General features: G+C 36.9%; 1 protein-coding gene across 1 annotated transcript; it reads left to right on the top strand.

Annotated features, from left to right (window-relative positions):
- Positions 1–68794: 68794 nt before the first annotated feature.
- On the top strand, positions 68795–143031 carry LOC145679485 (uncharacterized). The gene is made up of 7 exons (XM_081750064.1): positions 68795–68905; positions 81162–81216; positions 87461–87618; positions 97428–97565; positions 119866–119950; positions 127516–127703; positions 141813–143031. The coding sequence occupies exons 1-6, from the start codon at positions 68795–68797 to the stop codon at positions 127701–127703; spliced, it is 735 nt and encodes a 244-aa protein (XP_081606190.1). The 3' UTR covers positions 141813–143031.
- Positions 143032–144179: the final 1148 nt, after the last annotated feature.

Genomic DNA, 144179 nt, shown 5'->3' with positions numbered 1-144179 from the left:
ATACGAAGACAGTATCTTTCTAACCCGTAAGCATGTCACTCCCTTGAATGCAGGCAACCATGCTTACTTCACTGTAAGGTTGGTTGTCCAACTACATGAATTGATGGTACAGTCAGCGACTGTAATAAGTGGAGGTTGGATACATAAGAAATGATAGCTTTTTGCAGTAGCAGAATATTTTCACTGTATGTCTGATAGTTGGACAACCAACATGACAGCAAATACATGCCCGAAAACATAACATGCCAGGATATTCCTCCATTTGGAGGAAAAAGTATTACTATCTGAGAGCATCACTTAGAGAAACAACCACGAGATAAATCTGCAGAAATTCCACTCACTTTAAGATCAAAGAGATAGGAATTAATGCAAAGGAAACGAAAAGAATAATACGCATCATGCAGAGACCGAAAAAGTATGGAAAGCTAAACAAAATGAGAAAAGAAGGTAAGAGGGAAAGGAAAGAGCAAAAGACATGAGAATAAATTAAATTTTAACACTTAAGGATAAACAATCTCCGTCTTTCCCCCTGCCCCCTGTATTGTCTTGTTTTTTCTCCCTTCATAGGATAAATCTCTTTCAGTATCAAACGCGAACAGCATTTATATTGTTTAATTCCTTGAAAAAGAATGCAACTCAGTCTAGGCTGAGACTCGAACACAGAATCCTGAGAACGACAGTCACACACGGTACCCACTTATCTACATAGCCTCTATCAAGTGTGTTTATAATTCAACTATTACACGCGCTGTCATCAAACGTGTTAAATCAGCCATTGACGGTGAGTTACCCCAGGTACACTTGAAGGTTTAATTTTGTTTACGGCCTTTAGCCATCTACTGCAACAGGTCCCATGTTTTCATTAAAAGCATTTGTTCTGTCGATTAAAATCAAGAATAAATTAATTTATTATGAATTAATAATGTCTTGGGTGCACCAACACACACACAAACAACACACAGACACACATACATCGTATATATATATATATATATATATATATATATATGTGTGTGTGTGTGTGTGTGTGTGTGTGTGTGTGTTGTGTATAATCATATATATATACATCGATTATATATATATATATATATATATATATATATATATATATATATATATATATATATAATCATATAATCGGATTGATTAAGGATTAAATGAGTTATCTCGTAAATTTACGAAACGGGTCTTGAAGGAAGTCGTCGCAAATAATGACATCTCGCACGGTTGTTACGTAACACACGCACTATAAATAAAGCTTCAAAACCGTACGTTACAAGTTGTGGTGTGGGCAAGTCGGTAAGGTGTATGCTTCTTGAGTGGGCAGTGCGGGTTCGAGTTTCGAGTACACCGATTACTTTTTCTCTCAAAATACATTTCTATATTTTTATATATGTTATTAATACTTGTTTTTTTGCATATCTTAAATTAGTTGAGGTTAAGTAAAGTCAGTAAGGTTAAAACACATATATATGATTGCTTTCTCGTATGTGCAGTCCAGAGATGGAGGGGGTCGCTGCGACTCACCACCCACCGGGACGCACTGTGACCCACCGATCCAGTATGACTTAACAACGTATTACGACCCACCGACCCATTCTGCTCAGTGGATTATAGACAGCTTCCAAACACTAGTGAATTTGTCTACGTCTTACTTTCAAGCCATGCTTTTTGTTCTTTTTTCATTTGTTTCTATTGAAAAAGGTACTTCAGGCAATTTTAGATATTGATATTTGCAATTGTAATAATAGCAATAGGACTTATTAGTTAGCTTTGAGACGCAGCCTGTGACTTTTTAGAGAAGCTAAATACTGGGAAAAAATGTTTGAATCATGTGTAATATATGAATTATTATATAAAAAATTGAATGTAACTATGTGTGCGTGATCATCACATCCAAATTGCAAAGTCAAATGAAATGATTTGTGTATATAGTTAGGCTCCAATCCCAACTGGGAAGTTATCATACACGTATCGGTTTCATTATATTACATATTCTAAGGGGGTCCGAATTTTTGCGAAAAATTTGCTATCTCACAAGCCGTTCAACTTAGAGAGCTGAAATTCAGTATATTAATTCTTTATTATAAATAAACAGAACACGTCCTAGCATTTTTTTTAAATTCTCTTTTATTGGGGGGGGGGGGCATTTTCTGTATAGTGCCGTACAGAAGTTTTGATCAGGTAATAGCGACTGCTCTGAAACAAATGCGGAGTATGAGAATTTAGTCTGTAGTTTGGTGTGCAGAAGAAACAAACTTGTGAATCAAAGGTTTAAGAACAACTCATGTTATTTTTTAAGAACAACTCATGTTATTCTATCAGACAGACAATCGCGATATTACTTTGACATATTCACCACGTATTTGGAACTTGCCTCCTCTCCCCTTCAAAGCTGATATTTGAAGGCGATGGAGGATGAGCTCACATTTTAAACCAATATATTTATATAGCCTACCTAGTTTCACCTTCCTCTTACAGCACACATGTTAACGAATGTAACATTATAAAAATCCGACTGGAGCCAAATGCTACATACAGTATAGTAAAAAACAAATCATTTCAAGCAGATCATCTGTTTTAATGTGAACACAAGACATACAAGCTCGATGTCATCATTCGTAAGTGAACAAAAGTTATAGAAATTGACCCTCTTCCTCACTTCATACCGAAATTTATCAAAATGCTTGCATACGTGCTTACTCGTTTTTAATAAGGATTTTATATATCGTAAGACGAGGTTACTTTGCACATCAGGGGTTACTTTGCACGAAATATGAAAAGAGTTTCAGTCCTCTGTCGGCAAAACCATGAACAGAAAAGAGGAAGTTTCAACTGACACCGTAAGATAGAATATCTAACTGTATTTTGGATATAATGTTGGCGGTTAACATCAGTTCTAATTACCGAGAGGGTTCATTATTGTAGAGGTATGAAATGCAGTCATTGTAAAGGCCGCCAAAATTTGAAAGATATCACGTACGAGATTTTCCGTCAAAGTTAAGTCAGTTTCGTAGAATACTACTGTGTATAATGGAACTTCTATGCAATAGTTGAAATTGAAATGTGAAACGTTCTAAAGTCATAAAAAAGTAAACCTGGAAGAAGGCAGTTTCAGTCTCTACTCGGGGATACTTTGACCGGTCCAAAATATCGCTTAGATAGGAAATTATTACTACTAGAAGCTTCTGTATTCTAAAGTTAGGTAAATTTCCTATTTAGGAAGACGTTGGAATGAATTTCTTGTTGGAAAATAAATTATGAACAGTGGCGGATCCAGAAAAGTAGTTTGAGAGTGGCTTCACTCACAAAGACTTCGCTTTTCTTTTTAGAAATAACTAGACTTCATTTTGCGGGGGGGGCTTCAACTTATACGCATAGGAATGACTAACATTAATTTTTTAAAAAAAGAATTCATGCAATTTGGGTGGGCTTCAGCCTGAAAGTACTAAAACCCGTGAATCTTCCACTCATTACGTTTGGGATGATATTCTTGGACATAAGGAACAACCAAGGAAAATCAGTTCAGGGGATTTTATTCTGTTCCTGAGTGGACATTTTTGTGGGACATATGCTAAACTATTAGAATGCGGTTCCTGTGCCGGTAGCAGAAAACACATAATTTTCTTTACAAATATCGATAATTCAAACTAAGTACTAACACTATTTTCACGACTGGTAGTATCGTAGTATCCAGAAGTTGAATCAAGGAACTAGAAAGTGCATCAAAATATTGCATTTATTGGTTTAAACCTAGGTTGTAAATTGTCTGCCAAATATGAATTAGCTTCTGTAACCAAGATGTTGTACGGAAATATAGAAACAAAGAGGAAAACTGTTGTCTTAAGTTTGGAAGTGACATGCTCTATAGCCATGAGCATTTATTTGTTAAGAAAAAGACAAGCAACGAAACGTAGTCTCTGTGATCAAGTGGATAGAGTGGCGGACTGGTAGTTCTTATACTGTTTAGATACCAGGTCGAATCCCATACCATCCATTTTACTTTTTTTTACAAAACATTACAGAAATTGTATATTTTTTATGTTAATAGGAACCGAAACAATATAATAAGGAAATACCTTTTTGTTTCCTCTAATGACGTATTTATTCAGAATTAGTGTATTATTAGTAACACTTGGGTGAAATTCCCACTACCGTCTACAGCATCATTTTTCCAAAATGAGATGAATCTTAGACGTTTAGTTCTTATGCCAAACATACTACTTGATATTTGTCCTATTCGTGAAGATAAAGTGCAACAACAAATGAAAGCCCAATCCTGTTGCTGTTGGAATGAACTCTCTTTAAGTCGTTTGATCTGAAATGACTTTGCAGAACCTAAATAAATATTCTGTCACTTCAGGAGGGGGGAGGGGTAGGAAGAGCGAATGCTCCCCTCCTACAGTATAAAAACATATACTTTTAATCAAATGCTTAGCGAGAATGAGCCCATTGGTATATCGCTTTTATGATTTGAAATCTTGCTCCCAAGCCATCTTTTCTCATAACTGACAACATAGGAGAACGGGAGATGCAAATATGATGAAGGAGAAATACACTCACATGTGCAAATTCAGAATTGGTGCAAAATGTTCGGATAGCATCCATATTTTGTCGAAAATTTTGATTTTGTAAGTAGACATGTAAAAGCTCACCCGAACTTGAGAGCATCCCATTACCAGTGGTTGAATTCAAGTGGAGAACTCAGTTGAGAGCATCAGATGATTAGGGAGGAAGAGAAACACCTTAAGATATGGGGAACGAACAATGGAAAAAAATACCAACTGGCCTAAACCGGACTCGAACCCTAAACCACATGATTACCATGCCACGCCTTTGCTCACTCATCCAGGGAGCCACACAGAGTGAGAGACGGTCATACGTCAGGAAAAGCGTTCGTTACGACCAGTGATTTATTTGTAGGGGGAAGCTAGGGAAATTCTCCGTCTCTAGTTTTTCTTTCCTTGGCACTAACTTAATTACTGTTGTCCCAGCCTGAGAAGAATATTTTCCACCTCTCTAGAAAATTTCCTAACAATTTGCATACATTTTAAGCAACACAAAACATTTATTCATCGCTGTTCTGCATAATTATACTTACACAAAGGAATTATTTCCAATTCTATGAATTCCCGTACCAAGTAAACAGAAGTACTGAGTATGAAATTCTATATCTCGCGAATAGTTTTGCAGAAAATACCTAAACTAAATTTTCTATTGGGAACAGGGAGAAGCACACACGCGGGGCTTAGGAAGCAGATTGCGCCCATAAGATTTGTTTTGGTCAGTAAGGGACATAAATTTACATTCAAATGGCAAAATCACACGTTTAATTATGCTATAATTTTACTTTTGGTTTTACTTAAACTTTTTCCCGGGGTGAACCCCCGGACACATCCCAAATGAACATTTAGCCAGCGGTCCTCCTGAATTCAAATCCTCTCTACGCCCCTGCTACCAAGTGATATATTCTCTGTCACATAAGAAAATTCATGTTTTCTGTGGGATACTATCTTTTTCCCATTACTATTAGAATGAAATCGCTACACATTCCTTGCTACCGTATCGCGATTTAATTAAATGTTTTAAAAGTTTTTAATGCTCAATCCCTAACCAAATTGATAACTGCATGATCTATCTGTTTGCAGTTCACTTAAAACACTATAAAAATATCGTAAAACTTAATTAAAGGAAAAACAGTTCTTTCACAGCGTGAAGCTTACGATTATTGCCATATACTTATAGCGTAGATGTTTCGTGTAGCTTATTCCGTAGCTCATTGGATCCGAGCAGAATTCCCATTCTCGCGACCCTGGTTCGAATCTTCGCCTAGTTGCTTTTAATTTTTATTTTATTATTGATCAGGTAGGACTCCAATAGAAAGAAACATATGGTTACAGTTCAAGGTGTGATTCGATATTCTGCAAGTATTTATTTATTTTTTTCTTGTCAAGCGAAAAAATGAAGTAGAATTTTAGATGCGTAAAACTTCTAGATTTGATAGTTAATAAGAACTATGAATAAGATTACAGCTCAAAATAAATTGAATTCTCTTCAATTGTAGTCCATAATTAGCTATGGTCAAGGAAATGGGTTTAAGCTGTTTTGTGTGTGATCAGCACAATGACATCGATCATCCCTATATCTGGAACTAAATATCACTAATTTTGTTGTTTTTTTTTCGTTTATATATAAAATTCTCATCCTTTAGTCCTTAACAAAACAGAGATTATTGTTCAAACTGTCACTATGCGATTACGTTTCATTATATAAAGAAATGAAATTAACTATATATATATATATATATATATATATATATATATATATATATATATATATATATATATATATATATATATATATACTTAAAAATATCGAAAATAATATGACAAATATTATGAAGAATTTTATAATAGAACTAAGCAATGTTTTATAATACACTAAATTGAATGAAATACAGGGTATTTGAAGTTAGCAATAATATTGCCAGTAGATTCTGAAATACAAGTTTCTTGAACAGATAGGGACACTTCACCTTGAAATATACACCTTGAATTTGATTCTCGATAGAATCTGAAATATGTTAAGAACTTTAAACCTTGAATAACGCAACACAAGTTTGAATCCCGTGTTGTAATTGTGTCGTTACGAACTCACTCTTTTTATATAAATCAACCAATCTAAAGCCGGATCTTTGTTCAAAAAGTATTTTATCCTTTGCGTATATTTCAGGGAGAACATTTAACGTCAACTTTTTATTAGCAAATGTAGCAACTGATCAAATTGAATAATGCTAAAAATAGCCTACTTCGCTTGCTAGAACTTATGTTTGGTAGAAGTTTATACATCAAATCTTTTTTTTTTTTTTTGTTGTTGTTTCTTGGTTTTTTTTTTTTGTTTCTTAGGTTTCTGAATACTTCGGAAGATTTTAACAGAATCCTTGTAATTATACATTTATGTTTGCTCTGTTTGATATGAAAAAAAAATATTTCTTATGAAGAAAATGGTCTGCAGAGCTCTTTGTAGAATGTATGTTATTAGTTGTAGTAGTTGCTTTTACTTTATCGTCCCATTCAGCAGCGAGGCTATATGAGACATGGACTTATAGCTTAACGTGGGATTCGAAACCATAGGCTTCTACTAAGAATCGAGCTCCGTTTTTAGAAAAAAAATCTAACCACAGTCAGTTCCTACCCGTTGGAGTTAGAACATACTTTATTATTATACTGGTATTTGGAAGCAGTGATAATTGGTTACGGATTTCGCAATCATACTCGTGTCCCGGCATGACCGGAACAGACCTGAAGACGACGACACGTCGTCATACGCACGATGAATGTGTATGATACTGTTAAATATTAAAGTTAATACATCATTTTTATATCAATAAATAACTTTAAAAAAAAGACAGTAACAATACTATTAACGTATATCTACATAGTATACAAAATTAAAAATACGTTGTCTATCATATTAGTTGTCAATTAAAAGTGTAGCAAGTGATAGTTCTAAACTCAAGTAGAATATTCACTCTGCTTCATTTAAATAATAGACATTTTACAAAAATAATGATCTTTTGGCTGTATCGTAAATATTTTAGTAAATAAATAAATAAAATACATATTTATAATTTAATCATCGCAACTGGATAGCTCATTCTGTGGGTGAAGATAATGAATATTACTACAAACTGTTACAAAGGTGGGGGCCGCAGTGGCCCAGTGGAAGCCGGTGGGTGTAGCTAAGCAGCCTGTAGTGTTGTCAACGGCTCGAGCGGCTCGGCTCACGACTCAGTCACCTCAACATACCGAGCCGGTTCGAAATCCATAAAAGTGATTAGATGCTAATACAATATGAAGTATATGTTCTATAAGCCTTTCCCACAGTTCTACTGCTTGGGGCTGAAATCAGTCAATACTGAGGAAGTTAATTATTCGTCCCTGACTGAAAACTGTTCCGCGAAGACATCTTTAACAAATCCCATTTTTATGGAACATAGTGAAATTGATCAAAGACAAGTGCTACAATTCGACTCAACTTACAATTGTGTGTATGTGCGGCCGTTTGCCTGTTCCACAACTATCTTTTATTGTTTTGGATTCATTTTAATGAAAATTGGCTTATGGTTTCAACTAATAATCCTATTGTTTGGGATTTAACTCTATCAAGAATAAGGGGTGAAAGCTAAAACACTCACCCTTTGCACATACACATATAAAACAATTTTGTGTTATAGGCAAAACAACTTGAAGATCATTTGATTAGACAAAACATAGGCTATTTTTACTTTAGGCCATTAGCATCATTCGAACTGGTTGCGGGTGAAATTGGCAATGGATAAGCGCGTAAAAGGGACCAAGTTCCTCTGAACTTCGAAACTTGGTTATTTAAATATTATAATAAAATATGTTTAAAAATAACTTCCACCATATTGAGTCAATTTGATTCAATATGGCGTATATTTTCTTTGGGGCTTCTCGATCATCCCTATTAAACGAAGTCAATTGGGGTCAAGAGAAAAATGAAATTAACTTTTTCAGTTTTACCTCCAAAGATTATGCCCTGTAGACAAAGGGGGGCGATGATTGAGGGATGTGAATTATGATGGTAGACTTGGTGGAATGATAATGTGGGAGGAGACGGAAATAAGCCGGCTATCAAGAATTAGAGGTTGAATTACTTTACCCTGTAAAAATTATTTAATTTTTAAAGAATATGGTGCGAGTGTAATTTGGAGTTTATGAACAAGTCACACTTTCAGGGGTAAAATCAGTCAAGAATGACCAATCGCCCCCTCCCAATCATGTTCGTTTAGAAAATTCCAAATATTTTGTAGGTTTTCAATTAACTCCGCTGTTTGAAATTATAATTGACCAATAATAAAGGAGTAAATTTCATTCCTCTTGTCATGTAAGAAGAAATATTTCGTGCAAATTAGAGTTTTGTGAAACGTAATGTGTTTTGTTTGAAAATAGAGGCATAAAGTTATTGTTTTGAGTTGAAGTTGGAGGGAAAAAAGGTGAATTAATTTCATTTCGTGAAACTGTTAACAACATTTTTTCTCCAAAGTTCCCAATTTTCATGAAATAGTAGGTATTTTTTCTTTCAGGTTGTAGTTAGGTCTATTGTTTATGCTGTTATGCATGAGAGTTGGGGAAATTAAGCCAATTTCAAGATTACATTTTACGATAACTTCTGTGTTTTTGTTAAACCTGATTTCAGGAAGCAACATTTTTTTTTGAAAGTGTAAGAACTACTATTGTTGGTAGGGACTGAAACTGATGAAGAGAAAGATAATGTAAATGTAAAAGTTGAAAAGAAATCCGCTCGCTTCTTTAACACACAGCACAAGTAGTGGTGATAAAACGTTATTTTGTAAAGAAGAAATAAAATATGTAATTCTAGCCCCAAATGTCTTTTCGGCATTAATTAGGAAAAAATAAAATTAAAACTAATTTTTCTAAAAACGAAATAAAATATTTAACTTTAGCTCCAAAGGTCTCTTGAACATTAATTGGGATGAAAATAAAATCAAAGTTGAATTTGATGAAGAAAACGTAAGACATTTAATCCAGCTTCAAATGTCTTTTAGGTTAATTGAGAACTAAAATGAAATGTATAAGTTCTTTACCATTCAACAAAAGAAGAAAAGATCAATAAAAGGCAAATATTTGGAAATGAAAGAATTCTAGTATTTTATGTAGTCACCTTCTGCTTCTATAACGTCACCCAAACTATTAGGTATACTAGCTACAAGATTCGAGAATATAGTTGGATGTTGTTGGATATTATTCCAGAGTTCTATTCATGTGCCTCAAGAATTCCTTTGTTACGGTCTTGTCGACGTTCTTCCCATTCTTGAACCATTAACGCCCAAAGATGTTCTATGGGGTTAAGGTTTGGCGATCGAGGAGGCCATTCTATACATATTAGCTCTGGATGATCTTCCAACCATGCTTGAGTTTGCCTCGAGGTATGAACACCGCTGTTGTCTTCCATAAACACGAATTCCTCTTGTTCTGGAAATTTTGCGTGTAGAGAAGGAAGCAGTGTATCCTCCAGTACTTGGATATAAGTCGCACTAGTCATTCGTCCAGGAACAGGAACGATCTCGCCCGGACCTTCAGCTGTCATATAGCCCCAAAAATGAGCTGAAACTCGTCTCGAATGTTCGGTGCGAATGACATGTGGAAGAATCGTGTCCCGCGTGGCCTGTATAATATCATTCTCCCTTGCAGATCAGAGAGGAACACCTTCTCGTCAGACCAGATGACGAGATACCATTAGGCTTGTGGAAGACTCACGTTCTTCTTAGCCCATTCTGAACGCCTTTCCTTGAGGTAATCTGTCAAAATAGTTCTCATAGCTGGTTGTGCGTGATGGAGTCCAGCCGCAGTAAACCGTTGCCTTACTGTCTTGTGTGAACATCCTGATCAACAGCTTTGTCTCTCAACACAGACCGATGACGCAAAGGATGGTTCTGTACTTCTTCAACGAGAGCTTCATCTTGGGTCTTTGATATTGCCCGCGGTCTTCCACTTCTGGGTCTTGACTTAGTCCATTCTCTGTTTCCCTGCTCCCCATGACGATCCAGCCACTTCCTCACGGTTCTAGGATCACACCCAAAATCTTTAGCAATGAGAGACAATTTCTCACCATTAGCAGCACGGCCAATAATTTCGCCTTTTTGAGCGGCAGTTAACTCCAAAGCGTCTTTAGTTCTAGGCACTTTTGCTGACACTAGAATCACAAACGAAATACTCCACAGGATGTATGAATGTGAAGGCGTGTGTTAAGGATCAGAGTAATATTATGTGTTGATTTATTTATTGATGCATGTTCATTGTGAGTATTATTAATTTTATTTTTGTAAAGAAGCAAGTTACTACCCGCAAATATAAATATAACTCTAACTAAACTCTTTTTCTATTTTTGACAAAATAATATGAAGAGTGTGGATCTTTTTATTTGTTTTTGGGTGTGAGACTCTTGACCAGGGTGAAAAAATCATGTTTTTTTAAATATCATTTTTGTTGATGTTTTAAATTTAAATCGATTGTTTTATTGGAATCGAAACTTTCTCCTCGTATAATACAAGTCGCGAACTACAGAAAAGACATTAGAAATTAGTATTAAATGTTAATTATGTCATTTAGGTGGAAGTATTGGGATTTAATTTTGAATTAATCCCCAATCGTTTACCTATTTCAATCCCAAACAATGTGTCTCAAGCACTAAGGAAAAAACTTACAGCAACGTTTATCAATATGACACTATTCTTTTTGCGAAAGTTACTGATGTTTGGCAGGACCATATTTAAAAAAAAATCGAAACTAGCTAGCCGCACGAAATACATATAAAGTCCATAAATTTCGCCTAAAATTAACTAACTCAATGGCGTATGGAACCCATAGGATCAATTCCACGTTCACAACAACTTTCCCTGACTTCTATCCTTAGGCAACTGGATCCAGTTTCTAATTTGTATTCCTATATCTGCGAAATCCATCTAAAAGTTGTCCTCCCATCTGCCCGTAGGTCTTCCTAATGGTCGTTTTCCGATTGGTCTTCCAGTTAAGACTTTGAAAGCGTTCCTACTTTTTTCCATCCTGGCTACATGACCTGCCCACCTGAGTCTCCTAGACTTGATGACCCTAACAATGTTTGGTAAACCGTACAAATTATGTAGTTCCTCGTTATGAAGTTTCCGCCATTCCCGTTCCTCTTAGGTCCGAATATTCGTCTGAGGATCTTGTTCTCAAATACTTTCAGTCTATGCTCTTCCCTCATAGATAGCGACCATGTTTCGCAACCATATAGAGCAACAGGCATGATTATCGTTTTATATATTTTAAGCTTCAAATTTCTCGACAGAATTTGCGACGACAAGAGATTTTGAACTAAATAATAACACGAATTCCCTGCTTTTAGTCGACATTTAATTTCTTCGTGAATATCGTTTTCGTCTGTTAATATTAATCTTAGATATTTGAAAGTATTCACTTTATCAAAAGAATTATTATTTTTTTAACGCATCCAAAATTTGCCGTATTACGATCCCGAATAACTTCTATGTATTTAATACATAAATTTCGCCTGAAGTTTTAAAATCTATTATTTTTTTTCGCAGAGGGGATCGAGCTTTCCTAAATACGACCCTATTACGTGAAAACAAACAAATAGACGTGGGCACAAAAGAACTTTCGTCTTAAATTTTCATGATGATTTCTCCGTTGGAACAGTTTTAACGATTTGAAAACCTTATGGTACTAAGAGAAGAAAGCAGGATTCCCGTTCAAAACGGGATTTTCTCTAATCATCCTCTGTATGATACTCGTTTTCATATTGTGCTCACATAATTTGAGTCTCATTGTATTTTCTTATTATCTTCCATAATCGAAATAACAGAACAGAAACGGGATTTTACTTATTTTCACTTTAAATTAATTTATTTCGGATTTTGATTTAAACCAACGACTTTTATTCAAAACATCAAGTGATTTAAATCTTGGTTAAATTCGTGATTTAAATCACATTGATTTAAATCAATTCACCCTGCTGTTCACCCAATGAAATTTCCTTCAGTAGTAAGCAACTACTTATTCAATGAGTCATCACTAAACGCTAGAGGCAAAGAAAGGCAAAGCAATATCGCCTGAAGGTCGTTTGAAATGCGTGTCTTGTCTTTGGTTTACCTGTGAAGTGAAGCATTTTGCTTCTTCTACTAAGCTCTGATACATTATGTCAATGAAATATTGGTCTGTTTGTGAAAAGAAAGAGAGGAAAGAAAAAAATATGAGCTATCCGCGTCAGTCTATTAGATCTTTAAGCATGTTGGAAAAATAAACCATGTCCTGTATTTAACCAAAATATGGTTAATAAACTAGTGTATTATCATTAAAGGCCGTATGTGTCCTGGAACCTTGTATTATACCTGGAAAAGTTCGTGTCAGATTCAGAGGAAATGTAACATTTTATGATTATGCAACGATAAATGAAAAAATGGAAGTACACTCTATCTTAGTGTTCGGTGCGGAATACCTGGGTTCGATTTCCAGTGTGAGTTTATCTGGTTTGGGATAACACGTTAGGCTGTAGGCCCATGTCTCATATAGTCTTGGTGCTGCAAGTTAAGTTAAAGTTCTAACCATTCAATCCATCAGTCTTAGAGCTCACAGGATTATGAGAAAGTGATTGGTGTGATCCGTGATGCGTTGCAATTAAAAAAGCCACAATGAGAATCACAATGCTGGATATAAAAGTTCATTTCTCGCTGAAGCATCGTGACATATATTTAAATTTCAGATTTTTAGCTTCTAAAAATTGGGCCTATGGGTCCCTAATATAAGCTTGGCAAAGTAGTTAATAGGGATGCGCACGAGTCGAGTCGAGACAGAATTTTCCTGAGAAAATTCGAGTCGAGACAGCTCTTCCAATAGAAAAATATACGTTTTTCGAGTCGAGACATCACTTTTACAGCACATTTTCGAGACGAGATAGCCTCAAATCTTGTCTCGTGCGCATCTCTAGTAGTTAAATATATTCTAAAACTCATGAAATAGAATCAACAATTAATTTAAAATTATTGACTGTGTATAACTGTAAACCCAGGGTTTAAAAAGAAATATGTAAAAATAATTAGACACATAGTTGCATTTGTCTGGATTTTCAAAGCAATAGAATCAACAATTAATTTAAAATTATTGACTGAGTATAACTGTAAACCCAGGGTATAAAAAGAAATATGTAAAAATAATCAGACACATAGTTGCATTCGTCTGGATTTTCAACTGTTCACATCAGTTTAAAAATTATCAACCAACTAATTACAATTTCCATTCTCCACACGAGAAGAATAAGTGTACGAAAATGTTATTTGGGAAATATTTAAGCCCCTTTCCTCTCCCAGAAAAACAGCGAATGATAAAAGCTATCCCAGTCAATTCACGTGTTAACTACGTATGTTCAAAATTCATTGTAAACAGTTAAATTACTTCCTTGCTTTGACCATTTCAATAGGATCGTGTAGCAATAACTCCCGTTCCTCACCCTGTACATTCTACAAGACAAATCTTACTGGCTCGCTTGATTGAATTTTGACAATCGCTTAACATCAAATAACTTATCTTTTCTGTTATTCTCAAGCGTTTATACTCTTACAGACCTTGCAGTTATCTTTCAATGCAATGTTTTGACACACACAGACGCACTCATCAAACAAGAAAGGCAAATATAAATTTAGTAAGAAGAGAAAGCAGAAGCGTGTTGTTATAATTTCATTTAAAACTTAAATGAATATTAATGAAAAATTAGTTTAACGTTCCACGATAAAGTCCTTTAGGCTAAAGGAGACGGATCATCAACGAAACTAATGTTTCTTGAAGTAAAGTTTTAATGATCTCCTAACGAAAATCTAATCCCAGACTAAATGAACCACAGGCGCACACGCTACCCACTAGATCAACAGAAACGGTTAGGGCTTCTTTAACTCTGTCGTAGGCACATTCATTTCCATCGCCTCCAGGTTTGTTAGGTCATACCGGATCCAGGTAATGAAATTCTTATCTAGTTTCATTACTGTTTCCCAATAACAAATTAATTTCATTTTTCTCTTGACCCCAATTGACTTCGTTTAATAGGGATGATCGAGAAGCCCCAAAGAAAATATACGCCATATTGAATCAAATTGACTCAATATGGTGGAAGTTATTTTTAAACATATTTTATTATAATATTTAAATAACCAAGTTTCGAAGTTCAGAGGAACTTGGTCCCTTTTACGCGCTTATCCATTGCCAATTTCACCCGCAACCAATTCGAATGATGCGGATGGCCTAAAGTAGAAATAGCCTATGTTTTGTCTAATCAAATGATCTTCAAGTTGTTTTGCCTATAACACAAAATTGTTTTATATTTGTATGTGCAAAGGGTGAGTGTTTTAGCTTTCACCCCTTATTCTTGATAGAGTTAAATCCCAAACAATAGGATTATTAGTTGAAACCATAAGCCAATTTTCATTAAAATGAATCCAAAACAATAAAAGATAGTTGTGGAACAGGCAAACGGCCGCACATACACACAAATGTAACTTGAGTCGAATTGTAGCGTTTCACTATGTTCCATAAAAATGGGATTTGTTTAAAGATGTCTTCGTGGAACAGTTTTCAGCCAGGGACGACCTCAGTATTTCTCTTCTGTCAACATCCTATAAAATCCTTTCAAATATTCTGTTAGCAAGATTGACCCCATACGCAGATGAAATTATTGGAGATTATCAGTGCGGATTTAGACGAAATCGATCAACTATCGACCAAATATTTACCATTCGCCAAATACTCGAAAAGAAGTGGGAATACAATACCCCGGTACATCAACTATTTATTGATTTTAGAAAGGCTTACGACTCGGTTAGGAGAGAAACATTATACAACGTTCTTACAGAACTTGGAATACCGAGAAAGCTAATTAGATTAATTAACCTATGTTTAAGTGAATCCCAAAGTAAAGTCCGGGTAGGAAAATTTTTGTCCACGAGCTTCCACGTCGAAAATGGCCTGAAACAAGGAGATGCGTTGTCGCCATTATTATTTAACTTTGTGCTGGAATACGCCATAAGGAAAATCAAAGATAGCAACCAGGGCCTAGAGTTGAACGGTATTCACCACGTTATGGCATATGCTGATGATGTAAATTTAATAGGGGATGATAGGAGAACAGTAGAAATAAATGCAGAGATCTTATTAAACGCTTGCAGGGACATGGGTTTAGAAGTAAATGCAGAGAAAACTAAATATATGGAAGTGCGTCGGGACCGTAATACGGCAAATTGTGGGGGCGTTAAAATATTAAATAATGCTTTTGATAAAGTGGATACTTTCAAATATTTAGGATCAATATTAACAGACGAAAATCATATTCACAAAGAAATTAAATGTCGACTAAAAGCAGGCAATTCGTGTTACTATTCGGTTCAAAATCTCTTGTCGTCGCGAATTCTGTCGAGGAATTTGAAGCTTAAAATATATAAAACAATAATCATGCCTGTTGTTCTGTATGGTTGCGAAACATGGTCGCTTACTCTGAGGGAAGAACATAGACTGAAAGTATTTGAGAACAGAATCCTGAGAAGAATATTCGGACCCAAGAGGAACGAGAATGGGGAATGGCGGAAGCTTCATAACGAGGAACTACATAGTTTATACGGTTTACCCAACATTGTTAGGGTTGTCAAGTCTAGGAGGCTTAGGTGGGCAGGTCATGTAGCTAGAATGGAAGAAAGTAGAAACGCTTTCAAAGTCTTGACTGGTAGACCCATAGGAAAACGACCATTAGGAAGACCTAGGCGCAGATGGGAGGATAATATTAAGATGGATCTCGCAGAGATAGGAATACAAAGTAAAAACTGGATGCAATTAGCTAAGGATAGAAGTCAGTGGAGAGCTTTTGTGAACGCGGCACTGAACCTCCGGGTTCCATAGGCCATAGAGTTAGTTAGTTGGTTCAGTATTGACTGATTTCAGCCCCAAGCAGTAGAATTGTGGGAAAGGCTTATAGAACATATACTTCATATTGTATTAGCATCTAATCACTTTTATGGATTTCGAACCGGCTCGGTATGTTGAGGTGACTGAGTCGTGAGCCGAGCCGCTCGAGCCGTTGACAACACTACAGGCTGCTTAGCTACACCCACCGGCTTCCACTGGGCCACTGCGGCCCCCACCTTTGTAACAGTTTGTAGTAATATTCATTATCTTCACCCACAGAATCAGCTATCCAGTTGCGATGATTAAATTATAAATATGTATTTTATTTATTTATTTACTAAAATATTTACGATACAGCCAAAAGATCATTATTTTTGTAAAATGTCTGTTATTTAAATGAAGCAGAGTGAATATTCTACTTGAGTTTAGAACTATCACTTGCTACACTTTTAATTGACAACTAATATAGTTTATGCATTATTTCTGACAATTTTCTACAAATTACTTGCAGAGACTATTCAGAGTAAACGTTTTACTTAGTTTAGTCATATTTTATTTTAATATATTTTATTTTATTCTTTTTGTTTAATAAATATAAATATATTTTTCTTTCTTCTTCTATGGGAATTAACAATTCTCATTTTTTCTTTTTATTATGGGAATAAGGAAAAATATTCTGAACAATTTTAAAGCACTTAATGCCAAGGCATAGATAAATATGCTATTTTATTTCGTTATCTGTGTGATATATGAGATACTATATTTTTCTTTCATATATAGGAGAATTAACGTTTCTCTTTAGTCTCCTAAGGAAATTAGAAAAATGGATATTCATAACAGCATTGGTTTCAAACACTTAATGTCAAGGAGCCGATAGACTATTACATTTTGTTCTCCCCATGAAATAAGCATACCTTTTTCTTTCTTTCTTTCTGCATGGTGGCCCTTAAGACTTACCTAGTCGATAGCCAGAAGTTTGCCTGAAGACATAACGTCGCATAGCAAACAACTCGGTTCGACACGTGCCAATATACCTACCTTCTGAATAGAGTTGGAAGTCATTTTTTTTATTTTCATGATTTCATGGAAAGTTATATATATATCTTCGCTTCTGTACTACTACTACTTCTACTACTACCACTACTACTTATCTCCCCAAAAGTAAGCAAATCTCCTTTTTGAGTACTTTTTTCATCATATTTTATTGAAAAAAAGTGTTATGAACGATTTAAAAAAATAGATAAATTTCCTTCGGCCGGATTTGAACTCACGCCAAAAGCAATTCTTGTTACTAGCCTACAATGCTAGCGCACACGACCACGAGGACCGATAGCAACAAGCATATGATTTCTGTTATATACATAGATACAGGCTACGTAGCAAGATACGGATAACGCCAACCAATCAGAATCGTGTATTTAGTTACTATTACCGGGAGTACTCTCCCGAGCAAGATCTCAATAACCTAGTCCAAGCTAGAGGTTAACTATATCAATAAAATTCATTTCAAACGGTTCAGCCATTTTTCGCTATGATAGACAACGTATTTTTAATTTATATACTATGTAGATATACGTTAATAGCATTGTTGCTGTCTTTTTTTTAAGTTATTTATTGATATAAAAATGATGCATTAACTTTAATATTTAACAGTTTCATACAAATTCATCGTGCGTATGACGACGTGTCGTCGTCTTCAGGTCTGTTCCGGTCATGCCGGGACACGAGTGTGATTGCGAAATCCGTAACCAATTATCACTGCTTCCAAATACCAGTATAATAATAGGGTATGTTCTAACCCCAACGGGTAGGAACTGACTGTGGTTAGATTTTTTTTCTAAAAACGGAGCTCGATTCTCAGTAGAAGCCTATGGTTTCGGATCCCACGTTTAGCTATAAGTCCATGTCTCATATAGCCTCGCTGCTGAATGGGACGCTAAAGTAAAAGCAACTACTACAACTAATAACAGACATTCTACAAAGAGCTCTGCAGACCATTTTCTTCATAAGAAGTATTTTTTTTCATATCAAACAGAGCAAACATAAATGTATAATTACAAGAATTCTGTTAAAATCTTCCGAAGTATTAAGAGAAACCTAAGACACCAAAAAAAAAAAAAAAAAAAAAAAACAAGAAACAAAAAAAAAGATTTGATGTATAAACTTCTACCAAACATAAGTTCTAGCAAGCGAAGTAGCTATTTTTAGCATTATTCAATTTGATCAGTTGCTACATTTGCTAATAAAAAGTTGACGTTAAATGTTCTCCCTGAAATATACGCAAAGGATAAAATACTTTTTGAACAAAGATCCGGCTTTAGATTGGTTGATTTATATAAAAAGAGTGAGTTTGTAACGACACAATTACAACACGGGATTCAAACTTGTGTTGCGTTATTCAAGGTTTAAAGTTCTTAACATATTTCAGATTCTATCGAGAATCAAATTCAAGGTGTATATTTCAAGGTGAAGTGTCCCTATCTGTTCAAGAAACTTGTATTTCAGAATCTACTGGCAATATTATCACTAACTTCAAATACCCTGTATTTCATTCAATTTAGTGTATTATAAAACATTGCTTAGTTCTATTATAAAATTCTTCATAATATTTGTCATATTATTTTCGATATTTTTAAGTATATATATATATATATATATATATATATAGATAGATAGATAGATAGATAGATAGATAGATAGATAGATAGATAGATAGATAGATAAATAGATAGATACATAGATAATTTCATTTCTTTATATAATGAAATGTAATCCCATAGTGACAGTTTGAACAATAATCTCTGTTTTGTTAAGGACTAAAGGATGAGAATTTTATATATAAACGAAAAAAAAAATAGTGATATTTAGTTCCAGAAATAGGGATGATCGAAGTCAATGTGCTGATCACACACAAAACAGCTTAAATCCATTTCCTTGACCATAGCTAATTATGGACTACAATTGAAGAGAATTCAATTTATTTTGAGCTGTAATCTTATTCATAGTTCTTATTAACTTTCAAATCTAGAAGTTTTACGCATCTAAAATTCTACTTCATTTTTTCGCTTGACAAGAAAAAAATAAATAAATACTTGCAGAATATCGAATCACACCTTGAACTGTAACCATATGTTTCTTTCTACTGGAGTCCTACCTGATCAATAATAAAATAAAAATTAAAAGCAACTAGGCGAAGATTCAAACCAGGGTCGCGAGAATGGGAATTCTGCTCGGATCCAATGAGCTACGGAATAAGCTACACGAAACATCTACGCTATAAGTATATGGCAATAATCGTAAGCTTCACGCTGTGAAAGAACTGTTTTTCCTTTAATTAAGTTTTACGATATTTCTATAGTGTTTTAAGTGAACTGCAAACAGATAGATCATGCAGTTATCAATTTGGTTAGGGATTGAGCATTAAAAACTTTTAAAACATTTAATTAAATCGCGATACGGTAGCAAGGAATGTGTAGCGATTTCATTCTAATAGTAATGGGAAAAAGATAGTATCCCACGGAAAACATGAATTTTCTTATGTGACAGAGAATATATCACTTGGTAGCAGGGGCGTAGAGAGGATTTGAATTCAGGAGGACCGCTGGCTAAATGTTCATTTGGGATGTGTCCGGGGGTTCACCCCGGGAAAAAGTTTAAGTAAAACCAAAAGTAAAATTATAGCATAATTAAACGTGTGATTTTGCCATTTGAATGTAAATTTATGTCCCTTACTGACCAAAACAAATCTTATGGGCGCAATCTGCTTCCTAAGCCCCGCGTGTGTGCTTCTCCCTGTTCCCAATAGAAAATTTAGTTTAGGTATTTTCTGCAAAACTATTCGCGAGATATAGAATTTCATACTCAGTACTTCTGTTTACTTGGTACGGGAATTCATAGAATTGGAAATAATTCCTTTGTGTAAGTATAATTATGCAGAACAGCGATGAATAAATGTTTTGTGTTGCTTAAAATGTATGCAAATTGTTAGGAAATTTTCTAGAGAGGTGGAAAATATTCTTCTCAGGCTGGGACAACAGTAATTAAGTTAGTGCCAAGGAAAGAAAAACTAGAGACGGAGAATTTCCCTAGCTTCCCCCTACAAATAAATCACTGGTCGTAACGAACGCTTTTCCTGACGTATGACCGTCTCTCACTCTGTGTGGCTCCCTGGATGAGTGAGCAAAGGCGTGGCATGGTAATCATGTGGTTTAGGGTTCGAGTCCGGTTTAGGCCAGTTGGTATTTTTTTTCCATTGTTCGTTCCCCATATCTTAAGATGTTTCTTTTCCTCCCTAATCATCTGATGCTCTCAACTGAGTTCTCCACTTGAATTCAACCACTGGTAATGGGATGCTCTCAAGTTCGGGTGAGCTTTTACATGTCTACTTACAAAATCAAAATTTTCGACAAAATATGGACGCTATCCGAACATTTTGCACCAATTCTGAATTTGCACATGTGAGTGTATTTCTCCTTCATCATATTTGCATCTCCCGTTCTCCTATGTTGTCAGTTATGAGAAAAGATGGCTTGGGAGCAAGATTTCAAATCATAAAAGCGATATACCAATGGGCTCATTCTCGCTAAGCATTTGATTAAAAGTATATGTTTTTATACTGTAGGAGGGGATCATTCGCTCTTCCTACCCCCCCCCCCCCTCCTGAAGTGACAGAATATTTATTTAGGTTCTGCAAAGTCATTTCAGATCAAACGACTTAAAGAGAGTTCATTCCAACAGCAACAGGATTGGGCTTTCATTTGTTGTTGCACTTTATCTTCACGAATAGGACAAATATCAAGTAGTATGTTTGGCATAAGAACTAAACGTCTAAGATTCACCTCATTTTAGAAAAATGATGCTGTAGACGGTAGTGGGAATTTCACCCAAGTGTACGGGAATTTTCAGTGCCTGGCGATTATGCCAACCGCCTTCTTTTTAAGTTAATTCGGTTGCAATACTTCCCGGCAAATACTTTGGACTCAACTGGTGGAGCACTCTTGCCGTAAATCTCCATATGGCTGTACCATCCAGAAGTGTCCCCCGCTGTACAGCACACGTTTAATTATGCTATAATTTTACTTTTGGTTTTACTTAAACTTTTTCCCGGGGTGAACCCCCGTACACATCCCAAATGAACATTTAGCCAGCGGTCCTCCTGAATTCAAATCCTGTCTACGCCCCTGCTACCAAGTGATATATTCTCTGTCACATAAGAAAATTCATGTTTTCCGTGGGATACTATCTTTTTCCCATTACTATTAGAATGAAATCGCTACACATTCCTTGCTACCGTATCGCGATTTAATTAAATGTTTTAAAAGTTTTTAATGCTCAATCCCTAACCAAATTGATAACTGCATGATCTATCTGTTTGCAGTTCACTTAAAACACTATAGAAATATCGTAAAACTTAATTAAAGGAAAAACAGTTCTTTCACAGCGTGAAGCTTACGATTATTGCCATATACTTATAGCGTAGATGTTTCGTGTAGCTTATTCCGTAGCTCATTGGATCCGAGCAGAATTCCCATTCTCGCGACCCTGGTTCGAATCTTCGCCTAGTTGCTTTTAATTTTTATTTTATTATTGATCAGGTAGGACTCCAGTAGAAAGAAACATATGGTTACAGTTCAAGGTGTGATTCGATATTCTGCAAGTATTTATTTATTTTTTTCTTGTCAAGCGAAAAAATGAAGTAGAATTTTAGATGCGTAAAACTTCTAGATTTGAAAGTTAATAAGAACTATGAATAAGATTACAGCTCAAAATAAATTGAATTCTCTTCAATTGTAGTCCATAATTAGCTATGGTCAAGGAAATGGATTTAAGCTGTTTTGTGTGTGATCAGCACATTGACTTCGATCATCCCTATTTCTGGAACTAAATATCACTAATTTTGTTTTTTTTTTTTCGTTTATATATAAAATTCTCATCCTTTAGTCCTTAACAAAACAGAGATTATTGTTCAAACTGTCACTATGGGATTACATTTCATTATATAAAGAAATGAAATTATCTATGTATCTATCTATTTATCTATCTATCTATCTATCTATCTATCTATATATATATATATATATATATATATATATATATATATATATGTATATGTATATATATATATACTTAAAAATATCGAAAATAATATGACAAATATTATGAACAATTTTATAATAGAACTAAGCAATGTTTTATAATACACTAAATTGAATGAAATACAGGGTATTTGAAGTTAGCGATAATATTGCCAGTAGATTCTGAAATACAAGTTTCTTGAACAGATAGGGACACTTCACCTTGAAATATACACCTTGAATTTGATTCTCGATAGAATCTGAAATATGTTAAGAACTTTAAACCTTGAATAACGCAACACAAGTTTGAATCCCGTGTTGTAATTGTGTCGTTACAAACTCACTCTTTTTATATAAATCAACCAATCTAAAGCCGGATCTTTGTTCAAAAAGTATTTTATCCTTTGCGTATATTTCAGGGAGGACATTTAACGTCAACTTTTTATTAGCAAATGTAGCAACTGATCAAATTGAATAATGCTAAAAATAGCCTACTTCGCTTGCTAGAACTTATGTTTGATAGAAGTTCATACATCAAATCATTTTTTTTTTTGTTTCCTGTTTTTTTTTTTTTTTTGTTTGTTTGTTTGTTTCTTAGGTTTCTCAATACTTCGGAAGATTTTAACAGAATCCTTGTAATTATACATTTATGTTTGCTCTGTTCGATATGAAAAAAATATTTCTTATGAAGAAAATGGTCTGCAGAGCTCTTTGTAGAATGTATGTTATTAGTTGTAGTAGTTGCTTTTACTTTATCGTCCCATTCAGCAGCGAGGCTATATGAGACATGGACTTATAGCTTAACGTGGGATTCGAAACCATAGGCTTCTACTGAGAATCGAGCTCCGTTTTTAGAAAAAAAAATCTAACCACAGTCAGTTCCTACCCGTTGGGGTTAGAACATACCCTATTATTATACTGGTATTTGGAAGCAGTGATAATTGGTTACGGATTTCGCAATCACACTCGTGCCCCGGCATGACCGGAACAGACCTGAAGACGACGACACGTCGTCATACGCACGATGAATTTGTATGATACTGTTAAATATTAAAGTTAATACATCATTTTTATATCAATAAATAACTTTAAAAAAAAAAGACAGTAACAATACTATTAACGTATATCTACATAGTATATAAATTAAAAATACGTTGTCTATCATATTAGTTGCCAATTAAAAGTCTGACAAGTGATAGTTCTAAACTCAAGTAGAATATTCACTCTGCTTCATTTAAATAATAGACATTTTACAAAAATAATGATCTTTTGGCTGTATCGTAAATATTTTAGTAAATAAATAAATAAAATACATATTTATAATTTAAACATCGCAACTGGGTAGCTCATTCTGTGGGTGAAGATAATGAATATTACTACAAACTGTTACAAAGGTGGGGGCCGCAGTGGCCCAGTGGAAGCCGGTGGGTGTAGCTAAGCAGCCTGTAGTGTTGTCAACGGCTCGAGCGGCTCGGCTCACGACTCAGTCACCTCAACATACCGAGCCGGTTCGAAATCCATAAAAGTGATTAGATGCTAATACAATATGAAGTATATGTTCTATAAGCCTTTCCCACAATTCTACTGCTTGGGGCTGAAATCAGTCAATACTGAGGAAGTTAATTATTCGTCCCTGACTGAAAACTGTTCCGCGAAGACATCTTTAACAAATCCCATTTTTATGGAACATAGTGAAATTGATCAAAGACAAGTGCTACAATTCGACTCAACTTACAATTGTGTGTATGTGCGGCCGTTTGCCTGTTCCACAACTATCTTTTATTGTTTTGGATTCATTTTAATGAAAATTGGCTTATGGTTTCAACTAATAATCCTATTGTTTGGGATTTAACTCTATCAAGAATAAGGGGTGAAAGCTAAAACACTCACCCTTTGCACATACACATATAAAACAATTTTGTGTTATAGGCAAAACAACTTGAAGATCATTTGATTAGACAAAACATAGGCTATTTTTACTTTAGGCCATTAGCATCATTCGAACTGGTTGCGGGTGAAATTGGCAATGGATAAGCGCGTAAAAGGGACCAAGTTCCTCTGAACTTCGAAACTTGGTTATTTAAATATTATAATAAAATATGTTTAAAAATAACTTCCACCATATTGAGTCAATTTGATTCAATATGGCGTATATTTTCTTTGGGGCTTCTCGATCATCCCTATTAAACGAAGTCAATTGGGGTCAAGAGAAAAATGAAATTAACTTTTTCAGTTTTACCTCCAAAGATTATGCCCTGTAGACAAAGGGGGGCGATGATTGAGGGATGTGAATTATGATGGTAGACTTGGTGGAATGATAATGTGGGAGGAGACGGAAATAAGCCGGCTATCAAGAATTAGAGGTTGAATTACTTTACCCTGCCGTTTTTAAAAGATCCAGTATAACTTCTGTAAAAATTATTTAATTTTTAAAGAATATGGTGCGAGTGTAATTTGGAGTTTATGAACAAGTCACACTTTCAGGGGTAAAATCAGTCAAGAATGACCAATCGCCCCCTCCCAATCATGTTCGTTTAGAAAATTCCAAATATTTTGTAGGTTTTCAATTAACTCCGCAGTTTGGAATTATAATTGGCCAATAATAAAGGAGTAAATTTCATTCCTCTTGTCATGTAAGAAGAAATATTTCGTGCAAATTAGAGTTTTGTGAAACATAATGTGTTTTGTTTGAAATTAGAGGCATAAAGTTATTGTTTTGAGTTGAAGGTGGAGGAAAAAAAGGTGAATTAATTTCATTTCGTGAAACTGTTAACAACATTTTTTCTCCAAAGTTCCCAATTTTCATGAAATAGTAGGTATTTTTTCTTTCAGGCTGTAGTTAGGTTTATTGTTTATGCTGTTATGCATGAGAGTTGGGGAAATTAAGCCAATTTCAAGATTACATTTTACGATAACTTCTGTGCTTTTGTTAATCCTGATTTCATGAAGCATCACTTTTTTTTGAAAGTGTAAGAACTACTATTGTTGGTAGGGACTGAAACTGATGAAGAGAAAGATAATGTAAATGTAAAAGTTGAAAAGAAATCCGCTCGCTTCTTTAACACACAGCACAAGTAGTGGTGATAAAACGTTATTTTGTAAAGAAGAAATAAAATATGTAATTCTAGCCCCAAATGTCTTTTCGGCATTAATTAGGAAAAAATAAAATTAAAACTAATTTTTCTAAAAACGAAATAAAATATTTAACTTTAGCTCCAAAGGTCTCTTGAACATTAATTGGGATGAAAATAAAATCAAAGTTGAATTTGATGAAGAAAACGTAAGACATTTAATCCAGCTTCAAATGTCTTTTAGGTTAATTGAGAACTAAAATGAAATGTATAAGTTCTTTACCATTCAACAAAAGAAGAAAAGATCAATAAAAGGCAAATATTTGGAAATGAAAGAATTCTAGTATTTTATGTAGTCACCTTCTGCTTCTATAACGTCACCCAAACTATTAGGTATACTAGCTACAAGATTCGAGAATATAGTTGGATGTTGTTGGATATTATTCCAGAGTTCTATTCATGTGCCTCAAGAATTCCTTTGTTACGGTCTTGTCGACGTTCTTCCCATTCTTGAACCATTAACGCCCAAAGATGTTCTATGTGGTTAAGGTTTGGCGATCGAGGAAGCCATTCTATACATATTAGCTCTGGATGATCTTCCAACCATGCTTGAGTTTGCCTCGAGGTATGAACACCGCTGTTGTCTTCCATAAACACGAATTCCTCTTGTTCTGGAAATTTTGCGTGTAGAGAAGGAAGCAGTGTATCCTCCAGTACTTGGATATAAGTCGCACTAGTCATTCGTCCAGGAACAGGAACGATCTCGCCCGGACCTTCAGCTGTCATATAGCCCCAAAAATGAGCTGAAACTCGTCTCGAATGTTCGGTGCGAATGACATGTTGTGGAAGTATCGTGTCCCGCGTGGCCTGTATAATATTATCATCCCTTGCAGATCAGAGAGGAACACCTTCTCGTCAGACCAGATGACGAGATACCATTAGGCTTGTGGAAGACTCACGTTCTTCTTAGCCCATTCTGAACGCCTTTCCTTGTGGTAATCTGTCAAAATAGTTCTCATAGCTGGTTGTGCGTGATGGAGTCCAGCCGCAGTAAATCGTTGCCTTACTGTCTTGTGTGAACATCCTAGTTCAACAGCTTTGTCTCTCAACACAGACCGATGGCGCAAAGGATGGTTCTGTACTTCTTCAACGAGAGCTTCATCTTGGGTCTTTGATATTGCCCGCGGTCTTCCACTTCTGGGTCTTGACTTAGTCCATTCTCTGTTTCCCTGCTCCCCATGACGATCCAGCCACTTCCTCACGGTTCTAGGATCACACCCAAAATCTTTAGCAATGAGAGACAATTTCTCACCATTAGCAGCACGGCCAATAATTTCGCCTTTTTGAGCGGCAGTTAACTCCAAAGCGTCTTTAGTTCTAGGCACTTTTGCTGACACTAGAATCACAAACGAAATACTCCACAGGATGTATGAATGTGAAGGCGTGAGTTAAGGATCAGAGTAATATTATGTGTTGATTTATTTATTGATGCATGTTCATTGTGAGTATTATTAATTTTATTTTTGTAAAGAAGCAAGTTACTACCCGCAAATATAAATATAACTCTAACTAAACTCTTTTTCTATTTTTGACAAAATAATATGAAGAGTGTGGATCTTTTTATTTGTTTTTGGGTGTGAGACTCTTGACCAGGGTGAAAAAATCATGTTTTTTTAAATATCATTTTTGTTGATGTTTTAAATTTAAATCGATTGTTTTATTGGAATCAAAACTTTCTCCTCGTATAATACAAGTCGCGAACTACAGAAAAGACATTAGAAATTAGTATTAAATGTTAATTATGTCATTTAGGTGGAAGTATTGGGATTTAATTTTGAATTAATCCCCAATCGTTTACCTATTTCAATCCCAAACAATGTGTCTCAAGCACTAAGGAAAAAACTTACAGCAACGTTTATCAATATGACACTATTCTTTTTGCGAAAGTTACTGATGTTTGGCAGGACCATATTTAAAAAAAAATCGAAACTAGCTAGCCGCACGAAATACATATAAAGTCCATAAATTTCGCCTAAAATTAACTAACTCAATGGCGTATGGAACCCATAGGATCAATTTCACGTTCACAACAGCTTTCCCTGATTTCTATCCTTAGGCAACTGGATCCAGTTTCTAATTTGTATTCCTATATCTGCGAAATCCATCTAAAAGTTGTCCTCTCATCTGCGCGTAGGTCTTCCTAATGGTCGTTTTCCGATTGGTCTTCCAGTTAAGACTTTGAAAGCGTTCCTACTTTTTTCCATCCTGGCTACATGACCTGCTCACCTGAGTCTCCTAGACTTGATGACCCTAACAATGTTTGGTAAACCGTACAAATTATGTAGTTCCTCGTTATGAAGTTTCCGCCATTCCCGTTCCTCTTAGGTCCGAATATTCGTCTGAGGATCTTGTTCTCAAATACTTTCAGTCTATGCTCTTCCCTCATAGATAGCGACCATGTTTCGCAACCATATAGAGCAACAGGCATGATTATCGTTTTATATATTTTAAGCTTCAAATTTCTCGACAGAATTTGCGACGACAAGAGATTTTGAACTAAATAATAACACGAATTCCCTGCTTTTAGTCGACATTTAATTTCTTCGTGAATATCGTTTTCGTCTGTTAATATTAATCTTAGATATTTGAAAGTATTCACTTTATCAAAAGAATTATTATTTTTTTAACGCATCCAAAATTTGCCGTATTACGATCCCGAATAACTTCTATGTATTTAATACATAAATTTCGCCTGAAGTTTTAAAATCTATTATTTTTTTTCGCAGAGGGGATCGAGCTTTCCTAAATACGACCCTATTACGTGAAAACAAACAAATAGACGTGGGCACAAAAGAACTTTCGTCTTAAATTTTCATGATGATTTCTCCGTTGGAACAGTTTTAACGATTTGAAAACCTTATGGTACTAAGAGAAGAAAGCAGGATTCCCGTTCAAAACGGGATTTTCTCTAATCATCCTCTGCATGATACTCGTTTTCATTTTGTGCTTACATAATTTGAGTCTCATTGTATTTTCTTATTATCTTCCATAATCGAAATAACAGAACAGAAACGGGATTTTACTTATTTTCACTTTAAATTAATTTATTTCGGATTTTGATTTAAACCAACGACTTTTATTCAAAACATCAAGTGATTTAAATCTTGGTTAAATTCGTGATTTAAATCACATTGATTTAAATCAATTCACCCTGCTGTTCACCCAATGAAATTTCCTTCAGTAGTAAGCAACTACTTATTCAATGAGTCATCACTAAACGCTAGAGGCAAAGAAAGGCAAAGCAATATCGCCTGAAGGTCGTTTGAAATGCGTGTCTTGTCTTTGGTTTACCTGTGAAGTGAAGCATTTTGCTTCTTCTACTAAGCTCTGATACATTATGTCAATGAAATATTGGTCTGTTTGTGAAAAGAAAGAGAGGAAAGAAAAAAATATGAGCTATCCGCGTCAGTCTATTAGATCTTTAAGCATGTTGGAAAAATAAACCATGTCCTGTATTTAACCAAAATATGGTTAATAAACTAGTGTTATTATCATTAAAGGCCGTATGTGTCCTGGAACCTTGTATTATACCTGGAAAAGTTCGTGTCAGATTCAGAGGAAATGTAACATTTTATGATTATGTAACGATAAATGAAAAAATGGAAGTACACTCTATCTTAGTGTTCGGTGCGGAAGACCTGGGTTCGATTTCCAGTGTGAGTTTATCTAGTTTGGGATAACACGTTAGGCTGTAGGCCCATGTCTCATATAGTCTTGGTGCTGCAAGTTAAGTTAAAGTTCTAACCATTCAATCCATCAGTCTTAGAGCTCATAGGATTATGAGAAAGTGATTGGTGTGATCCGTGATGCGTTGCAATTAAAAAAGCCACAATGAGAATCACAATGTTGGATATAAAAGTTCATTTCTCGCTGAAGCATCGTGACATATAATTAAATTTCAGATTTTTAGCTTCTAAAAATTGGGCCTATGGGTCCCTAATATAAGCTTGGCAAAGTAGTTAATAGGGATGCGCACGAGTCGAGTCGAGACAGAATTTTCCTGAGAAAATTCGAGTCGAGACAGCTCTTCCAATAGAAAAATATACGTTTTTCGAGTCGAGACATCACTTTTACAGCACATTTTCGAGACGAGATAGCCTCAAATCTTGTCTCGTGCGCATCTCTAGTAGTTAAATATATTCTAAAACTCATGAAATAGAATCAACAATTAATTTAAAATTATTGACTGTGTATAACTGTAAACCCAGGGTTTAAAAAGAAATATGTAAAAATAATTAGACACATAGTTGCATTTGTCTGGATTTTCAAAGCAATAGAATCAACAATTAATTTAAAATTATTGACTGAGTATAACTGTAAACCCAGGGTTTAAAAAGAAATATGTAAAAATAATCAGACACATAGTTGCATTCGTCTGGATTTTCAACTGTTCACATCAGTTTAAAAATTATCAACCAACTAATTACAATTTCCATTCTCCACACGAGAAGAATAAGTGTACGAAAATGTTATTTGGGAAATATTTAAGCCCCTTTCCTCTCCCAGAAAAACAGCGAATGATAAAAGCTATCCCAGTCAATTCACGTGTTAACTACGTATGTTCAAAATTCATTGTAAACAGTTAAATTACTTCCTTGCATTGACCATTTCAATAGGATCGTGTAGCAATAACTCCCGTTCCTCACCCTGTACATTCTACAAGACAAATCTTACTGGCTCGCTTGATTGAATTTTGACAATCGCTTAACATCAAATAACTTATCTTTTCTGTTATTCTCAAGCGTTTATACTCTTACAGACCTTGCAGTTATCTTTCAATGCAATGTTTTGACACACACAGACGCACTCATCAAACAAGAAAGGCAAATATAAATTTAGTAAGAAGAGAAAGCAGAATCGTGTTGTTATAATTCCACTTAAAACTTAAATGAATATTAATGAAAAATTAGTTTAACGTTCCACGATAAAGTCCTTTAGGCTAAAGGAGACGGATCATCAACGAAACTAATGTTTCTTGAAGTAAAGTTTTAATGATCTCCTAACGAAAATCGAATCCCAGACTAAACGAACCACAGGCGCACACGCTACCCACTAGATCAACAGAAACGGTTAGGGCTTCTTTAACTCTGTCGTAGGCACATTCATTTCCATCGTCACCAGGTTTGTTAGGTCATACCGGATCCAGGTAATGAAATTCTTATCTAGTTTCATTACTGTTTCCCAATAACAAATTAATTTCATTTTTCTCTTGACCCCAATTGACTTCGTTTAATAGGGATGATCGAGAAGCCCCAAAGAAAATATACGCCATATTGAATCAAATTGACTCAATATGGTGGAAGTTATTTTTAAACATATTTTATTATAATATTTAAATAACCAAGTTTCGAAGTTCAGAGGAACTTGGTCCCTTTTACGCGCTTATCCATTGCCAATTTCACCCGCAACCAATTCGAATGATGCGGATGGCCTAAAGTAGAAATAAAGAATGAGTCAGAAAAAACTTGGCCAGTAACTTTGACCAAAAAAGTAGGTAAAGAAATGAAAAGAAGAAAGGTCGTTTTAATACTTTAGTTGACTATAAAGTAAAAAATATTAAACACGCAAAAGATATCATAAAGAACTAATTATGGAAAAATGCTCGTACATTACTTTTAATCCGCTTCATAAGAGTTCGCACATCTTCTTCTGTTATTTGATTGGCAGCTGCAGTCCACTTGCGAAGAAAAGTTTTCAAGTCAGCCGCCTTCCCTTTTGATGTTTCCAATGTTCTTTTAATGTGGGCCCAATATTTTTCAATATTGGCTTAAGTTCAGGGCAATTTGGTGGATTTGCCTCTCTTCGAACTTCGACGATACTCTTTTCTTTATAACAATCAGTGGCTGCTTTAGAGTAGTGAGAGGTAGCAAGATCTGGCCAAAAGAAAACAGAGTTACTGTGTGACATCACAAATGGATACAAGCGTTTTTGTAAACACTCCTTCGTATAAATTTCGCCGTTAATTGTCCCTGTTGTGATGAACGCCTTGCTTTTTTTACAGCATGAACAAATAGCTTGCCAAATCAAATATTTTTTGGGATATTTGGGTGCCTTCCGTTGCTTAAATTTATCCTGCACATCTCCCCTCTTCAGTGCCACGTAGTATTCCTTTCCGGGAATTTGACTGAAATCAGCGAAACAATAGGTTTGGTCGTCCATAATGCAACATTCATATTGAGTAAGGTACTGATCATAGAGTTTTCTTACTGTGGATTTTGCCGTCAGTTGTTGCTTTTCGTCTCGGTTAGCTACCTTTTGTACTTTGAAAGATCGTAAATCTTTCCTTGCTTTAATTCTGTGAACTGTAGATTGGGACGCTTCTACCACACCAGTAACTGCTCTTTCCGATAAATTCGGATTCTGACGCAGCAATGCAGAACCCTTTTCTCTAGCTTCGGTTGGCTTCCCCGGTTTTCTACCTGAGCCAGGTTTTCTTCCAACAGTTAAATCGTGTGTGTACTTTTTAATTACATTTTGCACAGTAGACCGAGGGTACTTTACGAGTTTGCTTAATTTATTTAAGGACATACCTGGATTTTTGAGGTATTTGTTCACAAATAGTTTTCGTTTTTCTAACTGACTCATCGTTCTTTACCACACCACGCGCACTTCACAACTGACAATCTATTCGTGAGTAAGATCGGCAGTCTGTCCTTGCTTATGCACAGTGCTGCCAATGTTCATCTTATATACTAGAAAATATGGCGGGAGGAAAGCGGCCAAGTTTTTTCTGACTCATTCTTTAGCCTATGTTTTGTCTAATCAAATGATCTTCAAGTTGTTTTGCCTATAACACAAAATTGTTTTATATGTGTATGTGCAAAGGGTGAGTGTTTTAGCTTTCACCCCTTATTCTTGATAGAGTTAAATCCCAAACAATAGGATTATTAGTTGAAACCATAAGCCAATTTTCATTAAAATGAATCCAAAACAATAAAAGATAGTTGTGGAACAGGCAAACGGCCGCACATACACACAAATGTAACTTGAGTCGAATTGTAGCGCTTGTCTTTGATCAATTTCACTATGTTCCATAAAAATGGGATTTGTTTAAAGATGTCTTCGTGGAACAGTTTTCAGCCAGGGACGACCTCAGTATTTCTCTTCTGTCAACATTCTATAAAATCCTTTCAAATATTCTGTTAGCAAGATTGACCCCATACGCAGATGGAATTATTGGAGATTATCAGTGCGGATTTAGACGAAATCGATCAACTATCGACCAAATATTTACCATTCGCCAAACACTCGAAAAGAAGTGGGAATACAATACCCCGGTACATCAACTATTTATTGATTTTAGAAAGGCTTACGACTCGGTTAGGAGAGAAACATTATACAACGTTCTTACAGAACTTGGAATACCGAGAAAGCTAATTAGATTAATTAACCTATGTTTAAGTAAATCCCAAAGTAAAGTCCGGGTAGGAAAATTTTTGTCCACGAGCTTCCACGTCGAAAATGGCCTGAAACAAGGAGATGCTTGTCGCCATTATTATTTAACTTTGTGCTGGAATACGCCATAAGGAAAATCAAAGATAGCAACCAGGGCCTAGAGTTGAACGGTATTCACCAGGTTATGGCATATGCTGATGATGTAAATTTAATAGGGGATGATAGGAGAACAGTAGAAATAAATGCAGAGATCTTATTAAACGCTTGCAGGGACATGGGTTTAGAAGTTAAAGCAGAGAAAACTAAATACATGAAAGTGCGTCGGGACCGTAATACGGCAAATTGTGGAGGCGTTAAAATATTAAATAATGCTTTTGATAAAGTGGATACTTTCAAATATTTAGGATCAATATTAACAGACGAAAATCATATTCACGAAGAAATTAAATGTCGACTAAAAGCAGGCAATTCGTGTTACTATTCGGTTCAAAATCTCTTGTCGTCGCGAATTCTGTCGAGGAATTTGAAGCTTAAAATATATAAAACAATAATCATGCCTGTTGTTCTGTATGGTTGCGAAACATGGTCGCTTACTCTGAGGGAAGAACATAGACTGAAAGTATTTGAGAACAGGATCCTGAGAAGAATATTCGGACCCAAGAGGAACGAGAATGGGGAATGGCGGAAGCTTCATAACGAGGAACTACATAGTTTATACGGTTTACCCAACATTGTTAGGGTTGTCAAGTCTAGGAGGCTTAGGTGGGCAGGTCATGTAGCTAGAATGGAAGAAAGAAGAAACGCTTTCAAAGTCTTGACTGGTAGACCCATAGGAAAACGACCATTAGGAAGACCTAGGCGCAGATGGGAGGATAATATTAAGATGGATCTCGCAGAGATAGGAATACAAAGTAGAAACTGGATGCAATTAGCTAAGGATAGAAGTCAGTGGAGAGCTTTTGTGAACGCGGCACTGAACCTCCGGGTTCCATAGGCCATAGAGTTAGTTAGTTAGTTCAGTATTGACTGATTTCAGCCCCAAGCAGTAGAATTGTGGGAAAGGCTTATAGAACATATACTTCATATTGTATTAGCATCTAATCACTTTTATGGATTTCGAACCGGCTCGGTATGTTGAGGTGACTGAGTCGTGAGCCGAGCCGCTCGAGCCGTTGACAACACTACAGGCTGCTTAGCTACACCCACCGGCTTCCACTGGGCCACTGCGGCCCCCACCTTTGTAACAGTTTGTAGTAATATTCATTATCTTCACCCACAGAATCAGCTATCCAGTTGCGATGATTAAATTATAAATATGTATTTTATTTATTTATTTACTAAAATATTTACGATACAGCCAAAAGATCATTATTTTTGTAAAATGTCTGTTATTTAAATGAAGCAGAGTGAATATTCTACTTGAGTTTAGAACTATCACTTGCTACACTTTTAATTGACAACTAATATAGTTTATGCATTATTTCTGACAATTTTCTACAAATTACTTGCAGAGACTATTCAGAGTAAACGTTTTACTTAGTTTAGTCATATTTTATTTTAATATATTTTATTTTATTCTTTTTGTTTAATAAATATAAATATATTTTTCTTTCTTCTTCTATGGGAATTAACAATTCTCATTTTTTCTTTTTATTATGGGAATAAGGAAAAATATTCTGAACAATTTTAAAGCACTTAATGCCAAGGCATAGATAAATATGCTATTTTATTTCGTTATCTATGTGATATATGAGATACTATATTTTTCTTTCATATATAGGAGAATTAACGTTTCTCTTTAGTCTCCTAAGGAAATTAGAAAAATGGATATTCATAACAGCATTGGTTTCAAACACTTAATGTCAAGGAGCAGATAGACTATTATATTTTGTTCTCCCCATGAAATAAGCATAACTTTTTCTTTCTTTCTGCATGGTGGCCCATAAGACTTACCTAGTCGATAGCCAGAAGTTTGCCTGAAGACATAACGTCGCATAGCAAACAACTCGGTTCGACACGTGTCAATATACCTACCTTCTGAATAGAGTTGGAAGTCATTTTTTTTATTTTCATGATTTCATGGAAAGTTATATATATATCTTCGCTTCTGTACTACTACTACTTCTACTACTACCACTACTACTTATCTCCCCAAAAGTAAGCAAATCTCCTTTTTGAGTACTTTTTTCATCATATTTTATTGAGAAAAAGTGTTATGAACGATTTAAAAAAATAGATAAATTTCCTTCGGCCGAATTTGAACTCACGCCAAAAGCAATTCTTGTTACTAGCCTACAATGCTAGCGCACACGACCACGAGGACCGATAGCAACAAGCATACGATTTCTGTTATATACATAGATACAGGCTACGTAGCAAGATACGGATAACGCCAACCAATCAGAATCGTGTATTTAGTTACTACTACCGGGAGTACTCTCCCGAGCAAGATCTCAACAACCTCTTCCAAGCTAGAGGTTAACTATATCAATAAAATTCATTTCAAACGGTTCAGCCATTTTTCGCTATGATAGACAACGTATTTTTAATTTATATACTATGTAGATATACGTTAATAGCATTGTTACTGTCTTTTATATTTAAGTTATTTATTGATATAAAAATGATGTATTAACTTTAATATTTAACAGTATCATACACATTCATCGTGCGTATGACGACGTGTCGTCGTCTTCAGGTCTGTTCCGGTCATGCCGGGACACGAGTGTGATTGCGAAATCCGTAACCAATTATCACTGCTTCCAAATACCAGTATAATAATAGGGTATGTTCTAACCCCAACGGGTAGGAACTGACTGTGGTTAGATTTTTTTTCTAAAAACGGAGCTCGATTCTCAGTAGAAGCCTATGGTTTCGGATCCCACGTTTAGCTATAAGTCCATGTCTCATATAGCCTCGCAGCTGAATGGGACGCTAAAGTAAAAGCAAATACTACAACTAATAACAGACATTCTACAAAGAGCTCTGCAGACCATTTTCTTCATAAGAAGTATTTTTTTTTCATATCAAACAGATCAAACATAAATGTATAATTACAAGAATTCTGTTAAAATCTTCCGAAGTATTCAGAAACCTAAGAAACCAAAAAAAAAAAACAAGAAACAAAAAAAAAAGATTTGATGTATAAACTTCTACCAAACATAAGTTCTAGCAAGCGAAGTAGGCTATTTTTAGCATTATTCAATTTGATCAGTTGCTACATTTGCTAATAAAAAGTTGACGTTAAATGTTCTCCCTGAAATATACGCAAAGGATAAAATACTTTTTGAACAAAGATCCGGCTTTAGATTGGTTGATTTATATAAAAAGAGTGAGTTTGTAACGACACAATTACAACACGGGATTCAAACTTGTGTTGCGTTATTCAAGGTTTAAAGTTCTTAACATATTTCAGATTCTATCGAGAATCAAATTCAAGGTGTATATTTCAAGGTGAAGTGTACCTATCTGTTCAAGAAACTTGTATTTCAGAATCTACTGGCAATATTATCGCTAACTTCAAATACCCTGTATTTCATTCAATTTAGTGTATTATAAAACATTGCTTAGTTTTATTATAAAATTGTTCATAATATTTGTCATATTATTTTCGATATTTTTAAGTATATATATATATATATATATATATATATATATATATATATATATATATATATAGTTAATTTCATTTCTTTGTATAATGAAATGTAATCCCATAGTGACAGTTTGAACAATAATCTCTGTTTTGTTAAGGACTAAAGGATGAGAATTTTATATATAAACGAAAAAAAAACAACAAAATTAGTGATATTTAGTTCCAGAAATAGGGATGATCGAAGTCAATGTGCTGATCACACACAAAACAGCTTAAACCCATTTCCTTGACCATAGCTAATTATGGACTACAATTGAAGAGAATTCAATTTATTTTGAGCTGTAATCTTATTCATAGTTCTTATTAACTATCAAATCTAGAAGTTTTACGCATCTAAAATTCTACTTCATTTTTTCGCTTGACAAGAAAAAAATAAATAAATACTTGCAGAATATCGAATCACACCTTGAACTGTAACCATATGTTTCTTTCTACTGGAGTCCTATCTGATCAATAATAAAATAAAAATTAAAAGTAACTAGGCGAAGATTCGAACCCGGGTTGCGAGAATGGGAATTATGCTCGGATCCAATGAGCTACGGAAGAAGCTACACGAAACATCTACGCTATAAGTATATGGCAATAATCGTAAGCTTCACGCTGTGAAAGAACTGTTTTTCCTTTAATTAAGTTTTACGATATTTCTATAGTGTTTTAAGTGAACTGCAAACAGATAGATCATGCAGTTATCAATTTGGTTAGGGATTGAGCATTAAAAACTTTTAAAACATTTAATTAAATCGCGATACGGTAGCAAGGAATGTGTAGCGATTTCATTCTAATAGTAATGGGAAAAAGATAGTATCCCACGGAAAACATGAATTTTCTTATGTGACAGAGAATATATCACTTGGTAGCAGGGGCGTAGCCAGGATTTGAATTCAGGAGAACCGCTGGCTAAATGTTCATTTGGGATGTGTCCGGGGGTTCGCCCCGGGAAAAAGTTTAAGTAAAACCAAAAGTAAAATTATAGCATAATTAAACGTGTGATTTTGCCATTTGAATGTAAATTTATGTCCCTTACTGACCAAAACAAATCTTATGGGCGCAATCTGCTTCCTAAGCCCCGCGTGTGTGCTTCTCCCTGTTCCCAATAGAAAATTTAGTTTAGGTATTTTCTGCAAAACTATTCGCGAGATATAGAATTTCATACTCAGTACTTCTGTTTACTTGGTACGGGAATTCATAGAATTGGAAATAATTCCTTTGTGTAAGTATAATTATGCAGAACAGCGATGAATAAATGTTTTGTATTGCTTAAAATGTATGCAAATTGTTAGGAAATTTTCTAGAGAGGTGGAAAATATTCTTCTCAGGCTGGGACAACAGTAATTAAGTTAGTGCCAAGGAAAGAAAAACTAGAGACGGAGAATTTCCCTAGCTTCCCCCTACAAATAAATCACTGGTCGTAACGAACGCTTTTCCTGACGTATGACCGTCTCTCACTCTGTGTAGCTCCCTGGATGAGTGAGCAAAGGCGTGGCATGGTAATCATGTGGTTTAGGGTTCGAGTCCGGTTTAGGCCAGTTGGTATTTTTTCCATTGTTCGTTCCCCATATCTTAAGATGTTTCTCTTCCTCCCTAATCATCTGATGCTCTCAACTGAGTTCTCCACTTGAATTCAGCAACTGGTAATGGGATGCTCTCAAGTTCGGGTGAGCTTTTACATGTCTACTTACAAAATCAAAATTTTCGACAAAATATGGGTGCTATCCGAACATTTTGTCTCCAATTCTGAATTTGCACATGTGAGTGTTTTTCTCCTTCATCATATTTGCATCTCCCGTTCTCCTATGTTGTCAGTTATGAGAAAAGATGGCTTGGGAGCAAGATTTCAAATCATAAAAGCGCTATACCAATGGGCTCATTCTCGCCAAGCATTTGATTAAAAGTATATGTTTTTATACTGTAGGAGGGGAGCATTCGCTCTTCCTACCCCCCCCCCCCTCCTGAAGTGACAGAATATTTATTTAGGTTCTGCAAAGTCATTTCAGATCAAACGACTTAAAGAGAGTTCATTCCAACAGCAACAGGATTGGGCTTTCATTTGTTGTTGCACTTTATCTTCACGAATAGGACAAATATCAAGTAGTATGTTGGCATAAGAACTAAACGTCTAAGATTCATCTCATTTTGGAAAAATGATGCTGTAGACGGTAGTGGGAATTTCACCCAAGTGTACGGGAATTTTCAGTGCCTGGCGATTATGCCACCCGCCTTCTTTTTAAGTTAATTCGGTTGCAATACTTCCCGGCAAATACTTTGGACTCAACTGGTGGAGCACTCTTGCCGTAAATCTCCATATGGCTGTACCATCCAGAAGTGTCCCTCGCTGTACAATAAGCGTTGAAAAGGGAGCTTTTTCCTCAAGGGTCACAGATGACCTGTTAGAGGTCACCGGGTCACGATTGCCCACATTTCTTGTTATCATATTGTTTCGGATCAGAATTTATGTCGATATACCAATTTTTGCTACCAGAGATGGATGTTCCAAAAAATGATATGTGAGACTACTATTTAACATTGAAATCCCATAAGGAAAAAATCGCATTTTGAGCTTTGACCCTGTAACTCCGCAAACAATAACACCCGCGATCTTGTTTTGCTATGAAACAAACCTTCTTACCTTTCTCTAAATTGCCTGCAAAATTCATAGTTCTAGCTTTTACCAGTTCTGAGTACTACGAAATTAAATTTTACACACGAATTTAAAACAACAGCGATTCCACGTTGTTTCGCCAACACTACCATTCTGAATGATCCGTTGGATTGTAAATGAATAACTGAATGAACACTCTTTATGATACTAACAAATCTGCTCGAGCATGAGGTATTAATTAACAATTTCTATTATTTCGATTTTATAGCATTATCGGCTGCAACATTAGGCGTTGCACCTATAATAATTAGATTTGAATATTTTTTATTAAGAGATTTATCACGCAGTTATAATGCCTTATTAATTTGCAAAAATTCAAACTAACCTTGTATGTTCTTGGGTTGACTTTATAGAAACATGAAGGTCATAATTGTGTAATTAAAAGAAAGTTTTAAAATTTCTAACAGTAATACAACTTTTGATATTGGTATTGAAATGTTTTGAAATATGCAATAGTTTTATCACTAATAAAATATTATTTTGCGTTTATCCATTTCAGATTAGCATGTGGAATTATTCGAACGAAGAGTGATCAACAATCTTACACCAAAAGAATGAAGATCATTTTATTGCTTTTTGCATTGTACATGCCAATAAAGTGTTTCAGAACTAGAATGTTGGAACAGTATTCAATCGAGAATAAATTTCAGCTACTAAATTCCACTATCAACCATTACCTTGAAGTGTTTCCAAGGACAAAGTACATTGCATTTTTTATCAGTAAATGTTCTCCCATGTATTCGTCTTCACTGAATCTGCTCTTTTCAAGTATAATGTTGCGTGTTTCGATGCTGCAAGTAAATCCAGAAATGATTGGCTCTAGAGACTTGGAATACATAAATGGAGACGACATTCTTATTGTAATAGTTTGTGAAAGCATATTAGAGAATGGTGGAATTAATTATGATGTGTTTTGGAACAGGAGAGCAAATTATCTTCTTGTTTTACTTTCCAGTCAATGCAGCAGTGGAGAGGTTTGGAATATTTTTGAAGGACTATGGAAACGCAGGATGCTTAATGTTGCAATATTTTGTATTGAAATCCACGAAATAACATTTGATAATTTCACTAATATCCTTACCTTTCCTAATCATGCCTTATTGTTAGCTTACAATCCATTTTTGGGCACTACATACTACCTAAACGCATCAATGGATGAATTTACAGAAATAAAATATATTATCAAAAAAGCCTATTCACCAGAAAAATTAAGCGATCTTCACGGATATGTTTTACGAAAAGCTAATATGGAAACTCATTTTCTTCCTGCTTTTGCGTACTATTGGAATGATGCTAGTAAGAAATATGAATGTGAAGGATACATTAAGAAAATGTTTGAAACTCTTGTACAATGCATGAATTTCACTACTGTATCTACAGTGACGCATGGTCTTGATAAATATGGAGATAAAGTTGAAAATGGGACATGGAGTGATCTAATGAGGACTATGGCCAACAAAGAAGTTGATTTCGCGGAAATTCAAGTAGGATATCTTTCCCTTAGAATTAGCATCCTGGACTACACTGACTACATCTTCCTGACTACAATAGCAGGTATGGTACCCAGAATTAAAATACCACCTACTGTTGCGTTGGTAACGTTATATGATCCATTATTGTCGTGTGCTATAGCAATAGCATATGTTTTCGTTGTTCTCACGTACAAGATGATTTATATTCCTTCATTTAATTCAGGAATGAACGAAGGAACTTCAAAGATTTTTCTCAAAATGATAGGCATTCTATTTCAAATTTCTGTGCATCAACCAAAGATTCTTGCATCCAGAATAGTATTCTTTTCGTGGGTGTATGTTTCGTTGCTAATTGCTTGTGTATATCAAGGAGGTGTTGTTGGTATCCTGACATTTCCGAAATATTACCCCAGTATCAATTCTTTTGAAGAGCTTGTAAAGTCAAATCTAGCAATCAGAGGCTTTAAATACGTTAAGAAGTTGACTGACGGAAAAACTGATTATATACTATCGCATATACATAACAAATTACAGGCAGTTTCTACCTTTGAAGAATCTGTGCAAGAGTTAATGAAGTATGGTAATGTAACAGTTCTTTCTGCTAGAACTATCTTAGAATATGAGGGAAAGAAAGCCCATACATGTTTTGATTGCCCAAGACCATACCACTTAATGACGGACACATTGATAACAAGAATGCATTTCACTGCACTTCCTAAAGGTTCGGAGCTGCTCCCCCGCTTTAATGTGCTTATTAAGCGAATGAAATATGCTGGACTTGTTACTAAATGGTATTCAGATATTATATGGCAGCTCAGCTTCAAAAGTAGACTTGCTTGTGATGATCAGTGTAGGAAAATTGAAACAATTTCTTTGGAAAATTTTCGGGGAGTTTTGTTCATTTTAATTGGTGGTTCGATTTTTGCGGTAATTACATTAATTCTTGAAATAATTACAAAAAGATACCCCATCAGGAAGTCGCGGTCGGAAAGAGGGATTGCCGCCGTCGACGGTGGAGGGCCGCCGGAGGCAGCCGACACCCATCCGCGGCGGCATGACGATCTACTTGTTCCAAGTTGCCGACCTTTTGCCGAGGCGGCAAGCGGTCGAAAATCGTAAAATAAAATGCCCTTTGCCGACTATTGCCGACCGTCAGTGTCGGCAAAACAGTCGGAAAGACCTCTGCCGACTCCTTATGCCGGCCTCTTTTTGATGGCGGCGCCGGCGCATTTACTGCGCCTTTACGGCTGTTTGCCGACTGCTCGGCAAGACAACTTTCCGACGGCGGCGCCGGCGCATTTAATGCTCATTTCTGGCTGTTTGCCGACTGTTCGACAAGGCAACTATTCGTTGTGGTCGAAAATCGCGCTGAAAGACGTCGGCGTCCGGCGGCGGCAATCCGACCGCGGCATCTGGTCGGCATGGACAAATTGTCCTACTGTAGGCGGCAGAATCCTCATGGGGTAATCACATCTTCATATGTTATGTGAACTTTTGCCAGAGATAAAATTAAACGAGTTTCTTAAGCAAGAATGATATCCAATTAAGTTGACAACCCCTTTAAAAAATAATCTTTAAAACTGCTCGTAGTCCCTTAAAAAATAACGTTTAGCTCATTTCTTTATAGATTATTAAAATCCCATGACTCAAGTGATCTGTAGTGATTTTTTGCAAAGATATTGGTAATTTATGGAATATTTTAGCAATTCTTTAGTGATTTTCCGAGCATGTGTCTCTGCACAGGAAACAAGACCATTGGATGTTTTCGTCTGTGTAAGGTGATTTTTAATGATCATGTATATTGATCCGGGTGTCTCAGAGAGAATTTTTGACAGGTATGTCCACAACTTGGCCCTGGTAAGCATTAGTAACGCTTACTTAATGGTCCAAAATGATTTTAATGGTTTTGGTCATCTCGCCAACAATTGTAGTTGGTAATACTTCCCTTTGGCTTGGTGATTTTGAATTTAGGGCAGGGGATCTCAGTTTATGATTTTTAATGTAGCTGTGCAACATCATAAATATTTGTGTCGACATGTGGATTATGATTTTTGGATGTTGGCCCACAGTGGTAAGGATTGTCGACCTAGGTTGGGCAGCAATGGCATGAAGCATAACGTTATGTTTTCATTTATATTGTATCATGGTTCTCGAAAATGCATTCCTGGACTGTGATCAGTGATTAATAGTCAGTATACTTTTTGATAGGTATACGCTCGACTGTTTCCAAAAACGTAGCGTATACGTTGGTACTTTTGTAAATTTAAGGAGTATAAGTTAGACTGTAAAAATATTACATAGATATAAGCTGTATACTCCTCTACATGTCCTATTACATTCCCGATTGAGTAAAGGAAATCAATTATGTTTGTGTCAGGATGACAAAGAAAGAGAGAGAGGGGGAGATAAAGAAAGAAGACAAAAAAAGCTGACACTGTTTTTATTACGTTTGTACTTTTGATGTAGACAATGGTAATAAATGATTCAACAATGAGGTGGGCCTTTTATCATTTCGTCACACATCAATGACCTATGTTAGCATATTAAGTGCCGGAACAGAATATCACAACATCCAATGAGTTAACAATAGTGGACGACGAGATATTCTGTGAAGTGTTTTCCGGATTTGCTTCAAACTGATCTCATATTATGTTTAAAAAAAAAAAAAAAAGTTTGATTTCTTTCAGTTTGTATTCTGAAACCATTATTTTCGTTAATTTGTACTTGAGATTGAAAAGGGGAAATACTGTATTTACTTGTGGCATGGGATTTCAATTGTGATTTAAATCCGATCTTTTCACGTAGTCCGTAGTTTGATGCCTATTAATGATAACACTTATTATCTTGTTTAAAGAAACACTTAACTCGTAGCGCAATTGATTTCAACTTGTTCTTTACACATAATCCATGGTTTAATTACTAGTTAATTGTAACATTTCTCATACACTTATGTTAAATCAAAAATGTTTCTTCGACTTATCTGTAAGTTCTTTTTGACCTCTTTAAGAATCGAATGAATATCAGTATTGGTAATTTTGATAACTGAGACCTTTCGGCCACAGTGGTATTAATGATGGTGACGTCACATCTTCACTAGTACTGCATCAACAATCACAAAAAATTATATAAAGTCTTCGACAATGATGAAGTAATAAAAATAGTCAAGCATGTGGATGCATGTTGGAGATAATAGTATGGTTAAATATTATAAGGAAGAGAGAAATGTAGCAGCTATGGAGGCTAAACTTCTTGTTAGGAAAAGTATTTTTGTTGTTACATATTCGGGTATTCTATAATGTAAAATGATTGAGGATAATGACTAAAAGAGGATCCTATATACTCTATTTGATACATTCCTGTGTCACTTGATGTGGTGAATATTCAGTATTTGAGTGGTGGTTTAATATGAAACCTACATAACTACCACTGAAGAAGTGAATATTCACCACTTAAAGTGACACAAAAATGTATAAAATATATATTTTTAGTCATTAGTTTCAACTCTTTTGCCCAATAGGACACCCGAATATCTAACAATAAAGATATTTTCCTTAATAACGAGTTCAGCTTTCATACCTGTCATATTTCTTGTTTACTTATAATATTTAGCCACACTTTCACCTCTAAAATTTTGATCTTTTCCTCTTACATACGTGACAATGAATATAATAGAGGTGAATTAATTTTGAGTTTAACGTCCCTTTCAGCAGCGAGGCCATATGAGATGGAACCTACTGATTAACGTAGAATTCGAACCACATGAGCTTCTGCCAGGAATCGAACCCGGGTTTCTCACGCCAAAGGCGCCTACGCTAACCGCTTAGCCACGACGGGTGACAATGTATATACTGTAAGGGTATTTTTTCAATACTTCCCCACGTCCCCTCCAAAAAGAAAAAGAAAATGTTTTCTGTAATGAGAAGTTTTATTACTTAATCTGATGTGTTCACACAGACCAAGGTTCGATTGCAGGTAGTGACAACATTTGTCATTTTGTGAAGAGAAAAACCATAAATGTTATGATAATAATGATGATTTTTTTCTTGAAGAAACAATAGTTACAACAGTATGTACAAACGCAAACGTTGTTCCTCTAATAATCGCATTGAAAGCAGTGGAAGTAGTTAATGTTCGATTATACGGTGGATACGAATTTCCTCATTATCTTGATCTGACTTCGTTAACGAATACTGAAATAGTAATAAGAAGAAAAAACTATTTTTTCTTTTGAAAAAACAGATAACTTTAACATAAGGACAAAACTACAATTTTTCTATTGATGAAGATTTCGTTGTGATACAACTTACCGAACACAAAGACATTGTCGACTTGGATATCAGACTAACAAAATACGTACCTTTACAAGAAACCACACATAGAAGATTTTTCTGAAATAAGAAAATAATGTATCATTCTGGGTAAGAAATTGATAGTCAACGTCTGATAGCATAATTGTTACATCTTGGATTATTCCGTAATACGTGCTAACATGAGGAAGGTGAATTGTAAAGCTTATTTAAAGGTTTTGAAAATAACGATAATGACAGTGCTGATTCTGTGATCGCTTGATATTCGGAAGTTCGAAATAAAACGTTTGAACATTATTATTCGTATTGTGATTTGAACAATTATTTTTTACTCGAATAGTAATTTGTATAATAATTTATTTCGAATATAATTTGAATTATTATGTATTATTTGAATGGTGACCCGAAACGTTGTTGTTATCTGATTCTTACTTGAAAAAATATTAGTTATTCCAATACTGATTTGAACAGATGTTTCTCTTTCAAATGCCACTTCTTATTTGAATAGTGACTTAAACAAATATTTATTTAAATAATAAATTCAACAATTACTTTATATTATCTTTGAATGTTTGTTGTAAAATCTAAAAATCAAAAGAAAATGTGTAGTTTATTCTTTTCTTTAAAAACCAAAACTTATTTTAGTCATATCACTATCTATAAAGTGTATGTCCATTTTAGATCATAGTGCTACGTAGCATTTACGAACACGGAAAGATGAAACGTAAACATTAATTAGAAAGGATTGAGAATCATAATTATTTATTGCCTTGTCTATCCCAACGCGAAAAATAAAATTATGTTTTCATGTGACGTGAATTCTGAATTAAAGGAAAAATAAAAATCATTCTTTGTTACTCGAATAGTTTATTTGAACAAATATTATTGATTTATTTTAATTCTGATAATTTATTTTCATCAAGCGTTGTCTTCTATCGTTATCAGAAAAAATTATAACTACACATTATCCAATTGAAGTTGTAATAAACTTATTTGTGCATTATTTTTGGTTTGCCCAGCTCAGACAATTTAAGCATTTCATTTTAAAGTCTGCTACTTTCAAACAAATAGTGTAATTAATCGTTGTACGTTCTTGCAACGGATATATCAGCAACGAAGCACACGAAGCAGCCGACGGCCTTGGATATTGACAGAAGGCAATCACAATCCTACCTGTGCTTACGTCACTTTGGTAGGTGGGACTCACGTGAGCAGCGGGGACAAAGAGGAAGCTGCGTGACGTAGCTGGCATTCGGCGCTAACACATTCTACGAGAAGAAGCATTTCACACTCACTGCGACACACAGTTCATATAACAAATGTAAAACTTTTCATATCCATTTATATTTTTGTAATCAGAAGACATCCACATTTTCTATTGTTATAATTTGTCCATGTCATTTAAGGAGATGTAAGTATCGTAGCATCAAATATAATCTCTATTTTATGCGTATCATTGGCGTTATTCTGGTCCGGAAATTGTCACCTCGTGTTCTTCATTTTGGTGTGCATGGTGCAATATATTGATAAGAACGAATTTTTATGTTCTTTTTCAGTTCAAATGATGCTTAAGTTTTATTCTATTCATAAGTTTAAGGTTGTTGTTTGAATTTTTGCCTATGTGTGGTTAGCTATGAAAGAAGCTATTACTCTAGTAATAACTTGTTTCGTCGTTAACTCTCGGGTGAAATATTCGATCAATGACTATCTAATGTAATCTTTGCTCTACTTGGATTACCATCCTATGGAGTAAATATCAGAAAGTGTTTCTAGCCAGCAATAGCTCTTTGTGGGTTATGGTATTAAGGTCTTTAAGTATGAACTAAAACTATAATTAATCATATTATATAAAAGGAGAATAATCGAACAAATTATTTATGTTGCACTTTGAAGTGGTCAGAGTTCGATAGGAAGTAACCAGTTTTAAATCCTCATATAAAAAATCAGCTTATTAACTCTTTAACTGCCACAATGTATTAGCAAAAACTATATCCCTGGGGCCAAAACTTACTTTTGATTTCTCTTATTTTATTACGACTGATTTTGCGTACTGCATGTGTATAATCTTCGAAAACAAAAAGAAAAGTGTGAGACATCCATAAGTCCCACACGGCACAAATTTATAAGAACAGCGAAGCATAGCATTGATGCTTCATGGTGGTTAAAGGGTTAAAAAGCCAGCAAGACATTCTTATACTGAAAATAGACCTTATTTTTTTTTTTTTTTTTTTTAGTATTCAGACTAGACCTTTCAAACTAAATAGTGTAGAGAATTATTCTGGAAATGAAACCATAATCTAATGTCGAAAGAAATAATTGTAGTATTTGTACTCTCATCATGAATGGTCCTGCGTTCAAAGTAATGTATTGTTTTCCCACTATTCTGAAGTTATGAAACCAAAGAAAACCACATGATAAGGTGTGTAACTTCCCCTCAATAATAATTCGCTTTTATACCTTGCAAGTAAGCAAAATAATGTTACACTAAAAATGAATCACAACAGCTCGCTCCTTACAAACGATCATACCTAGAACTCACAAGCAGTGCATGCTAGAAAAATTTGGTTGATTTACAAAGCTGGAATTGAATTTTAAAAATTATTCTCATAGAGCCAAATATTTTGGTTGCTCTTCATTTCAATATTTTGAACTTTTGTTCATGAAACATCTAATTATATTTCATTGCTTCACTACAGTTTGTCAGTTTCTGGTACCAAGTACGGAAGATAAAGTTGATTTTTTATTGAACAATGGTGGCCTCCAACAATGAAACTAACAACAATATGTCAAATCGACATATACGCTACCCTAATATTTCAATCGTAAATGAGCGTGCAAAAGTTTGGTCAGTTTCTGGCACAAATTGTAGCAGATAAAGTTGATTGTTTATTTAAAAATGGTGGCCTCCAACAATGAAACTAACAACAATATTGAAATCGACATGCATCATCCGTCTCGCAAGTGAAGCTTGGGTTGCCCGCACTACAGCTTGCGCTAAGCAGAAATAAGCTTTTGTGTATAAGCCAAAGCAAAATAGAATCAAATAAAAGCGACAGGCAAGCTTGTGGCAAGCAATCATGCTGTCTGGGTTATAATCAATTGGTGGGAAACGTTTGTGTTTAATCATTCGTATGTTTGACCTATAATAACGATATGCCCTATGTTTTCATCAATTATTCGCTAAACACGTTACATTCCCAGACAGTACCAATCAAGGTTGATACGGCTGTTATCTTTCGTAGTTCAGTTTTCTATTGCGAGTGCATTGAAGAAAGTTGTTTCAACACTAAGACTGAGAGAAATTGAATATTTTCCATGTTATCTTACAATGCAAGTATCAATATTACAAATGATAAAAATTTCCTTTAATTACCCAAAGGGAATCGATCCCGCGTCCACCGGAATGTGAACCAAAAGCTTATCCCACTACTCTAACACATCGCTGTTAATTCAAGCGCGAAGAACTTGGTGTGAAATGTCTTAGGCAAATTGCACAATTTTACGGTTCTAATATTGTAAAACTCTAGTTTCAGTCATAATAAAATAGAAAGTATTATGTAGAGATAATAGACAAGAGCATAAAAATCTAAATTGTTAAAGTAAATAATTGAAAATGAATGATAGAATTAGTATTAGTGGATGCTGTTGCAGCATTTAGATATGAGGAAGTTTAACGCCCTACTGGAGCATCGAGGTTAAATTGTTATGTGAATATGCAGTTTAAATATATTTCTTTGGGTATTTCTTTATAGTTATATTCTTTCATGAGCCATAAATTGTCGAATTCAATAGTTTATCTAATCTACTCGATATTGGGAAAATCAAAATCTCTAACCGTTGGCCCGCGAAAAACGTGATGTCTGGCCCGCGCATTCAAACATACTTTTTATACATTTCTTCTGTTTATTACGGCTTTTATGAAATGTAGAAAAAGAAAATTTTTAATTTAACAACCTGAAACTCAAGCTACCCCATGCCAAAAGCGTGGCGTCGGTGGACCAGCGATGTACAACTAGTGACTTCTCGGCAAAAATTGGATGCCCGACAGCAACGACCTGGTGAGACCCCAATTCCGTTTTGAAAATTATACCACCAGCGGCAGAGATGCAACGAAACGCCAATGAACCACAAAATTACTCAACCCAAAAATATGTTAAATCGCCTGTATGTGTGATTTGTTTGCATTAAAGTGAGTTGAAAAATATTATTAAAAAAGTATCCCGAGGTGAGCGCAAACCAGTAATCTTATGTTCAATAGGTTCAATAGGTCTTCTGACTTCACCATGGAGGAGGTGAAGGAAACGTTGGATGTAGAGAGATAAATTGTTGAGGTCTTTTTAATTTAGCCAATCAGAGTGCTCCTTAATGTAAGCAACCTGAAACTCAAGGTATTGACTTTTACAACCAAGAAAAGCTAAAATAGTTTTGAAATAAATAACATTTGTTTTAATGATGTCTATTATGGAAAAATATTTAAAAAAAGGATATTTTCAAATTTTGGCACTTTTCCGTATATATTCCAACGGAGTAAAGTTTTAAATTCATATTAACAACTTTTAAAATTGTGACAACTACAAAACCTCAGTCTTTGGTATTTAAGTTTTATAAAATCGTTAACACGTTTTTAAGGAAGTGATTTTTGGAAGGACACTGCTTTCATTTTTTTACCTAGTAATTGTTTCCTTCAACATAATACCTAACTGCTCAACTGGCCCGATGGGTTCAAAACAACAATAGACAACAAAAAGACTAACTACAGTCTATCCACTAGAGAAGAGATGGAAATTGCGGGGTGCCAAGTCCGGGGTGTATGCAGGGTGTTCCAAAACCTCCCAGTTGAAACATGTGACATGGTCACCGGTGAGATTGGCTGTGTGCTGTCGAGCTTTGTCGTGTGACAACAAAACACCCTCCTTTAGTGCTCCAGGTCTTTTCCGACGTATGCCTCCTTCAGTCTGTCCAACGTCTGGAAGTAGGTCCGAACAGCGATCGTGGTACCCGCTTGAAGGAATTTCAGGTGAATCACACCAAGGTGGTCCCAAAAGACAGTGGCCATTGTTTTCTTGCACATGTTACTGTTTTAATTTTTTTGGATGGGAGCGACGAAGGATGTTTCTACATCATGGAGGTACGTTTTGATTCAGGTGTCCATATTGGCACAGGTGTCTCATCACTCGTAATGACGCGATACAGAAATGAAGAACCTTCTTGTTGATAACCGGTCAGGTGGTTCAGACTAATGCCCATTCGTCTGTTTTTGTCCGTTTTTGTGAGATTCCGTGGTACCCAATGAACACACACTTTGCGGTAGCCAAGCTTGTTGTGACCAATACTGTGAACAGAACCATTCGAAATGTTCAGTACCTCTGCAATGTGTGAAAGTGTGATTCACCTATCCTCCTAATCATTCCCTCCATCTGACAAATGTTCTGGTCGCTAGCAGACGTTGACGGTCTGCCACTTCGATGCTCATCAGTGATGTCAATCCTCCCATTATCAAACCCCCTACACCAACATCAGATTTGTTTCCTCGATAACACGTTGTTGCCAAACACCTCCACAAGTTCCCCATGGATCTCGGCTGGTTTCTTCCCCTTCGCATGCAGAAACCTTATTACACTTCGCACTTCAACATTTGACCATGTTTCCAGTAGCCTTGCCATCTTCGAGCTGCGAATATCTGCAACTGCGTCACCGTGCTGCCGTGGGTTATATATATATATATATATATATATATATATATATATATATATGTGTGTGGGGGGGGGTGTATGTATGTGTGTAAAACTCAAAAATATAATGAATGTAGTGTCTCTACGTCAGGAATGCCCAACGTTGTTTTGAATCCATCGGGCCACTTGCCCAGTTGGACATCATGTTGCACGCCACAATTAAAAAAATGAGGCAGTGTCCTTCGAAAAATCCCTTTTTAAAAGGTGTCAACGTTTTTGTGAAAGTTAGATACCAAAAACTGAGGTTTTCTAGTCGCAAATATATTCTCAATTTGTTTAAAAGTTATTAGTATGAATTTAAAACTTTACCCCATTTACATTTATATGGAAAATATCCTTGCTTTAACATTTATTTTTCCCACAATGGGTATTATTAATACAAATGTTATATATTTCAAAACTATATTAGCTTTGCTTGGGTTATAAAAGCCAATACCCCGTGCCATAAACGTCGCCAACATCTAGTGGTCCACTTGCCGATAAATGTCGATAATCGATATAGCGACACGTCGAAGGATTGGCGCTAGTGTGCCAGTGACCGAATGGTTTCGTCGAATCGAAACAGGTATATAGAGTCGGGGTGTTGAAGTTACCATCGCGTATCAGCAAGCAATGGCGGACTGGAACATTAAAGGCCCAAGTGTGGATTAATCATGAGGCCCCTCTCTCTCTCTCCACACACACACACACACACACACACACACACACGTGTATATATATATGGGAATAATTGAGACCAGAAGCAGTCTACAGGCTAAGTCCAAAAGAATCTTGACCGACCTCCTGATAAACCACGTCTTTTAGCAAGGTGAATTGTGGCAATCCGATACCCACATGTGGAAATCTTCGGTTCAGTGTGAAAGCTTCCATAAGAACCAGCACTCTAATCAGTGGAATGTGCTTTGCTAGTTTTTCCTCAATATGAAAGTACCTAACTTTATTGCTAAAAAAGAAAAGGCCTTTATTTCAAACAAGTCGCCATTACAGTTTTCGTATTTGAACACAACACTCATGAAAAGTCATGTTAAAGCGCTACTTGCCCCTGAAAAAGAATATTTATCTGTTTTTAGGTTCTCGTGTTCCCCAAAGTAGATGCGGAATTAGTGCAAGTGCCTTCCACTCGCATTACCTAGGTACAAACGGCTACGATCTTGGCACTAGCACATGTTTCGGTTTTCAGATCTCAAATATTTATCTTTCAGCCTGATTCTATGTATGAATCCGAAATTTCAAATCTAGATAAGGGGCACCAAAATTCGTAGTTTATTCTCGGTGCTCATATTGTGATTTACTAAATAATTATTAAATCTAATTGTAAGGTATACATTTGATATTTTGAGCAGACTGAGCAAGAGAAATATACGTAAAAACTAGTCAATACTTGTCTTCTGTCAATGAAATAGGTGTATTGAGGAATTTTAAATATTCGAGTTTTGTATTCCGGTTTCAAATATAAATATGTGTGTATTTCATCTCGGTCCTGCAACCGGGTGGACCTAGATTCGACATTCGAACTCTCATCCGGATCAACTCAGATTTTTTTTAGTAAGGCAAGCATTTGATTTTTAGTGTAGAATGAAAGAGACTTGTCAATATTCGTCGTAATTTTCTGTTTTCTTCTTGACTGTCAGAACTTAGTGAAATTACTTTCGGCGAATTCTAGATATTCAAATTGATTACAATTTGGGTGGATTGTGGGTTTGGATAAGAATCAAGATCTGAGATCCGGATTTCGGATCCAGATCCGAATTCAGATCCGAGATTCGAGATCCAGATCCGAAATCCGAGATCCGGACTCAAATCCGAGATCCGGATCCAGATCCGAAATCCGAGATCCGGATTCAGATCCGAGATTCGAGATCCGGATCCAGATCCGAGATCTGGATCCAAAGGATCCGGATCCAATCAGATCCGGATCTTCGGATAGGGCCAGATCCGGATCCGGCCATCCCTAATACAAAGTCACCGTGGCGCAGTTCATAAAAGAGTTTACTCTGATTTCGGAAAGTGGTGGGTTTAGTTCCAGAGGCCGGGCACAGAGCTTTTCCAGGGCGTTTCCTCATTCATTTCAGAGATGCCTAAAGGCAGTAAAAACCCAAATTTAATTCAAATGTACTAGTGCATCACAGTCATAAAATCCTGGATCCGGCCAGATATATATATATATATATATATATATATATATATATATATATATATATATATATATATATATATATATATATATATATATATATATATATATATACGGGGTTAGGATGTTTGGGACTGGGATTCAAAAGGGTACAAATTGAACCATAAGATCCCGAAAGAGTTAAAGTACGCAATAAACAATATTATTTTGTAGTAATAAAATATAGTATACACTAAATGTCGTATACACCCTAAATATCTTAAATGCCCTAAATATAGTATACACTACACTACCTATGCAATTTCACAATTATTGCAATTACAAAAAAATAATATAACTACGTACAATGTAAGTAATTAATTCACTTGACTTCGTTACTACTACATACGGATGAAAATCTAAATTCTTTGACTTCTCTTCACTTGTAAGTTTAATATTGGGTTTAACGTATCGGGCTTGATATGAATAACGACACAGAAAAGGATTTAAAACAATCAATTAACTTATAACATCGTTTGATTACTGTATTAGCATTCAAATAGTTAGATTGGTATTGAAATAATTGACAAAACCTAACAGAAGCTTTCAATTTTAATTATTTTTGTCTCATTCTAAGTATGCAACACATGAGATTTGAGAAGTCCAATTCAGGTGCAAAATTAAAGGGCTCCAAGTACGGATCTTACAGAGTAAGGATTCAGAGACCCTACGTTACAATTCTGTCGCATGAGTCCCTAGTATGAAAAATGAGGTTTAAGGAAACTTCTTACGATACTCTAGTAAATTCCACAGTTTCTGGTGGATTAGACCCTCGACCACAAGCTCTGTTCCTTGGAACCATGCGGATTTGTGGCACCTCTAGACCCCTTTTCTTTGCTTTCTCTTCAGTTTCCCGAAATTACGTTCCTGTCAAAAGGGATTAATCACGACGCACAGTGGTGCCAAAGCACTGAATTCTTAGCAAAAATAAGAATTCGCAATATGAAGCAGAACATTGAAAGAAAACAAATTAATTTGGTATGTACAGTGGCTACAATAATGTTATTTGGACATTATTTCATCAAAAGCATAGAGTTTTACATCATAAAATGAAATAGGTCTATTCCTTATATTCGCGCCTAAATTATATAACAGATTATATGATTGGCATAAAGAAACGCGTGGGCAAAATGCTTTCATTTGGCAATTTATGATTGGCTTATATTCTTACGCATGAAAGGAAAAAGTGTACTTATTCATTTTACAACTGAAGAGTAATAAAATTGAAGAAAAGTTCTTGCTTCTCAAAATTATTTCAAAGTTGTGGAGGATTCGTTATGACAATGAAGATGCAAGGACGCTTCAATACATAAAAATTATCTCATCAGAAGTTCTCGATATGAATATATTATCAGATATATTAAACATATTATGATTTACAAGCATCAGTAACTTGTTCAGTTTGTTTTATATATTGCATCGTGCATTACTTGAGCTCATTTCAGGGCTTGATTGGAACATTCTCAGCTGGAGCGAGCGGAGGCTCATTACAGTTGATTCCAATGTCACTTCTGTGCACGCATCACAAAAAACACAATACTAAATTGATCAACACCATTTTTAATATGCTTCTGCGTTATGGTCTATAGATTGTTTAGCATTGGCGTTTCAAAATGTCACCACCATTAATCAAATATATTTGACTAGAGTTTAGTTCTGTTGGTGAATGCCAGAGAAGTATGACTAGATGTTGGAAACAAGATGGGTCCTGGAGGCGAAACCCCCAACGAGGTCTGGGGGCAAAATTCTCAGAATCGACCTATATTCAACTTCGTCACTGCGTGCATAGGGATCACACGTCTAATAATCTAACACTTACTCTCACATTCATCCCAGCTAAATTCAAAAGCAGCATTGCATCCAGAATGCGGTTTTCTTCAAACATTTTCATGTGCTATACTTCCCAAAAGTGCGAATATGTGCAGGTTTTCTCTTTGCATACAGTAAGAACAATGTTTCCGCTACGACATATTAAAAAATCACAGACTTATTATGTCATATTTTCTACTAAAATGTCATTCTATCGTTTGACCATAGTTTATATGCTTTCAGTATCACAGCATTTTCCAAACATGATATTAAGTAGGAGATTATCATAGGGATATGATAATGATATTAGCATCATTGCAAATATGACTATTGACTACACATCACATCAACATTCTAAATATACAAAACGATACATACATGTCGGTCGTGTCACCATGTTTACCAGCCACTGAATATCTACACGCAATGTAGGAATAGTAGCATTCAAAGTCAATTTCCTATCTTCTGTCGCTAAGCAGCGCCTCTCCGGCTTCGGCGGATAACCACATATACACGTCCCATGAGTTCATTGTAAACTGCTATCACTTCTTTTCCTGCACACTCTCTTATGTGTACACTATTAAGCTTTTATTAGAACAAATCATATCGAGTCAATCTTTTACTTCATTTTTCGAGTTTTTGCTCAGAATTGCCGCGTTTGGACCCACTTTGGTGCGACGGTGAGAATGAAGGTATGAAAGTGAGAAGAGTGAAGGGACATTCAAGATGCTGTTTGCGTGGAGTATTAAAAATAAAGGTAAACAAGGGGAACAATAACATTTTCGAACTTTAAGCAGTTGTAGAATAGGGGCTTAAGGGATCAGAACTTAGTCCAACGAAGTTCGACTTTTTCAGACACTAGTCACTACCTATGATTTATTTTAAAATTCCATTGACATATCAAATGCTTCCAATTTGGAGGAATTTATTGGGGTCATTTTTTCATCAACTTTTTGTATGGCCAGCATATTATTTTGTGCATACGTGTCTAGTTGTGTGATGTTTTTATCTATCTACATACACACATTCTTTATATATGTACGTGTTAGTGTATTTTAATATGTCAATTAATAATAAGTACCTTAAATTCGGAACTTTCATTCATTAAGAAATTAAGTACTAAATAATTACTTTAATTTCAGGTATATTTAGTAGTCAAATATATACAGGGTTTTCATAAAGTCTGGACGGATTTAATTTGCTTATAATTTTCTCATATGAATCAAATAAAGTGCTAACGGTAGCAGAAGGATTAAATTTTTACCTGTAATCTGCACCAGCTCAGTTCATTCACCGCCACACCTCCAACTGGGCACCATTTACGTCCACATATTACGGTACATTTACGTCCGGTACATTTACGTCCACACATTGATACGGTAAAAAAAATAGTCATCTCAGAGGAGTTTTTCATTTATTTATTTCTTTAATGACACACACACCAATACAGCTTACAACTTACTTTTAACAGTCAACATTGAAACAACAATGAAAACAACAATGGATGGAATTTGGTAAGAAACTGACCCTTGCTCTCCCTCTCCCTCTCTCAACGTGTTCAGAGTTGCCGCTTATCTAACAGTGTTGCCAACTAAAAATTTAGTCCTTCCGCTACCGTTTGCACTTTATTTGATTTCATTATGAGCATTTTTATGAAAATTATAAGCAAATTAAATCCGTCCAGACTTTATGAAAACCCTGTATTTTGGATTTTAAGTACAAACATTGAACATATTCTTCACCTATATCGATCAATATTTAGAAATTCACAAAGAAGGCTCCTTCTGAATTTCCATTACATTTCACAAAATATTTTTTACCGTAAAAAGATCGAAATTAAAATTCTATTGATGTCGTCACATACAGAATAAAATTAAATAGTTTACAATTATTACTGGGAATTAATACTGTCACTCATTTCGAACAATTAAAGAGCATAGTCTAAATGTATTGAAATTTCATTTCTTTTCGTTAGTACGAAGCATTGTAAATAGTAGTAACTTTCGATAACTGTTCTCCTAGTGAATTTGTATACAACCAAAGGTAGTTTTAACAAGTTTAACAAAAAAGTCCAAAATAACACTCTTGAAAACAGCTCTTATTTGAAAAAGGTACATAATGATCGCGTTTGGTTCTTGCAATGGTCTTTCCAAGAAGATTAATAAAAATTCAACATAGCATAACAACAAAAAGCTGTTTTGCTTATATATATATATATATATATATATATATATATATATATATATATATATATATATATATATATATATATATATATAATGATAGGTAAGTTGAGTGTAGGGGGCGCCGAAATCTACGGCTCTGCTGCCAACATAAAATCCTGTTATTATTGATGCACTTCTTTTTAGAATAGCGTAGCCAGGCATTCTACATAGCCAGGCTATATAAAACAAATTATAAAGGCCCATCTGACGGTGGCCATACCCAAGAGGTACCCTCTCATATATATCAGTTCACATAGAATTATTCTTCAGCGATAGTATGTGATAATAATAATAATAATAATAATTATTATTATTATTATTATTATTATTATTGACTCAAGGGGCCAAGCGGAAATCCCGCCTTCCTTCCCGCCCGGGCCAGTCCGCCTCTGGCAACGAGCACTTCATTTTGGCCGCATTACTTCCATTCATCGAGAAGAATCCCGAAGGGACAAACACGAACTATCGCCAGTCATGTACATGGGGTTGTTATTATAAATTATTTTTTCCAGACGAATTGGTGCTATTGTGAGCTCCGGAGGTCAAGAATAACCTCTGCCTCTACATCATGAAGTAAAAAATCTTGAAATGAGTGAGTATAATTGTATGAATTTGGATGGCGACTGTTGCCGATCTCTAGGAAGTTAATATGGGAGAATTATGAAATAAAGTAAATAGATGGGCGTAATTTTATTATAAAATTACATGGCAAACGCGTTTTATTTTATCCCAAATAGTAGTCGACAAATAGACATAGTTACAGAAGCACTCTGTTGGCCATATTAAAAAGCCTTAATGATTTATCCCTCTACATGCAAAGTTCATTTCATCGCCTCCGTACTGAAGTCGAAAGAACACGACGCTAGTAATCATAAGGTTAATGGTTCGCGCTTACCCTCGGGTACCGTTTTTTAAGACTCACCATAATGTAAACAAATCACGCATATAGACGATTTACATATTTTGGGCGAGTAATTTCGTGGTTCATTGGCGTTTCGTCGCGTCTCTGCCGCTGGTGGTATAATTTTCAAGACGGAAGTGGGGTCACAGCAGATCGTCACTGACGGGCATCCAATTTTTGCCGAGAAGTTACTAGTTGCCTATCGCTGGTCCACCGACGCGATACTTTTGGCATGGGCTAGCTTGAGTTTCAGGTTGTTAAATTGTAACTTTTCCTTTTCTACATTTCACAAAAGCCGTAATAAACAGAAGAAATGTCTTCGCGGGGCAAAGGTTAGAGATTTTGATTTCCCCAATACCGAGTAGACTGGATAAACTGTTGAATTCGACAATCTGCAATGAATATTAATGACTCGTGAAAGAATATAACTATAAAGAAATATACAAAAGGATATATTTAAACTGCAGTTTCACAGAACAATTTAGCCTCGATGCTGTTGCACCTTTTTCAAATGTTTCAATATAAATTTGAATGCATACTCAGTGTGACAAGGAAGATCTCCTCTCCAGAAAGAAAAAGATGTTGGAATGAGGAGAATTGGAGGGCTCTCAATGGAGGCAATCATTTACAAACTAATTTCCAGCACTTGTTCTAGATTTGATATTTTCAGCTGCTTTCAAGCATTTCTTATTCATGCGTGGTCAGTATTTTTATTTCTTTGAACATACAGTATACAGAATAACGAAACGTTCTGTTTAACGAAGTAATACATTACATACACAGCAATATTGAGAATAATATATGGTTTTCGTTGGACAACACGATCCGAACGATAGATATTCATCTCAGAATTAAGAACTGTTTCGTGAGTCATCTACTTACAATTTTCCTTGCATAAAGACTGACTCAGTGTTACCAACTGCTGTCAGTGCGAGAGAATTACGTGTAAGTTGGGTTGCATCTGTCCAGGCGTTCTCAGAACTGCAAATGATCTGGACCCCAAGTATTGGAATGAGAGCCCTTAGGGGGATACCCTGAATGTTTAAGAATCCTGCGGTACTTCCGAAATAATTTTTATGGAGGTAGATGGTAAATACTTTAAATTATATGCCCGTAGCCAAACTCCCTCTATAGAAATTGTTGCATGAGTACCTTAGGATTCTGAAACATGTATTTTTGGATACGATACATATTAGTTCCTAAGTGAAGTCTTGACCCGACTATGGTAGGTCCCATAGTTTTGGAGCTATGGATCTTTAAAGTTCAATTCTTCATATTTTCGGCAGCCTATAACTCTGAAAGGAAACATTTATGCACCCAGGTTGGTCTATACTCTTCGTCTTATCTTGATGTCAGGAATCACCTCCCATACATTGTCGGTGTTGTTTTGAAACATCCTATGTATATATACACCTTGGTGCAAGTTAGTTGTAAACCTGCGACCCCGCAAAATGTTCCCAATCGGGCCCCGCACTACCTAAGGCCGGTTCTACCAACAACTATGTCCACTTCTACACCACCAAACTCGAAACAGCAGTATAATTCTATTAACCATGAATATCATTTTCTTACTTCTCAATATCCGTTCTCTTCTTAAAAACAAAGTAATATTTCAGACTCTCTTACTGGAGGAAAACGTTACAGCATTTATGTTAAATGAAACCTTTCTCAAGCACACTATCTCCTGCACTATCCCTCCATACACCATACTCCGTCATGATAGTCGCATCCCAGTACTCAAAGCCAACAGAGGTGCTGCGATAGGTTTTCGCAATTCAATTACATTTCGATCACACCAGTGTCCTCTATCACATATCCCCCGAATACGTCATCACTACCTTATATTTCAAAAATATCGCTCTTACTCTCGCAACGATCTACATCTGCCCCGCCCTTCCCATTCCTCACGACTTTTTTCACACATTTCTCAATCATATAAACACTTCATTATTCTCGCCGACATCAACTTTCATAGTCGTTCTCAAGCAGAGCGAGAAGACTTTACGGACTTCATTACGGTCCATACAACTAACACTCTGCTTGTACTACCGTTCCCAACCAGTCCTATCAATAATGCTACACTTGATATCGCAATGGTCTCCAACACTATAATCAGCCGTTGTACGTTAACTGTTTTGGACTTAATGGGGAGCGACCAAGAGCCCATTAAGCTTACTTATCATTCCTGTCTTGCTTCTCCTACATCATCACCTTAACCACGCATTATCATCACGTTACGATAAAGCAGATTGGCCATCGTATCGCTCCCATATATCAAACGCACTGGCAGATTAAGAATCCCCAACTACACAAGACGAATTAATGCACCAGGTCGATATAAACACCACTACAATTCAACAGGCTTCTTCTCTATTCTACAGTCTGAATCCATCCCATACCGGCCGAAACTCCCACCACAATATCTAGCTATTGTCCGTCGCTCACACCAAGCATATCTACAATTCCTGAGCACCCGGAATTCTGAAGCACTACGCCTACATGTCAACTCCAAAGAATAGTTCATAACTACATTTCGGCTAATAAATTACACCAGTGGGTGAAAACCTGCAATCATCTTTCCGACACAGCTCATTCTACCCTATACTGGAAATGCTTCAATGCACTCTGTGGCAAATACACCAGGACCCCATACTCCCTTCTACTACATGATGCCCCACTTCATTCAGACACAGATAAAGCAAACGCCTTTGCTGACTCTCTGCAGGGAATACTCACCTCATCCGGGTCGGACAACACAGACATCCTCATCCAGTCGATCAAGTCAATCTTAACTCTAGATCTTCGCAACCGAACATCACTCATGTACTTTCCGACCATGTTATCACTATTCCTATCACAGTTTCTGAAATTACATCTGTCATCCAACGTAAACGAAACACTGCACCTGGTTTCGATTCTATTACTTACATACATACTAAATAAAGTCCTGTAGCACTACTTACATTTTTGGCATTTATACATAGGTTTATACTTCGAACGGGATTTTCCCTACCGACTGGAAAATGTCGAAAACACTCTTGTTCTCCAAACCTAATAAGCCTCCTTTGAATGTCTCGTCCTATCGCCCCATACAATTATGTCTACATTCAACAAAATATTCGAACGAATAATTGTGAAACGCTTACATCTTTATTTACTTGACCGCCAGCTACACCCAACACACCAAGCCGGTTTTCGGTCATCTTTTTTAATCAACGATCAAGTTGTACAATTCTCATCACGAATCATTACAACTCCATTCAATCCTCCTGTCTCCTCCTCTTCGATCTTGAGAAGGCATTTGACAAGGTTTGGCACTCAGCACTCATATACAAGCTCATCAAACTTAAGTTTCCGATTACCTATGTTCGCATTATTTATCACTTCCTCGCATGTCGCATCTTATACATTGCTATTAATGAGCAACTTTCACATCTTATTTTTCTTATGTGTAGAGTACTTCAAGGTTCTGCTCTTTCCCCTCCATTATACATCCTGTTTGTTGCAGATCTTCCGCAGCTGCCTCCTGACGTTCACCTCTTCCAGTATGCTGACGACACTACTTTCCTTGCTCTTGGCAAAACCATCGAAGCCATAAATATTTTATTACAAGCAGCTATAAATAGTTTCACCCACTGGTATTTTAAATGGAAGCTCACAATAAATTCCTCCAAAACTCAAGCCATCGTTTTTGTTCCACCTCGGAAACGTACCAAAGTTCATCGAAACCCATCCCTTCTATCGCTCACTGTCCATGATACATTCATTACTCCAACATGCATTGTAACATACTTAGGTATTATCTTCAATCAACATCTCCCCTAGAAAGCACATCTCCAAAGCATCAAAACTAAAGCCTATAACCATCTGAACTTGCTCAAACGACTAACCGGCACTACCTGGGGTCTTAAAGCCAACGTTGTACTGAACACCTATAAAGTCTTTCTCAGACCAGTTCTTACATATGGCTTTCCGGCTTGGATTTCCGCTTATTACTCCTATTGTGACAAACTAGCCATTTTTGAACGACATGCTTTTCGCATTGCCTTGTGAATCTCTCTGCCAAGTACGACTCATGATCTATATTCCTTGATCTCATTTCCTACCCTCCGCTATCACCTTGAAGCATTCCATTTAAAGTTCATCACTCAGTATTACACACATCATCAACTTCTACTCTTTGAAACAATGCATCATCTTGCACTTCACTCCTCTCCCACACGATATAATTACACTCCACTTCATCTTCTGTTTACATTATACTGCTACAATGTACCACCAGACCACCTTCATCGTCAATTCATCAAAGAATATCGCCTGCACGTTCATCTCCCTCATATTTTTCCATCATTTTCTGTATAGTGATTCCAGGCTTTACTAACAGAGCTCACCACGTCCGCATTTGTCCTTCTAACAGTCCTCATGGTGTGTTGTGGCGTCAAGTGCACCTCACTTCATCTCTCATCTCCATCAATGCTTATGATTTCTAATTTATACCTTAGTTTATACTCCAATTTCATCAGTTCTTTTCATTTATTGTTTCTTGTTATGAGTTCATCCGTTTACTGTATTATTTTCGTTATTATATATTCTTAGTTTAGATAGTTATATTATTTCTAATTTCTTGTTCTGTATTCTTTCCTTTACTATATTATTTTCGTTATTTCGATAGTTATGTAAAAAGGATATGTTTATGCCTTGCAAAAATCATAAATATCTCAAATGGAAAAATGATTAAATGAAGTTATCAATAAACAGCCCATAGACCATCCATCAATTCCTTACTCCTACTAGACCTTCAACCTCCCTTCTCTAAAACAGGGTTAGCCCTATGAAAGGTTGCTAGCCGATGGCTAGCCTTTAAATAAATATGCTCCTCATTCCACGAAAGATAGCTGTCCGAAGACATGTAAATAATCCTATTTATTACACCAACACCAACATTTTTTCTTTTTTTTAAAACGCAAGTTTTCATTTCTTTTTACAATAAAGCAAATTATTTTATATAATGCATATATAAGTGAGGGACAGATAATAATAATAGTTTTACTTATAGCTGTTACCGTTGTTGGTATTAATTGCGTTCGTAACAACATTGTGGCAACTCCTGCATTGTCGTAATTCTGTGTGATGGTGGCAGATTTCAGAACTAAAAGAAGTGAATGGTACACACAAGTCTTAAAGTGATAAATCTTAAAAATTAACTAGGCGCACTAGTCCTAAACGGAACCAAGAATTAAATGACACTAGTCCTAAAAATCATCTAGCTGCACATGTCCTAAATTGCATAAATCCTAAACTGCACAAGTTCTTAAGTACAGAAGTCCTAAACGGCAGAAACTCTAAACTGCAGAAGACTTAAATTTAGCACTTGTGCTCATTTTGTTTTTAGAACTTATGCCATTTATGATCTATGAATGCTATCCGCGAGTTGTATAGATGCTGAATCTGTCTGAAGCGTAGTTTACTGCGCTGGCAGTAAGTATCGGGACAGCTATGTATTGGTCATTCTCGTAGTCCAATTAGTCATCCCGTTATGTCTCATACACATTCGATAGGATTTAGGTCTAGAGACATTGCTAGCCAGGGAAGAGGGTGTATACCGAATTCCTCATATAGTCGATGAATTGACCCGTAGATATAAAGATTCGTGTTATCCTGCTGCAAGATGGGACCTGCAAAAGTCTACACAAATTTGGATTATAATATTGAGACAGCATCAAAAATATACGATGCTCTAGTCACACTCCCTTGAATAAAGAACACAAACAAGTGAAATGTGACGTATATGTCGCCAATGCTAGAATGGGAGAAGTGGATCCTGTACGACAAGTGTGAACACGCTCTATGTTTTCCTGTTTACCTTTGAACAAGCAGAACCTGTCACTGTGCCAAAGACAAATACGGCCTTAATTGCTGAGTATCACCGTCCTCCAATCGTTGGGCATTGCAATTTATCAAGACACCGACTAATAGGTCCACGGTGAAGAGCAGATGACACAGTTAATAGTGCGAGAGAAAAGCGAGCATGTAGACAAATTATATATATATATATATATATATATATATATATATATATATATATATATATATATATATATATATATGTGTGTGTGTGTGTGTGTGTGTGTGTGTGTGTGTGTGTGTGTTCACATGGTAGGGAAGCATATTTGTTCTGATTGCAGATGTGGTTGCAGTTCTATCAATTAGAATGACCAAAAAATTCTTAAGTTCAGGCACTGCCCGGTGTTTCACGAAGATACTGGTGGGTACGTCTACTGTGGGAAACTATCGCTTCGTGTACATCGCCAATGGGCTATTGACGCTTCACAACCCACGAGAATAGCGAATCTACGGAACAACCATACGGTCACGCTCGAAGTGATTTAGTTACACAGTAGGCGTTTGCTGGCGTCGTCCTGTCATTGCAAACACTGACTGTAATCCACCCATCGATAACTACACTCGCCGTGTTGTTTCAGTTTCACGTACGACTATGATCATTCCAGCCGTTTACAGAGACTATGATCATTCTGGATTCTATGGTGGCCACTATGCTGACATTAATACTAACAAGGGAACATTCCGATTTGGTAAATTCAATTACTGAAATTGATTGCTAACACTCGATTCAGCACCGAAAGGAACAGAGAAGAAGAGGGTGTTTAGTGGCAGACCGTATATAGGGTAGGAGATAAGTGAGGGCAAAGTGCGAAGATAGAACGTAGTAAATTTTTAGAAATGGCATGTTAATTTTGAAACGAGTAGAGGGATTGATTTAAAATGTTGGATATGAGGAATGTATGTAGGGCTCCACTGAATAGACGTAATGCAAATCATGGGGGACATATGAAAAGCCGCCATGTTGGAATTAGCCCAAGAATGATATAGGGAAACGGGTCATGTGTTATATGGCTCTTGACGCACACCGTCTACTAAAATCAATAGTGGCCAATACAGTTTGAGACCTCTGTAACAGACCACGCTATGACAATGTATCAATACTGTCGTAAATGTGACATGAATGAAGAACAGCCACAAGCGTGAATGAGGCCACTTTCTAGTCAACAAACGTCCCGATCCACCCAATATTTGTTCAAATGCTGGTTAAGGTGCAAATATGACAAAGGACAACCTGAAACAGTTTATGACTGACGTTTTCTGGCATTCAATGGAGCAGATAAAACTGCTGCTCCTCGTTGATTCATGGAGAACCAATAAAGATGAAGAGTTGGTGCAGAAACCGGACAAAGTTGAACTTGCCCGATTCCTAATCCCTAAGGGTTTCACTTCACTTATACAACCGTTGGATGTGTTCTTCTTCCCGTCCGTATAAGAATTTCGTAAAATGTATAACAGACACCGTTTTTCTGTCATCTGACTTCAAAATATGACAACGGGACAACTTCATTAACTTACAATCACTCACCCACTTCCAGTTTACAGCATCAAGGTTACAAGCTATGGTTAGTTATGCTTTCTACAAAACTAGACATTCGCAAACAACACCTGGCGCACTCATGGCACCTGCCGACTGCTGCTTCAATTACAATACCGGAGACAGCTGTGAGGAGCCCAATCGTCCATCTTTATCGTTTTTCAAATGTGCCACTATTGTCTCCATTTTTGTATCAACCACACAACCATTCTTAACTTTCATAACAGTTGCAATTAAACAGGGGTCTCGAACTGTATTGGCAACTATTGATTTCAATACACGGTGTGCGTCAAGAGTCATATGCTGCATGACCCGTTTCCCTATATTATTCTTGAGGGAATTCCAACATGGCGGCTTTTCAGATGTCCTTCATGATTCACATTACGTCTATTCAGTGGAGCTCTACATACATTCCTCATATCCAACATTTGACCTCAATCTCTCTACTCGTTTCAAAATTAACATGTCATTTCTAGACATTTTCTACATTCTATCTTCGCACTTTGCCCTCACTTATCTCCCACCCTGTATACGTCTGCCACTAAACATCCTCTTCTTCTCTGTTTCTTTTGGTGCTGAATCCAGTGCTAGCAATCATTTTCAGCAAATGAATTCACCAAATCGGAATGTTCAAGTGTTGCCAAAGAGTTGGCACAAAAATCGTTAAACGAGAGGTGAAATGACTCCAGTTTTGGGTGAAAAATCGCTAAGAAAGCTATTCGTGAAATCCGTTTCTATAAGCATTGTTTTAAAGTTCTAGATGTCAAACAAATAATATGTTCTACTCGCATCTTTGTCAACAAGACGCAACCAATCCTTGAATTCAGAGATTATTTCACATTGTTTCTGGTACTTTTGTTCATATTTTGGAATCATAATAGCTCCATACGTTATACATTAAAAAAAAAAGTGCAGAATAATTAAAAGATCTCAAAGGACAAATATAGCAAACACCCACTTCGCTTATTCACACATCTATAGATAATCTCGTTGCTATCGGTAACGTTGTATTAATTGTGCCTCTCAATGCAAGGTTTGAAAAGTAAAGGACATGAAGGTTGGAATTGTTCTCTGTTAGTGAGCAAGGGTAACAGATAACAATGCAGAATTATGGAGGAGTGGTTACACTGTATTCCCAAACTCGTCATCACTTGTACTGATTAAAGCAAACAAAAAGAAAGAAAAGAACATAAAACTGTTGTGAACTAATAATGCTTATCTACGGATGAACAGGTTGTTTGCAGCAAAAACTCCCTAGATGTGTAAGTCGCTAAGTCGTAATTTAAAAATCACCAAAAAAGTCGCCAATCGGAAAAATTATTTTTTGTCGCTATCGTGGAGGCCGAATCCCCTAGATTTAGCAACTTTTCCCCTAAATCGGCAACACTGGCATGTTCTGAAGGAACACATATTCTGTGGCGCATCTTTCCTTCTAATCGTACGATGTGTACCGGGTGTACCATGTGTACCGTTATCAGCAGTATTAGATATACTAAGTATGCTGGTATATTTGGTTGTAAAAGTTGAGAATTAAGTTGCAAGGGTTGACACTTGCTGGGAATTTTGGAAAATAACAGTTTGAGAAAATTTTTTAACGTAAAAGGATGGACAAAGGGGTGGACACAAAACATTACAGGAATTCAAGGCTTCATACATTTTTGTCACGGAATACACTTTTAGTCATTAGCAAATCCACGGTAAGGGGGGTGAGGGAACCCGGAAAAGTCACCATTCTATAGATCTAAATATAAAAATATTGCTATATTTTGTTCAAATTCCAGAATAGCGCAGGCTAAACAAACATTCAATAGGAAAAGAGGACTTCTAACATCAAGAAATAAGTCGTTGGACGTTCGTAAACGATTTATTAAGACACTGGTATGGAGCGTGGCGCATTACGGATCAGAGACGTGGACATTGAGAAAAAGCTGAAATATCCAAGCTGGAAACATTTGAAATGTGGTGCTGGCGCAGAATGCTGCACACATCATGGGCCGAAAGGAAAAGGAATGAAGACATACTAAAGGAAGCTGATGAAGGATGAGAAATCATGAAGATAATAGGAAAAAGAAGAAACAGTATGCTTGGCCATCTTATTCGGCACTCTGATTGGATCACTGTGCTGATAGATGCAACACTAGAAGGAAAACCAGGAAGAGGAAGACCAAGGATATAATATCTAGATGCAGTTACGAAAAAAAGGCCTTATCAAAGTATAAAACAGCTCTCCAAAGGAAGAGAAAAGTTTTAAAATCTCCATGTTGCCCACCAACCTATGGTTGAGAAGAACAAGAAGAAGATATTTTGAAGATCTTCGGGATGATGGATTGATTTGAGAAAAAGGTAAGATAAAATGGAAAATTTTTCATTTCAAATGGCTACGAATCTAGGACTGTATTAATTCAGGGTGACTTAATAAAATCTCCCATATTTTAAAGACTAATAAAACAAAAAACAAAAATATTGCTTATGGAAAGTTGTTTATTCAAAATATAAGATAGTATTTAAGACATTTTGTAATTACTACGGGTCTTCTTTAAAATTCTTCTTACACTCTCTCTAGGAAGCCCAACGTCTGCAGCATACTTTTGGGGACTGCAAAACAGAGGCTAAATATTCTCAGGCGAGCAGTTTTAGTTCGGCCAGATGATCTTTCTCACAGCTGAATCCGTTGCTCAGAACTTCTCGATGCATAGTAGTCGTCTTATCAGACACATTTTCATTAATGGAGTAGCAAATTTAAGTGATAAACTCTTTGCACTATAATCATAGAATTCCTGCTTCAGAAAAACATTTTGATTGAGTGTGGACGATGTGTTCCTGATCAAACCATAATGACGACTGCAAACGGCAGGAGAGTGGTGATCGGAAACTATGGAACTCCTTTCACCCCTCCATTGACAGCGCTACAGCCGATCAAAAAGTGGGAGATTTTTGGGTCACCTTGTACATATAGCTAGTTACGCATTGCAATTTTGAGTCGTACATCCCACTGTTTAGTCCTTGAGGCAAGATTAAGACGAGAAATGAATTATGGTTAATGATACGAACGCTACATACATATGTTCACTGTGGGATAAGAATCCGCGACTGATATGTCTTACGATCTACAGCCCAATAACTTACTTAGATCGCTAAACCATGTCACCTGACATAGTGATAATAGTTCCCTCTTTAAGCTGCTATAACACAATGGGCGGTCAAATCTCTTGCGCTGATTGTTACTTCGATTCTTTCACTAGGCAACAAATATATATTTTAGATCGTAATGATCAAACAAAGAAACTAGACGTGTTATATCAGAGATAAAGCGTTCGTTGAATAAATAAAAGATTAAAAATGAAAAAGTCAATTCCACTAAAAAGAGTCGATGGTGACCACGATTTAACTACATTTACTCCATCCGTAAGTGATGAAGAAGGCTCTCAATCTTCTAGCAGTAGTGACGAGGTAAGAAAATATTTTTCTTGCATTAGATTAAGTATTAGGTACCACTGAACACACACATATTTCCAGATCATAATATATCATTTTATATATACTATTATATATAAAGGTAACCAAGAAAGTACTGTCGCTTTTCACCTACCACCATCAAATCGATATGCCACCTAAGATGTACCTGGAAGATCAAAAATAGTCTCAAATAGCATCGACGACCTTCCGCCAACGTTCTGGAAGGCCATGGATTCCATCGCGGTAAAATTCGGTGGGCCGTGAAGCGAAGAAGGTATCAAGTGCATTTTGCAACTCTACTAGAAATTTGAACTGGCGTCCTCTAAGGTGATTGTCCAAGGAATGGAACAGATGAAAATCGGGCAGTGCAATGTCTCGGGAGTATGGCGGATGCAATAGTGTTTCCCATCCAAAGCGTAGAATGGTGTCCCGGTTTGGGGTTTAGCGTTGTCTTCTAACAGGAGGACCTCTTTGCAATTCAGAAGTGCTGGCTCCAGAGATTTGAGTTTTCCTTGAACACGGCTCAACTGCTGATAGTACACAGTTGCATTGATACTCTGACCAGCTGGTAGCACTTCCCGGTGCACGATGCCTCGAGCAGTCTACCAAACACTCAGGTGAAACTTCTTCTGGTACAGAGCTGGTTCCGGCTGTTTTGGAATCGGTTCGTGGGATACTAACCAATTATGACGGCGCCGTGGAGCTTCGTACAGGACCCACTTCTCATCACATGTCAACATCCTGTCCAGAAATGGCTCCTTCCTCAGACGAGACAGCAAAGAAACACAGGTGTCTGCTCGCGTTGTCTTCTGCCCGGAGTCAAATCATGTGTGACTTATCGACCCAAATTGTAGTGTTTTCCAAGTTGATGGAGGTGCTGCCGAATGGTTTCTCTAGGGGCGGACCAAGAGAAAATTTTCACACGGGTAAAATGTCTTTTGGGGGTCTCTCTAGTCCTAGCCTATATTTTACATTCTATTTCAGTGATTTTAATATTTTAAACTCAGTTTTCAAAAATAAAAATTAATACTCAAGTACGTGATATAGGTATATTTAGTACTTAAAAATATACATATTGTATCAATCACGTTGTGTTTTATTATTATTATTTATAAAATCAAAATAGAACAATATTTATTGAATACTACTAATAGTAACATGATTGCTACTATAGTGTAAATTGTTTTGTTATATCAATAACATCAGGAGTCATTCTACCATATATCCGACTATGTAACAATCTATTCTAATAACGTGAAATACCAATAAATACAATTCACGTATGTTGAAGTGTTTTACGTACAGCAATATAAACAATCCTTTTTACGTAGGTCCATACAGTTCATAAAACGTATCTCATGAATGTGTACAAAAACTGAACACTCTTACAAAACTAAAACTTAATAAGAGGTTTTATTAAGTACTAGCAGCGTTCACCCCGCATCGCTGCGGTCACCCCGGAACGCAATAAACTTTGTTACTTAGATAATTTTTACTTTTTCGCTTTCAAATTGCAGTAAATGTTAACATTATAGCGCCTGTCATTTATGTTAACCCGCCGAGTGACACGGTCATGCGGGTTGCATATAAATACGTTTATTTTTATACCTATGATGAACTAACAAAGGATTTGTACGTTATGGACACTTGAATGGTCAATTATCTCAAGACACTGGTAATTAAAAATTAAAGTGATATGATAAAAACCATCTAGGGTCCAAATCCTAATAACCCCCCAAAAATGAAAGAAATTGGTTCAGCCGTATTAGCGTGATGAGCTAACAAAGGATTTGTGCGTTCTCTTTTATATAATAGATTAGAAATCCTGTAAATTTCGTAAGTTTGATAAGTAAGTAAACCATATCAAAATTAATTTAGGGAACTTTATGAGAAAGCATCCATATTTTTTCCTTCTATGAAAACAATACCTTAAAATCTAGAATAATTTACACAAATTGTTTTCCTAATTTTGCAACCTTTGGCTTCATGCGTGATAATTAATAGCATAAGAAAACTTAAGAAAAACCAAATAACAAGTTTAATTCCACTATTACTAAAAATTAGCAAGAAATTAAACAATTTTAAATGTATTTTTCAGCACCTCAGAACAACTATAGTATAACCTTCCGAGCTTTTTTGTCTGCAAAATCTCTGACAATGACATCTATGTCAATGTCTTGAAGAATATCGATCTCAATCGACATCACAGCGAGTCCCATGAGGTGCTGCTGGCACCTGGTAAATCTCAAATAATTATTAATTAATTTTAATTTTCAGAAGCTCCTTTCGCTTGAAGCCCCGCTGACAAAAAAAAAAAAAAATGTGAGGGCAATTTTGACTGCAATTGATACATTAAGGAAATTTTCAGTCAGCTGGTTACTCGTCAGAGGCTTTTAGCATTTTCATCTGGTAGTAGGAGAGTAAAACCAATGGTTCTGTTGAAGTTGGAAACCCTCAATATCACAATGTTCTTCATCTCTTAAAGCTACCTGAAGTGAGCACATTTCTTCATCAGGGAATCCTTGTCTTCATTTTTGATCCTGTATAAATTCCCAGATAAGTCATGATGGTTGTTCAGTTGAGAAGGTCGTTCTTCTAGTGAGCTTATGGCTTCATCCAAAACATAAAAATAAAAGATACTATTGAAATAAATTTTGGGATTCGCAATGCACTAATCAGGAGCCTCATATTCAAGGTGACCTATAACGTGATTGTATTCCGTGGTCGTAATTGTAACTCACTTGGAAATAGGGGGTTGATTTCGAGAGTCTGCAATTTCTCTTGCATCCACTAGTAGCTCTACAAAGAACATGGCCCGCTACATATATATATATATATATATATATATAACCCTTCACTCTTTCCTCTACATGTCATGTCTCCATTTGTCGATACAGCCCCCTAGTATCATACTATGAAACTCTCTTCTTCCATGGTGAAATGGAAAAGTATGATGTGAATGACGCTACTTCACAAGAACATAAACCAAAAAAAGTCAGTAGAAAACACGTTATAAAATTTACTTTTTATGACTTGTTTTGGCACCTCGCTGACTGTGGCGCTGGGCAGTCGCCCGGATTGCCCGGCCTTTGGACCGCCCCTGGGTTTCTCCACTCACACTAAATTGCAGTCCCAGTTCCTCACATGTCTGGTCACTGTTCGCCTCAATTGCTGCCTGAAGATCTTCATTTTGCACATGTAGTGCGTCTTCGAGTGTTTCGTCACCGTCTTTAAACTTGTTAAACCACTGCTGCACTGACCGCGTAGTCACGAAACTCTCACCAAAGGCCTGGCATATCTTTCGCCCCGCTGCAATGGTGTTTGACCCCAGTTTGAACTCGTACAGCATACACGCCCTTAGGACGCTCTGTGGAGGTCCCATGTTCACTCTGTCCTTACGGAAGTTCACGGTGTAACTGAACTGCCACAACTAGGTAGTATGTTGGATATACCCACACCAATAACTGAGCTTCGCTTTATCTCCATTTACATTCAACTCACAGTGCAAAGGCCAATTGAACGCAGACCTCCACAAAAACCGACAGAACTTTCTCGGCTACCTACCTATATATATATCAGTAGTGAGCCATAGCCTACAAAAACAGCTATAATCTTATCAAAGGCATGTTACAGTTTATAAGGATTTTCTTGTGTGAAACTCCTGCGTTCGTCACTGAAAAATGATTTGTGCAATGAAAATGTTCTATCCACGTCACATATAGTTACAAATTGTTAAAAATGGTTTCTTAAATTCGAGAAAAAATTCCGCGTATTTCAGAACATCCGTTTTTTACCTGTACACCGAGTAATAAATTCTTAAAAGTGAGATTTCGATTTTCTCAAATCATTTTGAGAAATAATGACTCAAATGCGACGAATTATGTCTTATTTCTGAGGGTGCAAAAACTTTCTCAAATTTGAAAAAAAAAAAATGTATTTTTTCTTAAAATTGAGAAAGTAACACTTGAGGGAATGAGACATATAACATGAGAATCCCCAATCATGAGAAACACATTTCTCAAAAAAAAGAAAAAGAAAAGAAAACAAAAAGAAAAAAGAAAGAAAAGAAAGAAAGAAAAATATCTTTCTCAAAAGCAAGAAACGGTGCAGAGAAACAGGGTTCTCAAATACGAGAAGGAGAAGGGAAAGGATATAGACAAAATATAAACATGCAAAACAAATCAAACTATTAATACATACATAATTTATATTAAATAAACATCTACAACGTAATGGCAACAATTTCTGCTGAAGTACAAAGTCGCACGAGTATGCTACGAAGCTCAGGGAGAGTAATGATGTAAATGGTGTAATGAAGAAAGTGAAAGAATCCCGAGAAAACACACATACGGTTACTCACTCAGCCCACTTGATGGAGGCGAGTTCTACTACTGAACCATTGCGGTCCAATATCCCTACTTATGTGCCATAAACAAGTTGCCTACATGAGAAAACATCGTGTTCGTGGGCTTTTCCAGGATTCTTCAGTTTCCTCCCACAAGGAACGTACGCAGGAATTTATTTCGGAGAGGATCCAAGTTCAATACGAGGACAAATTGTATTAAAATTTGTAAAATTGCCCCTAAAATTATATAAAATTTATATAAAAGTAGTGATTTCGGCGAGAGTCCTAAGACTTACCCCCTACCTTACACCTTCTTCATTACGACAGGGGCATGCGACCGTTTCGGCCCTTATAAATATGCTGAAACTCCACTGCTAAGGACACAACTTAGATAAGAAACAAGGGCACAAACCCGTATTCATGCAAAAACTGCAAAGAAAAGTAAGTCCCCTTTTCATTACACCATTATTATCTTGGAGCACAAACTTGGGGCGTTAAATTAAAAAAAAAAATGAAATGAAATCTTCGAGGTTTACGTCCCATAGTTTTGTCGGGTAGGCTAAAGGGGACGATGATGATGAGAATGAATGAGATAGTAGAATGAAAAAAGTGGGACGAAACAGGATAACTCCGAGAACTCCGATCCACCACAAAGCCCACTTGCCGCGAGCTGGGATCGAATCAAGGGCCTCACGCACCACAAGTGAACGCTCTATCTAGCTACTACGGCAACTCGTTAAATTAAGAACAAATGCGTACAATATTATATGCAGTGTGCGAATTGACGGGGGGTGCCAGAAGTTTCCCCCTCTGAGAAAAAGTTATTACCCTGGAGAAGAAAATTTTCAACCCTAGCAGGGATAACTTTTCAAATTCTCTATAGGTCTATACCCAGACAACACGTACGTGCGGCACATGTGAAGTATCCATGCATAAGCCGATGTGCACATGTGCACATGTGCATTTACGTGGATGATGCACACATACATAATCCGTGCTTAAGCAGTACATGTGGATGAAGCACACATACATAGCCCGTGTATGTGCACACGTTCATTTGCGTAGGTTATGCACACGTACATATCCCGTGATTAAGTCGTGCATGTGCACATGTGCATTTGCGTGAATGAAGCACATGTACATAACCCGTGATTAAGTCGTGTATGTGCACATGTGCATTTGCATGGATGAAGCACACATTTATACATGGGCGTCTCTGGCGTGTTAAAATTGAGGGGGGGGGGGAACGGGGACGACTAGACAGTGGCGAAGCGTAATCCTACAAGTAAGGTAGGCAAGTCAAACTAATAATACAAGTAGTATTTAATGTATCATAAAATGTTTAAAATTACAGTCAAAATTCTATTTTCCTTACTGAATTAAACAAAAACAAAAAAAGACTACCAAATGTATTTATTTAAAACAACTTGCTTAGCTGTATTTCTAACACTGTTTAGAGTTGAATTTATGTGCATTTATACATAGTAGGTTTTTTTTTTTTTTTTTTTTTTGCTGTTCAACAAGAAAGAATGAATATATAAGTAGACGGAAAGAATGAATAATAAGTCTATTATTATTATTATTATTATTATTATTATTATTATTATTATTATTATTATTATTATTATTATTATTATTATTATTATTATTATTATTCAACAAATATTTACATGATTAAAACACTCAATATGTATTAATGGAATATTCCCGTTCAGCTCTCCTACAAATATTTTGAAGTGCAGTTCATACTTTCTTCTGACTGTGATTTTCAAGGGGAATGAGGGAATTTCCTCCTCACTTGCTGTTTTCATTTCCTGGGAGAGAAAAAGAAAGTACATTCTTACAGTTAGCTGTCAAATTTCTTGGATAAGCGTTTCCTACTTGCATCTCTCACTTTAAAGTAAGTTCAATACTGCATTTAATTAATGCATCACGTGATAGGGAGAAAGAACATCTGAATCAACACAAGATATTTAATATTGTATTCTATGGAGTGGCATATATAAGGGGGTGGCTTCCGCGCTTAAGCACTCACCGAAATTTTATCGCAACTTTTTATTATTTTATAGACTATATATTACAAAATTTTCACATTTCCATGAATAAAGTTAGCAAAGCCACTCCCGAAACAAAGTCGTAAATACCCCACTGATTCTATGAAATGGGAAACAACTAAAATTACACATAAATATAATTATTTTATCCTGACGGTAGCGTTTGGTAAATTTATGCATATGTTTAATATATCAGACATATTCTACAAGCTATTATGGACCAGGCCCCATGTAGAGGAAGAACAGCTACTCTGAATAACTCCTGAGAGTGTATACCTAAATTAAACAAGTTATCGCTAATAGAAATAAATAATTCTACACAGGAACTTCTTACTCTGTGTTAAGGAAATCATTATATAACATATTAGCATTGAAAGATGCCTTCAACGCTAAAACTAAACTCCCAGAGGCGAGCCTTCGCATCTTCCGAACAATGCGTTCAATCCTCAGCGATAACAGCTTCGATTCGTGAGCAACCAAGCCAGTAAACCTGTCTAGCGAGCTGGTGAGGCTCAAACGGAAGGGATTACGAGTGTTTCCAACCTACTGTTTTGTTACCGAAAAATAAAAACGAAATGTTCATTGACTTTATTTTATAAGAAACCACAGATAAAGAAAATATACGGTAGAAAACAGGGTAGGCCCGGCCTCAGAGCCTCATAGTACGTTTCGCTACTGCTAGAATGTTAGAAGACTCCAGCTAAAATTGAGTCAAAACTATAAGTAAACTGGAATCTACGGTACTTTACTAATTGCATTCGCAACACAATTCATCATAATTTTCTTCCATCACTGGAGACTACTTGCCGAAAACAATTAAGTTTATATATAATATGGTTCTTAGGTAATTTCTACACTTTGACATTCCTACCGGTGAATTTCTGCTCAGTGTTCTTAAACACATTTGAAGCAGTATAGTTTTATAGTTCTCATATATTTCAATTTTTTAGCTAACAAAATCTTAACTCTCTGAGAGAAGTCTTACGACAACACTTAATTTGATTGTGAATTTCGAATTTTTGATTTTCCTTCTTCTTCTGTATTCTTAATAAACTCAGAAGGTATATTATATCTACCCTTTTGTTCTTCATTCCGCTGTATGTTTCTGAACTTGTCTAATGAACCATCCCCGTTTACTTCGTTTTCCGTTTTAATGACCAAAATGTATAGTTTATTCTTGTTATCATCCGGCTCCTCAATGTATTATTTCCATCTTCCTCAAACTCAATTCGCTCATTAAACACTCATTTTAATATTGACATAATAGTTATCCCTTGCTGCCCTTCTACAGTATTCGCATGAAATTTACTCATATAGAGTCAAATTTCTCTATCTTTTTAAATTCCTCTTGTCACCTTCGCTTCAATTGTATATTTCCAGGTCTTTGAAGATTTCCCTACTTAATTCGCAGAAAAACTTTCTATATATCCTTTCCTTCTCCGATCTCCCTTCGTCATGCTAACCAATTGTTGCTGGTTAAGCAATGAAAAAAATTGTGTACCTGCAGCAGAGATTAGTTTGACTGACTAAGAAGCGTAAGTTTTTTTTTTTGTTTTGTTTTTTTGTTTTAAACCTTCTTTGAAAGTGACACACGTCGGGCAGACATTTTAATCACATTAACCTAATGTTTAAGAACAGACAACTTTAATTTGTTCTGCCTATGTTTTTGCTTCTTTCATATACAGATGGTGATCAGAAAAATGGAAACACATGTAGTTGGCAGCACGTCAGATGTATGGGTTGACAGTGGTGTCGTGACGCCCGCAGCGCCGGACCGTTGGTGGTGGTGTGTTAGGTCGGTCTCCATACTACGTCAGGCGCAGTGGAACAGCAGTGTCCAGTGACTGCAGCAGACGGAGGTAGTGTAAAATGGGAGACATCTCAGATTTTCAAAGAGGGCAAATTGTTGGTGCGCGGTTATGTGGAGTGAGTGTGACGGCAGTGGCTAGTGTGTTAGGCGTGTCGCGTGGGACAGTGTCGAAGGTGATGACGGCCTACACAACACACGGAAAAACCACATCGGGGAAGCGGGACAGTGGACGGAAGAAAATCATGAGTGACAGGTCACGCCAGGTATTAAAGCTCATTGTCACGCAGAACCGTCGTGCCAAGCGGAGCAAGTGACGGAGGAACTCAATCAGCACCTCCCCCATCCTGTTTCGACAATCACAGTCCGCCGCGAATTACATGACATGAACTTACGGGGTCGTGTTGCACGGGCTAAACCGCTCATCAGGGACCATAACGCTTTCGCACGCCGCAAATGGTGCCGCGACCATGCAACTTGGACCGTTGAGGACTGGAAACGTGTGATATGGTCGGACGAGTCATCCTTCACCCTATTCCCAACCACGGGCCGTGTTTATGCGTGGAGAACGCCCAAAGAAGCTTATGATCTGCAGTGTCTCCACCCAACTGTGTAACATGGCGGCGACTCGGTAATGCTGTGGGCCGTCATACCATGGTTTTCATTGGGTCCTGTGGCCACACTTAGCGGACGAATCACTGCCAACGATTATGTCGCAATTTTAAGAGATGACTTACATCCTATGGTCCGGATGTTGTTCCCGGACAATGACGCCATCTTCCAGGATGATAATGCACCCATTCACCCAGATGGCGTTGTTGCAGCGTGGTTTGAGGAACATCGGGATGAAGTTCAATACCTCCCCTGGCCCGCCCAATCTCCAGATCTCAACATAATTGAACATCTGTGGTCCGTCTTGGAAACACAACTCCGGCGACGATTTCCTCCTCCATCCTCTCTCACAGAACTGGCCGATGCCCTGCACGAGGAATGGTGTAAAATTCCACTTGCTACCATTCACGACCTCTATGCCTCCATCCCACGTCGCATCAAGGCTGTTCTGAAGGCGAAAGGTGGCCCGACACCATATTAATCTGGTAAGTTGCAATTTCATTCAGGTGTTTCCATTTTTCTGATCACCATCTGTAGATCTAAATACTTTCAGCATTGACCCATTTATCTCGTACTGAAAATATTTGGGGGGACACGTGAGAAAATGAGAAAATCTCATAAATGGAAACCTGAAAATTTGCCTTGAGCTCACAAATGAAAACACGTTTGAAAATAATGAGACTTTTTTTCTCAAATATGAACAAAAATTACTTATTTTGTTTTGAACATGATTTTTTTTTTCATTTCTGAGAAAGGACATTTTTAAAAGTGTGAAAGATTTCGGCAGAAAGCTCAAAATGAAGCATTTGTACACCCAGGTTGGTCTATACTTTTAGTCTTATCTTAGTGTCAGGAATCACCTCCCAAACGTTGTCGGTGTTGTTTTAAAACACCCTATATATATATATATATATATATATATATATATATATATATATATATATATATATATATATATATATATATATATGTGTGTGTGTGTGTGTGTGTGTGTGTGTGTGTGTGTGTGTGTGTAGGCCCTACAGGCGCGGATCCAAGGGGAGGGCCCCTTTGACGCTCATGTATACATCGGATAAAATGCACTTCAATCCTACTTCCTTTATACTACATAAAGCGGCAAACTATGGTTTAGCCCCTCCCTTGATCATATCGTGGATGCCTAATATATCTGGCAATGTAATAAACTTTTTGCCTATGTTACATCCGTTTGAAATCAACAAGTTGTCTGAATATTATTGGAATCAATCAAGCAGCAAACACCCAAATTTACTTTTACAGAAAAAGCAAAGACATAAATTATGTCAAAAGAACCATTGCTAGTTACCTAGTGCTGCAGCTATCTTCTCGTCCGAACATAAAATTAGAATTAGAAGTATATACAAAAATTAAATTGATCATAAAATGTACACAGTCTTAGCAAATACATACACACAAATATTATAACTAGAATTAAAATGCACGAAATATTAGTAGAATGAAAAAAACATTAGTGCACACGGACAGTGATCAATGCTTATTCAGAAAATTTGACTGGTTTCATTTTAAGTTTAGCGTCCCTTTCCACACTGAGGCTATACTAGACGTGGGCCTACACTTAACATGAAATCAGAACCACATGAACTCCCACTGGGAATTGAACCCAAGTCTCCAACGTCAAAGACGCGTACGCTAAGCGCTTAGCCACAAGGGGGTCATTAATCAGACAATTAAACATAAGTATAACTAAAATAACAAGAGTTCGTGCAATGAAATAAGAAATACTAAAGAAAGAACAATTGTAACGGGACAGTTAGCTCGTTACAAATTTGAATATTAAGAGGTTTTTTTAAATATTGCATTAAGATGACTCTGTAGTAGGGATGGCCACAAAGTTCCGGTTCTGGCGGAACCGGTTCCGCGAGGAACCGGTTCTCGGAGATCCGGTTTTCAGAACCGGTTTCGGACCTGGATCCGAAACTCCGGTTCCAGAACCGGATCTTAGGAACCCATCCAGATCTGGATCCGAAAACCCGGTTCCAGAACCGGATCTAAGGAACCGGTTCCAGATCTGGATCTGAAAACCCAGTTCCAGAACCGGATCTTAGGAACCGGTTCCAGATCTGGATCTGAAAACCCGGTTCCAGAACCGGATCTTAGGAACCGGTTCCAGATCTGGATCTGAAAACACGGTTCCAGAACCGGATCTTAGGAAACGGTTCCAGACCTTGATCCGAAAGCCCCCAAAGACTCGTACAGGAAGCACAAAGTTCAACTTCAAAACACTGCAAAGAGGACCATGCGCTTGTGCCCTCCCCGCCCAGACCCGCTTGTGCCCCCAGAAAAAATTTTGGTCCACCAGTGGGTGTTTAGCCAAATGAGTTGGCCAGTTTGCCTGTTTAGCCAATGAGTTTGCCAGTTAGCCCGTTTATTTAGCCAAATAAGACAAGCGGCCGCCGGCTGGGCACCTGTCTGTCGATTCCACCATTTCATCTAGCACACTCTTCACAGCCTGCCAGCAGCTCGGGTTTAGCTTAGGGATGGTTACAAATTTTCGGTTCCAGTGGAACCGGTTCTTGAAGATCCGGTTTTCAGAACCGGTTCCAGACCTGGATCCGAAAAACCGGTTCTGGAACCGGATCTTCTAGAACGGATCCGTTCAGACCCGAAAACCGGTTCCGCCAGGAACCGGTTCTGGCCATCCCTACTCTGTAGGAACATAAGATACAAGTCGTACATCTATGGGACCTATTTCTCAAAACTACTAGTCTTGTAATACTAGTGTAAATCTTCTCAAAATCAAATATTTTATAATTGTATATACCAAAAATTATGGTGAATTAGAGGTATATAGAAATGACTTCAACTGTTATGCTAGTATTTCTATCTAAGGATATTTTATGACTTGTAAAAATTATATTACAAGACTAGCAATTCTGAGTAATAGTCAACCCAATATTATATGAAATCACACATAACGATGTTGAAAATGTATGAAATAAGCTTTTCGAAAACTTCTTTCCTGGGGAATTATTTTTTGTTTTCTTTGAAATTAAGTGGAATTTTAAGGATGTTATTATTTTCTAAAGTCTAGTTAAAATGTCTCTTGCTGCTTAAAATTCATTACAAAACATCACAATTATATATAACAAAATTTAATTTTCATGGAGAAAAGGTCATTGAAATAGATTTGAAAAATAAATCAGTTAAGATAAACAATTAAAATCCCATTTCATCTCAAAGAAAAAAAAAACAAAGGTTGCACAGACAGTCAACATTATCGACATAGAGTATTAACACTGCTTATACTTGCTACTTTTCGAAAAAAAAAAAAAAAATATATATATATATATAATGTACTTGTGAGTATATTATTAAAAAACATTTGTTTATAAATAATAATTTCTTTGGTATTATATAATAGCTGTCTCTATTGAAATATTTATTTCATTTAAGGAGGCGAGTACTTCTGCAGCGTATGAAAGAAAACTCCTGAAGGATGAGTTGCATGGTAAGAATATTTTGACCCCCTACTGTCTCTGTAAGTACACAGTAACAATGGAAAGTTATATTGAATTAAAAGCTAATAAATTTTACAAGTGCTACGTATGCCACTTGTAAGGGGAGTTCAACATGGATGCTCTCTCTCGTCTACATTATTTAATATCTATTTAGAAGAGATAGTGGAAAAGAGACTACAAAATGAAGACTGCATTTCAGTAGGAGGTAGAATGATTAGGTGTATACGGTTTGTTGATGATATGGTGTTTATCGCAGAATTTGAAGAAAAAATCAATTTGATGTTAGAAAACGTGATGAAGGTCTGTGAAGAATATGAATGAAAATAAATGTTAGCAAGACAAATACCATGGTGATTGAAACGAAGGAGTCAGCGTCAAATATAGAAATAGGAGGGGAGAAAATAGAATAAGTGACTAGTTTTCGATCCCTGGGTAGTATTATTAGTGATACGAAGTGAGAAACGTGAAATAAAGCCAAGGATAGGAATGGCGAAAAAAAGCCTTTAGGAGGAAGAAAAGACTATTTGAATAAATAGTTGAGAAAAAGACTCATAAATTGCTTTGTGTGGAGATTCTATTGTATGGGACAGGAACATAGACATTACGTAAAAATGATGCAAAACGACTGGAAGCTTTCGAAATGTGGAGAAGAGTAGAGAGAATTAGCTGGGTCGAGCGGAAACCGAACGAGACGGTGTTAGAAATTGTAGGGGAGAAAACAAGAATTTTAGGTATTATTAAGAAGAGGACGAGAAACTGGTTGGGACATTGGCTAAGAAGGAACTGTATCATGAGGGACGTGCTAGAGGGAATGGTGGCAAGAAAGAGAGGAAGCGGGCGAGGGAGACTACAATTAATGGACGATATTAGAACAGAAAATCGTACGTGAAGACGAAGAGGTTAGCGGAGGACCGTGGAGCATGGAAGCTTCTCAATTGCAGCAAGTGACCTGCCAATAAGGGCAGAATACATACCGTATGATGATGATGATGATGATGAGTGCCACTGTTGAGGAAAGACAATCAACTTTAGATATGAGCTAACCTGTTAGTTAACAATATTTTTTTAACATACAGTAACGTAAATAGATAAACAAATTGATGCAGAAGAATAAAAGCCCTACCAAATGTTACCGGCAACGAATGATGTACAAAGCGCAATAATAATAATAATAATAATAATAATAATAATAATAATAATAATAATAATAATAATAATAATAATAATAATAATAATAATAATAATAATAATAATACGTTTCCCGGTTGGGGCATTTGGTCGAAAGCTTTTTCAGGCCAGCCATCCTGAATGAGGTTTTCCTGGGTTTTCCTCATTCGCACCAGGCAAATGGTGTGACGGTACCTAACTTACAGGTCCCAGGCCGCTTCCTTCCTTCCCCAATTCTTTCTTTCTTCCCTTTCTCCGGATAGTGTGCTCGCCGAGGGACGTCATCCCTCCTACGTAACGGGCTAAATGGCTGTAGATGCCGAAAGCCTTGAAATCTAAATCCTAAATTCTAAAAAAAAAAAAAAAGAAAAAGAAAAAGAAAAACTCGTTTTTCTCGAAAACTACGCATAAGAGTTTATCCTCTTAACCTTATGATGCCAGTCTTTCAAAGTTTACGTTAATGCCAACCTGAGGTTCGTGTCGACCCCAAGCAATAATATTGTTAGTAGGCATTTTATCATTATCTTTTATGTTTATTATATTGTTAAATACAGTTATTTACTTTTATTAATTATAATATAAAATAGTTAAAATAACATTGTACTGTAACAGACTTTACTTCAGAAATCACCAGCATATATGTTACACAAATTTTCCCAGAATGCTGGGTTACCGCAATTATTAAATCTGCATTACTGCTTCTTTTTCTGAATCGCTCCAGATCGTCATTTAATGTCCTTCACTTATCAATCATAGTAATAGCTTGTAGGAGTTTGTTTTGTAATTACAAGAGGTTTTCAAGATGACTCTTGTTTTCTTTTTCCACCAACTGACGCCCAAGGTTCTGGAATTTTCTTCACTTTTAAGGTTCTGATAGTATCATATTGTGGAAACTTCCACTGCAAAAGCATCATCGAATTACACTGAGAAAGAGAACCACATTCTAATGTCTCACTTTTCTTTTGCATGTATAGAATCTGCAGAGACGGTCGAGTGTATTCGCACCCGACTTAGTTTCATCATACGTTGTAATGATAGGCAGTTTGCTCTTTCAAGGAACTACAGTCTTATTATGATGCATTGAAATCAACAGGATTCATCTTTGGAACTTAGCTTGCCTGGATCTACACTCAATCAAAGCACAAAAGTGACATATTTATTGATCGCTCGTGGATTTCAACCATTTTCCAAGGGTTGTCTCTTTCACACTGTCTCATTGTACCAGCAATTGTTGTTCGCTAAAGAAGCAACTCTTCGGTGAGCTCGGTGCTTGTCAAATAGTTGCCCATGGTTATACCTTGTAGAATGAGAAACTAAGGTTACAAAGCCGATACTTCTGGAGTTTTGTCTGTTGTGGAGGAATGAGGAGTGTGTAGTAATTTTACTACATGGAGTTGGCAACTGTGTAGAGTTCCAGCCACCCGCCACCAACGGTGCTAGTTGTAGGTAAACACCAAGGATGTTATAAAATACAGGATCTGCCCATACAACAAAATCGTGAAGCCATACGTCACAGCTTCGTCACACCTACTCTGCCCACTCCGCGCCACTAAGATCGCAATGTTTCGAGCCAACAATCATGGCGGAAACGAGAGTAGCCAATCAGATGTGCCTGCTTAGACGATGCTCAGTTGTTGTTTTTTTGGCTTCATTGAGTTCATATCATGAAAATACGTATGGGCAGATCCTCTATTTTATAACATCCTTGGTAAACACAAATGACGACTCGTTTGTAAAGCTGGCCTCACGGAGGAGTCCGTGCTAGATTGAGGGAACTCTCCCACGGCGCGGCGTAAGGAGATTTAGCAAAGAAATTTTTATGGAGACAAAAAGGGAGATTTTACGAATATGAAATAAAATGTAGGGAAATTTAGCCTTTCAACAAATGTTGTGTTACTAAGCACTGCGGCAGTATGACGAAAGACGGTGGCATTCTTTCCAGAATTTCACACACTTTATTTTCCCACAAGCCTTCAGCGGTCTGACTTGTGGATGTCATTATACAAGATAACATTGAAGTAATAACAGATCAAATGTATGTTCTGGAGATATAAGCACAGTATAAGAATCCATAGATATGCAATAATGCTCTCTTTAAAATATTATATATATTATAGTGAACTAAAATTAGGGAAATTTTATCTAAAAAAGGGAATTTTTGAGCATTCATGAGGGAAATTTTATCTTGAGGACCTAGCATCACTGCTCAGATATTTGATATCTATAGGCGAAACATGTAACCGCGACTGAAATTTACTGGCAGCTGGTAGAGGATTAAGGAGAGACTGTAATGTCTCGTCAGCATGTTGCAGGATGGTGTAGAAAGTTTACGGCTGGTGGAGAAACTGACAACTTCGAGGAGCGCAGTGGCCGGCCCAGCACGGCATCATCAGATTTTGAACAGAGCTCACTGGTGGAGCTGCTTCAAGAAAACAGGAAGATCACGTTTCTCTATCTGATGGCAGGAACACCTAGGAGGCCGTCGCTTTGCTTCAGCGGAGCAGATGAAACATTTCATGACAACGTGGCTGAACACGCAAGAACAGGACTTTTACCAAGAGGGAATCTTCAAACTCATCCCACGATGCTACAAGTGCCTCAACCGATATGGGAACTGTGTCAAAAAAAATAACCTCATGTGTGTACTATGTGTTGGCTGTACTGGTTGTATGAAAAACGTTTCACTGCAGGCTTTGTAACCTTACTTTCTGATCATTCCTCGTATTTCTTCTTTTATTTAACCATATTTTTACAAGTCACTTCACAATGTGTTTTATGTTGCCTCGTTGATGATCTATTTGCTGACCAATATATATTTATCCCTCTGCACCATATGTGAGCATAGAAAACAGTGGGGTCCGCACGGATCCCAGGTTGGCGTCATAAGGTTATGCATGTCATTTTGTTCAGCTACTTGTAAAGTATCGATTGTTATACGTATATTTCATCTTTGGATAATATTCGCCTTCGTAATGACTAGAGACCGAATGTTAGGCAAAATGCCTATCCTTTAATATTAAAGATATGGAAAAAAAATAACGTTTTAAAGTTTGTATGTGGGGTTATAGTTTGAATTTAAGCCAATTTTATTTTGCCTATTTTCCCTATTTCGCCCATTTCTGCCTAAATAATTGGTTGAGTGCCTAATGTTGCCTATTCTATGCACTCTCTTCAAAATAAGACTATTGGGGGAAAATACATAATTTAGTATTTCAACAAAGGATTCTGTCTCTTCCGAGAAATATGTGTTGCTTGTAGTGATAAGATGTCGTAAAACTTTCGACTACTACGTGTACTGATAAGTGTGTAAAATTTGGACTGTTGTGTAATGATAAAGTGCTGTAGGGAATGTATTTACCAAATATACATGGAATACATGTCAAGCTTCGTTTTTATATATACAGTAGATATTAACAGGTATGTTTCTATATTCTTTGAACATTATCTATGACTTGAATTTATTTTTTAAATGTATTGAGTATTTATCTTCATTATTTCGAGTTACGTTTTAATGCCTATTTTTTTTAATTTTAAGTGCCTATTTCCCAGGTTTTTGATGCCTAAACATCCGGTCTCGAGTAATGACAAAATGAAAACTTGATGAAGGTATATTTCATTATAATAGGTCACGTGGTTATTGTAAAGCATGAACTTTTATATTTACAAAAAAAAAAATGTTTTTGTCGATTTTCTTGAAAACAACACATGAGTTTTTACACTGACCCAAATATTTTGTTCCGCTCAATGAGATTTATTTATTGGAATGTGTCTCATCTTTTGATTTTTTTTCTTTTAACACTTAAGAATATTGTATAATTTACGAGCGATGATTACACGCTTCGCTAGGTTGAAATAAAAACTTTAAATGCACAACTCCTTTATATATGTGCCCCTTCTCCAATTTGCGGGCCTGAATTTGTTCTTAAAGGGTATCGGAAGTGTCTGATCGTCTCAGCGACCCCTAAAACTATGGATTCGACATTAATATCGGTCATTTTCGATTATTTTTATATATCTTCCCCTCATCCAAGTTGCGGGGCTGAATTTGGATTCAAACGGCATCAGAAGTGTCATTGTTCATCTCAGTAACCCTGAAAACTATGGATTCGGCCCTAATGGTCATTTTCGATCATTTTTTAATATCTCCCCCTACTCCTGCATTAAGTTGCACCGTCAAAGTGAAGTTATAAAAGGCATCCCAGTCCCGAACCTCATCTATGATGAAAATTTGATCGCGACTGGTCCAGTGGTTCAAGAGGTTTTTTTTTATTATTATTATTAAGTTTTATTTATTTTTATTTATCTTTCCTTCTCCCATCCCTTAAGTTCTACCGTCAAAATGAAATGATAAAAACCATTCCAGGCCCGAACCTCATACATTTGGAAAATTTGATCGAGATTGGTCGGGTGGTTCAAAAGTTATGAAGTACTCTAACATAGTCACTTTCAATTTCATAATATTAAATTAACTAAAGAAAATGAATGCAGAAATCTCTGGTCCGCAAAACACAAGGTTCCAACTCTGTATAGAGATAAAGAGCAGAGATGAAGAGTGGGTGTAATGAATAACCAAAATGTAGAAGAAGTTGGCTATTTGTGTTGACCTAGTGATGTAAATTTCATTTTCCGATTTCAATATAATTTGCCATCATTTGATTTCTATTTTTTTTTTTTTTTTTTCTGGCGGAACAAAATAATAAATGTACGAAAAGAGTTCATGTAACATTCCCATTTTGAAAAGCCTTCAATTTAGAAGCATGAAAATATAATAGCTGACTTTTAAACAAAGCAACAGACAATTACTTTCAAAGAAACAAATAAATAAATAAATAAATGTGTGCCAGAGACGAACACAACCGAATTCGTACAGTCTTTCTTTGAGGTAAATATTTCACGATATGCACTTTAGAATACGGATAAATGGAAGAAAACTATGGTTTAAAAAAAAAAAGTTAGCAAAAAGACGAATGGAAAAGGAAATGCAAGACTCTACTACATTATTATTAGCATTTGAAAAAGAAGTAAGTAGAGCTATAATTAATTTTATTTTCTTTCTTGTGCTTACAGATTTGAATTACTCAATAATGTATATTCGCATAGCTATAGAAAAATGTAAAGATAAAAGACGAGCTCTCAAGGAAAGGCTGACCCACGAAGACCATCAAAGATTTAGCAACCATTCTTTATGCTACGATCCATGTATTTCGTTGTATGTTGAACGAAAAGTAAGTTTGAATGATAGCAACGACTTACAAATCTTTTCTAACAGGTTTAGCTGGTTTTAACTAATTTTTCACTATTGCACTTAACCCCTTGGCATACCATTTATAAAATGCGCATGTGTCATATACCACTCGAAAGATCGTTTCTTCAACTTTCAATACAATGTAAGATATGTCATTTCAACTATTGACAGAAACCTAGCACTAAAAGTAAAATACATCAACCGACTATATATTAGTTGATCTTATGAGACCGTCCACCTCACAGATGCCTGTGTATACCAAGGGGGTTAATTTGAAAGTTTGTTTTATTTTTTAGTATATATATATATATATATATATATATATATATATATATATATATATATATATAGGGTGGGCCATTTATATTGAAATACTTTTGTAACTTATAAACTTATAAGTAAAAAAAAAAAAAAAAAGAACGCAGAAATTTTATGATACAAATATCGATAGGGAAACATCACTTGACAGGCTCTATAGGTTGTCTCAAAAGTCTCCTGACATAGGATAACTCTGTTATTATCAGAGTTATAAAAAATGTAAGAGGAAAAACCATCTCGAAATATGATGTTTTCAATCTAAAGTGAAGGATTTCTTTTTAATCGGACCAGCCGTTTGGGCTGTACATTCTTTATGCACCCAATGTTAAATGAAGTTGCAACGTTGCCATTTACCTGGATGCATAACATAAGTGAATGAAGTTACTGTTCGAAATGGGGGCTGGTCATCGACATGTTAGCATAAATGACAGTAACTTCATACACTTATGTTGTGAAAATAGAACTTATGTTGCATTTTCATTTAATATTGGGCGCACAAACAGTGTACATCCCAAATGGCTGGTCCAATTTAAAAGATGTCTTCACTTTAGATTGAAAACATCATATTTGGAGATGTTTTTTTTTTCCTCTTACATTTTTGTAACTCTGATAATAACAAGAGTTACCTTATGTCAGGGAACTTTTGAGACATCCTATATATATTGTCATCAAATTAACGATGTTGTTATTGTTCTGACCAGAGCAGAATGAAATATATTAAAAACTATACTTACAATGTGTTACAGTTTCAAGGACCTAACGTCCTCTTCATCAGACACAAACACTCTTGTGTGTGGAGTGTTTGTGTCTGATGAAGAGGACGTTAGGTCCTTGAAACTGTAACACATTGTAAGTATAGTTTTTAATATATTTCATTCTGCTCTGGTCAGAACTGTGTTTTATTTGTTACTCTACTTATCCAGAGCCATGGAGTTTGTTCATTGTTATTGTTCGTTGAAATTTAGCGCCCCTTTTCATCACTGAGGCTATAAGAGACGTGGATTTATAGTTTTAACATTGAATGCATTCAAATTTCGACACTTCTACTGGCAACAGAACCCGAGACCCCAAGCACCAAAGGCAAGTGTTCTAGTTATTAGATCGCATTGGTGCAAACACAACATAAAGTTGTATATTTCCAAATATCGCTACATCAGATTATTACACATTCCAAATCCGCATGTTACAAAAGAATTATTACATAATACAAATATTACATAATACATAAAACATAATACAAAACAATTACAAAAGAAAATGCGAGGACATAGAAGAATTAGAAAGAGTTGGGAAATATAAGGAAATGTACAAGGAGGTGAAATCTATGGAATTTCGGAGGAAACAAGGGGGTATTATTATGGCAGTAGAAAATAAGAATGGGAAGATAGTCAGCGAGAGAAATGAGGTCATAGGAAGGTGGAAAGAATACGTTGAAGACTTATATGAGAGTAGGAATAGACCGTGTAGCCTAAATGTTGAAGTAGAAAATGAAGTAGGCGAGGATGATAAAGGATTTAGTATTCTTAGGGATGAGTTTGAAAAGGCTGTATCCGAGATTAGGAATGGAAAGGCAACCGGAATAGATAACATACCAATTGAATTCATTAAAAATATAGGAGACAAGGGAAAGAAAGAATTGTTCCGACTATGCAATGAAATATATGAAACAGGAGAATGGCCAAAAGACTTTCTGAAAACGATCATGATGCCGATGGCTAATAAATCGAACCCAAAGAGATGGGAGGATTATAGAACTATTAGTCTCATATCTCATGCAGCTAAAATTCTGCTCCGAATACTGAACAGAAGGTTATATGGAAGAACAAATAAAGATGTTGAGGAGGAGCAGTTCGGGTTCAGAAGAGGCAAGGGCACAAGAGATTCTATTGGATTATTAAGGGCGATCGGTGAAAGATTTATAGAAAAAGGGAAAGAGGTGTATGTTGTATTTATTGATCTAGAAAAGGCTTTTGACCGCGTGAATTGGGAATTGTTGTTGGGAGTTCTAACGAAGATAGGGTTGGAATGGAAAGATAGAAGACTCATAACAAACTTATACATGAACCAACAAGTAAGTGTTAGGATAGGGAAAGAACTGACGGAAAAGAGTGCAATGGGAAGGGGAATTCGACAAGGATGCTGCCTCTCGCCAACACTATTTAATGTCTATCTAGAAGAGATAGTGAAAAAGAGTCTACATGATGATGATGGCATTTCGGTAGGAGGTAGAATGATTAGATGCATAAGATTTGCAGACGATATGGCGCTTCTTGCAGAATCTGAAAAGAAAATCAATAAAATGTTAGAAAAAATGAGAAAGAGCATTGAAGAATATGGGATGAAAATAAATGTTAGAAAGACAAAAGCCATGGTGATTGGAACGAAGGGGTCAGTGTCAAATATAAAAGTAGGAGGGGAGAAAATAGAGAAGTGAATAGTTTTCGATACCTGGGTAGTATTCTTAGTAATGACATGAAGTGCGAACGTGAAATAAAAGCAAGGATAGGAATGGCGAAAGAAGCCTTTAGGAGGAAGAAAAGTCTGTTTTGTGGGACCTTGAATAAAGAGTTGAGAAAAAGACTCATAAAATGCTTCGTGTGGAGTGTTGTACTGTATGGGGCGGAAACGTGGACATTACGTAAAGGTGACGAAAATCGACTGGAAGCCTTCGAAATGTGGGTGTGGAGAAGAATGGAAAGAATTAGTTGGGTAGAGAGGAAAACGAATGAGAGAGTGATAGAAATTGTGGTTGAGAAAAGAACACTTTTAGATATTATTAGGAAGAGGAAGAGAAACAGGTTGCGACATTGCCTAAGAAGAGATTGTATCATGAGGGACGTCCTAGAGGGTATGATGGCGGGAAAGAGAGGGAGGGGGCGAAGGAGACTACAATTAATGGATGATATTAAAACAGAAAGATCACACGCGAAGACGAAAAGGTTAGCGGAGGAGCGTGGAGCATGGAAGCTTCTCAGCTGCGGCAAGTGACCTGCCAATAAAGGCAGAATACCTATAATGATTATGAACCCGCATATCAATCTAATACAACATTAATTATTTAGTGTTATAAACTAGGATGCAACAGTATCAAAAACATCCCAGTAATAAAGGGTTAAATCCCAGTATTAAACAGCATGGATATAAAGTCTCTCCCTGATAACAAACATTAATAACAAGAAAACTAAGAATGATAGAAACATGCGGTTTGCGGCAAATAATACGAATGCAAACAATGCGGCATCCATGTGATATTCAATTTTCATCCATGTATTACTCAACATTTCACAAGTCACTGTGTATATTGCAACCCTTATCCTGTTTTTGAGTGTTATAATATCACGGACAGGTGTTGCGGAAACCCTATCGTTAACCTAACCCCACTTGAAGAAGTCAAGGAGGGTTGTGTCTGGGGATCGTGGGGTTAAAGCAATACACGTTCTTCACTAACACTCGGTCTACTGCTTTCTCTCACGTTCTAAAACACTTCCTGTTGCAATAAACTTGCTATACCATCCCTTTATGCTCTTAACATCTGGTGACTGCTGTCATACTCTCTCCTGAATGTTCGTTGAACTGTGACGGGAGTTTTTGTTTCGTGATACCACAACATACACTTCGCTTTCTGCCGTGCAGACGCCATTTTAAACAAATGACAATCGCGCTGCAGTCAGCAGAAGTAGCTGACAGCACAGATTGTGACAAAATCTTGAAGTATCACAAAAGAGATTATTTCAGACCGCATATTCTATCATTGATTGCTTTCTTGTTAATGTTTGTTATCATTCTATCAGGGAGAGACTTTGTGTTCACCCTGTATTATAATCATGACTATAAGGAATGGAAATGAATAGAAATAAAAGAAATTAAGAAATTAAAAATTTGAATTTTCGACAAAATGCTAAGCAGTGGCATGGCTCGTTTCATCGGGGCCCGGGCTGGACTGCAATTTTGCTACCCTTAAAAGTTGTCAATATTCTCTCCCTCCCCTTCACGATGTTAATGCTAATGCTAAATTAACTATCAGTTAAGGCAAAAGTTGGCGTATACAACTAATTACAAGCATTTTTTTTTCTTTTTGGCGTATCAAAGTACCTTTACACTGTACTTACAAACATAAACTTTACAGAAGTTACAAACGTATTTTACTCGCTTTCTGCTCTGGAGTCACATAAAATCAATTCCATCTGCCAATTCTTCCCATCGACAAAAATATCAAGTTAGCTAATCTTGCCTGGGTCATAGAAGAGCTTAAGTGACTCTTAATTAGTTTTATCTTGGAGAAGCTGCACTCACAACTGGCATCTCTAATTCAAATCGATAAAAAAAAAAAAAAAAGTCCGTAACATTATGATAATATTTGGAGCAGATATGCCGAGGCTGAACTATTGGCTGAACTATTGGAATCTAAAAGTTCAAGAGGACCATAGTCCATAATATCTCCTTGTTGTTCCAATCCAAAAATTAAGTTCTGCAAATGTTTCCTCTCCAGTTTCAACTCTTCCTCAGCATCCAAAAGCTTTCCTGGTGCTAAGAAGCAAAAATTGCTTATCCAGTTCATGAAGTTGCTGGAATCGTGTAGAGATCTCTTGCGTGATCTATCCAAAGACGTAAACGTATGTTTTCTCAGTTTTTGTTCGTATGAGAATCCAGCATCTGCAGATCCAGAATTCGCTTATAATGCACCGATTTACGTCACATTACAAATAGATGTCCTTATTGTTGTTTGTTGGTATTATTTGCTACTCTTTACGTTTATTCATTTACTTTCATTATATTTCATGTTAATGTGTAGCATTCTACTGACAAATATTCACTGATATTATGCATGCATGTTAATTGGATCATGGTTTCTCCTTCATAATCTACCTATTGACTGAAAGAAGAACAAAAAGGAAGAACCTGTGAAAGCGGTTGTAGGTTCTTCGTGGCTCTCCGTGACCTCTTCGTACTTCTTCGTAGACGGCGTCTGTTGGCTGCTTGCTGATCCTCGTGGAAAAGCATATGTTGTTGTTTAGAAATACGAGGGGATATTGTAATATTGATCGTGAACATGTTTGGCAGAGATTACTGCTGTTCAGTTCTACTAATTGGAGGTCTATGTGAAAATGTTTTTCTTCTGTGATATTGTTTTCGTTCTGGTGTTAAGAATTTGGAGGGTAGTATTATGAATGGAAGTTTAAAGGACAAAGCAGGTTATCCACAACCTTCTGTTGCTGATAGATATTCTGAACTGAGAATATTGATATATTGGTATATGACGTCGCCAATGACCTAAACATCCTTCACTAAACAACTAAATCATTTGAAGAAAGTTGGGTACAAAAAGATGCTTGCCACATGATCGGCCTCAAAAACATTTACTCGATTGAATTTCAATCTCCAAATCTCTACTAAATCGAAGCGATCTCTGAAGCGGTTGCTCACGAGTGATGAAAAGGGGATAACGTACGACATCAATGTTTGAAAAAGATTATGATCGAAGAGAGACGAATCCCCAGAGTTTGTTACAAAACCCACAATAACGCCCAGAAAGATAATGCTGTGCGTTTGGTGGGTTTGGAAGGATATAGTACATCCCGATCTGCTGCCGCCAGATAGAACGCTAGACTTGGACCTATACTGTCGACAATTAGCGTGAATGCACATAGGAATCCAAAAGGAAAGGCTAGAACTGGTCAACAAAAATTGTGTTGTACACACACACACACACACACACACACTAACAATACCACACCGTATACATCTTTAACGTCTCATCAGAATTGAGAGAACTGGCTTTGCTGTTTTAATACATCCACCATATACCCCGGATCTAGTATGATCAGACTACCATTTATTTGAGGCTCTGCGGAATACACTGAATGGTGTTAAGTTGAAAAGAGGCTTGTGGAAACCATGTGTCACATTTTTTTGACTAGAAACGACAGAAGTAGTGTTACCGGAAAAGCGGCAGTAAGTCACTGAATAAATTGGTGCACTGTTGTACAACAGAAACATTGTCCATTTCAAAGCATTCCCTAGACCGTTCAACACGAGTTTTCCATTGCAAAAATCAGCGTTCTTAGTCGTTTTTCGAAAACCATTTCATGACATTCGTCGCTTTTCTTTTCACAGCTTTTACTGTACTGTCTGAAATCTAATTTCTTTCAGTGTCGACTTAAACTTGAGGAACAGAAAATAATCACAAGGAGCAAAATTAGGCGAATATGGCGGATGATCTAACAAAGGGATCTCATGTTTGTCCAAAATATCTTCACTGATAGTGTTGTGTGATTAGGAGCATTGTCTTCGCGCAGAATCTATGATTTGTGTTTGTTGACAAATCAGGTCGTCGTCTTCTTACTCGCTCACGAAGGGTTGTCAGATAGTAAAAATGTGGTTTTCAGCTTCAATCTCAGGTATCAAATCAACGAACACAATATCCCACGAATATTGGGAAAAGACATCATCATTGGTTTGAATTTCGGTTTTCTCATTGGAGCTTTCTTGTCATGTGGTGAACTTGGACATTTGTTAGCGTTTGGCTTCAGGATAGTACACTCATGTCCAAAATTATTGTCGCATGTCTATAAATATGTTGTTATAGGAATATAATTCGATAATGAATTCGCCCGGTATTTCTTATAATGTTAGTACGTGCATAATCGGTAAAGACATGTATGTGGCAAATTTCATGTCAAAAGAGCAGTAAATAAGAACAATAAAACGAAAATAAAATTTTCTTGTCCATTTAGCATCATTTTATTTTACTCATTCTAATTTTCGTATTTATAATTATTTTCCTATGAAATTTAACACAAATATACATTTCCCGATTATATACCTAGTATTAGTATTAACAGTACCCTGCAAAATCATTATCAAATTATATTCATACAAAAAGACAGTTATAGATATGCGACAATAATTTTGGACATGAGTGTACATGAAAAACCATGATTCGTTACAGGTTATCACTCTCTCAAAAAAATGTAAGGTCTCTTTTCAATGCTTGTTAAAATGTCAACAGATATGGTCATTGAAGTTTACTTTTATTCCATGTCAGATTTTTTGGCACCAATTTTAAATACTGTTTCTTTATGTTAAAATTTTCATGTGAAAAGTGACGAACACTTTCTTTGTCAATCACTGTGAGTTCAGCAACAGTTCGAATACTCAAGTGACAATCTTTTTGAACCACATCCACCACGTTTTGAATGTTTGATTCTGTTATTGACGTGTAAGATCGTCCCGCACGCGGGCCATATGTAATCACATTACGTCCATCTTTGAATCGTTTGAACCACCACTAGAAAACTTATGTTCATGATACACAGTCATCTCCGTACACTACCTTCATCAAATTTTTAGTTTCTATCGAGGATTTTCTCGTTTTGAATAGGAATTTCACATTGATACGCTGTTCCATTTTAACATTATGCAATTTTCCGACGGAGAACAGACGCAGGGTTCGTTTCGTCCAAAGGCCCCAGCGGAACTAAGCGGCTTGCACCCTGGGCAATCACTCATTCAATAGGCAGGATATTTTGGTATACACTTATGCATTGATTGACCTTCATATGCACTGTTCACCAATAACAAAATCCATCTGTTTTCTTTTTATAGCCACACCTGGTATAGGGCTTCATAAAAGATATTTTTTTAAATCGCACTAAATATATTCTCAATTTTGACCTTCCAAAGCTTCAATGCTTTTTAGACAATCTGATATGCCACACGGTGATAGCTATTCCAGGTTGATTCGGAGAAAGACCAAGCCATAAATACTACGTGATTGGGAGATACCATGAGTTTCTATCTTGGGCTCTCTTTTAAGCTCCGTTTATTATACTTCACTACCAAACCACGTAAAAAGAAGCGAGGAACAGTGCCACTCTGACAATTTTGAAATTATCATTTAATTGATACAAAAATAGTTTAATGTCTTGTCTACAGACACTGCATACTGTTGTAAAAATGCGAATCTGAGGGTTATGTTTCTGCAAATCGAGAAAAAAGACAACAAATCTCAGAGCAATGAGGAAAATTGAACTAATAAAGCATAATTGTCTGTAGCCAATTGTTGTTCCAAGGCTAAGGTTCGCAATTGGGGGAACAATTTTTCATTGAAAATGGTACAATTAAACTGGACAATAGTAAATTTGGAGCGAAGAAAGTTGCATTTCGGGAACAGAATGGTAAATTTGGAAAAGAGTGATAAATTGTGGGGAGAAGAATGGTAAATTTAGGGAGTTTGTGTCCAATTCCCTAAATTGGGCCCCCCCTTAGGGGATAGGCATCCCTCTCTGACTTTCTACTATCAGATCTATCAAAAGGGGCATATTTGAATTAAATTAAAAGAAATTTTGGTTCTTCCTATCTTTTTTTAAAAATGTTACTAATATAGATCAGCGATCGTCAAATTGTCGATCGCGAGCTACTAGTAGCTCATGGGGACATTTTCGGGTAGATCATGTTAACGTTCCGGTTGGCTAACCTTGATTTCTCCACTGAGCTGACGCTAGCGACAAGGGACGCTGACGACAACAGCCTGTTTGTCCCGCGCAACTATCATTGTCAGCTTCATCTCACAGTTGATTGTATACGCGTGGGGTTGTACATGTTACGTCTTTCATGTGTACATTAGACATTGGCTAACTAGGATAGTTTGATTTTATATTTACCAAGTTTATAGTCAATAAACAAATATAAAGATATTTAAAAAAAAAAAAAAAAGTTTGTAGTTCTTTTTGTCGGTAACTCACAGTAGGATTTAAAAACAGGACGGTAGCTCAGAAACGTCATAAGTTCAGCGACTACTGATATAGATACTACTTTAAATGAAATGAAATATTTAAGTGTTACGTCCCACGATATACTGGCTAGGCTAAAGGAGACGGTGATGATGAGAAATGAATGAAATAGTGGAATGAAGAAAGTAGGAGGAAACGGAATAACCGCGAGAAAACCTATGCACAAGGTGTTTGTCCACCACAAAGTTCAATTGGCGCGAGCTGGGATCGAACCAAGAACCCCATGCACTAGAGGTGAACACTCTACCACTGAGCCACCGCAGTCCTATACGAAAAGTTTTCGAAAATTATTTGCCGCGAGAATCGTAACTACGAAATATACGTGTAGTGAATATGAAATATTAATAAGACTACATTATAACACTTTTTTTTTTAAAGAAAGCACGAAGTTTGGGGTGAAGATCACTGCAGTTACAAGCATGAATTAATTCCTTTGTTGACCATTATCAATTAATTTCTCCATCCTAAAGACAGAAGCTAATTCTAATGCTACTAATATTCCAATATAGCTATAGCGAGATTCTTGATAGAAATAACACATAATATGTGAACAAAGCATAATGTTCTAATTAAAATATCGATATGTAACAATTTTGACAAGTAACTAACCTTTGGCTTCATCAGACATGTTATTAAGATTATCAATATTCTGGTTGTCGAGATTCTTGTCTTTTTACAGAAAAAACTTGTGAGTCAATTGCATGATTGCGAAAGAAGAATAAACCAGTTGACTTCCGAACTTCGCCAAATGGAAGACAAGCAGACAGATCTTCAAAATAGATTATCTGCACAGGAAGTCGAAAGAAAAGTGGTGCATGTAAGTCAAGAAATTATATGGTAAAGTTAAGTAGGTCCTAATAATTCAAATGTTATCTATAGATGTTATTTCAATATAAGGTAGTACACAAGAGTTTCAGAAATTTTAAAATACTAATTTATAACTAGCTGAACCTGCACTGTCTACTCAGCGCATCGTTCTGTTATGACTATGAATCTTCCCACTGTGTATGTCTCCTTACTCACACAAGTAAAGGTTAACAGACTCACAAAGGAAGTGAATTGATATGTACAAATGTTGGAGTGAGTTTGTAGCAAATTTATAGAAGTAACACGATATCAAATTCAAATATTTAAAAAAAAATAAATCCATATCCGTCGGAGCACGTCTCATTGCATCTTTCCAGCATGCAAGATTTTGCCATTCCGATTTAAGCAAAGTGCCTGCAATGTCCATCAACCCGCCATATGTAACTTCTCTACTGCTTGCCGAGCACTGTAGTTTCAGCTGCAACAATGTTAATCTTATGGTCTCAAAACGGCCCCTAAAATGTTGAATAGAACAATAACGATACGGTTTTTGAAAATTTGAATGAGAACTGGACAATCTACACAAAACTTAGAATCGACCAGCGAAAACGGCACGTTTCGAGCACGTGTTGTTTCGAGATCTCATTGTTGAAAGGATTGGCAACTAACATACACCAGACTAGCATTTTAATATATAGACTAGCTCAACCTGCGCTCTCTACACAGCGCATCATTCACATATGAGCATGAATCTCCTTCTCATTCCTCACATCTGTACTCCCTTTACAGACACAAGTGAAAGACGTCTTGAGAAAAAAAATCTGATATATTTTAGATCTGAGGGGAGATATTTTCGATTATTTTTTCTCAATATCTTTCACCGTTTGCAAAATTTAAGCCTACTTCCTGTTGGAGTTTCTAAGTCAGGTATGACCAGTGTTTTCTTTCTTCTTGCATACAATATGTAATAAGCAAATATGTTACATACATAATTAATTATAATGTCAGTTATATATGGTGTTCATTGGACAAAACAATCCAAAAAATAAAGATTCATCTTAGACTGGAGAAATGGATATCCTTCCTTTTTCGGTATTATTTAGCCAGGAAACAAACGCCTGAGACATATTCAACCCGTATATACAACTGTGTTGTGTTGGAATGTATAATGCGTAGGATATGATGCTTTATCTATCTATTAAAATGCAACAATAGCAATTAAAAGCGTTTTTTTAGGTGAGGGAGTAAAGGTATAAAATATATATCTTTATTCATCATTTTTGAGCATCCAGTTTGAGGAAGAGATGTTGCACTTCCAGCCATTAGAGGGTTACGCCCTCTCTTTGGCACAGATGTTAAGACAAGTTAATTGGATTTAAACTATTGTAGTTGGTCTAAGTGCGACTATGAGTAGATTATTATTTAACACAAAATACAAATACATTAATCTTGATGAGAAAAATATATAATAATAATAATAATAATAATAATAATAATAATAATAATAATAATAATAATAATAATAATAATAATAATAATAATAATAATAATAATAATAATACGAAGAAGAAGAAGAAGAAGAAGAAGAATGAGAAAACATAAGTGCAGGAAATACATTCAAGGCACTAAGGTGCTGCATATGAAAAATAATACATAAGTGTAAATAAATATAATGTGGATATGAAGAGATGAAATGAAGTGCATTCACGCTACAATCACAATGGGTAAGTTAGTTTAAACACATGAGGGTTATGTCTTCTGTCTCGGGGCGACTCGAGACTGATGTAGACAGGATGGAAGCCCAATGTTAATTATGAATGAAAAACAAGTGCTAAGATTGTAGAATGTGAGGTAAATGTTCGTGAATCATGTAAATGGCAAAGGTATCTCTTTCTGCTGCGTCCAGATCCGATGTTTGAATATATATCGTTGTTAGGATGTTGAGTGGCGAGTGTAGAAATCTGTACGGTGCGTCGGTAAGGGCATCAACTCGTAATGTATCGAGATATAAGGGATGAGAAGTAGTGATGCGAGAGCGTATATATCGTGCCCTAAGAGTAGATAGATGGTCAATGATGTTGGGAAAATCAATGTGTTCATACGTGAGGTAATTTGGATATGGTAATTTAATACGATATGCAAGGCGAATAACATGGCGTTCCAGAATTGCAAGCTTTTCGTATAGCGTAGGTGAGGCATGGCACCAGGCAATGTGACCAAATGTTAATATAGGCCGTAAAAATGCTTTATAGGTATTGAGTAGTAACTTTGCATTTAGCCCCCAAGTTGTGCCAGTGAGATGACGGAGGAGATTTAAAATGCGCTTTGCTTGCAACGCCAGTTTTTGGAAGTGAGGTTTCCAAGAGAGTTTTGAATCGAAGATCACTCCTAAGTATGTTGCAGAAACTGCTGGTCTAAGGAAATGACCATCTACTGACACACGAAGATTTCCAGGATTTCTGTGTACTTTACTGCGTCGTTTTGAAGGGAGGAAAACAAGGGCTTGTGTTTTCGCAGTGTTAACAGTTAATTTCCATTTACTGCACCAATTAAGAAAGTTGTTTAAGGTTATTTGTAGGTTTCTGCTGACCTGAAGGATTGTTTTCCCAAGCGATAAAAAGGCAGTATCGTTGCGTATTGAAAGATGTACACATTAGGCAGTGGGCTCGGCATGTCGGAAGCGTATAATATATACAATAATGGACTAAGGGCGGAACCTTGTGGTACACCTGTATGTGGGAAACTGGGCCTTGATAGTACATTTCCTATTGAAACATAAGCGATACGGTTACTTATAAAGGAGTATATGAGTCGAAGGTAACAAGTGGGCAGGCGGGGTGACTGTAGTTTACGTAGTAAGCCATAATGCCACACTTTATCGAATGCTTTTTCTAAGTCCATGAGGACTAGACAGGATGGAAGGCCCTTATTGTACTGGTTTGTGATGACTGTAGTTAAACGAAGCAGTTGATCACTGATAGAGAATTTAGGTCGAAAACCTTCTTGATGTATTGGTAATAGATCATATGCCTTAAGATGTGCATGAAGTCGATTTACTAGAATCTTTTCGAATACTTTACTAAATACGGAAGTCAACTGCATCGGCCGATATGAACTGACATTATGAATAAAATTAAAAGCGCCCGAGCTCCAACGTATAACTAAGGCTTTCAAATCTTTCATTTACGGTTATGTGTGATTTCACGTTTAACAGAGACAAATATTTTAAGCACGAGTACTTTAAATAAATCAGTTAACTAGATCATTTTCATAACATTTATGATATGCAATTGTTGTTCAAAGCCATTGTATTTTAATAAGCCTTCTCTAAAATGAATGCACATGAATTGTGCTTCCATCTTCCGAGTTCTTTTAAACTATATGTTGTGGAAGGTTATATGTTTGTGGTCAATCCTTTCGACAATGAGATCTCGGAAACTACAGGCTCTAGAAAGATGACGTTTTCACTGATCGATTGGAAATTTTGCGTAGATTGTAGAGTTCTAATTGAATATTTAAAAAAACATGGCCGTTATTTCTTTATTACATGTTTTAGAGTACACATGGAAGCGTTGAAATTAAAAAAAAAAAAAACTAAAGCATCATATCCTACGCGTTATACATTCGAACACCACGCTGTTGTATATAAGGGTTGCATATGTCTCAGGCGTTTATTTCATGGGCAAATAATAATGAAAAAGGAACAATAACCATTTATCCTGTCCAACCAGTAATATGAATCTTTATTTTTGGAGTGATTTGCCCAATGAACACCATATATAATTGCCATTATAATTAATTGTGTATGTAATGTATTTGCTTATTACATACTGCATGCAAGAAGAAAGAAAACACTGGTCATGCATGAATTAGAAACTCCAACCGGAAGTAGGCTCAAATCTTGCAAACAGTGCGAGATATTGAGGTCCCCTTTATGATACGCCTTGCCGATTTTTTTTTAAGTCAAGACTTTTTTCACTTGTGTCTGTCAAGGGACATGTACAGATGTTGTGAGGAATGAGGAGGATATTTATGCTCATATGCGAATGATGCGCTGTATAGAGAGCGCAGGTTCAGCTAGTTTTTTTTAAAAAAAAATTCAACACTTCCAGTGTACCCTGCGCATCATAAATGTAATAAAGAAATAATGGTCACGTTTTTTAAATATTCAATTAGAACTGGACAATCTATGCGAGATTTGCAATATATCAGTGAAAACGTCATCTTTCTAGAGCCTGTAGTTTCCAAGATCTCATTGTCGAAAGGATTCAACACAAACATATAAACGTCCACAAACATATAGTTTAAAAGTACTCCAAAGATGGTAGCACAATTCATTTGCATTGATTTTAGAGAAGGCTTCTTAAAATACAAATGCTTTGAACAATAGATTTAAAACAAACTTTATAAAAAAGATGTATTTAAATAATAATTTATTTAAAGTACACATACTTTAAAATGTTGTCTTTGTTAAACTGAAATCACAAATAACCGTAAGTTAAAGATGTGAAATCCAAAGTTAGAGGTTGGAGTTTAGGCGTTTACCGAACTGGCCACCTGGAGCTCTAACCAGGTTAAAAAATAGAGTATCCGTAGCTGGCGGAGAAAAATAAGCGAGTCACTTAGAGTTTCCATCCCTATTGGTTAAATCGCGAACTTCTTAAATACGGTTGGATTACTTACCTCTCTGAGGATTAAGGAAACAACCGTCGAGTTGATTTTAAACCTCCACGGAGGTTAATACACCTGATTGATCTTTGCTGTTGACAATCTTGCTAGTCTCTTGGGTTAACGATGCTGTTGACAATCTTGCTATTCTCTTGGGTTAACGATTTGTTTTTGTCCTCTTCGGAGGCTGATATCACCGAAAATAGTAGACGACTTTGGCAACTCCACCGGCTAACGATTTATATTAGTGCTTCCTCTTCGGAGGAGCACGCACCTTAATAACAACTTAGAGCACTGCTCTAAAAAGACCAATTACTGGGAAAGTCACTACCCTTCTTGTGGTAAGCTGGCGCCATCTCCCACTTTAGCAATAAAGATGGCTTCTCAGAAGACACCGATCAAACCAGAGAAAAAAGCACAATCAACCAAGATTCCCGGTATCAGGGGCAAACTAATAAGAGCGACATATAAACCGGAAGACTTCCTTCTGCCTTTAGGTAAAAAGAACCAAATAACCACACCAGCAAAGCTGAAAATGAAAACACCTACACCCATGCAGTCAAGAAACTCGCAGCCATCAACTTCTAATAAGCCTGAAGACATGGATTTCACAGTAGTGGGAACACTAAAACGACGTAGGTCTTCTTTGGAAAATCTCAACAAGGCAGAAAAACTAATTAATAAAACCCCAGACTTTCCACCTCTTCCCACTAGTAATAAGTTTGATGTTTTGTCATCCGAACAAATAGATAATCCTAGTTCCAGTAACAACGCTCCACCGACTAACAAGCCCTTCAGTTTCAAGCCGCCTCCGATTTTCATATACGGGATTACCAACACATATACCTTTATAAAGACCCTGTCACGTGCATTGAAGGAGCCTCCCTTAGCACAGCCCAACAAAGAGCGCATTCGACTTCAAGCGGGTAACAAAGACGATTATAACGCTATCAAGACTTATTGTGAACAAACGAAGACTCAATATGCCACAGGAGTAGCAAAAACTGAAAGGCCCATTAAGGTAGTTGTCCGAAAACTGCCTATTGACACCGACTTAGATGACCTGAAAGAAGAACTTATAAGATTGGGCTACAAACCGACAAGCGTCCATCAAATGTCTCGCAAAAGCAAGACGGATGACAAGAAAGTGCTGATGCCACTGTTCTTGGTTGCTTTAGAGAGACCTGCAGCTGTTAAAGTGGTCTATGCAATTAACACATTGCTACATTACAAGGTCCAAATCGAACCCTATAAGCCTCCGTCAATGCTGCAATGCTACAGATGCCAACGGTTAGGGCATTCGCAAGATACCTGTCAAGCCCACCCGCGGTGTCTCAAATGTGGGCAACTACATTTCACACAGTCTTGCAGTAAATCAGATACATCCACACCTTCCACTTGCGCAAATTGTCAGGGAGATCACCCGGCAAACTACCGTGGCTGTCCGGTATTCAAGTCCTATTCTGAGGCTCTTAAATTGCCGGCACAGCAACCGAGGAAACTTCAAGATAAGCCCAAGAAAAGTTTCAACAAACCATCAGAGGAGGCACTTGCTATTCCCACTCCTATTAATATCCAACCTATGGCTACGGACAATACAGACGCTGAAGCTCACACTTCCTCCCACACCCAATCAGCTTCTAACAGGAGAACCCTAAAGAAGACCTGGACTTAAAGTCCGTTCTGTAATTTCTCAAGGGCTTACATCTCCACAAAATAATAACGCATATTAAACGTGGCATTACCCGTTTCCGCCAAGCAGCAGACTCAGCTTCTAAGGCTGCAGCAGTAATAAAAAAAATAGCGGAAATGGTTGACGATGGCTGTTTCTAAATCCAGCGTCCTACATCACACACTTGTCCTTGCTACATGGAATGCAGATTGGCTGGAGGGGCAGAAACAAATGCTTATTAGATTCCTCACACACCATAGAGTTGATGTCATGTTTATAAAGAAACACACTTTACAGCTCGGATCATTACTTGGCGACTACCAAATTACATTGTGTACCGACAGGATAGAGTGGGCAGACAGAAAGGAGGATTACTACTTATAATCAAAAAGGCATTCCCTGTCAGATTAATTACAATACCACCCTTACTTACTTTGGAGGCACTTGGTGTTGAGCTCATAACTCCAGGCGTTCCATTAATATTGGTCACCGGATACAGGTCTCCGGTTACACGACTAGAGCCACAGACTTCGATGTCATTGCTAACTTAGGGCCAAAAGTCATCTTAGCTGGAGATCTAAATGCTAAACATGGAGAATGGAACTCCATTACTCCAAATACTGCTGGAGATGCTTTACATCAATATCTACTCATGTCCAATTTAATCATCAGTGCTCCGCCAGATCCAACTCATCATCCAAAATTCGGCGGACAACCCGATGTACTTGACGTAGCCTTTGCAAAGACGTATCTTTTACCGTCCATCCTTATGTCATTTCGGATTTAGATTCTGACTACGATCCAGTCATTTTTCACGTCTCCCACCGTAGCATCGCTCATTCAGCCCCTATCTTCAAGCAAATAGAAACTGATTGGGGTGTATTTAAACAAGAACTAAATAGCATGATCGATCTACGAGATCGGCCTGCCACCATTGAGAACATCGATGAAGCGGTTTCACACATCACTTTAGCACTTCGTACTGCAGAGACAGCGAGTTCCACTACCATAATCTCTCCAACACAACCTGGTCAATGCGACAGTTTTCATCTACAACTGTAAATCCATCTGAAATGTTGGGCTAGACGTCGATGGCAGCATACACTGCATCCAGCATATAAGACTCTCTGGAACAAACTGCGTGCGAAGCTCAAGATGCGGACTGCGCGACAAAATCAACAATACTGGGAAGACACTTTGCGAAATGTCACAGTAAATGACCGTAAAATTTTGACATACTCCAAATCATTCCAACGTTCAACAAATGCTTCCAAAGCTAGAGTCTTACAAGGACCTCACGAGCTGACCCAAGACCCTCAGTCACAAACGGAAAATTTTGGTGACTCTCTGGAAGAACAATTTCAGCCGAATAGACCTCATCTCAATCCCTATCTTAAACAGCACATTCGAACCACATTATTTAGCCTAAGTACGCAATACCCTACACATGACATCATCTTAGTTACACCTCGGGAAATAGAAAGACATTTCAAATGTCTTCCGGCCAAGACAGCATCTGGGCCCGACGGAATACGATCCGAGATCCTGAAACATCCAACTAGAAAACTACTGGTATTTTTAAGCTATTTATTTAATTACATCTTTCAACTATGCTACTTTCCCAAGACCTGGAAGGAAGCTCGTGTCATCACCATTCCCAAACCTGGAAAGAATCCACTACTCCCGGAAAACTATAGGCCAATAAGTTTTCTGTCACACCTGAGTAAGCTCTTTGAACGTGTTTTTCTCTGGAGGCTGAAACAGCACGTAGTTAATACCATACCATCAGTTTGGGTTTCGTGCCCAACATAGCACTACTACACAACTCGTACGAGTAGTGGATCACCTAACAGTGGCTTTCAACAGGAACCAACACACCCTTGGAGTATATTTGGATGTATCAAAAGCATTTGATAAAGTCTGGTTAACAGGACTCTTATATAAACTATACACGCAAGATTTTCCAGATCGTTTTCTACAATTACTTCATTCATACCTCATTGGCAGGAAATTTCATGTGTCTGTTGACGGTGTCAAATCTACGTCTAGATCTACCAAAGCAGATGTGCCGCAGGGTGTTGTACTTTCACCGCTTTTATATAATCTATACACGGCCGATCTTCCGACCTTACCACATTGCTTTTTCGCAACGTACGCTGACGATACTGCCTTCTTCACGACCAGTAGCTCACTTGCACAATGTTACATCTACATGCAACGTCAATTAAATGGTTTTCAGGAATGGGCAAGACGTTGGAGGATTAAAATCAATGCCGATAAAAGTTGTGCTGTCGTCCATAGTCGAAGACGCATCCGAGCCCCTCGATATTTGACCTATGAGAATGCACGCATTCCACACGCTACGCACGCCAAATATTTGGGCGTGACTTTAGATCGTGGTCTAACGTTCGCCGCTCACATCAGGGATATAAAACAAAGAGCATTACGGAAAGTCTCAGCGTTATACCCCATCTTCGCTGCAGTTCACTTTCTCACGAGGCCCGAGTTCACATATTCAAGATGATTGTCCTGTCTACAATTTCTTATGCATGCCCTGCCTGGCAACATGCTTCACATAGTCACCTACAAACTCTCGAAAGTGTGCAAACTCGAGCTGGTCGTATAATCACTGGTCACGACAGATATACACTGGTCACGACAGCCAGATCCTGGAAGACTTAGAGCTACTGTCAGAGACGTACTACGGCATCTCCACAATAAGTTCTGGCGTACTTTACCCAGACATATAAATCCAGCTATAGCTAATATCGGCACCGAATGCGCTCTCCGGAACGTCCATCGCACCCCACGCCTTTAAATATCTTTCTAGAGCTTATAATGCAGTCATAATGAGCTAGTCTGTGACAGTTGCAGCTGTAGCCTCCCATACAAAACAAAACAATAATAATATCCAACTACCCACCTACACATCTGTATATATTCTTTATAGCATCCTACTCATGAAGTCAGGGGCTTCGGCCCGATACTCTATACAAAACTACAAGATGACCGTGACCGTGACGTTTACCGCATACTTCGCTGGTTTCCAGCTTTCCCATTGGAGGCATTGTTTTTCAGTGTCAAGTCCAGGTTGTGATTATTACGTATTTGTGGACGCAAGTACAGCAAGTCTCAGCAACGGGCGAGAGAGTGGGAAAGATTAAGGGTTTCACTCGAGTGGAGACTGCGTTACCGTACACATTAGTGTACATATTTTTGGAAGCTTAGCTTCATCATTCATTCATTTCATCTTTTCATTTCGTCACACTGTTTCACTCATCTTCACCGTGACTTATGGCGTCCCGACCTGTCATTGGACAACATTCTGGCTTGCCGCCTATAGCACCTGAACCTTCTTGCTCCTCCGGGAAACCGATTAGACGGAGATGCCATTCTCTGGAACGAATTTCTACCAGCCAGGGCTCTTCTTCTCGTCAACGTTCTTCTGTCGCATCCACAAAGCTGCCGCCTGCTAAACGCCAGCATAAGTTAAGCGATGCAAGCTCTGAAGCATCAATGATTATCGACATACAGGATGATCGCCAGTTTCCCAACCTGCCCCCTCCGAATCGACCACCAATTTATTCTTTCTTACTCCAGAATTTTGATCCCAAATTTTCGAATCCTAAGCTTCTTTTGGTGCAGATTACAAAGTATATGCCTCGGGCTAATATTACTCAGATTGTCAGCACACGGAACGGCATGATTATTAAGACGCCGAATCCGGAATTTCTCCGTACGACCAGGAACAAATTCAGTTTTGAGATCTTTGGATCTAAATCAACTATGACCAAGCTCAGTGATCAACGCAGGAAACAGCCGCCGCCACCGAGAAAAACACCCACACTGTCTGTTCTGATACGAGGGGTAGATCCGAGTTACACTGACGAGGAAGTTTTTGAAGAACTAAAACTAGAAGGTCATAATGTCATTAAATGCCTCAGGATCAAAAACGACCATGGTTTGACCTACATGGCGGGTACTGACTAACTCTCAACAGACTATCGATGAGTTACTAACTCGTGGCGCATACATATACAAAAAACGTCATCACGTTGAACCATCACGCACCTCTGCTCCTTTACCTCTTCGCTGCGAGCGGCGTCAGGTTTATGGCCAGAACTCTACTTCAGAGTGCAAAAACCCGTTTAAATGCGGTTACTGCCCTGGACCACATCCTACACGCAGCTGTACAAATCTCAAACTACCTCCGACATGTCAAGATCACTCTCACCCAACATACAGTTATAAATGTCGTTTCAAGCCAGCTCCAGAGCCATCGAAATCGGAGACTGTGTCACCATTACGCATACCAGAACAAATCCAACCCCCGACCAATCCTGCTTTACAACAACCTGTCACTGTTCATCAGTTACTGACGTTTCTAACTCTCTCGCTACAAAACATCCACCCCTTTCTACGAGATCACATAGCTCAACAACAAATTCAATCCGCGGCCAAGGCAATTTTCCATGCCAACATCTGTCCAACATATTCAGGCAATAGTGTATATTATCATTCAAATGTCCTTGAAACCGAAGTCTAACCGCTGTCCAGTCACAATCCGTATTATTCTGCATTGCATTGCGGCGCTCTCTTTCTTGTTTCTAAACCTCCGCTCTTTCCCACAGCATAAGCCGCCTTTTGAAGCGCTTTTACTAGAAGAACACATAAATACCTTCATCCTTAATGAGACTCATCTCACCCATAGACTGCTCTGCCGCATATCTCGCTTCCAATTGTTACGCCAAGATAGCACGATTCCAGCTAGACGAGCCAATGGGGGAGTAGCGATTGGGTTTTTGCCCTCTATTCCGTTTCGAATACCTTATTACCTTCCTGAATACCTTATTACATCACTATATCATCAAGCTCTGTACGTGACTGTGGCAACCATTTACGTTCGTCCGAGTCATGATATTCCAATCACCTTCTTTCAATATATCTCCAACAACTTCCGTACTTACATAATTATGGCAGATGTAAATTTACATAGCCGGACAGTTACGCAACGGTATTGTTTCCTCAATTATATTATCAGCCATACCACCGAAGTGATTCTGCCACTACCCAAACCGACTCGCACCCCCCCCCCGAGTCAGACTACTCCCGATATAGTCATTGTTTCGAGCAACATATCCCAACGTAGTTCTGTTAATGTTCTTGACCTCATTGGTAGTGATCATGCTCCAATCAAATTAGTTATTCAGACTCATAGCGATACCACTTCTCAAACACCGCCGCCCCGTATTACCTACCGCTATGATAAAGCAGATTGGAATGCCTACAGATCATACCTTGAGAATCATCTTAATGATCTTCCTTCACCGACCACTGAATCCGACCTATCTCATGCTCTGGATTCTATCATCACTGTTATGCAAAACGCCACAGAAAAATACATCCCCAAATCAACAGTTTCAAATTTTCGACCCTCTTTACCTCCTCAATACTTACCACTGATAAAACGATCCCGACAAATTTGTTTTGTAGAGATTATGCTGCAACTGGCAACCTTGACTCTCTTTAGCATCACAGACAATTGCAACGAACAGTTCACAACTATCTTAAAGCTTACAAGTTGCGATGCTGGGTCAAAACATGCAATAATCTCGGCTCTCTTTCACATCCTACTCGGTATTGGAAACGTTTCCGGCAACTTACTGGTCTAAATACTCACACAACATATCCTCTCATCGACAACAATACTCCGCTTCATACTGATACAGATAAAGCCAATGCTTTTGCCAGGTATCTCCAGGACATCTTTATGAATGTCACCTCTCGCAACTGAATATCCCCATCGTTCTCGTCCAGTCGACAACCTCAATCTGGATTCGCCTCATCTACAGGCTAATGTTCATCACACTTTACCCGAAAACAATCCTCTTACTGCACCGATCTCGATTTCTGACATAACCTCAATGGTAGCTCATAGACGTAACACAGCCCCTGGCATGGACTCTATTACATATCGACACATTAAAGAAAGTCCGTACGTAGTCTTATATCTCCTTTGTCTCATCTATACCTTTATTCTTCGCACTGGCTTTATACCTGCTGATTGGAAAACTTTAAAAACCCTAATGTTCCTAAAACCACATGAACCTGTTGCCTCTGTTAATTAGCTCGTACCGCCCTATTCAACTAACGTCAATCTTTAGTAAAATACTGGAACGCATCATTGTTAAACGTCTTAATCCGTACCTGGCACTACACAACGTCATTCCACTCGAACAAGCTGGTTTCAGACCTTCTTTCAGCATAAATGATCAGTTGCTTCGCCTTTCCAATTCCATCTATAATCACTTTAACACAGGCAATCCATCATGTTTGGTCCTGTTTGACCGCGAAAAGGCATTCGACAAGGTCTGGCATCCCGCTCTCGTTTATAAACTCAAACAGCTCCGGTTGCCTATTGCTTACATCAGGTTCATTTTTAAGTTTCTCTCTTGTCAACTAGCATACGTCTGTATCAACTCCAGTTTTTCATTTCCCATTTTTCTCCATTCCGGAGTTCCCTAACGATCGGCTTTGTCGCCGTTATTATATATTCTCTTTGTTTCTGACTTTCCTCCTGTTCCAGCTACAGTATGCCGATGACACTGCTTTCTTTGTGACAGGGAAAACCATTCACCAACTCAATCTCGCTCTACAGAATTCTATCAATGTCTTTGTAGACTGGTGCTCTCACTGGAGACTAATAATAAACGCTGCAAAAACTCAAGCAATTCTCTTTCTTGCTCCGAAGCATCGTTTCCGTGTCCACAGAAATCCAAGACTTCTGCACCTCACAGTGAAAGATGTATTGCTCAACCCTATTCGCAGTGTCAAATGTCTTGGAGTCACTTTCGATCAGCATCTAACCTGGACAGTACATCTAAAAGATATCTCCAAGAAGCCTTACTCTGGCCTCAATCTCCTGAAACGTCTTGCTGGAACTACCTGGGGACTCAATGCTCATACAATTCTCAACACATACAAGGTCATTCTCCGTCCTATTCTCACGTACGGATTTACAGCTTGGATATCTGCTCCGATCCTCTACTATGAGAAATTACGCATCCTGGAACGTCATGCTTTGCGAATCGCTTTCCGTATCAAATTACCAAGTCCCACTCAAGATCTTTATGACAGATTTACGTTTCCACACATCTTGTATCATTTAGAAACACTCCGAACTAAATACATCATCCAGCGCCTGCACAACAATCATCCACTTCTCCAGAAAACTTTTGAATACCACGCCCGAAGCATCTCCCCTACTGCTTCTCTTTTCCCTCCGCTCTCATTACTCTTTACTTTATACCATTACACTCTACCTCCAAACCACCCTGACACCCCCTATTACGAACCATACTTTACAGATGCTCATCTACCTCACATATGGCCATCATATGCACAATAATACCTTCTGTACTAACAGGGCTCCTCTGTCTTCATTGATGCCTAGCGCCGCCCCTAGGCGAGAGGATAACCTGCATTTGTTCAACTAACAGAACCTATGTGTTGTAGTGAGTTTCGCACTTCATTTTATCTTCTCATCTCATATCATTTTACAGTTATGCTTTTCCTTCACTGAAGCTTATGTATATCGCTTACCTCATGATTATGGTTAAAGGCCATAATGACCATCACAATTTGAACAATAAAGTTTATGTATCAACCCATATCCCAACCACTGCTTCCTGAACAGCACAATGCATTAAACATCTCTTCCCCTACAGAGGGCGTAACCCTCTTCGGGTAGTAGCTAGCGTCGGCTAGCTGGCAATAAAAAAAGCGTTTACCGACATATCTTCCGCTCATACAGAAAGCCCGACAACATCTTCGGGAATATTATCGGACCGGGAATGACGCATGTTTTCGTCAACATTGCCAATGGCAACGAGCTGTTCATAGCTACCTTGTTGCATATAAACGCCGCAATCGGATTAAAACTTGCAACACCTTATCCGAGGAAGCGCATCCATCTCGCTACTGGAAGCGATTTAATCAACTTACTGGCAAGACCACCACAATAACCTACCCGCTAGTTGTAGATGGCTCCTCTGTTCTCCAACGAATAAAAAGCAAACGCCTTTGCTACACAGCTCCAGACCGTTTTTACACCAACAGCGGCTTCTAAATGCTCTGAACGGAAAGACCTATCTAGCATTCCAACTTTACAACCTTCAACAAATCATGTCATTGATCCGGAGCATCCACTCACTACACCAATGAAGTCCATTCTACACTAAAACGGAAGAAAAATACAGCACCTGGGTTTGACATCTCTTATCGATACATAAAAGAAGCTCTGCACTCATTCCTGCTAACCCTGGCAACAATATATACTTTCATACTTCAAACTGGTTTCTATTCTCCTGATGGGAAAGTCTCAAAAATTTGTATGTTTCATAAGCCAAATAAACCTGTCCATTCAGTTTGTTCATACAGACCAATCCAACTCACATCTGTTCTCAGCAAGATCTTGGAAAAATCCTTGTCTGCCGCCTTCATAAATACCTTGAAAATACTGGTCTATTACCTATTCATCAAGCAGGTTTTCGGCATAGATTCTCCATCCACAACCAACTGCTTCGTCTCAGCATCATAGAAAAGGCATTTGATAAAGTGTGGCACTATGGGCTAATTCAAAAACTGCAGTCATTCAAACTTTCCGTCTGCTATCTAAGGGTAATTTACTGTTTCATTATAAATCGCATTGCGTATGTCGCAGTTGGTAACACACTCTCTTGGCCTATTTTTCCGTGTACTGGAGTTCCCCAGGGGTCTGCACTCATCCCATTATTATATATTCTTTACGCTTCCGACATTCCTTCAGTGCCACAAATTTTTTCACATTCCAATGTGCTGACGATACAGCTTTTCGTACACTTGGTAACACTGTCCAACAAATAAGTCTTGCTCTACAAACCACTCTCGACAATTTCATCAAGTGGTGCCAGAGATAGCATCTGAATATTAACAATGACAAAACGCAAGCGCTGGTTTTCCTACCACCTAACAGGTGTTCCAGGGTTTACCGAAACCCCACACTCTTACGAGTAACTGTTGATGGGTACATTGTACGCCCTACCAACACTGCTACCTACTTGGTCGTCGTCTTTGATTCCAAACTGACTTGGAATGCACATTTGTAAAAATTAAGAGCTAAGACTGCTATTCGATTAAAAATCTTTTACATCGTCTCACAGGCACCACTTGGGGCCTCAAAGCAGATGTTTTACTCCACACCTATAAGATGTTTCTCCAACCTATACTCACTTTTAGACATACTGCCTGGTGCAATGCTTCTGCTCCCTTCTACGAAAAACTTTGCATATTGGAACGTCATGCTATTCGACTAGCTCACCGACTTAAACTTCCATATCCCACATGACTCACGTATAAGTACATCAACCTTCCAAAGCTCACAGAACACACTTCTTGCACAACTCCGTATTCGGTACATTACTTCTCGCATTGAAACGGGCCATCCGCTATTCCTGAACATTCTTCAGTGTGATGCTGTCATTGATGCCGCATACCGCTACAAGCATTCTCCTTTAAATGTACTCATTTCCTTATATGTCCAACATGCAAACCTCACAGAGGACGAACGTGACATCTATGCCATTTATATCATTCACGATCATATTCCTCATGTTTTTTCCATGTTAGCACAGACATTTTCACAACTAACAAGGGCTTCCCCTGTGATCATTAGTCCCGAGTCGCCCCAGGACAGAAGATTTAACCTGCATCTGTCTAACTAATTTCTATATGTTTGTGATGTGCTGGCACTTCATCTCATCTTTCATGTACATTATCTTACATTTTCAATCACTTAAAATACTATCTCGCATTATATATATTTTTTTATATTACTTTTTACATTTGGCACCTTCATTGTACTGTTTCGTTTTGTGTACCTTATAATAAAGATGAAAAATGACATAAAGAACAATAAAATGATGATATAACTCCCTTCCAAAACTGATGCACAAATACCATTGTTAATAATCAATCTTCCCTTAGACCAACTCATTCTTTTAAATAATATATATTTGTGTAGAAAATAATTTGCTAAAGAGAGGGCATAACCCTCTGAGATACTGGAGAGGTATATAATTTTCCAGAAACACATGATTTGTGTAATTAGTAATTTTCTTTTCTCCTTTCGGTTAAAAAAAAGCGTTTTTATACGTATACTTACCAAACCAAGAAACCTAACCTATCTTGTGTTTGTTAGTGTGTCAGCGAGGACCAGGTATTGCAATACGTACCTAAGAGCGTAACACACATACTACATTTACAGGATTGACAAAAGTTATCGCTTTCGAAGGGTTCCTTGTCTTTTGAACTCCATCACACTCATTTTATTTTTTCATCTCACATCTCATTGTTACTCATCTCGCATATCGACCAGTGGGCCTGGGGCCCATCACTGGTTGACCCAATATGGCTACTGGGGGACAACATGTCGGACTTCCTATAGTCATAACCGGTCCTACCATATCCTCTGTAGATTCAGATACAAGACTTAAGCATCACGACTCGCATCGTACCGACAATAGTCCCGAACGATCACGATCTCCAGTCATAGGCAAACACCATACACCATCTACGAAATGTCATCGCCTACATAGCATTTCAGATTATGATAGTAACGAGTTTAGAATGGACGACCAGGACTATCCGCCACTATCTACCACCCCAAAGCCGCAAACTTACTCATTCTTACTCACAAACTTCGACACCAAATATCAGAATGAAAAGCATATCTATCTTCAGCTCACGAAATACTATCGGTGAGCTCAGATCACCCAAATTGTTGCAACAAGAAATGAAATGATCATCAAATCCCCTGATCCACAATTGGCTACGACAATTCGTAACAAGTTCAGTTTTGAAATTTTGGGCAAAAATGCCCAGCTCACCTAACTGCCTGACCGGGGAATCAAACAGCAGCCTCCGCCACCTCGCACACCTACCTTCTCTGTTGTAATACGAGGTGTACATTCTGATCTAACGGACGATGAGATTCTTAAAGAGTTTACGGAGGAAGGGCATAAAGACTCCAAATACATCCGTATTCGCAACGACCGCGGTCCCACTTATATGGTCCGTGTGTTATCTTCATCAAAAGACGCCATTAACCAGCTACTTGACAACGGACCCTATATATATCGTAAACGGCATCGTGTCGAGCCCTCCCGCACTGCACAACCAGTATCAATTCATTGCGAACGCTGCCAAGAATATAACACGCACACCAGCGTCAACTGCAGGAATAACTTGAAATGTAGCTACTGTGCTGGGTTGCATACCACTCGCACATGTCCAAACTTAACTGGTCCACCTCAGTGCTCCGCTTGCCCCGAACAACATCCAACTTAGAGCTTTAAGTGTCAAGCTCGACCGGCACCTTCACCAGATAAACCCCACTTAGTGGCTCCACTTCGTGCTCAGAGTGAACCGCAGACCGATTCTACTCTGTCCTCTGATATATCACCTGATAACCAGCCTGTTACAGTATCTCTGCTCCTCCACTTCATCACCTTACTGCTGCAAAACGTGCATCCTTTTCTACGGCCGCATGTACTGCAACAAGTACAATATGCTACCCGCTGTATCTTCCATGTTACATTCAATGCCACCTACACAAGCCAACGAGTTCACTTTCATACCACCCGTCTGGAAACATCCGTTTAAGATTCTAAGCTTCATTATGGAGAAAGCGTCGCTTATTGAGGCACAAATCATTGAGGTATTTCTAATTTAGCTAATCAGAGTGCTCCTGTAACCATGTATATTCGACGATAACTGTTTGAGATTAGATAAAATCCTTTCGCCATGTAATTTTATAACAAAATGACGCGCGTCTATTTACTTTATTTCATGGTTCTTCCACATTCACTTTCAAATAGTCAGCTACAGTTGTCATCTAAATTCATACAATTATACGCACTCATCTCAAGATTTTTCACTTCATGATGTAGAGGCAGGGGTTATTCTTGACCCCCGTAGCTCATTTTAGGAACAATTCGTCAGGAAAAATAATATATAACAATAACCGCATGTACATGACTGGCGATAGTTCGTGTTGGTCCCTTCGCGATTCTCCGCAACAAATCGAAGAAGCGCGGACCAAACAGAAGTCCTCGCCGCTACGCGGTGGTAACTTCAATACTCCGACTCTAGATATTTCTTTCGACTCGACGAAACTCTGCCGCCAGTGGCACACTAGCGGCAGTCCTTCGACGCGTCGCTATAGCGACGATCGACATTTACCGGAAAGTGAGCCACTAGGTGTTGGCGACGTTTACGTCATGGGGTAGTTATAGTAAAATATTCCCAAACTCTAATAACAGTTTGGGACATTTTACTATGATAATTGCCATCCTTATTTTCCTCTTCATCGTCGAATTTCCAAAAATATTTCCTTAGTAGTACCTTACGTAACAAATCCTATACGCTGTCAAAATTTAAAGTGTCTAGCTTAAACGGTCAGCCTGGACGTTGATCACACAGTCAGTCAGAACTTCTTTATATATATATATATATATATATATATATATATATATATATATATATATATATATATATATATATATAGAGAGAGAGAGAGAGAGAGAGAGAGAGAGAGAGAGAGAGAGGGAGAGAGAGAACGTATACGGTAGGTGTACTTACATGTGCTGAAATGCATGGAAAACTGGGTCATCCTGGAAAAATCACTAGAAAATAACGATTCGTCCTTTACTATCCAGTAGTGGAGATGTAGCAGGTCAATCTACACTTGATGTTCACACACATATAGAATCAAAACTAATAGTAAAAACTGATAGAAATCATACTGTATCAACTTGACACTAGTTTGCGAGTGTCGTAACTTACAAATAAATAAATAAATAATAAAAAAGACTATAAGAAAAAATTAGTAAGCAAAGTTTTTTTTTATTATTTTATTTTCTTACTTCCTTTCCAATACATTTCAGTTGCTTTTCTGTTACCAAACAAGGTTTCAAGTGCACGATTAGAGAAAGCATGATAAAAGAAAGTACTTTTTCCAACTTTCACAACAGTTTCGTAGATGATTTCTTTTGTGTAACGACTTTAGAAGTATTCTCTTCAGTTTTGTTTTCGTCTTGAGAAAAATATTCATTCTTCAATTTTGACATCTCCTTTACTAAATCATTTCCTGTATTATAATCTTCATCCTCGCGATGGACAAGAATGTTGCCAAATAAGAAGTAAAGGACTGCCACATACTTCTTAAAAGTTAATGTCCAGGTTATAGGGGTTTAAATACCTACAAACAAATAAGAGTTTCTCCAGTTTCGAGATAATGTGTTCAAATTAGAGGTGTCCAACATAGAGGTGTCCAAGTTGTGGCGTTATACTGTATAACTTTTTTACATACAAGCTTCAGTTTGAGATAGGAGAAGGGGAAAGATTTATGCAAGGGCTGTGGTACTTTGCTGCTATTTATACCATAACTTTCAAGAAAAAGACAAATGGTTTTGTATTTTGCTGATCACCTAACATCGTATAATAAGTAATATTAGAACCTTTAATATTACATAAAGATAAGAAAATGTTGACGATTTATGATTAGAAAATATTGCTCATGTTTGGAAATTTAATTTATGTTATTGATTCTAGGGAGGGACCACAACCTACTTTTGCCATCCCCTCCAAAGTCAATCTTAGTTATTATCAAGTTCGCTATAGGTACTATTTTCGCAACAAAACAGTGTTGCCAATCGGTATGACATTTTTTTATGACGAGAGCTATAGATTTCTTTGGCAATTGTACGTATGTTTTAAGTTTAAGAATGTCAACCACAAATTCTCAGATTACAGAACAATTCTGCTTTGCAAAGAATTTTGTCGAGATACCAGGACACAACCTCGTAATGAGAGATAATCCTGTAAAATACGGGAAGTTACTATTCTTAACCGCACACTTGGTAGGCCCTTTGTAAGCTAACGACACAGTTGGGAAGACATTGCATCTTATTTGTTCACTCTAACTTAACTTTGAATTTTCTCACAGAACAACTATAAAGTTCATATATCAAGCTTAAAATAATGGCTAATATCTTAGTTTGAAAACAATAATCATAATCACGCGAAATTTTAACTTCACGCGACATTTTTTTATGACGAGAGCTATAGATTTCTTTGGCAATTGTACGTATGTTTTAAGTTTAAGAATGTCAACCACAAGTTCTCAGATTACAGAACAATTCTGCTTTGCAAAGAATTTTGTCGAGATACCAGGACACAACCTCGTAATGAGAGATAATCCTGTAAAATACGGGAAGTTACTATTCTTAACCGCACACTTGGTAGGCCCTTTGTAAGCTAACGACACAGTTGGGAAGACATTGCATCTTATTTGTTCACTCTAACTTAACTTTGAATTTTCTCACAGAACAACTATAAAGTTCATATATCAAGCTTAAAATAATGGCTTATATCTTAGTTTGAAAACAATAATCATAATCACGCGAAATTTTAACTTCTAGCATGCACTCCCTATTTATCTCCATCTCATCAGAGGTTATAAGAAGAAGAAGAAGACTTTGCCTGTATTGTCTGTAGTGCTTGGGATATACGCAAAGATCTTATAAAATAGAGGATCTGCCTATATGTATCTTCATCCTATTAAATTAATGAAGCCAGAAAACAACCTAACATCGGCAAGTCTGATTGGCTACTCTCGTTTTCGCCATCGTCTGATTGGCTACTTTCGTCTGCGCCAAGATTGTTCGCTCAAAACATTACGATCTTATTGGACGGAGTGGGCAGAGTAGGGGTGGTGAAACTGTGACGTATGGCTTCGAGTTTTTGTTGTAAGGGCAGATAAAATGATCGGATGTTTAGTAAAGTGTAATCAATTTGGGCTTTGCGCCATCATCCAAAGCTAATTAATTGGAAGTAGTCTTTCTGCTGGAAGTAAGCGGATTTCATTATTACATTCTCGGGTGCTGACAAACATGCCTTACTCCATTGGCGTTACTTGCTTTACCGAACGATAGACAGATAGCCTACCTCTTGCGTTAAAAGTGCTACAATCGCTTTATTGTTTGTTGTAAGCCTACTTTGGGAAATGGTCGATAATATGTTCAAAGTTCGTATAAATTGTCTCTAATGCAATCTCTAGGCATTGAAAGAAACAAATTTCTCCTCGTAATAGCATTCCACTATTCACATTATACTGCAGGACAGGGACATATGCAAAGGGTTCCGGACCCCCTCTCCCCGAAATTCCGACTTTTCTGTGAATTTAGCCTCATATTAGGGATTATGTTACAAATTTTAATTTAATTTATTCTCATGTTGAATTTGGACCTCCTGAAAAGCTTTGGGTTCCCTCCCCCCCCCCCCCCCGAAATAAATTCCTGCGTATGTGCCTGCTGCAGAATACTATACAATGTCGGGAAACCGCGTATAGTAATAATTCATTATGCTTCACTTCCTCAGATGTGTTTGATTAATTGGGGTTTTAACAACCGTTTCAACTGCAACGTTCTATAAGAATGAAACTTTTGGTTGACCAGATTACCATAACCAATTATTTTACCAACAATGTTTGCAAAGAAAGTAATGTCTGAAATATCTCTAACAGTAAGTATGCCGATAAACTAAACAAGTTGATCGCCCAGTGTCGAGAATTATAAAACATCTTACATCTTATTGTTTTTAGTTTGTGCTAGGTTTCATACGTATAGCTATAAAAATCATAGACATAGTTTAACCACTACAGAAATGTTCTATTTGTTATTTACAGATACTAAGTTTCCTCCAGTGTTTCTTTATTTCACTACCTTGTAGATTTCTTTAGCAAGTAAAGGTTTCTTTATTATTATTATTATTATTATTATTATTATTATTATTATTATTATTATTATTATTATTATTATTATTATTATTATTATTATTTTAAAACACTAATTTTTGAAATAATGTTTTACAGAGGACGGTTGGTTCAACAGATTTGTCTTCTGCAAGGCATGCAACAAGAAGTGATGTACCTCCAACCGCTCCAAGACGAAGCAGAGGTAGGCCTAATAAAATTAGATGCTTTTATAGACAAAAATAAGGAAACATACTAATTGTGTGTTCAAACAAATATCTAAATTATCGGAGATGTGTCCAAAATGTTAAAAAAAAAAGATTCTGCTATTAATATTTAAAAAAATGAAATGAAATCTTTGAGTTTTACGTCCCACGGTTATGCCGGTTAGGCTAAAGGAGACGGTGATGATGATTAATGAATGAAATGGTGGAATGAAGAAAGTGGGAGGAAACGAGAGAACCCCGAGAAAACCCACGCACACGGTGTTTGTCCACCACAAAGTTCACTTGGCGGGGGCTGGGATCGAACCCGAGACCCCAAGCACCAGAGGTGAACGCTCTACCACTGAATTAATATTAAAGTTAGTTTTTCAACCGAGTATTGTATCATAGCACACTAGCGGGGTGTTGTTGAACCTATAAAAGATATTTATTGTGAAATAGCAATTTTAAGAAATTTTTTAAGTTAAATTATAAATAACATTTTTGTTCAAAGAAAATTTGTTCTTGAAGTTAGTGATGATTTCTGGAGGGACCCAGGGGTAGGCGGATTCCCCAGAGCTAAGAAATTCTCACCAGGGTATTTCTCCGATCGGGTTCAACCAGTATTTACTTTCACTTTTCCATGTTAATTCAAATCTCCTCCGCGGGGAGAGTGAAGAATCTTCTGAAATCATCCCTACCTGAAAATTAGACAAAAATTATAGATACAGCTCCTCGTGGCTATAGCGGTGGCTACAGATGGGCTGGTTAGCGTACACTGTTCGCCATAGGAAAACCTGGTTTGATTTCCGGCGAAGCTCATGTAATTTGAATCCAACGTTGCTATAGGCAGCGCTATAGCTTGGAACTTTTGTTGGAGACAAAAATTAATATTTGGGCTCCCTAGATAAATATTAAGTTGGGCCCCCTATTAAAATATGAAATTTTCCTCCCCTAGTTTGTAAAACCTCAATAACATTTTTTTTTTTTTTTTTTTTTTTTTACTTCTAGAGGCCCAGTTGATATTTTACTGAAATTGAGTCTAGATTACATTTATGATTCATATTAGGAAATATATTTTGTTCAGTTGACTGGGTGTCGGCAGTATTTTAAATTAATTTCAGTTCTTTTCAAAGTGATACATAGTTCGTTCGATAAGTCCCAGGACTACCTCGAAACAATATATTTAATGATATCAGAAAACATTATTATCACGTTAGTTTTTAACACACATCCCTTCCTAACTCACTAACAAGAATATATGCTGGACCACAAAAGTTTTCTTGTGGGTCAATTTTTGGCCATAAAAATTGTAGGGAAAACATGCTAACCAACTTGTGCTAGGTGGCCATGAAAGCGAGAATTCTATTAAAGAACCCAAGACAGGAGCGCAGCTGGGGCGTCATGCTGCAAAATAAGGATGCGTCCGTGTGGAGCAGGTACAGCAGCTATAATTACGCATCTCACAGGCAATACATCACAATATAATCCTATTATTTACCTACTATTTTTATCAACATATTTCATATTTGTCCCGTAAAGTTTAAAAATTTGTAGATTCGTATTGTGAATTGTTACCACATATTTACCTGTACAGTGATTGTAAATAGTGCCCACATCTATGCTTCTCGTCAGTGTCACTCTCCTATATCTACTCCTTCCGGTTTTCACACTTTGTTGTAGGAATAATTGGATTGCTTGAATTGGATTTGGGATTTAGATTTCTGGGCTCTCGGCATCTAAGGCCATTTAGCCCGTCACGTTTTGAGGAATGACGTCCCTCCGCGAGCACACAATCCGGAGAAAGGGAAGGAATAAAACGGCCTGAAACCTATAAGTTAGGTACCACCCTGGCATTTGCCTGGTGTGAATGAGGAAAACCCAGGAAAACCTCATTTAGGGTGGCTGGCCTAAAAGAGCTTTTTACACTTTTCGACCGAGTGCCTCCACGAATCGAACCCGGGACCGCTCGCATCAAAGGCGAGAGCGTTAGCGACTACGCTACGTGGGGCCACTGCTTGAATTGGAGTCTAGCTTCCCTTCCAGTACCTAAGCTGTGTGAGACGCGGACCTACAATTTAAAGTGGAATCCGAAACACATTGACGTATTCAGATTCCAGGGCTCTCTCATAGCAATTGAAACCAGGGAGCGCGCGTGCTAGCCACTGCACCAGTAGAGAGAGTAATGATCATTTTGTAGCAGTTATTTTGATTCCATGTTTCTGCACCTGGAAATCAGTACGCACTTGGTGGTCAGGTGTCAATTAAATAATTATCTATCGAATGATTGCGAGGAACAGCCACCCCTGTGCAGAGGCAATAGTAGCCTGTACTAACTATATTCCAAGGGGTCGATCGACCCGTTCCACCCTCCACCCCTCCGGACCCCTATGCCCCTGTGCCTACTTCTTTCTACTCTTTGGTATTAATCTCCTCTCTGCCGTCTTCGGCTTCCACACTTTTCAGAGAATATTTCCCCTCGTAAAAGTTGGTTGATTTGAGTTTAGAGTCTCCTTGAACAGCGACACTATATGAGACTAGATCTACAGCTTAACTTGGGATTCGAATCACATGAGCTCCCACCGGGAATGGAACCCGTAACTCCCGCTGTAAAGACATATAAGCTAATCATATAGCCACGAAGAAGCTCCCCGCCCGTAAAAATTTGTACAATTGCAGATTATTTATAACAAGGAATATGATTTTTAGTCATTATTATCTAGAAACACTCGTATTTTCAGTTCCATACTAAAGACATATTGAACCCACCAAATAATAATAATAATAATAATAATAATAATAATAATAATAATAATAATAATAATATCTATCTCTAGCCCCACAAACAAATTAAGGTGGATCACTAGGTGTTTCCAGTGCTATGCTAAACGTTGCTTGAATAATGTGGCGTTGCCAGATAGTGTCGAGTGTTTACTGATGCTAGATAATAAAGGAAGTAATCATGGAATTCTGCTTGGATATTTATTAGAGAAATTAGTTTTCGACCCTTACTGCGATTCCGCTTCTCGAACTGCTACGCTCGAATCCAGGAATTTTCTTATTGTGACTACTATAGTAAACGTACAAATTTGGCAACAACGCATTATGGCGTTCTGCGCAAGTTTCGTCTCAAAATCTATTTCCTTAAGTGTAAATTAATATTTAAACAAAATATGAAGCATAACACGAAAAACGGTCAAACAATATATCTATTTTGTAATAAGATCGTTACTTTAAAATACTTTACACATACAAACAAACATTTTATAAAACGGATCACTTCTAGTAAGATCTAACAGCAAGTGCCATCTTGTGTGCTCATTGTAAAACGATTCAAATATTTTCTTTTATTTGTTACATTTTTCGATATCAGGAGACACAACCAAATGAATCAGTGTCTTGTGCTGTGCTTGAAACATAACTCTATCTTATAGTACAATATTTATAATACGTAACGTTTCATTGCGCAGTAGTTAAAGCAATGAGCTAAAACATGTACTGACATCCGGGTGATGATCTTAAAAGGTCCTATTTATATCTCACTACTCGCTCTACAGATTTACCACTTGTAACAATGAGTTCCTTAGGTTATGCCACAAATTGTTGAATTATTCTTCGTAAGAGAAGTGAGACATTTTTCGTGTAAAATTTCTGTAACTTTATCCTGCTATCTATCTGGTTTTTAAGTTAGCTTTATTACTCAAATTTAGGAGTTAATATCCTAACTTTTAATGTTGTTTCAAAAAATACTACCGTTTCTACATATTTTGTTTGGCACGCTTAAGCTTAATCCGCATTTAAACTAGGGAGTGGCGTTCATATTCGCTGACTCAAGAGTTTTATTTAATACGTGATTCAATAGGTTCAATCATAAATTGAAGAGAGTACAAAGTCTCAAGGTCGATGACGTAGTAATCAACGAGAGCTGTGTGACGTCATTATTTCATTGTTCAATAGTAAATGCTCTTGAGACGAAATTCTTGGGATCCGCGAAAATGACTTCCGGGCCATCGGGTCTTTCCAAGTAGTATGTTTGTCTGGGTCTCCGAACCTCTAAAAAGCAAGACCTAGACTCGGGTGACGGGGATAAAAGTGACGACCAAAATGACCCAAACTGCATCAGTAACAAGTAGCTTACGAAATAAGTGTGTACGATATCAATAGGAAAGACATTTTTGCAAAATGAGCAATTTAAATATGATATTATGAGCATTCAGTTTAATTTTTCTTTTATCAGAAGCACTTTTTAAGTTATGGTAAATTAATACATTAATAATTTTCAGTACTGAAAACCTGTTGAAAATATTTAAGTAAATTTGAGAAAGCGGAGAAAAAAAAAGGTATTTTTATAGACAAGGAAAATATTTAGTGCCAGTGTTTTGTAAGCTATTGACAAAATAATGGCTAGATAGAAAAGAAAATCTCTTGAGAAATTAAACTGAACAATGTTTCAGCATTTAAGCTTAAATTGCTACTAATTTGGTAGATTACATTCAACATAAAATGAATCTTACAGACAAAATTCGCAGCTTGACTGTTGATAACATGGAAAATGTCATTATGTATTGCTCACCTATTAAACAAAAATCCTTTTTTTTTTTTTTTTTTTTTGTATCAACAAATAAATTATGCATAGGACTACACCGTTAAAATTGTAGCTGAAAAACTTAAAAGTTTAAGGTTCATTTTATAAGTTAATTCATGTTGTCGTGACCCTCTGTTTGGAACTCATGACAGAAATCTGTAAATTTAAAAACATCGGCACCTTCAGTGTTTGAGTACATCAAAGATCCTATTTTATTGATTGAAAAATTAGAGTAATAGGGGAAGATGGGGTAATAAGAGACAAAATGGCTGGTACTTTGGTTTATCATCAGAAAAAAACGAAAAAAAATATCCACAACTTACTGTATCTTTCTGTGTACAGGCCAAAAAAACTGCTTTTAGGCAACTTCTTTACCTTTTTTCTGCCTTTCAAAAAATGTCTACCAAAAACGTTAAGTACCTAAAATCAGTCTTTTTCGCCAAGAATTTTTTTTTTTTTTTTTTTTTACAACTTAGTTATAAATGTTTCTAAAACTTGGCTGCATACATTTGTACAGCATTAGTGATACTTTAAAGTGAAATTGTTTCAGTTTTTCTCTGATAAATGAGCTTGCCAGTAAATGTCTCTCTCTTATTACCCCCCCTTTTTTTGTCGGGGTAATAAGAGACAGTTGTTTGGTCTTCCCAGGTTCAATAACTGAAGATTAAAATTCCACTGGTCTCCTCATGATGATATTTTATTGGAAATGATCCGTTCATTGTTAAAAGGTTTTATTCTGTTAAAAAGAGAGAATGTTTGGTTTAAAAAGTTTTGGTCTGGGTCTACTTTCTATTTTAGGGCTTAAAGTTTTATTCTATTATTGTTAAAAGTATTCACGCATGCTATTTTTCATTTTGGTATAGTCTTTTTAATTTTCTATAGCCTACTGTGTAAGAAGTCACTGTAGCATAAAGAGTTGTTTTACGATGTATGGCTTACCATTTTAATAATAATAATAATAATAATAAGGTTTATATGACTACAATGTGTAATTTTGTAATTCCAAAATGTTCAGAATGAGTGAAAAACTTCATAAATAATGAAAGGCTGTAATTTGTATAGTTTGTAATTAAAAGCATTCAACTTTCAAGTGCGACTTTCACTAACCTTAATTTTCACATGGCATTTGACAGAAAAGTAGCCAGAATAAAAACATGTAAAAAGGTAGGGCAATAGAATACATCTTAGGCTTATCCCTTGTAACCCCAGTTTATTAACAAGGTACAGCGTAAAAGAAATCTGGGCAGCGTCTCTTATTACCCCGTATTACAACAAATAATAAAAAAAAAAAAAATTCTCACAAGTAAGGGACCATATGGTTGTCGCGCAAATCAGATGCAGACATACGCCATCTGATTGAGCATGAAAAGATATGGAGAACACAGAAATTTAAGGTGCTAAGGGCCATAGGGAGCGGAGCGAGGAAAGAGAAAACATTGAATGTCGGCAAAATTGAAGAAAGTCAGGAATGACGGGAAAAGTTAAGTTCTTGCAAACTGCGAAAGAAAGTCAACCAAAAGAACGAAAGTAAATATAACAAGGGCATCAAGGACGAAGAAAGATCATAATCAGGGTTGCCATTCGGACTGCAGTGTTGCCAGCGCTGTATAACATTCATATGGAAGGTATAACACAGTATAGCAATTCTTGAACAAGGAAAAATATTAGTAACACAAAAGACAATTGAAAAGACTCTGTACACGTGCGTAAAAAGGTTTAAGGATAGTCGTGAGTGAATAATGTACATAAGGGAAGTGAAGGGGGTACACGTGATAACACAGAAACGAAAGTGTTTGGGAGCATCGTTCCATGATGATGATGATGATGATCGGTATTCTGCCCGAAGGCAGGTTTTGACCTGAAGGTCCCTGGGCTGGATGAACCCATGGTGGTTTGCTATTGATTCCAAAAGATGATACGCTTTGCGTTTTTCAAATGTGGCTACTCCAATGAACATCCTAGACAGTTTGAAACACCTTCCGCATATTGCTTTGGAAAAGGACTCACAGCGGAATGCTGCAGAGACGCGTGTGACCAGCTTGCTTTCATCCGCTGTGCTCGCTGCGAGAAATGTTTGTGTGTTGACCACGCACTCATTCGTGATCTTCACTTCAACTGCAATTAAACTACAAATGGTGCGTACTGTCCTCTATTTTCCTCCATTTGTATTCACGCCGGTGTAATATTCACTCAGAACTACGTTAAACCATTTTACGCACATGTACAGAGTCTTTTCAATTGTCTTTTGTGTTACTAATATTTTTCCTTGTGCATGAATTGCTATACTGTGCTATATCTTCCATATCAATGTTATGCAGCGCTGGCAACACTGCGGTCCGGATGGCAACCCTGATTATGATCTTTCTTCGTCCTTGATGCCCTTGTTATGTTTTGTTGCTTTCTTTTTAGTTGACTTTCTTTCCCTGTTTGCACGAAATTATCTTTTCCCGTCATTCCTAACTTTGTTTAATTTTGCCGACATTCAATGTTTCCTCTTTCCTCGCTCCGCTCCCTATGGCCCTTAGCACCTTAAATTTCCGTGTTCTCCATATCTTTTCATGCTGAATCAGATGGCGTATGTCTGCATCTGACTTGCGCGACAACCATATGGTCCCTTACTTGTCAGTCTTCCTGTACATTGGGGAGATATTAAATAATTTTATATTGTATTCCCCAATAACAAAGTATATATACACAAAGAATCAGAAATGTGACTTTGAAAACTGTTAACATTTTAAATTACTTTTGTCTCTATCTTCCCGTATTCTTTGTTTTATCTGTAGATACCTGCCACCATCCATGTTGGTTAGGGAAACACACTGTAAGAACTTTAGAGCTACTTATACGGTACAAACAAAGTACAACTTGGGTGTAATTTCTAATGATATATATATATATATATATATATATAATGTAATTACAAAAATCTCAGAAGATTTTGATCGTTCAGAAATTTCTAATAATTGTATTGTTTTCTTCCAGTTATCTGTTTTAGAATTCCACCGTCTCCAAACAACCAACAAAGTCGTTGGAAGACATGGAAACGCGTTTTGGCCTATTACATTAGACGCATTGTTGGAACTGTAGTTAACTCCCCTGTGCTTGACTCTATAGTTTCTCTTGTAATCATATTGATCCTCGGTTTCTACGCAGTGAGTCAATTTTTGTAGGTAAGTTGACGCGAAGTAATATTTTCCTGTGTTTTCTCTTCAACATACTTAAATATGTGTTTAGTTATAAAGCTCTATATGTAATACAAATGTCGTCATAAATGGACTTGCAATAGTTCTTCCTTCTTTCTCCTAAAACTGGAAGAAGGAAAGATTAAAAAATGAGCAGTTTTAAAACTATGTAAAATTACGATTAATTATACGTAGATGCTACCATTGTTTTTCATTATATGAGGGTAAGTCAAAAATTACCCGCAATGTAGCTAGAACTTTTCTTATATTGTTTATACGGACCTCTGTCCAGGGCCGGATTTCCCAATAGGCCCGGGCCTATGGGCGCAAGCTCCCAGGGGGCGCACGGCCGAGAGAAAAAAATTAAAAAATATCTAGAAATAAAAATAAATAGCCATAACTTAACATATTTTTTGAATTGATTTTTAAAAATCAGGCTAATAAATCATTCTGATTTTGAAGTTCATTGGAACAAATAATTGTTGGTAAAGTTAAACTATTTTTCAACATTATGCATCAACTTCGTTACAACATTGATCTAAAATACGGGAGAACTGGCTGTAGGGATGTCGTTAAGCGATACGCATCGTATTGTCACTGCCACTAGAGGCTGGCTCGGCGCTACTGCTCGGAGTGATTAGGGGCGCATGCACTGTGTGCGTGCCAGTGTTCAAATCACTGCTCCACGAGTACCGTTACGAGATTAAAACTACTTTATAATGTATTACAGAGTTTTTTTTATTATTTATTTGCCCAAATGGCTAAATTGAACAAAACCAAAGTTATTCGCCAATCTTTTGTTAATACATTAACGGTATTTTGTTAAGCCCAGAACCAAGTACATTCCTCAAAAAACTTGCAATGATAAAATTGCATCGTGGAGTGGTGTTTAAGCAATTAACATATAGGCCTGATATATTCTTTTAATAAAAGTTTTTAGGAATGTAACTTTAACCAGACTAGGGGGCGGAAAAAATTATTGGGCCTAGGGGCGCCAAAATGCTAAATCCGGCCCTGCCTCTGTACTCGTTTATTTTATTGTTATGCTGTTGTGGTCATGCTATGAAAGTTTGATTCTAATTCCTCCATTTGTCTTCATTTTGTTGCAGATAGATCACGGCCACTCCATTAGAATTTTGCACCGAAGAGAACAACGAGCAGTGATCAGGTTTTTGTGGTTGGAAAGTGTATCAGGAGCCTCAATTCATCAAAGACTTTCGGGCACAACACGGAAACAGTGTGTACAAATTGATTGAATTTAAAAAAAAAATGGTCGCACAAGTATTAAGTTTGGTTGACACTTTACTAAAATCTTGTAGCTGTTATTAAAGAAATCTTGTAACCCGATCTTCCTATTTACTGTTTATGCATTACAACTTTCTGAAAGCAAGAGAGATGTCTCCACTCATGCAGCACTGCACTCTAGTGGACAAATAGTGAACCTTCTCATTAAAAACGTGTATTTTGGAGTGCTTCCCCTCCCCGTCCAAAAGAATCCGTAGTTTCGGAAGCGGCAAAACTGCTTTTTTTTTTTTTATGTCAGCGGGAGGGCGATAGAAGGTAGCAAGCAAGACGACCCAGAAAGTTGCACATGTTTTGACTCCTTGCAAGATGAAAAAAATGTTGTAGTATGTCCCTTTCAAGACTATGTTTACATGGAGAAATATTGTAGGGTTACAAGATTTTTTTTTTTTTTTATGACAGCTACAAGATTGTTGTAAAGTGGCAACCTAGCTTTACGCACGAGGAAGAAGCCGAACGACCATCTATGGCCACAAACGATGACAACATTGAGCGTGCACGTTACATGGTTCTGTTAGACAGACGAGTGACTATTGACGAAGTGATACATCATCTGGAAATTAGTCATGGTCCCTGATACAACTTCTGACCACAAAAACCGGATTACTCTTGTTCCTCTTTGGTGCAAAACTTCTAATGGAGCAGCCATGAACTATTTGCAACAAAAGAAAGACAAATGGAGGAAGTAGGATCAAACTTTCACAATAAAACAAACGAGGACAGAGATTAGTATGAATAATATAAAAAATAGCTACATTGTTTTGAATTACCCTCGTATATCTTTAAGAACCGATCGAAAATTAAATAACGAAACTTTAATTTCAGCTCCTATCACGTGCAAAGGTTCTTGTAATTTTCACTCTTCCAAACTATATGCTACGCATAAATATCAGAAGTCCTATAGAACAACTACTTTCAGTTTGTCTGCTAACAGGTATCAGAGCAAACATAGTAAGAAATATAGAGAAGCTACTTTTAGGAACCGATTCATCATCCCAAGAATAGGTTTCATGTCATCCCTTAATATCTTCTACTCAAACCGGAAGTGATGCAAATCAATCGTTCCCGGTTTCAACATTGATGTACCTAGGTATACAGGACAAAAACTAACAGATATCGAAAAGCTTTCTTTTCGAATCGATTCAGCGTTTAAAGAAAAGATAATATTTTCACATATCCACATATCTCTACTAAAACCGGAAGTGGTAGAAATTTACAACTACGTACAGTTTCAATATTAATCTTATAGAACAAAAATGATAAGAACTGGAGAAGCAGTTTTTTTTATTGATTCAGCATCCCAAAAATAGAGTCCATTCTTGAGGCCGCGGTGGTTCAGTGGTAGAGCGTTCACCTCTGGTGCATGGGGTCCCTGGTTCGAATCCCTGCTCTGCCCAAGTGGACTTTGTGATGCGTGGGTTTCCTCGGAGTTCTCCCGTTTTCTACCGTTTTATTCATTCCACCATTGATTTAATTTCTCATCATCACCGTCTCCTTTAGCCTAGCCGGCATAATCGTGGGACGTAAATCTACCGTAAAAATTTTCATTTTTTTTTCATGTCATTCCTAACAGACCGAAAGTAGTACAAATTAACCCTTTTCTGTTTCAACTTTGATCACCATAGAACAAAAAATGGTAATAGATAGCGATAAACGGTTCTCTGGGATCAATTCAGCGTCTCAAGGACAGATACATTCTCCTTTCATTCGTATCTCTCAACGAAATCCGAAATAAACTTACTACTACTGGTAATTATACAAGGTGGTTCAAAACAACACCGATAAGTTTGGGAGGTGATTCCTGACACCAAGATAAGACAAAAACTATATAACAACTTGGGTGCAGAAAGCCGCCATTTCGGAATTATAGACCGGAAAACGTGAAAAAATGAACTTTATAAGTCCACAGCTGCAATTCTATGGGACCTACTGTACTAGGGTCAAGATTTCACATAGGAACTAATATGTGCGCTATCAGAATATACACGTTTCAGAATCCTAAGGTACTCACGCAATAATTTCTATAGAGGAACTTTGGCTACGGGCATAAAATTTGAAGTACTCACGAACTACCTCTATAAAAATTGTTGCGGAAATACTACAGGATTTCTGAAACATGGATATTTAGATAGAGCATATAGTAGTTCCTAAATAAAGTCTTGACACGGCTACGGTAGGTCCAATAATTTTGGAGGTATGGACCTTAAAGTTCTTTTTTTTCTTTTTCTTTCTTTCTTTCTTTCTTTTTTTTTTTTTTTTTTTTTTTTTTTTTTTTTGTTATGATATTGGTGTTAATCAACATCCAAGAGGATGGTAAACATTTTGGTACCAATATTGACTGGTGGCCACTGGTTACTGTTTGATACCAATATATTCAGCATCCTCTTAGTATTATGTTCCAGTGACATAGGTGATGAAAAACTTAAGTTAATAATTGCTATACTCGCGTGAATTCTATGTTCACTCCGAGAAGGTAACATCAAAAGTGATCCAAATACAAAATTAAAGAGGAAAACAAGTCCTATGACCTTGTTGACAAGATCAAGTACGCAAGTGGAATTTCCAAAAACAACCAAAACATTACATAAACACTTTCTAAGTGACTATTTTGACTATTTCTAAGTGTCTTTGGCGTACTTCAAAATAAATCACGAATTAGTATAAAAACTGGCAATTTTGAACGATTATTATCATTCGACGTTCATTCGATCAGTGTTCATCTTCCGAAGTTAGTAAACGCTTGAACCGCATAGTTTCGTGTCAACTGTCTTCTCAGGATCTTCCAGATGTCTCGATCAGAGCCGACGACCATGAAAGGACTCTATGGGTTGTGAGTATGCATTCTGCTTATAATTATTACATGATTTATCACTGTGTAAAAGGGATTGCATGAACTCATGAACACGCACGAGAGATATCAAGCACTGACTTCTTGATAACCAACTCCGACCACTATGCTACTCGTGTCTCTGTTATAACCTTGTACATATCATTTGTATTGCTTCTTTTATATTATCTGAGGTTATGGTTGTAATTACTTAATAAAACTAACTCTAACTCTATGGCCTATGGAACCCGGAAGTTCAATGCCGCGTTCACAAAAGCTCTCCACTGACTTCTATCCTTAGCTAACTGCATCCAGTTTCTACTTTGTATTCCAATCTCTGCGAGATCAATCTTAATATTGTCCTCCCATCTGCGCCTAGGTCTTCCTAATGGTCGTTTTCCGATTGGTCTTCCAGTCAAGACTTTGAAAGCGTTTCTACTTTCTTCCATTCAAGCTACATGACCCGCCCACCTAAGCCTCCTAGACTCGACGACCCTAACAATGTTGGGTTAACCGTATAAATTATGTAATTCCTCGTTATGAAGTTTCCGCCATTCCCCATTCTCGTTCCTCTTCGGTCCGAATATTTGTTTCAGGATCTTGTTCTCAAATATTTTCAGTTTATGTTCTTCCCTCAGACTAAGCGACCATGTTTCGCAACCATACACAACAACAAGCATGATTATCGTTTTGTATATTTTAAGCTTCAAATTCCTCGACAGAATTCGCGACGACAAGAGATTTTAAACCGAATAGTAACACGAATTCCCTGCTTTTAGTCGACATTTAATTTCTTCGTGAATATGATTTTCCTCTGTTAATATTGATCCTAGATATTTGAAACTATCCACTTTATCAAAAGTATTGTTTAATATTTTAACGCATCCATAATTTGCTGTATTACGGCCCAACGCCCTTCCATGTATTTAGTTTTCTCTGCATTTACTTCTAAACCCATGTCCCTGCAAGCGTTCAATAAGATCTCGGCATTTCTTTCTATTGTTCTCCTATCATCCCCTATTAAATTTACATCATCAGCATATACCATAACCTGGTGAATACCGTTCAACTCTAGGCCCTGGTTCCTATCTTTGATTTTCCTTATAGCGTATTCCAGAACAAAGTTAAATAATAATGGCGACAAAGCATCTCCTTGTTTCAGGCCATTTTCGACGTGAAAGCTCGTGGACAAAAATTTTCCTACCCGGACTTTACTTTGGGATTCATTTAAACATATCTTAATTAATCTAATTAGCTTTCTCGGTATTTCAAATTCTGTAAGAACGTTGTATAATGTTTGTCTCCTAACCGAGTCGAATGCCTTTCTAAAATCAATAAATAGTTGATGTACCGGGGTATTGTATTCCCTTTTTTTTCGAGTATTTGGCGAATGGTAAATATTTGGTCGATAGTTGATCGATTTCATCTAAATACGCACTGATAATCTCCAATAATTTCATCTGCATATGGGGTCAATCTTGCTAATTGAATATTTGAAAGGATTTTATAGGATGTTGACAGAACAGAAATGCCTCGATAATTATTACAGTCAGCTTTGTCGCCTTTCTTGTGAATTGGAATAATGATTGATTCTTTCCACTCTTGTGGTAATTCTTCCTTGTTCCAGATAAGGAGAGTGATTTTGTGTATCTTGTTCCACAATTTTTCGCCTCCTGCTAAAATTAACTCAACCGGAATTTCATCTACACCCGGAGATTTGTGTTTCTTTAATTTCTTTATAGCGGTTTCTACTTCTATTCGGTTGAGTTCTGGAATATACGGTTCTGCGGTGTGTATCTCCTTTTTTCCACGCACACTAGTTTGGTGTGTGTTAAGCAAATCGTCAAAGAAATCTATCCATCTATTTAAGATGCTATCCGTATCAGTGAGAACTGTACCGTCAGATTTCTTTAATATATAAGCACGAGGTTGATAGCTTTTCTTAAATTCGCTGATCCCCTTATACATGTCCCGGATATTTTTATTTTTACAATTATCTTCAAGTTCCTTAATTTTAGCTTTCAAAAAATCACGTTTCTCTGTTCTAAAAGTTTTGGAAGTTTCCCGCCTGATATCTGCGAAATTTTGTGTAGTTATTTCATTCGGATTTTGTAGCCAGCGTAATTTTGCCTGTTTTCTCTTCTCTGTTAGTTTAATGCATTCCTGGTCGAACCTACGTATTTCTGCGTGTCCCGATTTTTCTTTTGCTAAAATTTTAATGATATCTCTAATTTCAATCCAGGTATCCTCAACACTAGTACACTCCGAATCTTCTAAAGCCGAGAATCTATTCGAAACTTCAATTTGGTATTCCTCTCTTACCTGGCTCTCTTCTAATTTCTTTAAATTGAATATCTCCGTTTTCGGACAATGAATATTACCTTTATTTAACGATAATCTCTCTCGTATTATCGCTGCTACCAGGTAGTGATCAGTGTCACAATCAGCCCCTCTAAACGACCGGACATCAATTACATTACTTAATAAATGTACTCCTATATGGATGCTGTCTTGCTCCTTAGATGATGACTCATCTTCCATTATATTTTAATATCTCAATGATATAAACGTGACAAGTAAGCATCATTCAGCATCATTTTCTGGCTCCCCCAGTGGAATTTCTCTCGAATGGTTCATGATGTTTTGTGGTCCTTTTTCACATATATAAGGCGCATTTTTTTGCTTTGTTAATTCCATTGTGGTCATTTCGCTTTTCTCATTCTCTTGCCATGCCCACAACTCGTAGTCAGGCTTCTTTTATTCCTTTACACACGCTTCAATCTCAAAATACAAACTCTATGGCAGGTATTTCTACTCTCATCCCCGATATATACATCCAAGAAACAAGGGCGACTTTATTTTTACAATTTTTTTTAAGATTGCACTGTTCAATAACTGGAACAACTCAAAATGTATCAAAATTTTTGAAAAGTCACTTTCCGGGCCCGCTCACCACTGGTTCTCTACCCAAAATCTCTCAATCCTTCCCTGGTCAACCATTCAAAAAAAATTTCTTAAACAGTTTGGCGATGAGCAGGTTCCCAGGTCTCGTATCCATCAATATAGATTCCTAATTCAACTTCCCAACGAGCCACTTTCACATTTCGTTTTTGCAAAAAAAAATTCTTGCAGGTCAGACCTACACACAATTAGATTTTTAAGAGTTTATTTTGGAATGTCTCGAATATGACTCCCGAAAACATTCGTTGGTTTGGCACTCGCACCATAGCTGATTATCTTACATTTATAGAAGTTACAACCTTGGAACACACACAGCTCACGGCCCAAAAGCGAGAAATGGATGCTTCACTTTTACGCCACCCATCAGACGACCCGACCACTAGCGCCATCCAAGATCTAATTCATCAAGTTTCGCAATTGCAGCTTCATCTTAACACCTTTCAAATTCCCAACCCGCCTCTGTTCATTTCGCTCCCACCCGTCCTTGTTCTCCCAGTCCCGTCCATCGCCACAACAATACTTCTGATTCTCTACAACCAGTTTCGCCTAATTCTCCCTCTCCTTGTCTCCAACATTCCCATTCCACTACTTCACTTCCTCCTTCCAGCTTATGTACTCATTGTACATCTCATCATTCCCATTGCTGTCAATGTACTTCCTCCTGTAATTGCAAAAGCCCATCTCAAACACTGACCTCCCGTAATAACAAACAAAACACTAAGAACAAAAAATTCCTTAAAAATAAGGGTCACAGGCGTTTCTCAACCCCAAAATGTCTATTCAAATCAACACCCGACCCCACCTATACCACCATATCCATTCTATCATCCCTTTTTCAGTATCCTACCCGTCCCCAACTCACTTCCCAAGCTTCCCTCCCCTCTCCTTCCCCAGATCCCATGAATACTCATACCACTAAACCAAAAAACGATAAAAATTAGCGCGAGAGCATACAAGCTTTCTCGCGCTCAGTTCTTCCTCTCCCACTTCTTCCCTTCCCTTCTCCTCAGATTACCATCAACTACCATTGCATTTCAAAGACAAATTACCATACGTACAAGCCCGTTGCATGAACAAGAATATTTTGTTTTGCTTAGATTCTGGAGCAGAGGTGAGCCTCTTTCCAGCCGACCAGTTAGATCCTTCTGTCCGCACTTTTAGGCTTCATACAGTTCTGAATGGTCTATCATCATCTCCGGTACATCTTTCCCGCGCTACTATTCTCAAATTGAATTTCAATTGCCACCAATATTTCGTGCTTTTTCGTTTAGTTCCCTTTAAAGATTCCCCCCCCCCTGAGATGGCTAAGCTACATTAATACATTCTAATTCGCCATAAAGACAAAAAAAAGTCACCTGAACCCGGTCGCTGATTACCTCAGTAGGCATCCTGCCCCTCTTACTCCAGACACAATAGATACGGACAATGAATTTGTGCCTGATTCTGTCCTCCTTACCATCGACAACAATTTGGACTTATCCCGCCTACAGGGTGAGGATAAATTCTTCTCCAAAATCATCGATACTCTTAACAAACGAGACGAGACAGATCCTTCATACCAACGTCTCAACAAACAATACGTCATTCAAAAAGCCATACTTTACAAGAAACTATATCGAGTATCTAACTCTCGCTTACTGGTCTGCGTACCCGACAGTCTTAAACCAGCCTTATTTGATGAATATCATGACGCAACGACTCATATTGGTTTCACCAAAATGTATTGAATACTGAGATATAAGTAGGGCCTACTTCTTTCCGAGACTAAAATCTTGGCTTGCTCAAAAACTCATGTCATGCAAAGGCTGTGCCATCTTTAAACGCAATTACATGCCCAACAAACCAACAATTCAGCGCTTTTCTCAATCCGGCCTATTCGAGACCTTTTCCTTGGATCTAGCAGGCAAGTTAATACCCAGCGATCCAGAGGAATTTCAGTACTTTTATGCAGCTACCGATCATTATACAGGTTTCACCATAACTCATCCCATCACTACTCCCAACTCTGCAAACTTCATCAATTTCATCACTAACCATATCATTCTTCCATACAAAACTCGTCGCACAATCTACCTAGATCTTCAAAGCTCATACCGATCCACAGTATCCTTAAACTTCCTTAAATCTCTCAATATCTTAGTTAAATACGGCCTACCCTATCAACATCGTTCATTAAGCACAGTTGAAGAAAGATTAGGCTTCCTGCAATGCCAAGAGAACCAGAAATTGTGGCCTCGCTTTCTTGCTCATGCAACTGCGGCCCTTAATAAGTCACCATTAACCTCTATTGGTCTCTCTCCTCATTTTATCCTTTATGGCGTTCATCCTACATTACCCTTGGACAACCTATTGCATGTCACACCGGAAACATTAAACACCAATGATCGCCTACTGGCACTTAAAGAAATTAGAGATCTCGTTGAATTCAGGAAACACCAAGTTTTCACCGATCCCAAACCACGCATTGAGAAGGTTAAATATTGACACAGTTCTTCCCGGACAGTTTAGTTATGGTACTTAATACTTCCACCAAACCTAACACTTGTAAGCCATTATCCCGCCTTTTTAAGGGTCCTTACAAAGTGATTTCGAATGTCTCAGCAGATGAATACCTTTTAGATATTGATGGTAAGCCAACAGTCATTGCTAAGACCCTTTTGAAATATACATCCCACCTACACACCCAGACCCCGAATTTGAATATAAGTATAAACGCTTTCTCACTAACTCTAAATAGTCCTGACCACACATCACTTCAAAACACAATTACCAATTACATTTCTTGTTATGTTCTGATTCTCTAATCTAAGGTTCATAGTGCAATATACCATTTTCTCTGTGGGCAAACTTCTGACTCTGTCCCTCGTTATGCCATGGATTACTGTTATATATGCTAGATCTCCTGTTAGTTAGGCAACACACTGTACTGACAACCTTTCTCCCGTGCACCGATTTTTTTCTCCTTCCTTCTCTAGCTGTGCTCACATCAAACTTTTTTTAGCCACAATATATTGGTCACCTGTCCACCTCCACAACCTTCTGCCTCCCTTTCCCTTCCTTTTCACTCTACCTTTTCCCTCCATCGGCAATATAATAGTACCAATCATTAAACACATCACTGTCTTCCCTAGACGCGTAAGGAAAGACTTACCATCTAATTTTCTACCTGTGTCCTTTTCTGGGGTGGCTGGTCCGATCCCACATGATATCACTAAGGTGACAGGAACGAAATTTCTCACCCTCATTAATATTTATATTTTACAGTCCATATGCATCGTGTTGCCGTGACACCTTTTTGTTTCTCTTCTTTCAGGTTTATTCTTTCCACCTTATACGTATCGGCCTCCACCACGTTAATGCCACAAGACGTACAGTTTGTCACTGGCATTGATTATATTGCCCTTCCCCAAGCGATTCCCTATTCCCAGACCTTTCCTTTAATCTATAACATTTCCGCATCTATCTTTCACTCTCTAAATTCAAACATAGATTGCCAAAATAACACTTCCAAGTTGTGCACGCATTTTCAAGATTTCCTATTATCAATTAGCGATCTTTCTTACGAAATTCAAACTTCTACCTACTTGATAAAATCTCTTTCGGATAGAACAACTCTTTCAAAGAATCCGAGATCTCAAAGAGACCTTTTTAACTTCATTGGATCAGCACTAAATTTTCTCACAGCTGTTGCTACTGAAGACCAAATACATTCGACTACACTCAATTCCCAACAATTAAAATCGCACGTTGAGGATCTTGAAAAACATGAATCTATTCTCAGTTCCAATTTTTCGGATCATTCTCAATAGGTTGCAACACTTGCAGAACAAATATCAACTTCATTCAAAGACGTGCAAACTACGGTATCTGCTCTCATATCAGACGAAACCCGTTTACTAGAAGTGACGCGAACTGACCATTCATCTTTTGTTACCTTTTCCAAATTGTATTTAGAATTTGACAATACAATCCTACTCATGGTTCGTCAGTTACTTTACTTAATTAATTTCAATGACATCTTTGATCAATGTAAAGAAAACCGTTTATCACCTCAAATCATACTGGTTCAACAATTACATAATGATTTACACAAATTTAATCTCAAATTAGCTTCAAAACATCTCCGCGTTAATCCTGTTGTGACTGCATCACTCATTTACACCCTCCCTCTTATCACTTGCTATTTCTTCAAAGATCACATCATTTTACACGTAAAAATCCCGGCTATTCCACTCCACACGTTACCCCATTTATTTAATTTAATCCCTTACCCGGTTGCTTCAGCTGAAGAAAATTGTTATTTACAGGTTCCTTCAAATTTTGTTGTTTTTTATGGATAATCAAGCTATCCCCTTTACTCCGGCTGATCTTACATCCTGTTCTTTCTCATCTAAACACTTTTTGTGTAAAATCACTACTATATATATATATATATATATATATATATATATATATATATATATATATATATATATATATATATATATATATATATATATATATATATATATATATATATATATATATAATTATACTATAGCTTCTTGTATACACACACTGAAATACCAGCATATATCCGGTTTATTAAAAAAACGCTTGCTCTTGTAGCTGTTGTATGATAACCTAGCAGTTTTCAATCACACAAGTATATGATTATCAATTCATTTTAACCCGACCACCCAATAACCTTCATTATCTTTCCCTTAATGGCACCATCACGCCACTATTTCTCAATAATTCTTTAAACATCCGCGTCACCTAACCTTGTGACACAAGCCTCCTTTCCACTACTACCGAACTAATACCCCGATCCCGTTTCTGTCTCCCAACCACTGTCATTCCCGTCTATTTAGTTCTTCATCATGTAAATTTACTCAATTCCGACCTACTTCTCTTACCCGCCGATAGGATCCTACCTTATAATCCCCTTCAGAATCTTCCCCTTAATTTTAGTCAACTCATTACACCAATAACAGCTATCAATTCATCACTTCAACCACCAACTTGGCTTTCATGGCTTCCTATGGACGATTATCCCACCATCTCTTATTTCCTTTTCTTTTATTCTCTTTTTCCTTTCTATGGCTAATACACTTTTTATCTATTTTTTATATTGTCGCACCCACCACCCTCATTTTACATCAATCGAACCTAAGTCACCTGAAATGGTTTCCCTCAATCAACGCTAATCAATATCCCGTATGGATTCTCTACAAACATCACACATTTACAAAGCCAAAACTGGTGGTCACCTCACGCACTGTCTTCCAACATTTTCATTCCTAGCTGTTTTTTGTTCACCACAAACAATCACTAGCATCTTCCTACACATCGGCCCATATTATTATTATTATTATTATTATTATTATTATTATTATTATTATTATTATTATTATTATTATGCAAAAAAATCCTCCCATCACCAATCATCTCTCCTTTCACTAATCCCTCACATACACTTCCCACAACCAATCCATCCCATCCTTATTTTCCCTCATAAATAACCGAAACTCCCCATCCACAACCATTATCCTCAATTCCCCCTCCCGCAAGTCACCTCTATAACAGGCAGTGCACATGGCTTTTCTATTTTAGCAATTTTTGTAACTCTTTCCCATAGATTTCATGGAATACATACTTCAGCACTTCCTTTTTCTAATTGTGGCTTCACCAGACTCATTCCAACATCACGTAAATAAAGGCGTCTAATAACATTAGTTTCTGGATTACCGTATTTGACTGGACTGTTCTGGACAGGATTCTCGACTGTTTGAGGAGTTTTCTTCCCCTTGTTTTTTTTTTTTTTTCATTTCTACCAATCAAAATGTTAAGACTTTCTTCCTCAACATCGTGTTCATCACCATTTATTTCCGACCAGTGGCGTAACTACGTTCCCCCCGCAAGAGAATACTTAGGGTCCCCCACCTTAATAACATTATTTTGTGTTGAACGATAGATTACATAATAAATAACCATACTTCCCTGTACCTGTGAATAATGAGTTCAATGCATGCAACTACTAGGCTTAAATATTCATAAATGAAAACCACTTTGATATACATATAATTTATTCAATAAGCTTCACAATGAAAGATGTACAATACTTTAGTCTTTGCAGCCAGTGACGTCAGTCGTCATGAAGAGTAGCAGGGATTAATTGAATGGTTTCCTTGCTTTCCTGTCAGCAAAATCCTTTACTAACTCCCGTACATTCATTTTTTCAGCTTTGTCCGCATTTGCTGAGAGCAGTGCTGGATTACTTAAGTTATTTTGGCCCATTGTGCTTCTCACATAGTTTTATATTAATTTCAATTTTGAGAACAACCCCTTCATAGACAGAGACAGGGAGCACCAAAAACAACAAATACGCGGCAATCAGTTCTGAAGAGCTAGATGTCAATGACATATTTCACAATTAAAAACCTTGTAGGTCAAACAGAATTTTGAACTCTTATTTCAGATTTCAGCTGTTTCACAAAGCAAATTACTTCCATCGGAAACGAAGAACCAATATCACAACTGTAAGTTGTTTGAAGTATCTGTGCCCTTCTTAGAATTTCATCATCAGTGAGATGAATTATATTGGCAGGAAACAAAAAGGAAAAATTTGGATACTGTATCACGCAAAGATGTAAAAAGACAATGGAACTGTGAATTTAGTATATTAAATAGTTTAATATAGATGTTAATTCTAAAGTTTGATTCAATATTTCCCAAGGAAGAAAAATATAAAAGCCGATCGAACCGAATCTTATCGGTTCAGCTGTAACCAGGAAGCTGTTTAGCTACTGGTGTGCAGATACCAGGAATTTCACACGCCAAAATAGTCATACCTGGATATATATATATATATATATATATATATATATATATATATATATATATATATATATATATATATATATATATATATATATATATAAAACAATCCTAATATTAACAACAAAAAGTAGTGTAAGTGACGAGAAACATCATCCTCTAAGTCTAAAATTGTTTCTTCTTTACAGAGAGACAGCTGAAGAAGCAGAGGAATAGATTCTTTGTGGCAAAAAGGGCGAGATCTATAGACATTTCGAGAACATAGTAATTTTTGAATCAATTCAAGCAATTCGGAAGCGAATTTGGACAAAGAAATGGAAAGTACACGAAATTGTGATTAATTGGGAAGAACTGTTCTAGAAGTAATTCATTTAAAGTTTCTGAAGATGAGTACCAGTATAATTCTGAGTGAAGAACATTTTTTTCAATCAAGTCGTTTGAAGAAACTTTAATCATCAAAATCTGATGAAAGAGCTAATCTTGTGAGGAGCATGTTCTGCGAAAGTTTCTGAAGATGACTACCAGTATAATTCTGAGTGAAGAACATTTTTTTCAATCAAGTCGTTTGAAGAAACTTTAATCATCAAAATCTGATGAAAGAGGTAAATCTTGTGAGGAGCGAGTTCTGCGAGTCATAAATTTCTTTTTTCTCTCTTAAATCTCCATTGACGAATTACAAATATCGATGGACAAATCATGATATTGTATCTGCACAGCACCCTTAATGCATGGGTACATGTTGCGTCGTGCTATAATTATGAAAGTGTTTCTTCTTTACAGAAACGCAGCTGAAGAAGAGAGGAATTGATTCTTTGTAGCAAAAAGGGCGAGATCTATAGACATTTCGAGAATATAATAAGTTTTGAAACAATACAAGCAGTTCGGAAGCGAATTTGAATAAAAAAAATGGAAAGTACACGAAATTGTGATTAATTGGGAAGAACTGTTCTAGAAGTAATTCATTTAAAGTTTCTGAAGATGACTACCAGTATAATTCTGAGTGAAGAACATTTTTTTTTTTTTTTTTAAAAACCGTTTGAAGAAACTTTACTGGATTGTGATTTAATGGAAAAAACTGTTCTAGAAGTAATTCATTTAAAGTTTCTGAAGATGACTACCAGTATAATTCTGAGTGAAGAACATTTTTTTTTTTTTTTTAAGAAAGCCGTTTGAAGAAACTTTACTGGATTGTGATTTAATGGAAAGAACTGTTTTAGAAGTAATTCATTTAAAGTTTCTAAAGATGACTCTCAGTATAATTCTAGTGGAGAATATTTTCTTGAAGAATGACGTTCTGCAAGTCATATTTTCTCTCTCTCTCTCTCTTAAATCTCCGCTAAGAAATTACCTGTTTTGATGGACACATCATATGTACAATGTTCTCAGTCTCACTTAATAAATTCCAGTAATACGTAGCTAATAGGTGTTACTCATTTTATTCTTGTTTTACATAATTTAGTGTTATGCTAGCAACATCTTTACTTAAGAGCTGCAGACATATAAATAACAATCCTTACTTACATTTCTGATGATTTAATACTGTTATTATATTCAATTATGAGAAATGGTGAAATCCATTCTTATATTTCAGAAATAAGCTAAATTACTTAGTTCAGAATAAGATTGAATATACTCACTTCAAGTGTCTTTCAAATTAAAACTAAGGTAACAAAGTTTTCAGTCAAATATATAATTTGCTGAGTAGAAACCTAAACTCTTAAGGCCTTATGCAGAGTCGTTTTGACGTATGGTTAACGTCATACTAAAGGCCTGACTACTGCAGGAAACATGTTAGTCCAACTCTTTAGTATGGCACTAATCTTGGTCAGAACGACTCTGCATAAGGCCCTTAGGGTCTTATGCATAATCGTTTTGATATGATTAGCGTCATACTAAAGGCCTGACTACTGCAAGAAATATATGTTAGTCGAACTCTTTAGTACGGCACTGATCATGCACACAACGACTCCGCATAAGGCCCTTAATATGTAATTTAAAAACGAGAACATTTATGAATTATGCTGTCAAATTCCCTTTGTAGCTACTACATCTAAAGGCGGAATGAGAATGAGAGATTTAGAAAACAACACACAGGGACATGTATCTCTTTTTATCTCAACGACAAAAGAAAAAAAAGATCGGTTACTGGAAGAATGCGTCAAATTATTTAATACTCAGCTCCTGATTAACATTCTGTTTCGAAAGATATTACTCATACACCTCAGCGTGATTTTGTAGGAATACTTTGAATACTGAAAAGTTAAATACTGTTGAAAGTGCCTTGCCACTATATATATATATATATATATATATATATATATAGAGAGAGAGAGAGAGAGAGAGAGAGAGAGAGAGAGAGAGAGAGAGAGACTGTACCATAATTCGTGTTATTTTCTACAGCGCTGGGAGAAGATGAAGTTTATACACTATTAATGTAAAATTTGGCACTCTTATTGAGAAATATCTGAATTTTTCGAATTTCTAAAGAAAATAAGAGAAAATTGGTGTTTAGCCCCCCTTTTAGGGGTGTAAACACGAAAGTTCATTTTCCTTAT

The sequence above is a fragment of the Thermobia domestica genome, chromosome 2 (assembly GCF_964235325.1).
Source record: "Thermobia domestica chromosome 2, izTheDome1.hap1.1, whole genome shotgun sequence".
Lineage (NCBI taxonomy): Eukaryota > Metazoa > Arthropoda > Insecta > Zygentoma > Lepismatidae > Thermobia > Thermobia domestica.
Note: the sequence above shows the minus strand (reverse complement) of the source record. Positions and strands in the feature narration are given on the sequence as shown.

Excerpts from the sequence above, each read along its gene's own strand:
- LOC145679485 (XM_081750064.1), top strand. The coding sequence starts at position 68,795 with ATGAAAAAGTCAATTCCACTAAAAAGAGTCGATGGTGACCACGATTTA. Across the intron at positions 81,217-87,460 it reads CCTGAAGGATGAGTTGCATG|ATTTGAATTACTCAATAATG; the intron begins GTAAGAATATTT and ends TTGTGCTTACAG. Across the intron at positions 87,619-97,427 it reads CGTTGTATGTTGAACGAAAA|AAAAAACTTGTGAGTCAATT; the intron begins GTAAGTTTGAAT and ends GTCTTTTTACAG.